This window comes from Cynocephalus volans, chromosome 17 (genome assembly GCF_027409185.1).
Source record: "Cynocephalus volans isolate mCynVol1 chromosome 17, mCynVol1.pri, whole genome shotgun sequence".
In the NCBI taxonomy this organism is placed as follows: Eukaryota; Metazoa; Chordata; class Mammalia; order Dermoptera; family Cynocephalidae; genus Cynocephalus; species Cynocephalus volans.
Window position 1 is genome coordinate 43,187,537 of NC_084476.1, and position 129,073 is coordinate 43,316,609.

Below are 129,073 nucleotides of genomic sequence, written 5' to 3' on the forward strand. Positions count from 1 at the left end.
ACCCAGGTAGGAGAGTCTCCCCTCAATACAGAAACCTCAAACCAGCCCCAAACTCAGGCTCCTGGAGAGGAGGTCCCTGGGCTTTTCCACTGCTCCTTGCTGACCGCCCCCACCCCCTTCATGCTTCTCGTGAAGCATCCCTCATCCTGTCTCCCTCCCTGCTCCGATTAACCTGGTACCTGAGATTCCACCATTATTAGACGTTTTCCCGTGGATTAAAAAATTGCTGTTTGGAGCTTCTTCTTTAAAATGCTTTACTGTGGAAATATTTTGAAATTGATTCAGGCAGAAATCAAGGAGTGAAACCAGAAGGCGAAAGACTGACAGAGAGAACTTGACAATGGAGGGGTCGAGCTGTCACCCTCTGAACCCCCGGTTGGCATCAGTCATTATGTGTCTCCAGATGAGACACAATAGAAAGCACACAGCACCATCTACAAAGAATTCTCTGCCCCACCCCACACATGAAAAATTGAATCTAAATAAAATCACACCATTGGAGCTAACTTCCTGTACGTTCTCTAAAATACAAAGGATGGAGGAAAAGCTAAATGACACCTCCTTGTAGGAAGCAAACAGACAGATCCAGAACATGGGACTTCCTATAGGACCGCATTTACTCACCAAGTCAGTGACATGGGCAAACAAAGGAAAGAGGAACTTCTCTTGTTTTAGAGAACACCTAACCCCGTGTAATGTGTGACCTTGTTTGGATTCTGACTCAAAAAAACTGACAAATCAATGCAAAAAGACATTTTGGAACAATTGCGGGTATTTTGGTCATTCCATGGAGGAGTTCGTTGTGCGAGGTATGGCATTGTGATTATGTAGGAAAATGTTCCTGTATTTTAGAGTTGAATACTGAAGGATGTGGGAACAAAATGACAGAGTGGCTGGCATTTGCTTTAAAATGCTGCAGAAAAAAATAAAAATTATAGATGAAACCAGAGTAGCAAAAGGTTGATTTCGGAATCTGAATGATAGTTATATGGAAGTTCGTATTCTACTTCTATGCACGTTTGAAATTTTCATTTAGAAATGCTTTAAAGGGTGGTGGGGCATGTCTCCAGGTGTTTGGGTAGGGCAATCTCCGAGCTGGCCTGACTCCAGGAACTCATCCCTGCCCACTCCTCCCCCACCACCCTAGCTCCTCTGCCCTCCATATAGCTGGTGGGAAGCCTTCTTGGGACTGAAGATAATTCATTGTCCCTAAGAGGAGGATAGGCCCTCTGGATCAGCCTAGCCTGGCATGGGCAGCATCTCTAACTTGCCTCCCACCTCTTCCAACTCCACTCACACTCTCTCTGTGGTCAGTCAGATCTTACCACCCTCCATCCTCATCTCTCCTGCTATGGCAAGCCTGCCCTAAGATGCCCAGTCTTTGGGCTAAGGAACATCAAGAGAGGGGCTCAGAGTTAGGAGGGACCCTGACGCCTCCCACAGTGGGGTAGGAAGGTGAGAGCAGAGCTAGTGCTCCTAGCCAGAAGCACCTGGACCCTCCCAAGCCAGCCAAGATGGGAAGGGGCACAGACAGTTGCCCTCCTGGATGTAGAACAAGGCAATAGAGGCACCTAGGCCATTGCCCTAGAGCTGAGCAAGCTGTAGTCTGTCTCGCAGGGGGGGGTCTCTCCCCAACCCTCACTGACTGTCCCTTAAATTCATTCACCAACATGTCCTCTTTTCCTTCCTGCTACTCTATTCGATCATATCAACCACAATTGTATCATTAAACCACAATCATATCATTGTGGTCTACAGTCACCTCCATGATCAGAATTTACTCCCATATTCTCTCAGCTAATGCCAGTTCAGTGCCCATGTTCTGGGGATCCCAGATGAAAGCACATGGTGCTCATTCTAATGGTTTGATGGGAAGACAGACAAGACTTGTCTAAAGGTCAGTAAGTGCTATAGCAAAGGTGTGGAGTGGTGCCCTGGAAGCTAGGAGGAACTGGCGTCCACTTAGCTGGGGGTGAGAGGGAAGGTTTCAGAGGTGATGGAGCACTTGAGTTGGCCCAGGAAGATTAATAGGAGTTTTTCAGGTAGATTAGGGAGGCAGGGAGGTAGCCACAGTATAAAGGCATGGAAACAGCACAGAGTGCTTGAAGAGTGCCAGGCTGTGATGCTTGGCCTTTCTTGTGTGTCGTGGGGAGGGAGGCTGGGAAGACTTCAAGCAGGGTACACACGGCAAGTTGGGGGTTAGAAATGTCACTGCGAAAGGAGAACTGTTGAGGGAGGATGCAGACTGGGAGATCCATGAAGAGGTTCCTGGAGATGGAACAGATTTGGAGTCTAGAAAGGGGCAAAATTCAGGTAGTTGCATCAGGGACAGGGAGTATGAAGAGGACTTTGGAGCAAACTGAGGATATCTCCAAAGAAGGAGCAGACGAGTGACCCCTGGAAGGAAAGCTTCAGAGATGTGGCAGTGAGGAGCATTCCTAGGGATGATTCTTAGGAAGTAGACAGGGCAGGGAAAGGTTACATGAGATTGGGTTGGGGCAGGTGGATGTAGACATGTCCATTAGACATGCAAAAGAGACAAGAGAGGGGTGCCGAATCATTTGGTCTTTTTTTTTTTTTTAAAGATGACCGGTAAGGGGATCTTAACCCTTGACTTGGTGTTGTCAGCACCATGCTTTCCCAAGTGAGCTAACCGGCCATCCCTATATGGGATCCGAACCGTGGGCCTTGGTGTTATCAGCACCACACTCTCCCAAGTCAGCCACGGGCTGGCCCCCGAATCATCTGGTCTTGAGCAGTGGGTGAGCTCTCAGCTGGATATAGAGGCTGGGGAGTTACCGGTGCCTGTGCGGTGGGTGAGGACGTCAGAGGTGTGCAGGGCCGACTTCTCCATTACACACAGTAGGCATAACACCCATGAAAATGGTTTATCTAAGGGCCCACAGAATGTTTTCATTTGCTTCAAAATAAGGGAAAAAATGAACTTGTAGGCTGAAGAAAATATTTTAATATACCATATTAATGTATCTGTCTTTGTACCAACACAGCTGTAAAATAGAATTAATTTTTTTTTTTCTGGAGGAAGGGGCCCAAAAAGGCAAAAATGCCAAGGGCATATATATATCCAAAAGAATTGAAAGCTGGATCTCAAAGAGATATTTTCACACCCATGTTTATAGCAGCACTATTCACAGCAGGCAAAAGGAGGAAGCAAACCAAGTGTCCATATATGGATGTATGGTGTATCTATACAGGGGAATATTATTCAGCCTTAAAAAGGAAGAAATTTATGATACATGCTACAACACTGATGAACCTTAAGGACACTATACTAAGTGACATAAGCCAGACCTAAAAAGACAAATACTACATGGTTCCACTTATATGAGGTATCTAGAGTAGTCAAGTTCATAGAAACAGAAACTAGAATGGTGGTTGCCAGGGGATGGGGGTAGGAGGAAATGGGGAATTGTTGTTTAATGGGTATAGAGTTTCAGCTTTGCAAAAATGAAAAAGTTCTAAAGACTGGTTGCACAGCAATGTGAATATACTTACCACTACTGAACTGTATGATTAAAAATAGTTGATGGCAAATTTAATGTTACACATTTTCTTTTTTTTGGTTCTTTAAAAAAAATTTTTTTTTAATTTTAAAATTTATTTTATTTTATTATTTTTTTACATTCTGTGATGTTGTTGCAGAGCAGTTGTGAGAGGGAGGAGAAGGGAAAGGGGTAGGAAATGGGATGGAAGGAGGATGGAGGAGGGGCAGGATGGAGGCCTGTGGCACCCCCTTCATTCCTGCAGGGGAGACTGGGGGGCTTCTGGTGGTGGCTTGGTCATTGCTGGGCTCGGTGCAGATGTCAAGAAGGTGTGGCAAGAGCCCTCACCTCCCACCACCCCAGCTTGGGAACCCGGGGCCCTTCTTGCTGTGGCTTGGTGGTCATCAATGGGGTGCTTGTGCTTGTCGGGGGTGTGTGGCTGAGGCCCTTTGCCCCCATCCTCAGGACTGGTTGTGGGTGTCAGGGAGCATGGCTGATGCCCCTGCCCTCCCCTCTTTCTGGCTTAGTAGCCCAGGGGACTTCCGGTCCTTCTAGTTGTTATAGATGTTCTTTGGTGAAAAGAGACCTTTACTAGTTAAAATCAAACTTTGTCTCTGGCTGTGGATACTTTGTTTTTTCTTTCTGTTCTGTGTTGGATTATTTGCTGTTCCCACCACTTAAACTCTGTGCTGGAACTAATTTTTTGTCCTTTGCTTCTAAAATGGGGGAACTTCCTGTGGGGACCAGTACTTGAACTCTGTGGTTGAGCTAAATTGCTTCTTTGCTGCTGGTTCTTTGGGAAGCCTTTTTGTGCAGCTCAGATTTTAATAGTTGACTTTATAGGAACTTCCGGTTCTAGTGAAATCCAGTGCATCTGGGTTGTACAGAAACACTCGTCTGGGCCTGAGTCTTTTCATCAAACTGCACCCCATGCAATTCTATATTCCTGACCAGTCTCCACTGAGTGGTCCTGTGCTGATTGCGGGGCAGATCAGCTGTCCTTGCTGTGCCCCAGTGTTCCCCTGGTGGGCCTGTCTCCCCCACTGCCTGTGCTCCAAACACTTCCCATGGGACAGGCATGCTCTGGTCCTTTGTGATGACTCACTGGCCTCTGCGTGGCTCCTTTTTTTTTCCAGTTGTTGTGGCTCTTCCATCTTATGAGGGTCCACAGGAACCCTATTAGTGGTATTACTGGCCTGGGAGCCACCAAAGCCCTCTTCTCCCCTGCCACCTCCAAGCAGCTTTATCCAAAAGGCACAGCTGCAGCTTTTTGCCAGTTCCTGCTCCATGCGCTCAGAAGCTCCAGCCTGGAAGCGGCCAGGATTCGAAAGGAGCTGAGCGTTTTTTTCTTTCTCTCATTGTGGCTTCTCCTGCCTTCATGCACTCCTTAGGTCTCTTGTCCTTTTCCCCTGAGCTCTAACCTAATGCTATGCATTTTTTACAGCAATAAAAATAATGCCAAGGGCCCCCAAAAGTCAGAATGCAGCCCTAGTGTTGGAAGAGACTGCCCAGAGATGGAATGTGAGGGAGGCAAGAAGGCACAAAGTCTACACTGTGGGCAATAACCCCAGTGGTGGTTGTCTTCCTCCCTCTGTGCTCCATCCTTGTCTCTCCTGTTTGGAGATGTATTGGGGCATCCTCAAGCTGGGCTAGGAGCCAGGACACCTGGGTTTGACTCACCCTGAACCTTGGGCCATGCCAAGAGCAGAAGAGACAGTGTCTGCCCGCCCAGCCCAGTTTGGCCCAGCCTGCATCCCAGGGACCAGTGCGGGTGTGGGAAGGCCCTCCAGCAGCACAGGGAGAGGCCCAAGAACTGGGCAGGCCCCACCATGCTTGGGGTCCCCATGTTCTACCAAGCCTTCCTGGCTGAGGCTCAATGCCGTTGGGTGCCAGTGCCCCAGACCCTGCCCACACAGGCTCTGCACAAGCCCTTGTGTAAACACTGTATTCCTGGAAAGCTGTCAATTGAATCCCACCTTCCCACTGGCTTGCGTGGTCATTTCAAAGCTGCTTTCCTACTGCTGAAGGTGGGCTTGCTGTGAGCATTTCCTGGGAGCATTTTCAGGGAGCATGTCTCTGCTCCCTGATTGTGTGAGAGTCCTCAGGATTTGGGCGGAGATGAGGGAGGGGGGAGGGAACCTCAGGGAACATCTGGCCCTGCCCAACTAGAGTGAGGCAGGGAGACTGCCCCATCGGGGAGCCCCCAGTGTGAGTGGGGAGATAGGGCAGTCACACCCCACGGGGACTATCCGGGCCTCTGGGCCTGCCTCCTTTCTCAGGCTGAGCAGGAGAGTGGAGAGAGTACTGTAGCTTTCCCTGGGGGAGATGAGATGGGCTCCCTGCCCACCCCAATCCCCCTGTTCCAGACCCACGGCTCCTGACCAGATCAGATAGGGCACATTCCTGCAGCGAGCTGCCTGCTAACTGGGACCGTGCTGACGCAGGCAGGAAAATATTAACCCAGCAGAATGGACACATGCTCACGTGTGCATGACTCTGTGTGTGAGTGTGTGTGTGTCCACAGAGAGGCTTTCTCACATGCAAAACCAGACATAGATATTCATATGTGTGTGCATGCTTGCGCGCGCGCACGTGCGCGCGCACACGCACACACACACACACACACACTCATATATAGATATATACAAAGACACAAATGCTTCTCATACATGCAAATTCCTTCAGTGTTATATCCCCAGCTGCTTCTATCAAGAAGACCCCCTTCATCCAGGAAGCCTCCTCCAGGGTGCCTGAAGCCTCCAGCTCATTCTAGAAAGTGACAGGTCTGAGCTCTATCCCTGATTTCTGATGCCAAATTAGGCAACTTGACATGGGTTTTATTTATTTATTTTTTATTTTTTGATGGCTGGCCGGTATAAGGATCTGAACCCTTGACCTTGGTGTTATAACACTGAGCTCTAACCAACTGAGCTAATTGGCTGGCCCCTTGACATGGGCTTTAGAGTGGAGAAAGCTGGGTTTGAATTCTGGTTCCTTGACTTACAGGATTTTTGTCCCTGGGCAAGTGGCTGTGCATGATCCTGTCTATTGTAGTTTCCACATGCCGTCCTGGAGGTCCGTGTGTGACTCTGGGAAGGATGAGAGCCTGGACTGGGGATGGGGGAGTTCTGGCAATTGGTGGATTAAAAACCATATCGGGTCCTGCTTGTGCTCCCACCCCTTCCCAGCCTAGCCCCCAGTCCTCCTCACTGGGGGAACCCTGGCCTCCTGGTCTGGATGTTCTAGGTCTGGGTGATCTTGGGCAGGTTGATAACCTTGCTCTGAATCTCAGTTTCCCTCTCTGAAAAATGAGTTTGAAAGAGAATACTTACCTGGATGGGTGAGGCTTAAGGGTTTTTGTTTGTTTGTTTGTGCACTCTGGGAATCTTCATGGCTTCAGGTGATTCCAGAGTTCCTCGAGGGACCTACACTGCCCTCCCACCCTCGTCACTACCCCTAGAGCCAGAGCAGCTCCCTCCTTATCTGTTTACACCAGGGGCTCCTGAATCACACAAAGAATTCTGTGGCTCAAAAGAGTCTGAGAAGCTACAAGTGTAAAACAATTTCATGGAAAGCAAGTTTTATGTAATAAGTAAGTTAATTAAATGGTATGTTGGTTGAAACAAATAATTAGTTCAAATGGTTAGTTCTTTATTTGTCAAACTTTTGGGGGCATTTGAGGAAGTTCAGAGAAATTTTTAGCATCTCTAGTAATTTTTGTCTCTTCATTCTGTTTGTGTTTGTGTGTGTGTGTGTTTTGGCAGCTGGCTGGTATGGGGATCCAAACCCTTAACCTTGGTGTTTTCAGCACTACATTCTACCAGCTGAGCCAACTGGCCAGCCCTGTTTCTTCATTCTGAATTTCAAAAATTTCTATTTGCATTTTCATTCCTACTTGGGTTTCAGCCAATTGTGTCTGCCCATGCTGTTCATAAAAGGAAGGAGTTGGATACATTTAAAATCAGAGACAATCTAAACACCCATCAGTAGGGGCATTCCACATTATGGAATGCTGTACGTGTTTGATGTGGATGTGGACTATTGCCATGGAAAGACTTTCTCAACAAATGTTTGGATGAAAAAAGCACTTTACAAAACTTTAAATAAAGTACCATTATACTTATTGTTGACAAAGTGGGGAGGGGATGTGTATATGTGTATACATAGGAAAAAGGAGTGGAAGGAAATCTACCAAAATGTAGTAGTTGTATTTTAGATAATAAAATACTAAAAGAAAAGGACCTGAGATTTTAAATTCGTTTTATATTTTTTAAAACTTTCCAGTCCCGGGCCGGCCCGTGGCTCACTCGGGAGAGTACGGTGCTGATAACACCAAGGCCCCGGGTTCGGATCCCGTATACGGATGGCCGGTTAGCTCACTGGCTGAGCATGGTGCTGACAACACCAAGCCAAGGGTTGAGATCCCCTTACCGGTCATCTTTTAAAAAAAAAAAGTAGAAAACTAAATGATTTCTTTTTTTTTTTTTTAAAAGATGACCGGTAAGGGGATCTCAACCCTTGGCTTGGTGTTGTCAGCACCACGCTCAGCCAGTGAGCAAACCGGCCATCCCTATATAGGATCCGAACCCGTGGCCTTGGTGTTATCAGCACCGCACTCTACCAAGTGAGCCACGGGCCGGCCTCTCAGCCTCTACTTCTTTAGCACTGTGGCCACCCTGCATCTCCACCAGCTCAAGGCAGCTCTCTGCAAACACCTGCCACACTGGCCCCTCCTCAGCACCCAACTGTGGGACCACAGCCACTTCCTGTCTCCCACTGGCCTCTGGGCAGTCCAGAGTCCAGGTTTCCATCTCCTCACCTGCTTCTTCTCAGTCACCCTCCTATTCCCCAGAGTCCTGCCTCTGGCCTTTGCCTCACTCCCTGTGCTTCCCACGAGCCCCTGGAGCATGCCCAGAGGCTGCTATCTCTCACTCTCTTTCTCCAGCTGGACTCTCTCAGGAGCCAGGGCTCAATTTTGCCCCTGCCTGCTGGATGCCCCAGGGCCTCAGGAGCCCAGATTGGCTATTTGGCTCTTCTCTTTGCTTAGATTCAAAGCCTACTCAGGCCTTCAGGAGAGTCTGAACCCCTTGGACTGGCAGTCAAAGCACTTCATGGTCTACCCCTGCCCACTACTTCAGCCCTCTGCAAGCACCTTACAGATCCCAGAATAAGTTTGGTTTTCCCACAATGGCACCAGGCTTCAAATGGCTTCAAATGTCATCATTCCCCTTCTCCCCCTGCTCACTTTGAGCACTCCCACATCACTTCTTCTGGAAGATTCTAACCCCCTCCCAGGCTGGGTTAGCGGCTGCCTGTATTCCCTCCACCCTACCTCTGTGTATTCTAAGTTACCTGCTGCCCACCTATTTCTCCCATGAGATGGACGGGACTGTGTCTTCTCTACCTTTCGGTCTCCAGCATGGAGCCCAGCCAGTGACCCCAGGGCCTGTTCCCTGACCCCAGCACGGATTCCAGTCTCCTCCCTCACCCATCTGATGCCAGCCCAATCCAATTCTATCTGAGCTCTGACCTCATCCAAGACCCCAGCTCCTCTTTTGACCTTACTTCATTCCTGATCCTGACAGTACACGCAGGAAAGGCATAAAGGCAGGCCTCCCCACTTCCAGGAGTACATCTCTGCCTTCCTGAAGAGAAAGATGCAGCAGCATCCTGAGCCCATCGGAATTTGCAGAGGGGAGTGAGGAGCAGAGTCTCAGGCTTCTGGGGCCACAGTGGAAGAGCTGGTTTCTTAAGGAGGGCTTCTGACTAGGAAGCCCCTGGACTGCAGCCTACCTCTGCTCTCCCTGCAGAGTGACCTGCTGGGAAAGTTAGGTTGGGGTGGGAGTGTGTGGGGGTGGGGGCGGGGGTGGGTGGGAAATGGGGCTTTGCCGATTCCAAACCTGGCCTGGTCTTTGGCACCCTCTAGAGGACAGGTTCATTCCCAGATCTGGGCTTTGGACGACAAAATCCTATAAAGTCTCCTCCCAACGAGGGACTGCCCGGCCTCAGAAGCTCCCTGGACTTACTGCCCACCATCCACCACTCTACCTGGCAGGTGACCTTACAGTCTGCAGAGCAGCAACGATCCCTCATGTCTCAGCACTTGGTCACTTGCTCACATCCCAAACTGCCCGTCCCATCCTTTGAGGCCCAGCCAGTCCCTGGCTCCAGAAGTCCTCTCAGACTACAGCTGGTCCCCAGGCTCACTCCTGACCCACCTTGGTCACAGGGCTCACACAGCCCTGAGCCCAAGCCCCACACTCTGGTCTCACCTTGGCTCCTTCCCAGAGGCCTTGCTTGCCTTTCCCAGCAGAGGCATCTTCCCGAAGGCAGGGCCTAGGTTTCCCCACCTCAGACTAGGGGCCCCAGAGGACCAGGCCTGGGTTTCTACCTCCTCTATCAGATTGGGATTTCCCTACAAATATGGTTTATGTGTCTTCCTTCCTCTCAGACTAGTGGCCCCTGAGGACAGGGCCTGAATGTCCCCTCCTCACTTCAGTTTGGAGGCTCCCTGAGGACTGACCCATGGTCTCCTTCCCTACCCAATCACCTGGATATTAATCTCCAGGAATTTCCAACTCCAGTCCCCATTCTGGGCAGCTCTTCTCATAGCTGGGGGCTCAGGAGCCTCTGTAGCCTTCCCCAGGTCTGGGGTCTTGGGAGGGCTTCATTGGGCTCTGGCTCTGGAGACAGGCTGAAAACTTGGCTTGGAGGACCAACCTTTTTTTTGGAACTGTCAGGCCCAGAGCACCCACCTGGAGCTCTGCTTCTGACCTCACAGACCTGCCTCAGAATTTGGTCTCTATGGCGCCACTGGCAGGGGGAGAGATGCTATTTTAGGCCGTGCATCTGGACTTGGCTTTAAGTGGCACTGGCCAAACCTCTGCCCTACTGACCTCTCCCCTGGAGGAGCAGGAGCAGTGCTTGGGCAGCCCTGGGGTGGGCTGAGAGACGGGCTCAAGAGTGGGGACACAGGGACAGCAGAGACCCAGCTGGGGGAACAGCCTGAGCTTCAGAAAGTCACGAAGAAACAAGATCAAAACCTGCTTTAACCAAGAAGTCCCCAAGGCAGAGGCTGAGAAATGTAAGACACTTCAGCAGAGTGAGTGGGACTCCAGGCAGGCCTGGGACAGGAAGGGCCACTCCCTGGGGACCACACAGGGAGGAGGTGACTGTGGGGTTATCTGGGGAAAGAGCCCCAGCTGGGAGTTGAAGGCCTGGCTTTCTGTTCTTGTTCAGTTCTGTGTTGTTGTGTGACCTGGGCACATCACATCCTTTCTCTGGGCTTCAGTTTCCTTACCTGTAAGTTGGCCGTTGGAAGGACCAGTGGTGGAGCTGAGATTGGGAGGTATTGGGCTGGGCTGTCAGCAGAGCCTGGGTGTGGGACAAGGAAAGAGCTGAAGACCAGAGCAGAAGGGATACAGCTCGGGCATGGGCCAACTGCTGGCTTGTCCAAGTGGTATCTCCCATGGGAGTTCCCTCCTGAGGGGCTGGGGCTGGGGCTAGAGAGTTTCTGCAATCAGGGTTGGGGATGTAAATTTGTGTCCCAGCTAGGGGGCATTGGGCTAGAGAAGAAGGAGGACATACAGGATGAGGAAACTTAAGGGTTACCTTCATGCATCAGTTCGAGAGAGAAATGCAAGTATAAGGGTGAATTTTTAGGAAGGAAGGAAGAATAGACTTTGTTCTGGGGTGGGCATGGACTAAATGAGTTTTCAGGGCTTCATCCTCTGTGTGTGTGCATGCATATGTGCTAGGAGGAGGACCTGGAAATTCATAGTTTAAGTCAGCAGCAAGAGAGCTTGAGGTTAGACTAAAGGTATAATATTCAAATATTAGAGGCTGGAGCCACTGAGGGGAAGCTATGGGCATCTCCACTGTCCAAAGCTGGGTTGCAGACTTGGGAAGGGCAGGAGGGCATCTGAAGGGCCTGGTCTGAGGATCAGGGATCCTGAGGCCAGCATGGGTAGAGGGGGTGGGACTCCAGGGCATCTCCCCATTGGCTGAGGTACACTCACCCCTCCCCCACTCTCTCTGCCACTTTGCTAGGTTGAAGGGATGGCACTAGCAGGAGCTTCCCCATGGCTTCTCCCCTGGGGGGCTGGGCTCTGGTGGGGCCAAGTTTTGTGTCCCCCAGCCTTAGTGACCTCTCTTTGGCTCCACAGCTTCTAATATGGCTCCAGAAGGCAGGAACAGGCGGTAAGTAGCCCACCACATTCCCTCACCCCAGCCTCCTGTCCTCGGTCCCGTGCACCTCAGGGCCCCCTGTCCCTCCCTCAGCTTTTCCCTGGTGGCAGCTGCTCCCCTCAAACTCCCTTTTTCCCACCACCCACTAGCCCAAGGGGCCCCACAAGAACGGCCTCTCCTACCTCTTTATGTCCTCATAGTGCAGCCATGCACAGGCTAGGCCCTGGGGTGAGGGAGGTTCAGAAAGACCCGGATGAGGGTCAAGAGGTTGGTCAGTGGGTTCCAACCGCCCCTATGTAGGTGGTACTCAACTGAACTGAACTTGCCACCTCTCACCCTCTCAGAATCAACTCTTTTTGGGGTGAAATAAGAGCCAAAAGTCCTTGCAATGGTCAAGGCCCTGCCTACCTAGTCCCCTTACCTCTCTGACCTCCCTGCCCTCTGCCTCCCTACTCCAACCACACTGACCTCTTTTGCTTTCTTCAAACATACTCAGAGTCCTCCAGTGACCATTCCTTCTTCCTGAAATGCTCTTCCCGCAGTTATCCACGCAGCTCCCTCTCTCACCTCCAGCATGTCTTTGCTCAAGGGCCACCTTCTCAATGAGGTTACCATGACTGCCCTATTTGAAATCATACCTCACTCCCACCCGCTCCACTCCCAAATCCCCTTTCCTTGCTCTATTTTTTCCCATAGGACTTACAACCTTTGAACATACAAGTGTACTTGCTTATTACATTTTACTGCTGTCAGCTCCACGTGAGTGGGGATATTTGCCTGTTGGTGCACTCTTGGATCAAGAGAATGAATGGTGTGCCCTCTGTACTGATGACATTGCTGTCTCTAGTCCATGTCTCTCTACTGGGCTTTAGACCCTGTTTCCAAAGACCCACTGATGTCCCACAGGCAACACAGATCTTAACTGAAAACAGCCTCGTCCATTCCTCCCAAACCCACTCCTGCTCCCATGGTCTCAGCTCATCAGGGGTCCCCTTTTCCTCAGAAGTCAAGGCCTAAAAAAAAAAAAAATTGAAAAAAAAAGGGCTGGCCTGTGGCTCACTTGGGAGAGTGCAGTGCTGATAACACCAAGGCCATGGTTCGGATCCCAATATACGGATGGCCAGTTAGCTCACTTGGGAGAGCGTGGTGCTAACACCACCAAGTCAAGGGTTAAGATCCCTTTACTGGTCATCTTTAAAAAAAAAAGAAAAAAAGAAGTCAAGGCCACATCCTTGGTACCTTCCTCTCCCCGTGCCACACATCTAGTCACCAATCTCCTAAAATATCTAGAACGTGGGCACCTCCCACCATTTCTTCTACCTCCACCCCACTCCCCCATGGCCACTTTAGGCCACTGCCTGCCCATTCTTCAAAACTCTCTTCAGGCCTCACCTCCCACCCCTCCCAAGCTCCTGTAGCCCCAGATGTCGCCCCTCGGGTCCCTTTCACTAAACAGAGCAAACTAAGGGTGGAGACTGGGGTTTGACTTTGTATCCCTGGTGCCTGACTCATAAGTAGATGCTCAACGAATGTTTGCTGAATGGATGAATGCTAGTTATCAGGTTAAGTGGTTGGTTTGAGGTTAATTGGACAGTTTATGGTTGACTGGTTAATTAGATAATTAAATGAGTTAATAGCTAGTTAATAGGAGAGTCAGTTAGTTGGTTAAGTTGCCAGATTGATTTGTTACTCAAAGGGTTGGTGAGTTGTTAACCATTTAGTTCCTTGGTTAGCAGCTTACTTAGGTAATCTGGCTGGCTGTTAGTTTCCTGGTCTGGAGGCTAGTTCTCTTGGATTCCCTCTTCTCATCCCATATCATCTCCTTGAGCTATTTCATCTATGTCCATGGCTCAGCTGACCGTCTATGATTTGGTGGCCTCCCAATGTGTATCTCTAAGCAAGATCACATGACCAGCTGCCTTTTTACTGGTCATCTCCACCCAGGGTCTTGCAGGCTCCTCAAACAACACATCCAGAGGGGCCTCCTCATGCTCCTGCCTAAATCTGCAGCTCTCTCCTGTGCCTCCTGTTGGTCTTTCCGCTGCTCTAGCCAGAACCTGGGGACATCACTGCCCTTTCCCTCTCCACTCTTCTCTCCAATCAGACACGAGGTTTGTCAGTTTGGCTGTGTTCTTCAGCCATCTGCATGGCTGCATTCTTGGCTCAGGCCGCCATCACCTCTCAGCTGTGTGTGAGAAGCCTCCTGAGGCTTGCCATGCCAGCACTCCCGCTTCCTCCATCCTGGCCTCCATGGGGCAGGAAGTACTCCTGCTGAAATCTGCCACCTGGCCCCATTGCCCTCTGGTCAAGTCCACACCCCCTAACATGGGCCATGAGGCCTTCTGCCACCTGGCCCTGGCTCCTTTCAATCCTTCCTCTGGTCAGCCTATCCTTGTGAAGTTCCTCTAGACATCATATACTGTCTTAGCACATGCCCTTCCTGTGCCCAGAACTTCCCCCCGCCTCCCTGGATGCTCCTTTACCTGGCCAGCCTTCTATTCTTGACCTAAATTTCCCTTCCTCTGGGAGAGTTCCCACCCCCTCCTCCAGGCTATTTACTTCTGCCACATGATCCCATAATGCCCACTCTTCACTTGTGGCAACACTCATCACACTTTATAATAATTGCTTAATTGTTTTTCTTGGGCCTGCCCGTGGCTCACTTGGGAGAGTGTGGTGCTGAAAACACCAAGGCCATGGGTTCGGATCCCATATAGGGATGGCTCGTTGGCTCATTGGGTGAGCGTGGTGCTGACAACACCAAGTCAAAGGTTAAGATCCCCTTACCGGTCATCTTTAAAAAAAAAAGAAAAATTAATTGTTTTTCTTCCTAAGAGCTGGGATCCTACTAGTGTCCTTTATTACAGTTCCTGAACATAGCATGCATAGTAGGCATTCAATAAATCTTTGGTTCATTGGCTGGCTGGTAGCTATTTGTTGCTTACTGTGTCTTGCCTGCTGTGTGGTAATGAGTAAGGACCCAGGCTTCCAGAGTTCTCTTGGCGTTCATTGCTTTCTGCTCTGTCCACCTCTCCCCTGCCTCTGTGCTACCTCCCCAGGACTGTTCTTGGGTACCTGCTTGCATCAGGCTGCTCACAGGCTCTTCAGGGCTGAGGAGATAGGTCACAGGGGCTAGGGGACACCTATAGGAGGATGCACGAGAGCTGGAGTTGGATTGGGGGCCAGTGAATTGTCCAGGCAACTTTACATCCCCCTGTATATATTCAGCTCTGAATTTGTTTCCTTGGGGTAAGGAACAGAGCAAGGACTCGGATGGGTGAGATATGAATAAAGGGTCTCAGCTAGAAGAATGGAAGGTGTTTTATTTCATGCGTGGGCATCTCTCCTCCCTCTGCCTACTTTTTGCTTCTGTGAGGCCATGGGGAATTTAGGAAGCTTGAAGAGTGATGCTGTTGTCCTTAGCAGGGTGAGGTAGTTGAAGGACTGGTGTCAGCTTCCAGGCATTCAGATGTGGGGGAGAGGGAGTATCACTAGTCTGAACAAGCACTAAGGCCACACTTAGAGGAATCTGTACTCCTCTTCTTTCTCTTTATCCTCCAGCCCCCATCACCTTCGCCAGACTCCAGTCCTGTACCTCCCCCAACACACAGACGTTGGGACCTGTACCTCACTTTTTCATCTATCTGTCCATCCAACCATGCATTTATTAAACAAATATTTGTCAAATTCCAGGCCCTGTAGGAAGATCTGGAGATCTAGTTGAGGGTAAGATAGACAAATCCTCTACTTCTCATTCATTAAACAAATATTTATTGTACGTCTCCTATGTTCCTGGCACTGTGCTAGGCACGAGGATACACCAGAAAGTAAGATCCAGATCCTCCTTTTCTCTTGTTCATTCATTTCCTCACTCACAAATATCTGTTTGTGTTGACCTGGTTGTAGAGCCTCATGCATTTTGCTGATACCTTCATCTTTGGCAGAACCAGGGGCACATATCAGGCCTCAGGGCTGTTTATAGAGCCCAGCAGCAGACTTTGCCACACCTGTGCTGTTTGCAGAGTGCCTCACTGTTGCAAGGCCCTGGCCTGTGACCCCAAAGCTTTGGCTCCTGCAGATAGGCAGACAGAGAGACAGACAGATAGACAACTGAGCTCTACTTTCCAGCCTGTTCTCTCCCACCCTGCTTCTTTCAGGGGCTCCTGGGTATTGCAGGTTGCACTTTCAGCTTCCCAACTGCCCCCTCTGCAAAGTGGCCTCATTGGTATGCCCTTTTCACTGGATCAGTCCTGACTAGAAGGAAGAAGGGGGTGGCCTGGCCATCTACCACAGTTCCTCCCCATGTTCCTATGGCTTTTAGGTGTCTTTCATCCCAGCTGTCCCAGCTGCCCTGGGCAAGAAGATGTGTGTGTAGAGAGGCTGGTAGGTTACCCATTAACTCAGCCAGGAATTAAAGACCTGATGGGAAGCAAGCCGACTTGAGTCTCCACTCTGTCCATGGGCTTGGGCTGCTGTTTCAGGTACACAGGCACCTCCAAGATGCTTTTCCAGCCGGCGATAATGAGGATACGTGAAACACTGCAGAAGCAGATTGTGCGAGAGTTCCTGGCTGAGTTCCTAAGCATGTATGTCATGATGGTGAGTGAGTAGGTGGCATGGAGTGGGTGGGGTTCAGCAAGGGCAGTCCAGGACCCCCTCCCTACCGCTGGCCCCATGGATCATATTATCCATGAGCTCTGAGCTGGGAGTCTGGGAAGAAGCAGAGGGTTGTAAGAAGAGGGTCCTTCCTCACCAAGTCTTTTTGGGATAGAAAGGGCTCACAATATGTGTGGGTAGAATGAAACCATGGGCTGGGTGGTCAGAGGGCTTGGTTAGAAGTGGGGAGAAGGGAAACTAGGGTAAAGAGGTTGAAGAGAACTTTGAATGTCAGGCTCTGACAATTAATCCTGAGGGCAATGGGCAGACATTGAAGGTTATCAAGCAGTGGAGTGGTAATTGTTAGATCTGGATTTTAGAAGGTAGTTCTGTGTGCAGTGTGGAGCCTAAGAAGGACAGGCAAGGCAGGAAGGTGGGGAGCCAGTAAAGAGGCTGTTGTAATGATCTAGTGACTGGTCTGGGATGGAGAAGAAAGTACATGTTTGAGAGAGTGGTAGACAATGGAATCAAGGAGACTTTGCAAGCAACAGATGTTGGGTAAGTGCTGATGAGCCATCCTGGAGCATGGGACAAGAGCTGAGGTCGGTTTGGACATGATCAGTGAGATAACAGTGGAGAAATCCAGGAGATAGATAAATATAGGGGTCTGGAGCTCAGGACAGGCTTGGACTGGAAGGAAAGAGTTGGCATTCATCAGGATGTGGGTCGTGGTTATAAAAGTTGTCTAGAGAGAGTGTATAGAAAGAGAAAAACAATCAATTGAGGATTGAGGACAGAGCTGAGGCCTGAGAAGGAGTGGTAAGAGAGGTGGGAGGAGAACTAGGTGGGACCATGTTAGAGAAGGGGGCAGTGGTTCCACAGGGAGGGAGCGGTCAGCAGTGTGGGAACTTGCAGATGGCCAAATAAAGTGAGCACTGACAAGGGTCCCAAGGGCTCGGCAACAGGCAGGCCAGTGGTTACCCTTGGCAAGGGCTCTTCATTAGCGTGTGACTGGGACAGAAACCAGACCATAGGTGGGAAGAGAGGTTTCTTGGAATCCCCTTCTCCTCCCACCTGCCTCAGCCTTGCCTCTTACCTCAGCAAGCCTCTGCCCTTAACAGGACCTGTAACCATGCTGTTGCATCTTGTGGAGGGTCCAGGGCCAGGAAAAGCAGGGGCAGGCTGTGGGAAGGTAAGCAAAGGCGGCCGGGAGCATGCCAGAGGAAGTAGGGGTGCGAGAGGCTCTTTGAGCTCCTTGTTGATACACATGAACACTAACATCAAGCTGGCAGGCTTGTGTGAAGAAGGCCAAGTGCCAGCACCCAGTGCACATGTAGTTCACACGTGTTGGCCCCTTGTTATTATGACAAGGGCTCTCAGTTGCTCTCTCCTCCATGCCTCCTGCCCTCTCCCCCTCCTCCATTACCTGGCCTCCTGCTTCAACTTCGACTCCTGAGCTGTGAGGACAGCAGCTGGATCCTGTCTCTCTTCACCCAGGGCAAAGTACTGTAATTCACTTATGACAAGACATTACAGCCCTGTGAGGGCTGTTAAACCTTGGAACCTCGGAGGCAGGAGGGTGCCTCCTCTGAGAGGGAGGAAAGCAGGCACCATTCACATGCACTGATACATGCCCACATGTTTCTCTTTCTTATATTGAGATTATTATTGAGCACCTACTGCATACCAGGCACTGTGATGCTAAGTCCCTTACATGCAGCATCTTCCTGAATCCTCATAATGGCCCTGTGGGGTAGGCACTATTATTGTCCCTGTTTCACAGATGGGGAAACTGAGCCTCCAGGAGAATAAGTCACTTGCCTCAATTCAAGATTAATCCAGTCCAGTCTAATATCACAGTCTTGACTTTTAACTCTATGACCTTTAACTCTATGTTCTGTCTCTTAGCTTAGATATGGCAGGCTTTCCACAATGCGGGCTTGTTAACTCTCCCCCAGCCGGGATAAGACCCTCACTTTCAGGCTTTGGGTTGTTCATGACCCAGTTTCTCCACCAGTAGAATGGGAGCAAAAACATTTGCTTCACAAATTTGCTGTGAGGATTAAAGGGAAGCAATGTGTGTAAAAGAACTTGTGAGATTTAAACTCATAAAGGACATTGTGTTGTTATTTTTAGTTATCGGGCCTGTGCCAAGAAGTGGGGGATTTTTCAGTTAATAGGAAGCTCAGTGAGTCATCAGGGTGAAGGTTTTGCCAAAAAAGTTGGTGTGACCCTGGGCCCCATTTATTGTGGCAGGACAAGAGAAGTGGAGTTCCATTCTGCAACCTCCAGGGGCATTGTCCTCGGAGCTGGCCTCCTGGCTGTTGGGGGAACTTTGATGGGCTGGCCCACATTCATTGACCAGGGAGGGGAGGGACAAAAGCCATCAGGGCCCTCAAAACAAGCTGTACACGTGAGCCATAGGACAAGGGTTGCAAACTCACATCTACGGGGGCCCAGAGAGGGTCAACTCAGGCTCGTAGGAACTTTGGCTAACTACAGAGTGCCAATCTGTGTAAGGGTATACGTAGCTGCCGCTACTCCAGCTGACTGTTGCCATGGAGGGTGGAATACAGGCCAGTGTTGCCTGAGCTTCTCGTTTTTCAAGAGAAGCTGAAACTTCTGGTCTTCAAAACGAAGTTATCCAAACAAAACATGAGTGCTGGATGGATTAGGTGCATGGGCTCCCAGTTGGCAACCCTGACAGAGGCGATCATGTGGGGTTCATTCACTCATCCATTATTTTTAGCAAATGGTTTTTAAATGGGGGGAATCAAAATGGGAGACCCTCAGTCTTCAGACCTTCCATGTCTGCTCCAGTCCCTCCACCTCCTGGCCACCCCAGCCTGCCTGCCTGCCCTGGCTTCACTCCCCACCCCACCCCCTCTGTTCCTGTCCTCTCCTGCTGCATCCTATCCTGGACCCTCTGCCAGCCCATCTCTGGGCTCCCCTGCACCTAAAGGATGCAGTGTGTACTGTTCAACTGCCTTCCCTATTTGGGCTATTTCACATTTCGCAGACTTCACCAAAGCTGCTCTGTACTCTGCCTGTCTTTTTGTTTGTTTATCAGCAAATGGCATGATCTCCTGCTTGGCAAAGAAAATCATATGGTTGGCTTCCTGTATCCAGCTCTTCACCCCGTCCCTCTCACCACCACACCCACTACCTAGCTGTGCATCCACACATCTCGCCTTAGCTGGGGTTGGGTCCCTTCCGTCTTGGAGGACCCCTCCACTTCTGTACCAATCCAGCTCTCCATCCTAATCAGGTTCTTTGCTCTGTCCTTTTCTCCTTTATCTTCGGCCTGTCACTCTCTCAACCTATAAACTTACTAAAGTCTCTCCACTTAAAACAACACAAGATGAACGATCCCTCCCTTCACCCTGTAAGCCCCTTCACTTATCATGCTTTCTCTCCCTCCCTCCTCAGGCAAGCTCTCAGAGAGGTGTCTCTACACTGGTATGGTTCAGCTCTTCCTCATCACCCACTCACCTCCCAATCTCTGGGACCTGGCTTCTGTCCCCATGGTCTGATGACACAGTGCACACCACATTACTAACAACCGCTGGGTGGTCACATCCAAAGGGATGCTTTCTAGGCCTTCACACACTTGACCCAGAGGCTGTGCGTGACAGTGTGGACCACACCCTCCTTGGGAAACTGTTTCTCCCTGGTGTCTGTGGTACATTCTCTCTTTGTTCTTCTTCCACTTAAACACTTTCTCCAGCTGAGTTTCCTTCTTCCTTTTTTTTTTTTTTGGCAGCTGGCTGGTACGGAGATCTGTACCCTTGACCTTCATGTTCTAAAGCTACACTCTAACCAACTGAGCTAACCGGCCAGCTCCATCAGCTGAAGTTTCTAACGCCTGCCCATGAGTGCTGATGTGTGGCTCTCGATTCAGCTCCTGGCTGCCTTCTCACCCTGCACCCTCTCCTGGGGGCTTCATCCACTGATGTATTCAACTGCAGCCCTCACTCCCACAATTCTCTACGTTTTCTCTTTTACGAAGTCTAGTACAGAGCTGTCCAAGGGGAGATAAAATATGAGCCATGTATGTAATTTAAAGTTTTCTAGTGGCCACATTAAAAAAGCAAAAAGCAACAGGTGAAATTAATTTTAATAATTTAATATTTTAATCATTAATTATTTAATAATTCAAATATTTTAACCCATATATCCAAAATACTATCATTTCAACATGTAGTCAATATAAAATTAATAAGATATTTGACATTCTCCTATTCCTTCTATGTCTTTGAAACCTGGTGTGTATTTTACACTTACAGCAGATCTCAATTTCAACTAGCCACATTTTAAGTGCATAATAGCCACATGTAGTTAGTGGCCACCATATTGGATGATACAGGTCTAGACCCTGATTTTCAGCAGCCTGGACATCTAGAGGTCTCTCAAAAACCACAGGTCCAAAACACATGGACTTTTCAAAAGCAGATGCCAGCTGAGCTTGGCCTACAGGGTATCAAATTTTCAGGATCTAGGATCAGGTATTCCAGGCAGAGGGAAGAGCATATGCAAAAACCACAGAAGAATGAGAGCAAGACATGCAGAGAGCAGTGTGGCTGTATGGTTTGAAGCCATCTGGCACAGGTGACTGCCTGGATTCAATCCTAGCTCACCATGTACAGGCTGTGTGACCTTAGACAAGACAGTCAATTTCTCTAGGCTCTGGCTCGCCCATCTGTCAAATGGGGAGAATAATAGTACCTAACTCATAAGACTGGTGTAAGGTTTAAAGGAGGTGATAAATATAACCTGCTTACCAGTACTTGGCACATAGTAAGTGCTCAGTAAATTGGTTATTATTATTTAGTAGTGATACTACTGCTGAATATAGAGAATACTGGGACAGATAGGAAACTGAGAGGCAGAAGGGATGAAATTATGTAGGTGGCCTACTGAATTATTAAATGGTAGCCTACTGAATTTGAACTTTATTCTGGAAATAGAAAGGAGCCAGTGAATGTTTAAACAAGGGGCAGACACGATTAGATTTTTGTGTTAGAAAGGTCACTCTGAAAAAACAAATTAAAAAAACCCAAGGGCCGGCCCGTGGCTCACTCGGGAGAGTGCGGTGCTGATAACACCAAGGCCCCGGGTTCAGATCCCATATACGGATGGCCGGTTTGCTCACTGGCTGAGTGTGGTGCTCACAACACCAAGTCAAGGGTTAAGATCCCCTTACCGGTCATTTTTTTTTTTTTTTTTTTTGTCGTTTTTTCGTGACTGGCACTCAGCCAGTGAGTGCACCGGTCATTCCTATATAGGATCCGAACCCGCGGCGGGAGCGTCGCTGCGCTCCCAGCACAGCACTCTACCGAGTGCGCCACGGGCTCGGCCCCCAGTCATCTTTTTAAAAAAAAAAAAAAAAAACCCAAGAAACAAAAGTCACTCTGGCTGCAAGGAGGAGGCAAGGAGGGTAAGATCTGGGGAGAATGTAAGCAGAACTGATTGGGTGATGGGGAGGAGAGAGGAACATTTGTGACACCCGAGGTTTTGGCTTGGCCAACTGGAACGGGAAATAGCGTAAGGAATTAAGTTTTCTTTCTTTTTTTCCCTGCCTTGCCTTTGTCAGCCTAGGGAGCAGTTTTTCTGAGAGATGAGCTTTCAGCGTAGAGCATGAGATGCCTGAGGAACACCAAAGAAAGTTCCAGTAGGTATTTAGAAATAGGAATCTTGTTCCCACATGGAGATTATGGGAATTTTAGTGCATTAGGCATATCTGACCTGATAAGAAGACCCAGGAAGAGTAACAGGGGTGAGACGTGAAAGGGGCCAGAGATCAATCATTTGTGTTCATAAGGCAGACGATGGAAAAAGAATGTGGGAAGGAACCTAGAGAGGAGAGGCAAGTGAGATAAGAGGAAAACCAGGAGAGAGAGATGTTATAAAGGCCAAAGAGGACTTTCCAGGAGCATGGAGTGGTCAAGAGTGCCACAGTGAGCAAAGTCAAGTAAGACAATGTCTGAAGGGATCTTTGGGAAATGAGGAGGTTGCTGGAGCCCTTAGAGAGAGCTTTGGTGTCTGTGACATGTGGAAGCAGAAGCCAGATTGCAGCAGGTGTGTGTGTGTGTGTGTGTGTGTGTGTGTGTGTGTGCATGTGTGTGTGAGCGCGTGTGCGCGCACGCACGAGCAAGAGAAGGAATAAAGTTTCTTTCCTGAAGCCTGACTAAACAGGGAGGGGGCATCGAGGAGTCCACAGCTAGAGAGGGAGGCTGGGCTGAGGTGAGAAGGTTTGTTAGGAAGGAAGAGATTCTAGTTCTGTGAGAGCCAGGCAAGGGGGACGTGGAAGGTACAGGCAAGAGAAAGACCTCTGTAGAGGGAGAGGATGGGCACAGGAACCAGAGCTGACGGGGAAGGTGGATATAGACTGAGGTTGAGTGAGGCCTACCTTCAGGCCTCTAGTCTCTCTGTGAAGGTGGAGTGTCACCTGAGGAGATGGGCAAGAGTAAGAAGTTTGGGAATGATGCCTGAGGGCAATGGAAATGAAGCTGAGCGCAAGAGAGTTAGAACCCCACTGGCTTCCTGGGCTGGTGGTGGGTGATTAGGAGGCAGAAGGGGCTCTTGGCAGAGTCCAGGCATGGAGTTTGGAGATTTCTTGAAGAGACTTCCTTCAGGATAGTCTGAAGTGTGAGATGCTCCGAGAGGTGCAATCCACACTGGCCATCCCCTCCTCACAGCCCTGCCGTCCTCCTGTACTTTAGGTGAGCTTTGGGTCGAGGTGCCCCAACGTGTGTTGTAAGAGCCTCAGACTCTGCCACACTACCCAGCTCTCACTGGCTCAGGTCTGAGAGGTCTTGACAGGGGCAAGGGAGTATAGGTCATGAGGACAGAAGGCTCTTGAGGAAGAGGGTATGGCAGGTCTTTAAGGGAAATGCAGGGAGGCCCAGAGCATGGGGTGAGAGAGAGAACTGAGCTCTGAGCCTTCCTCTGAAGGTGGGGCTTGTGGGCAGGCAACCTCCTCACAGGCCCTTCCCTCGCAGGTGTTTGGCCTCGGTTCTGTGGCCCATATGGTTCTAGGAGATAATAAATTCGGGAGCTTCCTCGGTGTCAACTTGGGTTTTGGCTTTGGAGTCACCATGGGAGTGTATGTGGCAGGCAACATCTCTGGTGAGTGAACCCAGGCCCTGCCTGACCGGGCAGTGCCAGGTGTCCCCAGCAGGCTCTTTCCTGCTCACCTCTAGCCAGCCTCTTCTTGACATGGCTGGTGCCTCACCCTTACTGGCCACCTGGAGGGAGGAGAACACCTCTGAACCCCTTGCCTCTGACTGTGTCTGCCCCAGACTCTTCAAGGGCCCGCTTGACACACCATTTTTACTAGCTGGGTGATCTTAGGAAAGTGACTTACCTTCTCTGTCCTTAATATTGAAATGGAGATAACGGTCTCTGCCTCCTGGGGTTGGTGCAAGGTTAAATGAGAAAGCTCTTGTCACAGAGAATGCACTCCATAAACACTAGCCATTATTGTTTATTACTGTTGTTACTCTCAATATTATTAATTACTGTTTGTTTCTGCTCTCACTCCCCTGACACACCTGCTGCCTCCCCATAGGGGCCCACATGAATGCGGCCATAACTTTCACCAGCTGTGCATTAGGCCGCATGCCCTGGAAGAAATTTCCTGTGTATGTGCTGGCTCAGTTCCTGGGCTCCTTCATGGCTGCTGCCACCATCTACTGTCTCTTCTACAGTAAGTATTCTACCCTGGGTTGTCTGCCTCTGGCCTCAGGTTCCTCCTCTGAAATATGAGCAGATCAGATCTCAGTGTCCTGGTCTGTAAGTGTCTGGAAGAAAAAGCCTTGGAGGTGGCTCCCAATGCTCCACCCTACAACCTCATTTCTGGGACACCAGTGGGGTTTAGCTGGGGGCAGCTTCATCACTCAATCTGTATCTCTACAGAGGCCATTTTCCACTTCTCGAATGGACAGCTGACAGTGACTGGTCCTACAGCCACCGCTGGCATTTTTGCCACCTATCTTCCTGACTATATGACGTTGTGGCAGGGCTTCCTGGATGAGGTCAGTGGTTCAGGGATGGTGCCCCTCTCCAAACCCTTCATCTCTTAGGAAGAAGCCAGCAGGGAGCCCCTCACAATAGAGAGGATAAGAACTCTGGATGGGGACTGTACAAGACATGTCTCTGCCAGTGGGTTTGGATTTGGGGCACTGCTGAAGCTCTGTGGCTTGGCTAGGGGCCCTGGATGGGCTGTCATGGTGTCTGTTCCCCAGATGTTATTGACGGGGATACTCCAGCTGTGTATCTTTGCCATCACGGACAAGGAGAACAACCCAGCACTGCAAGGGATGCAGGCCTTGGTGATTGGCATCCTTGTGGTCATCATTGGGGTGTCCCTAGGCATGAACTCAGGATATGCTGTTAACCCATCCCGGGACCTGCCTCCCCGCTTCTTCACCTACATTGCCGGATGGGGCAAACAGGTCTTCAGGTATTGCCCCTGCCCAGACCCCACTCCTGCAAGTTTTTGGTGGGTCTCCTTCACACGGAGGGGTGGGGGTGCAATGTGAGTAGCAGCACAGGAAAGTCCTGTAGAGCTCCAGGCCTGGGGAGCAGGAGTGGGTTCCGATGTTTCCCCAGACCAGCAGACCTGATCCTCAACGCTGTCCCTGAATCAGGCTCAGGCTGACCGGGGCCCCAGGCTGGGGGTATCTCCTGGGGCAGGATGGTAGTGACTCTTCTACTCACCCTGTCTTGGTCCAAGGTGGATGTGGGTGCTGCTCTGGGCTTTGGACTCTCAGCAGGCCTCCACCTCTTTCCTGCAGGGCCGGGGAGAACTGGTGGTGGGTGCCAGTGGTGGCGCCACTCCTGGGTGCCTACATAGGTGGCATCGTCTACCTGGTCTTCATTGGTTCCAATATCCCACGGAAGCCCCAGAGACTGACGAACCCTGTGGTGCATGAAACCCACAGGATAACTGTATTACCCAAGACCGGTCCTCAACCATCCATGACCCATCCCATCACCCCCGTCTCTGTGACCCTTGACAACAGAACTTCAATCCAGTCTGTCCCACCCTTAAATGACTCCATAGCCCTAGAGCACTTCTAAGAAGAGATTCTTTGTGACCCCATTCTACCCCAATAAAGAAAGGCTTGTCCCACAGCAGCACCCTTGCCTCTTGTGATGGGCTTCCCTCTTGGGTTCTTCCAGGAGCTCCAGGGTATACCTTAGCCCAAGGTTGGAGCACAGAGCTGAGAAGACTCAACTCATTCGAGCCCTGGGAGCTGGGGTACCCCTGGGGGAGAATGGGGAAGAACCAACCTGCAGCCTCAGAAGGAACGGGGTGAGATGAAAGGATGCTAGATACAGAATGGTGGACTTTCAGGCATGGGGAGGAATAGGGTAGTTTGGGGAAAAGGAGCAGAGCTAGCTGGTAGGGTCCAGCTTTGGGGATACCTTAAGGGTGCCCTGAGATAAGACTCTAGACTCTCCCCTGGTTCTTCCCTTCCCTCAGTTCTGGCCAGTTCTTGGACCAGACAAGGCAAGGCCCAAGAGTGTAGATCATAATTTCTCAACCTTCTTTTCATTAGTGCCCTCCTCAGCAGCCTTTTATACATTTTTTTCTTAATCACATATTTTAGCAGCACAGATATACTATCTATGTATTGTATGCACATCTGTGCTTTATACATTAAAAAAGTAAGATTTTTTTTTCACCACCCCTTCCAAGAATCAATTTTCATTCCCTTGAGGATGCTTGATATAGATTAAAAGCAGGTAAAGGGTTGGCCCCCTGTTCCTTCTTCCTGGTGCCAGAGCTCTCCCACATGAAGGAATTCCAGAGTTGAAAAGGAAGATACAAAGAGGGAAATCCTTACAAAAGGTGAAGAGATCAGAAAAGGCCTCACGGGGCTCAAGAGGAACAGGGCAGAGGTTGCGGGGATGGGGTGGGGGAGCAGGATCCGCTGACCAGGGGCCAGGTAGGAATCATCCTGCTTCTGGGACCCAGAAGGCAGCACCACTCATGATGCCTCATCGCTCATGCATTTAGCCTTTCAACAATTATTGAGCACCTACTGTGTGCAGGCCCTGCCTGGGCATTGGGGATGCACCGTGGATGAGGCTGGGTCTGCCTTTGAGGAATACAGTCTAATGGGGAATGGGTGATTATGAGGAAGGAGCTCAGTGGTGAAGGATGGGATGCTTGGAGTCTGTAGAGCTCAGAGCGGGGCTCACAGCCAGAGGAAGAGAAAAGAGCAGAGTGGGGGTTAGGGGGTGTCCTTTTTGGGGCTGGGAGTGAGCTGCACTTCACAGTTTGAGGGGATGGGGCAGAGGAGGCTAGGCTTCCTTCTGGAGGTGAGGGACATGGTGAGATGAGTTTTAGAAAGCCCGCATGAACTACAGTATACAGGATGCTGGAAACAGGGTAGATGGGCCTACAGAGTGTGGGGAGAGGCAGTGATCCAGGAGGAGCAGCAAGGCACCCAGTGGGTCAGCACTGTGGGTGTGGCAAGGAGAGGCAGGATGTGATGAATATCTTGGAGGGACAAGAGGCAGGACTTGGGCTTGGTTTGGATGAAGGAGTGGGTGAGTGAGAGGGAGGAGTCAGGGATGACGTCTAGTTCCTGGCTTGGGTCTGGGGGTTTGGGCATGTCACCACTGAGAGTGGAGCATGAATGAGGAACTGGGTGGGAGAGGAAGATGATAGGTTGTGTCACGGACATGTTCGGTTTGAACTGCTTATGGGATGTGAAGGGCGAGAGGTGGGTAAGTAAATCAACCTCTCCGGGCCTTGGTCTTCTAATTTGTGAAATAGGGATAAGAATATTATCTACCATTTTTGTTGCTGTGAATATTAAATGCACTAAAATGTTAAATGCTGAGAATAGTGCCTGGTACAGAGTAAGTGCTCACTAAACACTTGGGGGTATGCCTTTTATATGGTCTGGAGCTCAGAAGGGAGCTGAAGACAGAGTTTTGGGAAGTCGTAGGTTTGTGGGTAGCTGGGCTGTGGAACAGTGAAAGGAGGAGGAGGTTCAGGGAGCAGGATGCAAGGTACGGGTGCTCAGGAGACACCAGAAACAACCCAAATATCCACTAACAGGAGAGCAGATACATACATTACTGTACAATCACACATAATAACATGATACAACAGTGAAAATTAAGGTACAACAGGAACCTGCAACAATACCGAAGAATTGTGGAGGTAAAAAATGCAATACAGTAGACTATATACAGTATGACACCAGTTTTACAGCTGAAAAACAAGCAAAAAGTAATATATTCTTTGGGCATAAATATATGTATGTGATAAAACTTTTTTTTAAAAAAAGGATGATTCCTTTACGGAGATAGGGATGGGTAGGAGCACAGTGATAGTGTAAAACTATTAATAATTTTCTAGTTCTGGGGTTGGGGTAAACTTACGGGTTTGTTATATGATTGTGCTTGATAACATATATGATGTATATTTGTATCATATATTTAAAAAGATAAAGAAATAACTACAGTGTGGGTGGGGATGAGGGTGATAGGTAGAGAGCCTGGTAAGATCAGAGGGAATGTGAGGAGGAAGGGAAAAGGCTTGAGTATGTCTGATGGCCCATGTGGGCAGGAGCCAAGCCAGGGGAACCAGCACTGGGAGTGATCAGGGAAGGACAGCTGGAAGTCCCAAGCTGGCTGTGCAGTGGCTTCCCTCTGTGACCTTGGGCAAGCCCCTTCCCCTCTCTCAGCCTCAGTGGCCTTGTGAGACGGGCCCCAGGATTCTGGTTCCTACCCTCCTCTGCCCCTCACTGAACACTTCAGCTGCCTGGCATCCTCACGTCCCTGGGAGGTGGCCCTGGAGGCAGGGCAGCCAGTGGGTCTGTCCAGAACCCTTGCCTGCTGTCCACTGCTCTGCCACAGACCTGCACTAGTCCCATTGCCCATAACACCTTGCAGGTTCTGGACCTACTCCAGTCACAGAGCAAGCCTTTTCATTCTCTCCACAGACACTGGTTGAGAGTGAACAATGTGCCGGACACCATTCTAGTGTCAAGAATGTAGGCATGAGGAAGATAAACAAAAGTTTTTATTCTCACGTTGTGCAAAATTCATTCTGAGGTGTGTTAGTGACAGCTGCTGAGGAGGAAAAGCAGGAAAGGGGGCAGGAAGTGTGGGGAGGTGTGAAGAGCAGAAAGCTTCACTGAGAAGGTGACTTTGGATAAAGACCTGAAGGGCTAAGGGAGTGAGCCTTGTGGACATCTGGAGGAAGAGCATGCCAGGTTGAAGGAAGAGCTAGTGCAAAAGCCCTGAGGTGGAAAAAAAAAAAAGGCCTTGAGGTGGGAGCGTGGAGGGGCCACCATGCTGGAATGGAAAGAGGGAGGGGGGAGTAGAAGAAGATGAGGTCAGACAAGTAAATGGGGTTGGAGGTTGGGGGGATGGGCTGAGGCCAGGCCCAGGGAAGAGGTAAGGCCAAGGGTTGGGGCAAAGGTGAGGGAAATCTTTGGAGGAGAGAGGCAGGTCCCACTGCAGGAAGGAAGGAAGCAGCAAGATGGGGTGGGGTGAGCATCATAGCACATTGTGGGTCCCCGCTCTTGGCTTTGCTGTCACACGCACACTCTTGTAGACATATCTGTGCAGTTCCCATAAGCTGTGGGAGCTTTCGCTCCTCTCCCATTCTCCCTGTCCCAGGCCCAGTATGGACTGGCTATGTGACCTGGACAGAACCACTCCCCTCCCTTGGGTCTCAGTTTCCCCATCTTTACAATAAGGCTTGGATCTGTTGGTGTCTGGAGAGCCCCCCAACTGACTTTTTCCAGCACTTTGAAACCTTGTGTCATAACCCCACTCTCTACCCTGCCCCCTCCCCAGCTGAGGCTGCATTGAGATTGAGACAGAGGTGGGGCAGAAATGACCCCCAGCCCCAGGGCAGGCCCGTCCAGGGTTTTGCAGATAAAGATTTGGTCCTCAGTCTGGTGGTCAAGCGTTGGGCAGAGCCCTTACTCCCCATCTGGCCTGCTCTCCACTCACTCTCAGGGCTTTCCCGGTCTGTCTGGTCTGTCTCTTTCCTCAGAGGGCATCCTGCAGCATAGGAAGAGATGGGAGCGGTGGCTCTAATGATGACACCCTCAGCATGAGGAGATTCTGGCCACTCTGAGCAGTGCAGCCTGACCTTAGCTCTACACCCACCTCTACACTGATCTCAAAGTGGGAACAGTGGACCTTAGAGTGATCCCAGTCCTCCTGTATGCGGCTGGGGCTCATATTGTGGCACAAAGAACACAGACAACAAAGCCAGCCCGCCTGGATCCCAATACCCGCTGTGCCACTCACTAGCAGTATGACCTAGGGTAAGATAGATAATAACAGCTCCCATCTCATCAGGCTGCTGTGATGCTGACAAGGGTTATGCCTGGCACATGAGGAGTGTGTCTGCTGTTATCATTACGCACCCTCTCATGTGATCCTCACCTCATCATCCCTGTCTTACCACAAGGAAACTGAGGCCAGGGAGACTGGCTCAATAAGAGGTAGAGAGTAGGGATTCCAGCTCTCATCAAGGTGTCTCTTGGGGCCGGCCCGTAGCTCACTCGGGAGAGTGCGGTGCTGATAACACCAAGGCCCCGGGTTCGGATCCCATATACGGATGGCCGGTTCGCTCACTGGCTGAGCGTGGTGCTGACAACACCAAGTCAAGGGTTAAGATCCCCTTACCGGTCATCTTTAAAAAAAAAAAAAAAAAAAAAAAAAGGTGTCTCTGAAGGCTGTGCATTAACCCCCCACCCACGGATGTGACCATGGCTAATTTTAGTTCGGCTTTTAAACTGTGAAATATATTCTGTAAACAAGAGTGTACAGTCCTGCACCCCATAACAATATTTTGGCCAGTGGTGGACTACATCATATGGTGGGGATCCCCTAAGATTATGATGGAGCCGAAAAATTCCTATTGCCTACTGACATCACATCCATCGTAACGTCATAGCGCAATGCGTTACGCTCACAGGCCCAATAGGCTATACCATGTAACGCAGGCGTATAGCAGGCTATTCCATCTAGATTTGTGTACATACACTCTGTGATGCTCGCACAAAAAAATTGCCTGATAACACATTTCTCAGAATGCATCCCCATCATTAGGCAACGCATGACTGTATGTAACATATAGGTACAGTTAAAATAACAATAAAACATTCAAATAACAAAACAGAACAGAGCTGGCTAGTTAGTTCAGCTGGTTAGAGTGCAGTGTTATAGCACCAAGGTCAAGGGTTCAGATCCCCTAACCAGCCAGCCGTCAAAAACAAACAAAAACCAAAACACCAAAACAAAACCCCAAATAAAACAAACAAAAATGAACTTTAGGCAGGCTGTTTAACCTCTTTGGGCCTCAGTTCCCTCATCTGTAAAGTGGGGATAATGAGGCTCAGAGGAACTAAGGTCCTTCAGGTTTAATTTTTGCCATAAGCATTCCCCTGTGATGGAACAAGGTGATGCGGAGTTTGCAAGAGCGCATGGTGTCTCCTTGTCTTTGTGCTCAGGAGCCAAGATTGGGGTTCTGGAGAGGATGCTCTGGGCCCAGTAGGAGGGCCTGGTGAGTGGAGGATGGAGGAAGGCCCAGAGGCTAGGTCAGAGGGAAAAGACACATAGCTCAGAGCCAAATATACCCAGGCACACAGGTGAGGCCCTAAATCTTGGACTGAGCCTTTGAGTCCACCAGAGACCCAACCAAACTCTTGTTGGCCAATAAGGAGGATTTCCTGGTTGGGAGTTGCAAAAGGCCCTTGGAACAGCCCTGCCAGGGCAAGCAAAAACGTGTTCTTGCCCTCTGCCTCTGCCTCTGGCCCTGAGTCAGGAGACATTAGATGATGATGAAATCGGAAGGCTAAGGGAGGCCTATTTTGGGGTGGTGTGGGGGGGTGGATGTTGAAGGTGACCTCCTAGGCCCACCCAACCCCTCAGCCCTGCAGTAGTAGTCTCTGGCCTGGGTAGGGGATGCCTCATCTGGGAGACACTCCAGAACCTACTAGAAGAATTCCCCCTCACCCTGCCTTCACCCCCAGCCCAGTGCCTGCCCCAGCACTCAGGGTGCCTCTCACTTGCACCAGTGAGTCTGTTCACCAGGTACATGGGGTGAGGGGGCTCCAGCTGGAGGAGACAGTAGATTTTTGAGCCACAGGCTGCCCAGTATGGCTGCAGTGGTGGACGTGAGGTAGGCGGTAGCTACAGGAACTTAGGGGGCCAAGCTGGGCAGCTGGGACTTTCTTCTCTGAGAAATTCGATGAGTATTAAGCCAAATGATGGCAGAGCCAAATTTGTGCCAAAGAGCCCTTTGGCCTCTGTGTGGAGGCTGGACTGAAAGGGAAGGGAGAGCAGTGAGAGGAGCTGAACTGCCACAGCTGGTAGGGCAGGAGATAGAGAAGAGGGGATACCCAGGAAAGACTGAGAACCTGGAAGCTGTGAACCTTGAGTTGGCTGTGGGAAGGATTGAGGGGGTTGCCCAGGGCTCTACCTAGGGACCGTGTAGGTGGTGGAGACATCAGGAGACAGTTTGTGGTGGGGAAATGTGGGGGTCTGGTGTTTGACATGCTTAGTTGGAGGTGCTTGTGGGACGTCTAGGGAAAGACAGGGACCTGGGCTGGAGATAGACCATTTAAGCTCAGGGTTAGCAGCTGAAGATTTGCAGGTAGAGGAGGTGGCCCAGGGAGAGATTATGGAGCCCTGGAGAGCACCCATGCATAACGGATGGGAAAAGGGAAGGAGGTAGCTAAGGCCCATGATCTCCCCTGGCCCTGGGAGCCTGAACACTCTGGGGCCTTAACTGATTATGTGCTCTGGTGCCAGTCCCTTCTCTTATGGGGGTCAGATAGGTCAAGACAAGTAGAGAAGCACATACTCTTCTAGGCAACCTGGAAGAAAACCCCAGAGACCCTCACCTCACAGGACTTCCCTGCAGCACTGAGTCCTGCAGCTTCAGCCCCCATCTCTGGCTTTAAAATCTCCAACTCCTGCTCTGTCCTCAGCTCCCTGCCCTCTAGATGATGGAGTGCCCAGGGCATAGTCCTTGGACCTCTTCTCTTTTACCCTCCCTCCCAACATAATCTCACTGGCCTTTAAATACCATTATATGCCAACAGCTCCCCAAATTAGATCTCTAGCCCAGTCTTGTCTCCAGACTTCAGACTCCCATGTACAACTGCCTACTGGACAGATTTTCATCCCCCAAACCTGCTCCTCCCACACACTTTCCTATCTCAGTAAATGGCAAATTTAATCTTCCAATTGCTCAGGACAAAAACTTTGAAGTCATCCCTGACTCCTCTATCTCCTTCTCTCTCTCATAACCCACTCCCCAGCTGTCAGCAAATCCTATAACTGTTATCTGCAAAATGTTCCAGAATCCACCCACTTCTTACCACTCCACCACCATCACCCTGGTTCAAGCCACTGTTTCTTAGATTACAGCAGTGGTCTTTTCCGACTGGTCTCCCAGCCTCTTTCCTTGTCCCCACTCAGCCCTACAGTCTAGTCTCAATACAGCAGCCAGAATGCTCCTTTTAAAAAATGAGCTAGATCTTATCATTCACTCCTCTGACTTTCCAATGGCCTACTAGGACCAACACCACTAGTTTCCCTGTTACCTTTCTGATCCCTGCTATTCTCTCCTTCATTTGCTGCCCTACAGTCTGATGGCCTTGCTGTTTCTTCAAGGTGCATGGCATGTTTCCACTGCAGAGCTTTTGCAATAGCTGTTCCCTTTGACTGGAATATTCTTCCTTCAGATATCTGCATACCTTATGTTTTCCCCTTGTACTTATACTGTGTTTATCAACAAGCAGAGAAAAAAAGTGTTTTAAAAAAGTGACAAATTAAGAAATATTGGTTACAAACTCTCGTAAAATTTTTTAAATAAACAGCTTTCCTGAGGCAAAGTGTAAACATTCCCCCACTCCAACTCCAGGCTCCTGGTTTGGGGATACATATGCCCCCTAGTGACCATTGTAGAAAAAGTCCCATTTTCTGGTGTGGTTACTGGTGTTTTCTCCTTTGGGACACAGTATAAACTTCCCTCCCACTTGTCCTGACCCGCTGGGCCACAATGTCCTAGGGTTTCCAAGATGAGCTGTATGAGCTGCCCTTGTTCTATCCCTGTGAGAGGACAGACCCAGTAGGAATTTCAGATCCTGAGTTGTTCACTGAATGATCTTGGGCATGAGACCTAACTTCTATAACCTTCAGTTGCCACATTGGTAAAAAGGGGATAAGAATACATACAGATATTCCTCGACTTACAATGGGGTCACATCCTGATAAACCCATTATAAGCTGAAAATATCAAAAGTACATTTAATATACCTAACCTAATGAACATCATAGCTTAGCCTATCTACCTTAAACATGCTCAGAACACTTTCAGTACAGTGTTCAGTAGGTTACAAGATACAGTCAACACTTTAGTATAAAATAGGCTTCGTGTTAGATGATTTGGTCCAGCATTGTGCGAGAGTATCCCACAAGACCGGGAAATGATCAAAATTCAAAGTATGTTTTTCACTGAATGCATATCACTTTCACACCACTGTAAAGTTGAAAAATCGTAAGTTGAATCATTGTAAATCGAGGACCCTCTGTACTTCATTGGGCTTTGAGGAGTAAAAGATGAGCAGATGCTAGGCATACATTAAATACGGAACAGCTATTATCTATGGTAAAAAAGATTCTTGGTAAAGTGTGGGTAAAAGAGGACTTCTGACTCCCACTCTCACAGGTCAGGCTTGAAGTGGGTGAGGGGATTGTAAAGGGGGTGGTGACTGAAAGCCCTGGCCCTTGCCAGAGCAGCTTGACCACTGCTCTGTTCCTCCCCCACGCTCCCAAGAGCTACCCCCTGAGAGACCATCCTCGTATGGGCTTCAGAGGCTTGACTGTGCTGAGATGACATGTGGCACTGGGAGACTCTCCACACCTGTCTACATACTACCCTCACAATGGCTATGGGCAGCACACAGGCAGGAACCATTATTCCACCTGACAGGTGCAGAAACCGATGCCCAGACGGTGTAAGCAAACTGCCCAGGGACAGAGTGAGTTGAAGCAGCAAAACAGACATCCTTGCTGTTCAGTTGGGTTCTCTGCACCCAGGTTTCCCAGGAGGCTGTGCATTATGAAGATTGACCTCCTGAAGCCTAGGGTTGAGGGCAGCCTGGGCCACTGGGAAGGACCTCCAAGTGAGTTCAGTTTGGGGAAGCCAGGAGGGAAACAGCTCGCCTTTTCCTGAGAATTCAGCCCCCTCCTGGTACAGGGCACTTCTAGGCTGGGAAACCCAAGGCCTGGATTCCAGTCCCAGTGTGGCACACACTGTATGACCACAGGGAGTCAGTCACTTCTGGGCTTTGCCTTTGTAGGTCGAGCGGCTGAACTGGCGTAGAGAATCCTCTGGGGACCCTTGGGCTCTAATAGGCTATGGGAGATGGTATTGGACATCTGTGCTGAGGCCATGTGGTGAGTTGCAAGGCAGAACTATCTCAATGGGTGTGGGTGTGGTTGTGAGGGCGACTAATAAGGCAGGTCTGTAAAGGTGAAAGGGTTGGCCTGGCTTGGCAGTTCCTGTCTCATTTTAGAAGAAGAGGCATAACAGCAGGTTCTCTTTAGGGGACAAGCTCTCCAGGCTTTCAGGCACAAAGCCTGAAGGCGAGTAACACACAGGAAGGACTCCTCCAAACCTAAATCTACAGGAACTACTGATTGAGACTTTGTACCTCCCTCCTAAGACTGACATTCCTTCTTCCTCTCCCCTGGTCTGTCCTCTGGCCTGGCCAGGCCCTGGCCAACACAAGATCCAGAGCTGTTTTACACAGACCCTGCAATCAGGAGGCCTGCTTTCATCTCCACAGTCCTGCACACAATCCCCCATGCACACCAGGCTGACACCACTGCCGACAGGAGCCATCCCTGCCAGACAAGCCAAGGAATTCCAGATATAAGAATGTGGTCTCTGGAAAGCTCTGGACCATACAGAAACTCCTGCTGAAAGAGTGTGTGGGGTGGGAGAGAGGAGAGAAGATACCACCTGGTTCCCAGGCAGCAAGAGTGTGGGGTCCTGGTACCCACAGGCTTCCTCCATGTATGGAAGCAGAGGAGGTAGGTGTGTATTATGGATAGAATTGTGTCCTGCCAAAAGTTTAATGCGTTGGAGGCTTGGTCCCCGCTGTAACAGTGTTGAGAGAGTGGGAAGTCCTATTATGGTAATTGAAAGGTGGGGCCTTGAAGAGGTAGTTAGATTGTAGGACCATGCTGTAGTGAATGGATTAATAATAGTGGTTAGGGGAATGGTTTGGAGGGCTTTAAAAGGAGAGCCTGTGAAGAGTCCATCTCTCTCTCTGCTCTGCCATTTTCTACCATGTTTGACCCCTGTGTTGCTATAAAGCAACCACCAAAGAAGACCCTCACCAGATGTGTTTCCTGGACTTTGGACTTCCCAGCTTCTGAAACTGTTTTAAGCAATAAATTTCATTTTCCTACAAATCACCCAATTCCAGGTATTTTGTTATAAGCAACACAAATGGACTAGCACAGCATGTCTTTCCCTCTGGTCCACATTCATGTAAAATCTTGTCCAACGCCACTGCTCAGTGAAGAATCCACGGAACCCGTGAAAACCAAATTCCCCTTGTTGAGGGGACCTGGGGCTCCCTTGGTGATCTGACGGGGCTAGCTCCCCTGCTAACCCCTGGCATCCTATTCTATCTACCTCCTTGATCTGAATATCTCTTCCCTCTTTGTAGTGCTAACTCCCACCACCCTCATCTTCTCTCAACTGGATCACTTCTGCAGCCTCTTGGCTGGGCTTCTTGCCTCAGAGTAGCCCTCCAATTCTTTCTATGCACTTCTGCCTAAGAGACTGCCCTAGAAGAGGGTGGGTAAACTCAGGTCCACAGCCAAACCCAGCCTGCTGCCTGTTTTTGTACAACTCATAAGCTACGAATGGTTTTTACATTTTTAAATGGTTACAAAAAAAGTCAAAAGAATACTCTGACATAAAAATCACATGAAATTCTTATTTCAGTGTCCATAAATAAAATGTTATTACAAGGGCCAGCCCGTGGCTCACTCGGGAGAGTGCAGTGCTGATAACACCAAGGCCATGGGTTCAGATCCCTATATAGGGATGGCTGGTTCATTCACTGGCTGAGCATAGTGCTGACAACATAGTGCTGTCATCTTAAAAAAATGTTATTACAACAGAGCCATGCTCCTTCATTACACTTGGTCTATGGCTGCTTTCACATCACAATGGCAGAGGTGGGTAGTTGCAACAGAAACTATATGGTTCACAAAGTCTAAAATATTTACTATCTGGCCCTTTACAGGAAATATTTGCTGATTCCTGCTCTACATCATAAATCTGGCCATGCTACTCCACTTACGATTCTTCAGTGGCTCCCTGTGGCTCTCCATAAGTGGATCCCTGTCCACCTTCCCAGTCTCATCACCTGTCCTTCCAGTTGTCTAGACACTAACCCTTTCTCAAACACACCATAAACCATATCCCCAGTGCTTGTCTCATGCTGTTTACCTTCATTTGGCGTGTCTCTTTCCTTCCCCAAATGGCAGTCAACCATTTCAAGCCTCAGCTCAAACGCTTCTTCCCTTTTCCCTTCTCCAACCAAGAGAACTAACCCATTCCTACCACGGATTCACAAAATATTCCCCTTAGGCTCTTCAGCTTTTAATAACAGATTAATGACCTATTAGTGCCATACCAACCAATGAAAAACATTTGTTTAGGTATGTGTCCTCACTGGATTACTAAGAGAACAGGTCACATCTGCTTCCCTTAGCCCTTGCAAAAGGCTGGCACAAGGTAGGCTTGCAAACATTCACCAGAAGAGGCCTGTTTAGCACTCCATATCTTTTTCTTGGTTAGTTTAATTAAGAAAGGAGATCCTTACATATTTTCCAGGTATCAAGTATCATTTTTATGAACTTTGAGCACTTATGAGATTCAGGCACCTCCACATACGTTATTCATATAATCCTCACGATCCCTGGTGAGGTAAGTGAAACCTCCTTTCCATCAAGTGGCAAGTTATGTGGCAGAGCTAGAACCTGAAATCAGGTCTTCTAATTCTGAGATGCTCTCACATGTATAATTCACCCACTGAACCCACTGCTTGAAAGATGCAACCGATGCTCATAGGCTTCCTGTTGTGTGGGAGTCACTGACCCTGTACTAAATGGGCCCAGATAGAGGTGGTTTGTTGTTCTCCATCACTTCCCTCCAGTTGCCTGGTCCTGCTGCTATACCTGATGCCTTTCATAGTAGACTGGATGAGGACCAAAGGGCACCTCTGCTCTTCCTACAAAAATGAAGTGCCTGCTTTTGTGACTCCACTTCTCAAATCATCTGCTGCTCTGGGGCTTGTGGTGTGTTCTGGAGCAGAAGAAAGTTGCTAGAAGTCTGGCCTTCACGCTGCAGGGGTACATGCAAAGAGGGCCAAACTAATGTAAATGTCAACACACCTGCATTAAAAGAAACTGAAGAATGCCTCCAGTTGGCTGCTGAGCATAAGCCCTGGACTGTCCACATACTTCTTTGAATATTCAAATAGAAGTCCAGAGCTCAGAAACAGGGAAAGTCAATACAGCTGTTGAAGGCCTAGGAAAAAGCAACACAGGACAGTTGTCTACGTGAGACTCTTTCTCAACCAGAGAGGAATTAGGGCTACACCGGTCAGTTCACAGAGGCCACAGTGTGAAGCTGGCAGAAGGAAGAGCTTGCTCTATGTCCTCTACCCTCATGGGGGATAGCTAAACTGACTGTCACCAGAAGGCCCAGTCATGTGGGATGAGGCCCCAGGGACTTAAAAATGGAATTCTGTAAGGCAACCTGATCTCACTCCTAGGTCTAGAACTGACAGTATGGGGAACCACTAAAATAAGTTCAGCTAGATAGACCTATGGAGAGTTTTTGGCAAAAGTCTTAGAGAACATGGCTGGGTTTAAGACAACATGTGTGATTCCACATATGGTGTACCAATTCAATGTTCAGTATTTCAGACTGAGAAATTTCCTGTGTCTCTCCAAAGACTGTGATTGGTTTGGATAAAGAAAGTAAGGTCCATCTCATATTTCAGGCATTTTCAGGAGGATTTCTGGGACAACTGAGGCTATGACTAAGTGCCATAAAGCCAGTTTTAGGCTAAAATTCTGGTTTGCCCAAACAAAACCCAATATTCTCTCAACACTCATAGCAATCACAGTGATGGTGTGAGAAGTCTCTTCAAAAACATGACTGAATAGCTAGTGACCAAACAATCAGAGATCTGGCCATTCTCAAACACTTTATACAGACATGAATAGACAAGGGCATTTCTGACATACTCATGCTTTGGATGTATCGGTACAAGACAGTATGTGAGGCTATGATTGATTTTGCCAGCTGGGGGAATAAACATGATTTATCTGCTGGCAAAAGAGTCTCCTCTACACCTAATCATTCTTAGTTTAATCTAAGTACATCTTGATCTTCTCAGTCCTGGACATCAAAGTAGTCAATTATTGGCTCCTTGGCTATTTTCTGCAAATTACTGCTCCCAGGATTCCTGAAAAGCAAACAAAGAATGATCAATCTTTTCTCCTTTGGGGGAAACAGATACAGGTCTTCAGAAAGTCAATGATCAGCTGATTTACCATTTGTGAAGCTCTGATGAGACAGTGGGGCAAACATGAGCTGGTAATTGTTGAAATTTTGTGATAGGCATACAGGCCTAATATAATATTAATACTATCCTCTCTATTCTAAAACTTTTCCATAATAAAGTTTTATATAAAAATAAAGCAAGCAAAAGGGAAAAAAAAGAAAGCATGGCATGAACAGACCAGTGATTCCACATGGTCAGGTCTAAGTAGTACTAAACACAGCTGTGGCAGTGTCATGAAATATCCCTCACATTTCCAAAACACTGCCCATGTGGATATGAAGACTGTGCTGACCGGAATCCAGGCCACCTAGTTTCCAGGAGAGGAGAAAGGCTGGTCCTGGGGATCTCCACGGCCCCAGAACTTGGCTGAGTCTGTGCCCAATGGGTTACGCCTGGCTGTCCTGTCCAGTTCCATGGGAACAGCAATTTCTATGACCCTCATGGACGCTGTAAACTGCCCTAACCACCTTTCCAGAGGTTTTATGCAGGAAGCACAGAGGAAATCCTGCTAGGAATTCTGTGTGGAAGGCCAGAACAGGAATAAACACCCCTTTCCTCTGCCTTTCAGAGTAACTTAGATATGCTGCCTTGGTTCCAGTATGGCAGCTGGGCTCCCTTCCTGACAAGGGAGAGGAAAGGGGAGGAGGGAGTACTCCTTCCCTGCTTCTGTCTGAGAAAACATCTGGCAGACTAGCTGCTTGCCAACTTGTTTTTTTTTTTCTCTTTAAATACTATGTTTTTGTTGCAAAAATGATTCAAAGTACATAGAAGTAAAACATGAAAGTCCCCCGACCCCTTCACTGATAACTCTCACTCCCAATCCCACTTCCACCTTCGAGTAACAGTTGTTAACTACGAGACATTTCAGTCCTAATCATCTGGTGACAGACTGAACCCATTTCCCAGTGTCACCATCTTCGAAGTGCAAATTATGTCCAATGACTGCTCTGCCTGTAGCAGAATTCGGCATTACAAACATTGAACTTAGGACTCCTCTGCCATGAAGAAATGTGTCTGACACCCCAGTTGAATCTTACATATTGGAACACAGTACCCCAAGGACAGGTGCAAGGAAGCCACAAATGGCTGGTATGGCACAGGACAGTTCAGCCCCTGCTGACTTCTCTGAACAGACAGGTCCCTTTGGATAGCACCTGAAGAATTCTTACTTGTCTGTCTGATGTCTGTGATGAGGAATTGGTGGTGGAGGCCGTGTCTGCATTTCCCTTTCAAGCACAACTGTCAGTGTCGTAGGAGGACAAACAGACTTCCCTCTGATACAGACAAAACAAAGTAATGAAAAGTGAGAATCATTTGTGAAGATAGGCAGACAGCTAGAAACTTGGTCTGTTACTTTGGCACTATGATGTTGCTGAGCTCTTTCTGATATGACTTGTCTCCTCTCAGGCATGGTTACCTGCATTTAACCCCTTGTCTCTTCCACCCACTTCTGCTGGGCCTGTTGCCTGCTTCCTCTCACGTCACACCTGAGTTTTCTTTATTGAGAAGTTCTTCCTACTCCCTGAGGTTCTGACAGTGATTCTAGGTAACCCCTGTCCCCTCCTGGCTCATACTATGGCCTCAGTATCCTGTGATGGCAAAACACTATTCACAGGGGATGCCTTGAGTCAGAGTCTAGCATTCTTTCTGTTTCCATCATGCCGGGAAGATAGAGCCTGAAAGATGTCAGAGGGAGGAATAGGAGATAGAAAGGGCAAAGGGACAGATGTGAGGGTCGGGCACCCTGTTCAGGCTCCCAGGGTCTGTTCCCTCTGCCTGTGGACATGCTGCCTCTAGCGTGTGCCATGGATCTGTGCAGATGTGAGGCTTGTACACTTTGGATGTGTCTGCCCTATGGACTGAGGCACGGGCTTTGCACTCTGGCTCAGACCTTTAGATCATTTCGGAATGGCTGTCCCAGGGAAGCAGATTTTCCTTCTGTTCTTCTGAGAGAGAAAGGAAATAAAGAAAGCAAATACTGACAGACCTCTTGGGTCCAGTATGCCCTGCTGAGAGTTCCTCCTGTGACAGCAAGATCAACCCACCTGATGGCAGTGACCACAACGTTGCGCTTTGGTTCGCTATCATAGCTCACACTCTCTAGTCCGTAAACCTGGGCCAGGTCATGGATGATCCGGCGGTGGTCTCTGTTCATGGGAGGGAAGCAGTGGCTTTTCTTACTATTCTTTCCCTGTATTGAAGAAAAAGATGAGCGAATGATAATAACATCAGCCTGAAAACAGAAAATGCTTCCAACTGTCCTTACCACCACAAGGTCAGCCTGGGTCAGTAAAAGGTGACTAAATTTTAGAGGCCCAAAGTATACAAAATTTCACTAACTGCCAAGCAAGCCCAGAGGGGTTTGGGAGGATGGGAGCTGAGGTACTTCTTTCATCTACTCTGTGAGTCGTAACTTCTTTCTTCTACTCTGTGAGCAGCTGAACATGTTTAGGGACAAAGGATTAGAGAACTGAGACTTAGGTGGGCAGGGTAATGGTTTCTCCTGAAGGGTTCCATAATTTGGGAGTGAGTAATATTCCTAAGAAATAACTAAATAAATTGAAGACTTATAAAACAAGAAAATCTCACTTCCTATAAAAGTATGTTCTACACTCAAAGTCATGAGTGAGCAGATACAGACACAAGCAGAGAAATACATTTGCTCAGGTTTCCTAATCAGGAGAGGAACAATGCATTCCATTTTCTCCTTCATGTTAGTATTCTGCTGGGAAGTGGTAACAGTAGGGAGAAGGGAAGGGAATTCAAAGGAGGTAAGGAAGATAATGAAAAAGAAAACTATTGTCTTTAGATGTGGTGCTAAAGCAGCCACCTTGTCCTCACTCTCAGTTCCCACTGAATGAAGAGGAAGCCAATGCAGCTTTCATTTTGGACTAAATGAAAGACTTTTTCACTTAAAGCTACCTTCCTTGATGTCCCTGGTTGCTTCCGGGACAGTGGCCTCATTCTCTTGAAGGAGTCGATCTCACTCCTTTCAGCTCTAGTCAAACAACTTTATCTTTCCTGCCTTTGCAGTAATAACAAACCAGTAAGTGTTCTCTTTACCACACAACAGCCCTTGAGAGATGTGAGGGTCTCTCAGGTCTTCTTAACTATCCCACACAGTCATTCGCTATTACTACTGAGCTCCCCTTGTCCACAATTTCTTCATCCATTCTAAAGCTCTGAGCTAGGACTTTTATTTACATTTAATCTGATTGTAGATATCTTTTCTGCAATGACTAAATCAGGACAGGCTTCCATGGATGTTATAACGGCTAGGCTTTGGTGAAAGACAAAATCCTCGAGGAAGTTGTGACTTTTTCCTACAGCTACTCTAGGCTGTGTTTCTGGGACTTGATTTTTTTTTTTTTTTATCAAGCTGGCCTTAGAGAAATGTCCAGTTGGATGTTTTGATTTCAACCTTATTCACGGCCTCCACAAGGGTTTCCATTTCCTTCTCAATGTCACTGACAAACTTTAAGTCCTTCCTGAAATGAGAAATCACCACAATTAATTAGTTAATTTCATCTGTTCCTGACCTTCTGGGAACCCCTTTTACCTACCCTCTGCACATAAAGTGCAGACAATGAACAAAGTTAACATAAAAAATGCAGAGATCTGGAATTGTCAGATAATGGAAAGTCAACAGTGATGGAACAAAGGAAGGGCAAAAGAGAAAACAAATATGACATAAAAGAAGGAGAAATAGCCATCAGAGGGCCAGGAGACAGGAGAAAAGTAAGAGCTGTAACTGCTTTTCCAAGTGAGGATCCACACGACAGTGAGACCTAGGGGACAGACAGAGGTGGGATGAAGCCTGGAGATCCTCCAATTCAGTCTAGTCCAGCCCTCGGTACATCTAAACTCTTACCACAGAGCCACCCTCCTGACAAATTCAGTTCTTCAATTAGACGGTTTTTTTTTTAAAAAGAAGATGACCGGTAAGGGGATCTTAACCCTTGACTTGGTATTGTCAGCACCATGCTCTCCTGAGTGAGCTAATCGGCCATCCCTATATAGACATCTGAACCTGTGGCCTTGGTGTTATCAGCACCACACTCTCCCAGGTTAGCCACAGGCTGGCCCAAGAAGACAGTTTTGAGAAACCAAGAAAAGGATTTTTATTAACCATCACCTAATATCTTACAATAGATAAATGAACAAACTTTAACTGGCTTACTTATTAGTACATATTAGTTACTACATCTTAAAAGATTAAACATTCTCATAAGCCACAATTAAGAAAAAAGGATCTACCCTAAGTGAATTACTGTGCAGTATATGCATGTATTGAAACAACACACTGTATCCCACAAAAATAAATATCAAAAAAATTGAATTAAAAAGAAAAATAAAATAGGTAACAAATTACATACCTGGCATCTTCTCTCAAACTATCACTGAATTTTGACCCTGAAGAACGTATATTGAAAGGGTCAGAATCATCACTGATATGAAATGCCTCTGCCAACCTCCTGAAAGTGAGAGAGAAATACACAAATAAAAGGACAGGATTAGGAGGTAAACTATCTTATAGTAATATACAGTACCTAGCATATTGTAAGTTCTTTATACATTACCTCATTTCAGTAAACTAGATTATTAAGAAAAGAATAACAACAACTTAGGACAAGATGTGGTATTGTCTTCATAAAAGAAAATAAGCAAAACAGATCTATATGGGCTTGAGCAAGCCACAGGCTGAACACTGGGGACTTGGATTATATGGGGAAGAGAAGGCTGGGGTGTAACATCATTGGGAATGGTCAATGAGAGATGACTTTCTCTGAGGCTTAACTTAAACATAATGTAGATAAAATAGACATAAAGAGCTGTCTGTGCAGCCAGAAAACCTGGGATTACAGCAGTAAGGGGGCCACGGGTTGAGCAAATGCTCAACTATTAAAAATCAACGATAGCCAAGCTGGGGCTACTAGAGCTCAGGGGAAGAGGAGGAGAGACCTATGGAGTGCACGAAGGCAGGAAAAGCCACAATGAGAGAAAGAAAGGATGGCTCCCACCATTTCGAATCCCGGATGCTTCAAACCTGGAGCTGGTGACCACATGGAGCAACAGCTGGCAAAAGCCACAGCTGTGTCCTTCCTATGAAGTAGCTTGGAGGCAGAAGGGGAGAAGAGGATCTTGGTGGCCGCCAGGCCAGCAAGACCACTAACAGGGTTCCCGTGGGCCCACAACAACTGAAAAAAGGAGCCGCTCAGAGGCTGGGAAGTCATCACAAGGGACCAGCACATGGCCCGTCCCATGGGAAATGTTTGGAGTGTGGGCAGTGGGGGAGTTGGGTCACCTGGGGAACACTGGGGCACAGGATGGACAGCTGATCTGCCCCCCAATCAACAAAGGCCCACTCTGTGTAGACTGGTTAGGAATACAGAACTGCAGGGGGAACAGTTTGCTGAAAAGACTTAGGTCCACACCAGAGTTTCCACACAACCCGGGTGTACTGGATCTCACAAGACCTGGAAGCACCTACAAAGTCAACCATTAAAACTTGAACTGCACAAAAAGCCTTCCCCAGGAAATCAATAGCAAAGCAGCAATTTAGGTCAACTCCAGGGCTCAAGTGCTGGTCCCCACAGAAAGTTCCCCCATTTTAGAAGTAAGCAAAGGACAATAAATTAGTTCCAGTGCAGGGTTAAGTAATGGAAACAGCAAATAATCCAACACAGAACTAAAAGAAAAAACAAAATACCTACAGACCAGAGACAAAGTTTGATATTAACTAGTAAAGGTCTCACTTCACCAAAGAACACCTATAAAACCTAGAAGGACTGCAAGCACCCTGGGCCCACAAGCCAGGGAGTGGGGAAGGCTAGGGGATTCACCTATGCCCCCCCGACACCCACAACTAGCCCAGTGATGACCACCAACCTGCTGCAGGAAGTGCCCTGAGCCCCTGAACTGGGACAGTGGGGAGCCAAGGGCTTTGGCCACACCCCCCTGACATCAGCATTCAGTCCAGCAATGACCAAGCCACCACTGGAAGCCCCCTGGTCTCCCCTTCAGGAATGAGAGGGGTGCCACAGGTCTCAACCACACCCCCCCCCTCACCCTATTTCCTTCCCCTTCACCTCTCCCCCTCCCACCCAACTGCTTCACAACAACATCTTAGAACATAAAAACAGATGGAGCTGGGGACCAACCCCTCCTCCTGTAATCAGGCAAGGAGCATGCCAAAACACCACTTCCATGTGGGTGGCCCATCACAGCCACCACACTAGCCACAGCTGCAGCAAAAGCAGCTAGATGCCACAACCACCATGTAGATGGCCCACCAGCCACTTGAGTGTAATAACACAAGAAGAGTCACCAGCGGAGACCAAAGAAGAGGATGTCTCTCTCCACAAAGCCCATTCCAGAGGGACAGAAGAAGCATCTATGCTATGATAATAGTGGGGGACCTGAATACACCTCTCTCAGCACTGGACAGATCATCTAGGCAAAAAATCAACAGAGTAACTGTTACTCTTTCAGAAGGAGAGAAGAAATCTAGGGTTATCAGAGGTGGTTGGGGGGAGGGAGAGGGGGATGGGAAGAGATTGGATAAGAGGCATAAAGAATAAGTATGATTTGTAATAATATATATGCTAATAATATTGATTTGATCAACATACATCAATGTTGAACCCCAAAAATATGTATAAGCAATTATGACTCATTAAAAAAATGCAAAAATCCCCCAAAACAAAATTTTAAAAAATAGACATAATATTAAAATTAATATCACATTACAGAAGATCTGGAAAATAAAGGAAAAATTCCATTAATAAATAAGCAATGCATTTAAAAAAAATTAATTAATTAATTAAATTTAATTTTTTTTAAAAGATGACCAGTAAGGGGATCTTAACCCTTGACTTGGTGTTGTCAGCACCACGCTCTCCAAGTGAGCTAATGGGCCATCCCCATATACGGATCTGAACCTGTGGCCTTGGTGTTACCAGCACCATACTCTCCCAAGTGAGCCACAGGCCGGCCCTATTTTTAAATTTTTTTTTAAAGATGACCAGTAAGGGGATCTTAACCCTTGACTTGGCATTGTCAGCACCATGCTCTCCCAAGTGAGCTAACTGGCCATCCCTATATAGGGATCCGAACCCATGGCTTTGGTGTTATCATCACCACACTCTCCCAAGTGAGCCATGGGCCGGCCCAGCAATGCATTTTAGCACATTTATTTTGAGACATTTTTCCCTATAATTTTAAGTAGTTGCAATTACTGTACATAAAACTTTATCTCACTGCAAAAAATGCTAAGAATGTCAGGTAATGCACATGTTAATTAGCTTGATTTAGCCACTCTACAATGCATACCTAATTCAAAACATCATAAATATTAGTACCACACGCTAACCATCTGAGCTAACCGGCCAGCCCTACTGTAAACATATATACTTTTTATTTGTCAATTAAAAAAAAAAAAGTTAAATTAAATTTTTAAAATGCAACTTTGAATTTTTTTCTCCTTTATAATATGATTAGCATTTCTCATACTATTATTTTGTTTTCACACTTACTGTTTTAATAGCTTATAATCTAATTATGTATATTCTATAATTTACTTAACATTCCCTATTTCGTTTCCTTAACAGTTCCCCAATTTCTCAGTATTATTAGTGAAACAATTAATATCTCTGCACAAAAAACTTTTAAAATTATTTCCCTGGAATATGTTTCCGGTTGTTGGGTTAAATGGTATGGACATAAGACTCTTGATCAATGTGGCCTCAGTGGTTTCCAAAACTGTCAGTTTGTGACATAACCGGCAGTTATGATTTTGTTTAAAAACATAGACAGAATTCAACTTAGCACTTATTACAATTTTCATTTACACTATGACAGTGGGCCCTGGCAAGCTTAATGCCCATAAGAATCTGGTTCACTACTGCTAGATTTTCCAATTTTTCAAGAGATTCCCTAGGGCAAGACCTTTTGATGTTCTTCTTGGCCACCAATTCAAATTTAATACCAATAAAACCTGTCTGTGGGATTTGGCCTGCTAGTTTTTGATTTCTACAATGGACATATATATATGTTTACATATATAACACTTTATAATGTGTATGTGTATACATACTTTAGACGAAGTTTTCTTTTTTAAATTTGCATTCTCCTACCCTTAGGTCTGTGTGTGTGTGTGTGTGTGTGTGTGTGTGTGTGTGTGTGTGTTTATTTAAGAAAGAATCTTTATACAGTCGTGATCATTATGTCATCACTCTAAGATTGAGGAGAAATTCAAAAGGCTTTCAAAAATAGAAAGTCAGTTCTAATCAATAACTAATATTTACTGAGTAACTACTACGTACCAGGTTTGTGCCAGGAACTTTATGTGTCATCCTTAGTTTTAATATATTAAGCTTCCTAATAACTCTAGGAGGTAGATACTATTACTGTCACCATTTCCAGATTTTTTTAAAAACTAAAGCTTAGAGAGAGTATGTGACTTGTCCAAAGTCACATAGTTAAGTGATTTGTGAAGCTAGGAGTCAAATCCAGGCAATCTGACTCTAGAGCTCCGTCTCTAACTACTATACAATACTGTCTCTCAACTATACAAAGGTACATTTCCACATTTTAAAGGTCTTCTGTGTATTTCTGAATACCCAGGACTCCTAGTTAACATTTTGCAGCTGAGAGTCACTGATGGTTCTTAAAGGGTAGGGCTTTTGAACAGTGCTCACTAGAAAGATATCATAGGGTCAAACCAAGAGAAATTTGGGCAGCACTACTGGTCATCATATTACCTTCTACACATTTAGATACTTATAGAGGTAACTGTTATAATGGTTCAAAGTCAAAATTCAAGGTAAAATGGGGCCATACTTTGTCTGCATTTGTCTGTTTGTTTAACTTTTCATCTTGAAAATTTTTCAAAGGCAAGTTACAAGATTATTACAATGAATTCCTATATTTCCTTCGCCTAAATTCTCCAATTATTAATATTTTGTAGGGCTATTCCTTTTAATCAATCTTTGAATTGGAAAGTTTGCCAGTCACTGAATAAATGCCCCTTAATCTGATAAAGAGTAATTTCAAAAAACTTACAGCAAGGCTGGCCAGTTGGCTCAGTTGGTTAGAGCACAGACTTATAACACCAAGGTCATGGGTTCAGATCCCCATATTGGCCAGCCACAAAAAAACCCAAAACAAAACAAAAAACTTACGGCAAACATCATATTTAATGTTGAAATATTTAGAGCTTTCCCTGTGAGATCAGGGATTGGTCATGAATATCTATTATTACCACCTTCCATTCAACAGTGTTCTGAAGGTCCTAACCAGTGCAATAAGGTAAGAAAAAGAAATAAAAATTAAGAATTAGAAAGAAATAAAACTACTATTATTAGAAGAGGATATGATTGGATACATTCAAAATCCAAACAAATCTATAAACTACTAGAAATAAGTAAATTTAGCAAGGTTGCTAAACTGGTCAACAAACATCAATTTTATTCCTAAATACTAGCGACAAGCAAATAGAAAACAAAAATAAAAATTTTAAAGTAATATAAGAAAAACATACCATTTATAACAGCACCAAAAAACATCAAATAGCAAGAACAAATATACTGAAAGATGCACAAAATCTATAAACAGAAAACTATAATCACTGAGAGAAATCAAAGAATATACAAAATGGAAGGATACATCTTGCTCATGGATTAGAAGACTAAATATTATAAAGATGCCAATCTCCTCAAATTGATCTATAAGTTAAATGCCAACTCAATCAAAATCCCAGCAGGTTTTCTGGTTAGATATTAACAAGTTAATTCCAAAATTTAAATGGAAATGCAAAGGATCAAGAATAGTCAAGACAATCTTGAAGAACCATGTTTGAAGAGATATATTACCAGATATTAAGACTTGTTATAAAGGTACAATAATTAAGACAGCATAATACTATTGTAATGAAACAGAATAAACTCAGAAATAGAACCACTTATGTATGAATACTTGATTTAGGACAAAGGGGGCACTGCAGAGCCCTAGGAAAAGGACAATCTTGGTACCGGCCAAGTGGATGTTCATATGGGAAAAACATGGAATCATGAGCCCTCCTTATACCATACTCAAAAAAATCAGTCTAGGTCCATTGTAGATCTAAAGTTGAAAGGTAAAATAATACAGCTTCTAGAGAGTAACAGTAGAATATCATTACGACCTCAGGATTGATTTTTCTGAAAAAGGACATAAAAAGCAGTACTCATTACATTAAGGAAAGACAGATAAACTAGATAATATTAATATCAGAAACTCCCGTGTATCAAAAATACACCATTAAGAGAGTGAAAAATGAAGGTGCAGAGTGTGAGAAAATACAATATATACAACCAACAAAAAACTCATATTCAGAATACATAAAGAGGGCTGGCTGGTTAGCTCACTTAGGAGAGCATGGTGCAAGGGTTTGGATCCTCTTACTGGCCAGCTGCCAAAAACCAGAATATATAAAGAACTCCTACTAATCAATATAAAAAAATAGACAACACAATTAAAATATAAGCAAAAGATTTGAACAGGCACTTCACGAAAGAGATATCCAACGGTCAATAAACATATGAAAGGTGCTCAACTTCATCAGTCATCAGGAAAATATAAATTAAAAGCTCAGTGACATCCTGCTATAAATCCAAAAGAATAGCTAAAATTAAAAAGACTGACAATTCCAAGTGCTGATGAAAATGTGTAGCAGCAGAAATTACCACCTTGCTGGTGACAGTGTAATTCTGTACAACCACTTTGGACACATTGGCAGAATCTACTGAAGATGAACATAACACAAACCCTATTAATCAGCAATTCTATTCCTAAGTTTATATTCAACAGATATGTATAGAAATAAACAGCAAAAAAAGTATAAGAATGTTCTTAACAGCATTATTTACTTTTTTTTTTTAATAGCCCAATACTTATAACAACACAAGTATACATTCATAGTAGAATGGATAAATGAATTATAACATATCAATACAATAAAATATCATGCAGAAATGAAAATGAATAAAGTAATGTTACCTGCAACAATAGGAATGAATGTCACAAATGTAATGAAAGAAGTCAGACAAAAATGATACAAACTATATGATTTCATCACTTACATAAAGTTCAAAAACAGACAAAACTAATCTAAAGTGTCATAAGTCAGGATAGTGGTTATATCTTTGTGGAGTACAAGAGAGGATTCTGGTAATTTTCTATTTCTTGACCTGAGTGCTTGGTTATACCATTGTATTCACTTTGTGATAATTCACTGATGTGTACACTTCTAATCTTCTATATGTATGCTATACTTCAATACGAAAGTTCAATAAACCTTGTTTTAAGCCCCTTATCTCTGTTGGAGTGAGGAATTAGGCCAGTCACTGAATAGGTATGCTGTGGCATGTGATGTCCCATTATGTTCCAAATCACACAGCTCATGTTTCTGAAATATGCTGAAATCACCTAAGTAGTTTACCCTTAAACAATTCAATTTTTGATGATCAAATTTTTCTTCCTCTTTGATAGCAGTAAAAGACTTAGAGCAGGTACTGACTGAATGCTTGAAGGAAGGACTGCTCCGGCCCATCAATTTCACAAGGGCAAGGAGAAAAAAAGCAGTTGCAACTACTTACTTTTTCCTTTCCAAGGCTGAACACTCCTCATCACACTCTAGCCTTGATAAGCAAACAAAAAAAATAAAGTCAGGGTATAGGTTTTACAGCTCTTATCCAGCAAGAAAGTCAAGCTGGAAATATAGCAGACTCTTGCCAAAAGACATCCCCTCAGGCCAGGAAGCAACCTGTGAGGTCACCCACTCTTCAGGTTCCACTAGTACTCCCTGCCCTGGGAATCTCATATTCCCTGAACCCCAATCCAGAAATGCTGTGTGAAGTCCCTCCCAAGGACAGGTAGGCAGGCTTCTGGGTTATGGGAGTCTAGGAGTTCTTAGGCAAGCTTCAGAGTGCTCTGCCAGCTTAGCCCCCCAAATGCTTCCCAAGTGCCTCTCTGACAGCCCTACCTCCCTCTCTAGATGCAGCCACCACTTGGCTCTCTATTTTCCTGTGCATTAGACTAGACACCTCTAGTCTCGCTTTCTCTGGCTGATGTCTGGGGTGAAGCCTGGAAAAGTTTTCTCTGGTCTTAGCTATATCCTGATTAGGACACATTGGGGTTGTAGTGGGTGTTGTCCTTAACATCAAATGTCTATTGAACACCTACTGCGTGTTTAAGCTCTGCTGTGGGGGAGTGAGATAAATAAATAACCCATGCCCTCTAGAAATTGTTTAATTGGATAAAGAAGTATATACACACATTTTAAAAATTACCTGGCTTGGTGAACTTCTTTCTTGGTAATTAACTTGCTGATCTCCACTGAATCTCCAAGCTGCATGTCTGTTATTTTAGAGGCTATGGAAATAGCAGCTATTCTGAAATATAAAAAAGAAAGGGAAGAAGAGGTACAGAGTTTTGCAAGAACCTCCCCACGCTAGGGATACAGAAGACCGCTTTCAAGGCAAATCCACCATACAACAGCTTGTATGGCCTTGGAAACCCATCTATTATGAACTACCTACATGTTTACATCATATGTTCTCAATTGGATTCTAAGAAGCTACACAGGAAGCAATGAAATAGATCCTCAGTACTTCCTTGAGCATGCAGGCCTGGCACTTGGTAGGTTTTCAAACACAGCCAATCTGATGACTGCATACTCCTGAAGTCCCACATTCATGGCACATCTCCACATCTAAACGTAGGTACATACTACTATTCATTCCCTTACACCTCCACCTCTGTACTCAGATCCCTGTATGACCACACAGGCCTCAAGACTTCAGGAGGCTGCAAAGATACCTCTCAGAACAATTAGAAACCCCCACACCAGGGAAGGAGCATGGGACTTAGCTGTGGCTGTGCCACTGACAAGTGGTGGGATGTTAAAGCAATTCATCTAACTTCAGGACATCTTCTCTTCTTATCTCATAATGTCATAGACCAAAAGGGGGGAAAAACGAGAAAGAGGAAGAAGGAGGAGGAAAAACAAAAAAGTTATTTTAAAAATTAAAGTTAGGGAAAGAAGGGACAGAAAGCAGCACTTTTTCTTTGAATTGGAGAAACTACATTTAAAAAAATTTATTTAAAAAACTTTCCAACCTCTAGAAAAGTTGCAAGGATCCTACAATAAACACATGTGTCCCCCTCACCTAGATCCACCAATTGTTAACATTTAAGTAGAACTAACCTTTGATAAGTACTGGAGGCTTCAGAGCAAATCACCATCTCTTTTCTTCGTCCACATTCACACTGTAGCTCTACCTGAAATTAATGTAATTAATATGCAGTGATTTTTAGAACATGGGAACCATGTGAATAAGTAGGTTTCACTTTTAAAGGCTCTCAAATTGGGCCGGCCCGTGGCTCACTCGGGAGAGTACGGTGCTGATAACACCAAGGCCCCGGGTTCGGATCCCATATACGGATGGCCGGTTTGCTCACTGGCTGAGCGTGGTGCTCACAACACCAAGTCAAGGGTTAAGATCCCCTTACCGGTCATCTTTTAAAAAAAAAAAAAAAAAAAAAAAAAGGCTCTCAAATAAAAGTGGCAGAGAATACAGAGACAGTGAGTGGCCACCTTCCAAGATGGAAGCAGCTTAACCACATACGTGAATTGATAAGGTGGTAGCTAACATCCTACGAGGAAAATGCCTAGTCCATAGTGCCCCTTTCTGGAAACTACCTTTGTTCTTAATCCTGGCTGAAGGAACCAGTCTAGAATGGACATTTTACCAGTGAACTAGAGGTGGATACCTCACCGAGGCCAACTCCACCTCATCCCTCTGCTGTCACCTCCTCAGGGGGATCTTGCTTGATCCCTCAGACTGGGCTAAGTCACCCATTTACATGTTCTCATAGCACCCTCTACAAGGGTGTAACCACTCCTCTAGACATCACAGTTGAAATTAGTTATTTGAGTAATTATTCAGTGAGTATCTGTCCCATCAAATTGTAAGGGGCCGTGTGTCTCTTGTTCACTAGCTTAGCCCCAGCACCTTGCACAATGGTTTGCACAATACAGACATTCAAAAATTTCATGACTAAATGGAGTGGGCAATTAGCCTGTACTGAGAATTTGATCTAATGGAGACACAGTCTGTGGTCAGGAGGCAGTGGCTACTTGCTGAACTAAAAGGCCATGCCACACTGGAATTTGTATGATTTATGCCACCTTTCTCTTGCTAACTTAATTTGCAGTTCCTTGCAACCAATGATCCCTGATTTATTTATTTTTTATTTTTTTTAAAAGATGACCGGTAAGGGGATCTCAACCCTTGGCTTGGTGTTGTCAGCACCACGCTCAACCAGTGAGCAAACCGGCCATCCCTATATAAGATCCGAACCCGTGGCCTTGGTGTTATCAGCACCGCACTCTACCGAGTGAGCCATGGGCCGGCCTTAAATTAGTTTTTTTTTCCTCTTTTTGTGACCAGTAAGGAGATCGCAACCCTTGGCTTGGTGTCATCCGCACCACGCTCAGCCAGTGAGTGCACCGGCCATTCCTATACAGGATCCGAACCCGCAGTGGGACCGCCGCTGCGCGCCCAAGCGCCGTGCTCTCCCGAGTGCGCCACGGGGCTGGCCAATGATCCCTGATTTAGATGCATGCCAGGGGCTGCTGCAGACAGCTCTGGACTCACTGGCAGCCCCAGAAGCACAGTCGATGACCCATCTGAAGTCAGGATTACGTACCTTGGCTTTACATGCAGTCACAGGGCAGGGTGAGCTGGGGTGGCAGGGTGCCATACATGGGTGGCCACAGTCAGCTCTGGGGCAGGTGCAGGGCTGCTTGCAGGCCTCATCCACAAGACACTCTCCTTTGTGACAGAGTCTCTGACATTTGTGCATCCCACATGGTAGCGCTGCACCACAGGGTAATCCACAAGAGATATCAACAAGGTGACAGGGGATGTTGCTTCGTAACTAGGAGAGACAGAAGTAGCCAGAGTCTCATCTCCATGTGGGATTTGGGATAAGTTTTAACTTCCTTTTAAAGCATTTCTGAACCGACAAAAAATCTTTTAAGTAAGTATTTTTTAAAAGCTCTTTTTGAAAAAAATTTGTTTGATTTTCAAAGTCTGAAAGGTTAGTTTGAAAGAAAAATAAATCTGAACTTTAATAATATGCTTGTTATGATCCAAAAGGATTTGTGGTAGCAGCCTAGTGTGATCTGAGACATAAACTTTCCAAGGTGGGCAACCAGATAACTAGGGAATACCTGAAAAATGCTATGACCAATTGGGAGGATCAGATAATCTTTGTCCTCATTTCCAAACTGCTACAGTGCTGAATTAACAGATTAACCTTTACATATGCTCGGGGTTGGGAGGAACCCTTGGGTCCAGGGTTCTGAGACTGCTAGCAGGGCTGTATGATGCAATTAAATATTCAACTCTCTTCACATCTCCCAACTCATGGTCTCTATAGCTTCAGGCAGCCCTGTCATTTAAAAAATTAAGAGGCAGCAGGCCATGGAACCCTTAACTCATTTTTTCTTGAGAAACTGCCTACTTCCAGGCTTCCCCACTGCAGGAAAAAGATGCTGAAAATTTATTCCTGTGGGGCTAACAGTTACTCATGTAAATTAACTCAAATTCTTTCAAGAATCCTCAAAATGAGGAATACACTTCTTCTCCAGTGACACATAACATCTACCCTTGAAGAGGCCTCTAATGTCTAGGACATACATGCTTCCAATTATTTTGGAATCAGTATTTTGGTAGAATGTAGTTCCCAATCATTAAACACTTACTTATTCTACTACTAGGGTGCTTGGGATCACTTTTGCACATGCTGTGACCTCTGTCATCTCCTCCCAATATTACTTGCCTATCTTCTCACTATGCTTTAGGATGTCACTTCCTCCAGAATGCCTTCCCTGGGTAGAGACCCTTTCTATCTCTTTCAGTACTCTGTATTTCCCATGCTACTGCACTTATAACTGCCTGTTTACATGTCTGCCTTCCACCCCAGAGTGAAGGCTCCACAAACGGCAGGGATCACATCAGTCCTGTTCACTTTTGAATCACCCAAACCTAGCCTGTTACCTAGAACATAGTAGGTATTCAATTAATATCTATTGAGTGAAGTTTGAATAAGTCATCAACACAAAGATGATACATGGATAAACTTGCAGAGGAAGTGAGATTTATAGAGAAAGAATAAATAACAAGGACTTGAGAACCAGCCATAGGAAATAAGTGGAGAAAATTATGCCCATCAAGATAAGAAAAGAATACAAAAGCATGTTGTTACAGATATCAAGACAGTTTCAAAAAATGTTGGCCAACATTTAAAATTTTGAGTGTTTTAAAGAGTCTATGGTTGACAATGCCAAAAACGGCTTAGAGGTTAAGAATCAGGGCGAAAGTCCTTCAGGATACTGGCAATATGGTGAGACTGGAGGAGGGAACTTTGGCCAGGTTGTCAGGATAGGAAGCTGCATAGAGCCTAGAGAGAAGAAACAGTGGCAGCTGGTGGAGAGCCCACTTCTACTCTTGGGATGCTTTCACTAAAACACCTTTTCCTAGGCCAGCAATCTCTTCCCACACTGGTTAACCTAGAACTTGTCTATGAACACAGTACGTGCTCTAAAGGACAACTGGCTGCATTTCATTTGGTTGTAACCAGGATCTTTAAAAAAATAACAGCAGAACACATTCAAAATGCTATCTACTGTAGGATTCCATTTATGTGACATTGTGGAAAAAATTACTGGGACACAGAACAAACAGGTCATTGGTTGCCAGGTCCTGGAGGTGGGGGGAGAGTGACTATAGAAAGGTAGGAAGAAATGTTTGGGGGCAAATGAACTATTTTACACCATAATTGTGATGGTCGTTACATGCCTGTATGTATGCTTTTGTTAAATTTCACAGATCTGCACACTAAAAGGGGTAAATTTTACAGTATGCAAATTATACTTTGAAAAAAAATTTTTTAAAGTGTCAACAGAAAAGCTTCTGCTTCTTGGACTATATTTACTTTGAGAAATGATGAACTAGCAATTTTTAAGTAATTAAATCATAAATCTCTGGCTTGACAGAGAAAACTTACCTCATGTTTGCCCATGCACCACTTCTGAGTTAGAAAGGTACAAGGGGGACACTTCTCCTCACTATGACAAGAATGATACACTGCAGAAAGAGAAAACTAACATCAGGAATACTTTCTAAATAAAGCCACATAAACTATTATACATATTATAAATGTCATATAACATGGAATTTTTAAATTCAGGAGCTGGGAGTACTTTTTAAAAATGGTCACAGGAAACTAAAAAGTAAAGTGCTGAAGGATGAGCATGAGTGAGAAAAGGAATCCCAGCTGAGGGGGGAAGAGACATGCCAAAACACGAAGCAGAGAGGGAGGCTTTCCCACCTCATCTCTTGCAGCACAGCCTCATGGTGTGTCCGTTGTACTTGTCATTCTTTGGCACCATCTTACACAGCAACTGTTCATCTTTGCTCAGAAATCTTTGCTATTTATTCCATCTAAAATGCTTCTACTGACTCCTTTCAATTTTATTATGGCCAGTAAGGGGAAGTTCACCAAAACTTGTCTCCTACAACAAAGCCTTCCTTGGTGGACCACACTCTGCCCTGCTGTCCTTCACACTCCCTGATGTCTTAGTTCTTACACAGATGGCTTGCTCCATGTTATCTGGCCCATCTGCATGTAAAGGTTGGTTGTGTCATGTGTTTGTAATTACCATCTTCTTTCTCTCGGGAGAACATAAGACCCTCAAGGTTATGGGCTATTTTTTTCTTCCTATGAAGCTCCCCTCTGTCTGACACCATACTGGATATACAACACAAACTCAAGAAAACTGAAATGAATGCTGAACGAAAGCAGGCTAAAACAGCACAATTCACAAATGCTGAAGTACTTACTACAGACATTGCCCAGCAGGATTTGGACTTTTTCTGTAACATTTGCAAGTAAATGTAAAAAGAAGGAATGGGTGGGTGTTGGCCTGGACATTTACTTTGTGCTGGTATGAACGCCATAGCACAGATTTACAAACTATGCTAGGAGTGCCATCCTAAGGTCCCCAGAGAAGAAAGAGACTTTTCATTTTATGAACAATTTGCTTAATTCTGTTTTATTCTATTAACTTAAAAAACCGAGAGCTGATCATCTACTTGTAAGCCTGAATCATATAGCCAGACTTACTCTAGGTATGAAATCTGGTGCCGTGAGTTATTTCAGGGTTGCCTCTGGGACTTGGTAAAATAAAATGATGGGCCCAACATAGTTCTAGATGAAAGGCAGCAACTAGACTGTACAGACATGGAAAGTGGGTGATATCAAGTAGCTGTTGGCCTGATGTCAATAGCAGTTTATCAGAGAAAAAGTGGAAACAACTTAAATGTCCAGCAACACAGGACTGACTGAATGAATTGTGGTCCATCCATGTAAAATAACACTCTGCTGCCATTAAAAATCTATGTTGGAGAAAAATATTCATTGACAAGGAGAGGGATTAAAAAATAAAATAGTAAGAGGAAAAGAAGCTAGTTAAAATCACTAAATTCAGTAGGATCCCACTTTTATTTTAGAAAAAAAAAAAGCAAATATATATACTTGCACATAAAAAAAGACCCTGAAAAATACAAACTAAGGTGTAATTCTTAGAAGATGACATAAGAGACTTAATTTCAAGTTTTTTACTTTATTTCTATTTTCTTTCTTTTTTTTCAGTTAAAGATCTCAATTGGTTTTACTGCAATTCTAGAATTGGGCAACATATTATTCCATAAAATAGAATAATCGTTCCAGTGAGCCAAGCAAGGGAAGTGGATTTTATATACAAAAAAAAGTTGAAGAAAACAGAAATTTCTTTCTTTCTTTTTATGTAATAAACATACATTGCTTCTAAAACAACAAAATCAAATTACTTTTAATTTTGTAAAGATCCTCAACTTTGAAATATGCACCAAAAGTGGAGGCCACGAAGAAAGAAGAAAAGTCCCTAAAAGACATGACCAGCTGGGGCTTCTTCCAACCTTTTGGGTGTATGTGACATCCACAGAGTAAAGTAGTGGAGGGCACTGTGATTCCCAATTGTGGCCAAGATCTGAGCCACCTTCATAGAAGCAGCCCCTGAGCACAGGGAGCAAGGGGAAGCCAAAAAAGCGTAACCTCAAAGCAGGGAAGAGAGTCACACAGCAACATCCTAAATGACACATTGTGACCAGACTCTTGACGTGCGGAGGCAAGATGGGACTTACCTGGATGGTCACATTCATGAACTCTGGCACAGGTCTGGGTACACTCAGGGGGCCTAGTACCACAGGGAACTGGAGGGTAGATCACCGATGCGCCACAGTGGCAGGTTAATTCATCAAAACCTGGTGAACAGCAGGTGAAACACCATGAGTTTGGGATGTGCACACACATATGTATACATAAACACATTATTTTTTTGCTTTTATTTTTAGAGAAGTTTTTAGAATGCTACTTTAAAAAACGTTTTTTATTTCATTATACTTTTATTAAAGTTGAGCTGGTGAAAAAGGCATGGACAGATATAAAGTGTTCCATTTACCCCATGAGCCTGACAACTTCCCAATACTTTTCCCAACACATTTCTGACTAGGGCCGGGCCCGTGGCTCACTCGGGAGAGTGCGGCGCTGGGAGCGCCAAGGCCGCGGGTTCGGATCCTGCATGGGGATGGCTGGTGTGCTCACTGGCTGAGCGTGGTGCAGACCACACCGTGCCCAGGGTTGCGATCCCCTTACAGGTCAGGAAAAAAAAAAAAAAAAAAACTTATCAGCCAACACATTTCTGACTAGATTGGAGGTTATATTAATGACTGTGAGTTTTTAATACTGTAATACAAAATTTGTCAACATGTCAAAGTTCTATATAACCCAATGAACAACTATTTTCCAAATGACCAATGCATGCTGTTATAAAACGATGCATGGGTAGAAACTCTATTCAAAGTATAAGAGATACCAATGAATTTTAATGTGACAGAGAACAAAAACATTCAACTCCTTTCTGAAGTGATTGATTTTTGGTGTAATATTAAAGAAGAATATCTACAATTATTTCAAAAAGGTTTTAAAGCACTTTTCCCTTTTCCAACTCATTATCTGCATGAGTCTAGATTTTTCTCATATGCCTTGACAATATGGCAACAGACTGAATGCAGCAGCAGACATGAGAATCCAGCTATCTTCTATAAAACTAGGCATATACTATTCTTACTATTTATAAGAAAATACAGCTTTATTTTTTTTTAAAAATGTTATTTATGTTAACATGCAACGGATATATTACTATTATCTTAAAATGAACTAATAAATTATTTTTTAAATTTCTCAGTTTGAATTTCTAATATGGTAGATATAGATAGATATAATTCACATAAAAAGAGCTCCTTGGAGTCCTCAATAATTTTTAAGAATGTAGATAAGTCCTTAGAACAAAAAGCTTGCAAACTGCTGCTAATAATACAGAGAAAGAAGATTGCTGAGAACAAAACCTAGGTCAATAATATATAAGAGGCAGGTAGCAGAGGAGGAATCCATTAGTGAACCAAGCCCCATTTCAGGATCATTGCTCACATCCCAAGTTCCAAACATTCAGGGACTACAATACAACAGTAGGAATAAAATTTTTTAAAAAGTCTCAACATATCTGAAATACTAAGCCTTAGTTCAATAATCCACAACAATCTAAGCAAATCGATTTCTCAAAATACATTATGCCTGAATTTCTAGAAAACTCTTATAATAAAGTATACAGCGAAGACACTCACTGGCTTGCCAGCAAGTCTGACAGTTCCCACGATGACAAGGTTCTTCACACCTATGAAGACCACAACGGAGTTTCCTCCCACAAATCAAAGGACACTTGTGCTCCTTATCCTGGAAAGATAGATCAATATTTGTTCACAGAACGGTCTCCGTTTTATGATTTCCATAAACAACAACAAGATTCATAAAAATAAAGCTCTACACATTTATGGATAACACGAAGCCTGGGAATAGCTTCAAAATAACCATGGAAGGGGGAGTACAAGATTAGTCATGAGTTGATCACTGCTGAAGCTAGATGTTGTGTATAAAGGACTCACAATACTAGTTTCTACTTTTGTGTGTGTCTGAAATTTTCAATAATAAGAGTAACAGTTTAGGCCTTGAAACACCAGTTTGTAAGTCTTGGAATACAGCACAATTTCATCACTCTTCACCTTGTCACTATATAAAATTTTAAAATAACAATTATGTATTTTATATACATACATGTACATACACATATATGCATATGTATATATGACAAGATAACACAGTACCAATAGCCAGGTAGTACTTCCTTTAATTAGTCCCACAGAAGTGAATAGTTCAAATAAATGAAACTTGCTCCTTTAAAAAATGCCATACTGGGCCGGCCCGTGGCTCACTTGGGAGAGTGTGGTGCTGACAACACCAAGTCAAGGGTTAAGATCCCCTTACCGGTCATCTTTAAAAAAATAAAAAAATAAATAAATAATGCATACTCATTTTGCCTACTAATCTGATCCAAGGAATACAAGACACCTAAAGCCTGAGTTGCTAAGTCCAGGCCAGTTTGTGTTGGAACAACACACAATACCCTGCAGAGAAAGGACTGTGTAATCATCTATTGGTTTTGGATTCTGGGGCCTGAGGCCTAAAAATGCCCAGTCCATCTCTCTGCTGAGCAGAAGTTGGGACTATAAGAGATCTCTGAATGCTGCTTAGGGGACGCTCTCAATGATTTCTAAATCCAGGCTGCATTCCAGATGGCTGAGGCTTCCAGAAGCCCAGGTGCTGGATGACTGGAATCTGATTGTGCCCAATGATAAGTCTACTTACCACACAGCATATCTCATTACATTTATGTCGTCCGCACAATCGTTTCTTGTTGCACCTCTTGTCACAAATAAATGTAGCATCTGCTGTGGCCAATTAAAAAAAAAAAAACAGGCAAAGGATATGAACATTCATTCAACAAATATTTGAGTGAATACAGACTAAAGAAATACAAATTACTAATGTAAATAAATTAGTGATGGTGAAAATGCATACTAAAATAAGATATAATTTTTCTCCTGTCAAATTGTCAAAAAATAGAAAACAGTAAGACCGGGTAAATACGAGTATATGGTATGGGTGAAGGTGTGAAGAAAAAGGTGGACCCAAGAGATGGGCATATAAACTTTAAGAGTACATGTGTATGTATCAAAAATTTAAGTAGTAATTCCATTTTAAGGAACCCTTCCTACAGATATACTTTCAGAAGTGGCTAGGATACCAAAGTCACAAGCTACAAAAGAAAAAAATGTATAAGTTGGACTTCACCAAAAGCTTTTGTACATCAAAGGAAACCATCAAGAAAGTGAAAAGACGACTCACATAACAGGAGAAAATATTTGCAAGTCATATATTTCATACGGGTCTAGGATCCAAAATATATAATGAACTCTTTCAACTCAACAACAAAAAGAAACAATCCAATTAAAAAATAGGCAAAGGACCTGAAGAGACCCATTTCCAAAGAAGATATACAAACAGTCAGAAAGTACATGAAAAAATGTTCAACAACATCAGTCATTAGAGAAATGCAAACCAAAACCACAAGATATCATTTCACGTACTTTGGATGGCTATAATTTAAAAAACCCAGAAAATAACAAGTGTTGCCAAGGATGGGGAGAAATTGGGACCCTCATAACATTGCCAGTAGAAATGTAAAATGGTGCAGGCACTGTGGAAAACAGTATGGTAGTTCTTCAAAAATTAAACACAGAATTACCATAGGATCCAGCAATTCTACTCCTAGGTATATACCCGAAAGAACTGAAAACAGGTATTCGAACAAAAATTTGTGTACAAATGTTCATAGTAGCACTATTTACAACAGCCAAAAAGGTGGAAACAATACAACTATTTATCAACCGATGAATGGATAAATAAAATGTGGTATACTCATAAATGGAATATTATTCAGCCATAAAAAGGAATGAAGTACTGATATGCATTACAATACGATGAACCTCAAAAACATGCTAAGTGAAAGAAGCCAGGCACAAAAGGTTATGTATTACATGACTCCTCTTATATGGAATACTCAGAAAAGGTAAATCTGTAAAAACAGAAAGAAGATTAGTGGTTGCTGGGCAATGGCTGAGTGGGGAAGGAATGTTTAATAAATACAGGATTTCCATCCCAAGGGCTACTGGAAAAGAAAAACTCAACATCTCAAGTGGAAAATTTGGGGCCCCATCAAGAAGTGTCCCTTGGATTATAACTCTGTTGGATTATAACATTTTTATACCTTGGTCTTCAATGAAGAAATTGAGCTATAAACTCTGGTGGTTAAGGTAACCTTAGTAACCTTGGTACTCTGACTACATGAGGATTGCGCTACCTCTTAGAAGTTGGACTAATGTGTACGAATGCTATCTTTTGCCTTTTTAATAATGTCTTTTAAAAATGAATTAGCTCTGCTGTACATGTTTATGAACTCTTTGGGCGGGGAAATAGGAGCTTCTCTAGCCTTTTAAATTTGTAATAAAGGCAGTTTTTAAAAATAAAAAAAAATACAGGGTTTCCTTTCAGGGAGTGGAAAAGGTTTTGGAACTATATAGAGGTAATAGTTGCACAACACTGTGAATATACTGAATGCCAGTGAATTGTATACTTTAAAATGGTTAATTCTATGTTATATAAATTTTACCTAAAGAAAAATTGGACTAGATGCTGAAATGGGTAAAGTAATATTTGAGATTTGTTTTCAAAGTACTTCAGCTTTCTTCCTGACTAAAATAAGAGCTTTTATTTTGCACGTTCTTATCTCCCATCACTTTTCCAAAAATGTTTTAAGGTGACTTAAGCAAGACTATGTGACGGCTATCAAAACAGGGACAGAACCAAGAGTATGAAATCAGGATTAAGGACTACGGAAGAGACAAATAAGAAGGCTGCTAGCTGAAACCCTGCTCTAGGTATCCAGCAGTCCTATCAAGCCTTAAGAGGATCAAGCATCAGAGTCAGTACATAAAGTTTACTTCCTTAGGGTATTATTTACCTTCCCTCCCTGTTCCCCCAACATTTTATTATGAAAATTTCAAACATATAAAAAAGTTGAAGCAATTTTACAGTGAACACCTATATACACTCTACCTATATTCTATTATTAACATAATTTTTTTCCCATATTTATCCATTCTTTTATCCATTCATCAATTTATTTTTTTTAATTGCATTTCAAAACAAACTCTAGGCATGAGTACACTTAACCTAAATTTTTCAGTATTTTATTAATTAGAATTCAATTTATGATTCTCTTTTCTTTTGAAGTAAAACTTATACCATGAAATGCACAAATCTTAAGTGTACCTTCACTGAATACTGACAAATACATAGCCCAAACCCCTATCAAGAGATAGAACATTACTTTCACCTCAGAAAATTCCCTCATTACCCTTCCCAGTCTTACCTTCACTTTTGAGACTGGTACAAGGAAGCTCCTACAGAAAAAGGAAAAGAAACAGTAACAACTTCAGGAATAACTGAAACAACACAACTATAGTACAGTGCTAAATGTAACACGTCTATCCCAAATACCCTGTATTTCTCTGACAGTCACTTATTCACCAACTTCACTTGCCTGGAGCTAGTCCAGTCCCTATATTAACACACTTTATTTACAACAACGTGACCCCAGGTTAACTGACTTTTCATCAAATGCAGTTCTAACAATCTTTGTGGTCTGGTCTCCAAACTCAGAGCAGATTAGGAATTATAAAATCCGAATGGAAAGAGGGGCTGCTAAAGGCATGCAAAGCAAAGAGAAGTAATTGCCTGACAAGGGTGCAGACAGAAAAGCCATAAAAAGCAGATGTAAAAATTGAAAATAGGTAATAATCTGAGGCCATTTAATGCAGCAGCCAACAGCTCTATATTCAAGGGCGCCCCTGACAACATTGCTGAAGTGTAGCAAAGTGGAATACTGCTGATCTTTGGCCTTTAAAGTTTCATTACTGTGGTTTCAATTGTGTGTGAATGTCCCCAAAGGTCTATTGCATATAATTCTGCTGAGGCATGATCCTGAATAAAGTGTGGTTTAGCTGGTGTGTGGGGAGCGAGTCAGTCATGCAGGGTAGAATGAGCCCGAATGGCTGCCCAGCATCTACATCCAAATTTGGCTTTGATGTCATTTTCAGGTTGCCACATAATCAGAAGCTAGCAAAATGATAAAAAACATTCCTTCTTAGTAAAAATGACCCTGGGCGGGGGGGTGGGGGGGGAAGAAGCTACTAGAGTTGACAACAGATGTGAAGAGGTCTAAGAAACTGAAGGTTCTTGGCTAGAAAATATACATTTTAGATAAAATGAATCGGCTGAGATTGATATGAAAAAGTTCCCCATATGCTCTCTACAGATACAAAGCAAAAGTGACTCATGAAACTCCTTGAGTAAATACTCCCATCAAAGCACACTGGATTGAACAGAAAAAATTATATGCTGGAGTGGTATCTATGAATGTGGGAAAAGGTAGAACTCTCATTAATCCCTCCACATGAATTACCAATGAAAACTTAAGTACAGCATTCTTTATTAAGAGATAGTAAGATATAGCATACACTTCTCAAAGACTCCCACCAAAGTGATGAAACGAAAGCAACCTTTGAAGCTTTAAGAAATGTTTTATTTATCTAGAAAAAACACTTCTGTGGAAAAGCCCATTCCATTACAAAAACATTTCATTAAAAAATCCATATTCATGAAAAATCTAGTTAAACAATGATGTAATAATTATCAGCTTTTTGAGGAGATTTTTCACTTTGTGAAAAGGGTTTAACAGAATTCATATTGTTAGTGAGCTCCTCCAACAATTATAGAAAAGACTTTTATTTGCAAAAATTCAGTTTACACATAGCTTTTCAAGAATACACTCACTGCCATGGGGTCCACTATTAGAGAGAGAGAGGACAAAGAGTGAATGAGAAGCAAGAAAGCAAAGAGATAGAGAAAGGGATTGCTGCACTGAGAAAAAAGCAAAGTGACAGCAGCCATTTCTAGCTTACACATCCCAACCATGCTTGTAATTCCTGGTCATGAAGAGTGTTCTAGGCATTACTAAACTTATGATTACTAAATCACACTATCTCATAGTCTTTAATTTGGTATTTATGAAGTAAAAACTGGTTCTGTACTAGACATCTGAAATACCTCCACTACCTAATGTATACTGCGATTTCTTTCAGGAAAAAACTCCACACACTGTTATACAACTTTTGCCACATGTAAACTGTGTTCCTTTTACATTTTTTTCTTTTTCTCTGAAGCTTATCTATATTAAGCTAGCTTCCAATTTATGAACTATAACCTCAGAATCATTTACAAATCAGTTGTTGCCCAGACCTTGGGCTGTAAAAGATAACTATTTAGAATTCTGTCTCCATCCTGCCCTGTGTTCTGCTGGGACAGGTGCTCATATGCACTGAAATGGCCAGATGTAGGTCAAAAAGCAGGACAGTTCAACACACAGGGTGTTCCACAAGCTGGATCACTCAAAGACTTCCATAGGAAGGTTTCCTGCCTCTCCAGGTTACAGACATAAGAATGAGCACTACAGCATAACTTCAAAATGGTAAGATGCCTCTTTTATAACACAAAGTCTGATCAAAACTACCCAGGGCAGAAAGTGAAAACTGATAAAACAGTTGTACAGTAAAGATTTAACCTTACCCAAAGAGAAGTCTGGCCTTTGTATTTGATTTCTGAGAGGTAATATCTAAGCCTAGTGGAATGACATGCATGATGGGAGTGTCATTGTTTGCCTGGAGTCTTGGGTCATGGGTAGTCTGATAATATGATTTTAAGAGCAGGCTGGCCACACTGGATAGTCTTTGGGTCTGGCAGTATTAATAAACCTTTGGAGAGACTGGAGACTGAGATCAGTCACACGGGCAGTAAACCATGCCTACATGATAGAGCCCCAGTAAAAACTCTGAACACCCAGGCTTGGGTGAGCTTCCCTAGTTGGCAACACTCTGTGCACACTCACACATTGATGCAGTCACACAATAAAGCTCCACACTTGGTACTTTCTTGGACTCTGCCCTACCTATTTCTTCTCTTGGCTGATTTTAATATGTTTCCTTTCCTTGTAATAAAACTGTAACCATGAGTGCAACAGCTGTCAGTGAGCTCGGTGAGTCCTTCTACCAAATTATCAAGTCTTGAAGGTGGTCTTGTGGACCACTGAACTTGCAGTTGGTTATCAGAAGTGGGTGATCATGTAGACTGTTCTAATTTAGCAGCTGTCTAAACTCTTGCAGTAGGTGTCAGAAGTGAGTACAGTCTTGTGAACTGTGTTCCCTCTAACTTCTTAGTTGGCTAACTTCTTGCAAAAGTGCTATTGTTCATCTTTTCAGGCATCTAGAATTATCACACTTGTATATGATACAGCTATCTGTAAACTTGCCTTATCCCCACTACTGACCTCTGATCCTTGAGTGCTGCAATCTGTGCCTCCCCTCAATCCTACAACTAGCCCATAGTAGGTGTCACTATATACTGGCTGAATTCAATCATAGTATGATGGGAATAAAACTGAAGTTATTTTGATTCCTCTCCTCCCATAATCACCATTTTAAAAGACACTGATGGCAACAACTCTAGCATTGTTTAGGATTTACCTTTGTTCTGAAAGAGCATCTGCAGGAAATAACTGATGTGCGAGAGCATGGTCCACAGTCTCCTTCATGGCAGAGCTTTTCACAGGTATGAATGAAATCTTTAATAAAAATGAAAAGAGCTGGGAATGAAAGTTACTCATTTTCATACTCCCAAATTCACTAGCCATATTGGTCTTCCACCTCTACTCTCTGTGACTCCAGAATCAGAATTGAGGGAAGAAGGATGTAGTCAATGCTTCTCCCCCTATCTTCTCTTCATCTGCCAGGCTGGGCCTTTTCTGATAAGTACAGGGCCTAGCATTGGTCACTGGAATATGCTTTGGAGTGCATGATGCTTTGCCTAAGTCAAAGAATAGACCTTCTGACTCTTTCTTTAGGCCCAAAGTCTCTAGGTCAGACTTGGATCTCCTTAAAATTGTAGCCATGGATAACTTTACTAAAATGCTCTTGACATCTGGGGATCATAAATAATCAGAAGTCATGATCCATAATCTCTCTGACTCAAGTTCTGTGAATGTCTGGTGATGGGTGGCCTGCATTCACTCTACTAAACTAGGCATAGGACAAGTCCCATTTCAAGGACCCCTCGGGGACCATCTGTAGTCTCTTTCTTATAGCAACTGTTTACATGATGCATTTTTTTCCATCTTTAACTTTCAGCCTCATTGCATTCTTGACTCTAAAGTCTGTCTCATGAAGAGAGCATACAGTTGGATCTTTATTTTTTTTGTCCAGTCTGAAAAATCTCTGCTTTTGTTTGTTTAATCCACTCACATTTAATGTTATTATTGATATAGTTGGATTTATGTCTGCCATTTTACTTTTAGTTGTCTGAATGTCTAACGCCTTTTTTGTTCATCTAATCCTCCTTTACTGCTTTCTTTTGTATTAAGTCAATATTTTCTATAGTGAAACATTTTTATTCCTTTAACAGTATTTTTCACACTTTTTTGGAGCTACTTTCTTTTTTTCCTACTATTTTTAAAATTTTCTAAGTAGTACCAGAAAACCATTCAGTGTAGGTTTTGTTTATTTACTAAAATATAATTAGTATACAATAAACTGTACATATTTAAAGGGTTGAGTTATTTTCTTAATGGCTGCTCTACGGCTTAACATATGCACCTTTCCAGAATCTACTTCAGATTTATATTAATTCCAGTGAGATACAGAAGTTTTACTCCTATATAGTGCAATTCTCCTGTTTTGTGCTATTATTGTTATACATTTTATATCTATGAGTGTTACAAATCCAATACCACATTGTTAAAATTATAACTTTATATAATGTTATATCTGTTAAAGAAGTTGAGAAAAGAAAGAGAGCAAGTATATAATTATAGTTGGTAATGTTTATCTTATTTACTATTTCTGGTTTTCCTCATTTGTGCCTGTGGACCTAAGTTACCATCTGGTATCATTTCCTCATTCCCATACAATTTAGATCCCATCCATCTCCTTTGTGATATTACGGTCAAATATATTTCTATAGACAGGCCTAACAATACAATTATATAGATATTACTTTATATAATTGTTTTAAAATCAGTTGAGAGAAAAAGAATATGCATTTATACTGTCTATTCTAATTACGTAATTACCTTTTCTAGTGCTCTTTGTTTTTCATATGAATTTGAATTTCCTGGGTTTATTTGCTTTTAGCCTGAAAAACTTATTTTGGTATTTATTGTAATGCAGGTCTTGCCTGCTAGCAGTAACTTCTCTCAGCTTTTGTCATTCGTGGAAGGTAGTTTCACGGGATATAAGATTTTTGGTTGGCAGTTTTTCTCTTTCACTACTTTGAATATATCATCCCACTGCCTTCCAGTTGTGATGTGTTCTCCATTGTGTCTGAAGTGAGACACATTCACTTCTCCATTGTACTTTCCAACTCCAGAACTTCTATTTGGATCTTTTTTATAATTGCTATCTATTTACTGATATTCTCTATTTGATGAGACACTGTCTTTATGCATGGTTTTCTTCAGTTCTTTGAACATATTTATAATGGGTATCAATGTCTTTGTTTTTTTTTCCAAATTTCAGAGTTTTATTATTTATTTATTTATTTCTAGGCTATGTTTTATTTGAGATTTTCTTTTTCTTTTTTCTTTTTTTAAAATTTTATTATGTTGATATACATTGTGGCTGATTATTGTTGTCCATCACCAAAACCTCCCTCCCTCAATGTCTTTGTTAAATCTGCTATCTGGTCACTCTCACTGGCAGTTACCGTTGCCTGCTTTTTTCCCCTACTTCTTTGCATACCTCACAATTTTTTTCTTGGACATTCAATATTTTAGCTAATACAGGGGACCCTTGAACAACACAGGGGTTAGGGGCGCCAACCCCCCGTGCAGTCAAAAATCTATGTATAACATTTGACTCCCCAAAAGCTTAACTACTAATAGCCTACTGTTGACTGGAAGGGAGCCTCACCGATAACATAAATAGTTGATTAACACATATTTTGTATGTTATATGTATTACATACTGTACTTTTACAATAAAGTAAGCTAGAGAAAAGAATATGTTTGTGTACATTTCTTTTGACTGTGAATAGCATGTATGTATGGTCTGTTTGTGTGCATAAATTTTGATAAATTTTAACTTTTCATAATAGATGTGTATATTTTATGGTAGTAAATGATAAAATAGATTAGCATCCACATATATGTTATGCATTCATGACATACGTTTTCTTAATTTTTTCAATATTTCTAGGCCATGCTGTTTGTGAGTTTTTTCAAATTGTTGCAAATCTCCAAAAAATTTTCCAATATATTTATTGAAAAAAATCCACATGTAAGTGGATTCACGAAGTTCAAATCCATGTTGTTCAAGGGTCAATTGTATATTGTAGCAACTTTGGTTAATGCTTCCCCTCTCCACAGGTTGCTTTCCTTGTGGTTTGCTTGTTTGTTTACTTGTTTTGTAACTTGGCTAGACTACTTTAGTTAAGTCTGTTTCTCCTACAGTATGAAGCCACTGGTGTCACTCTGTTTTTTTTTTTTTTTCTTGTTTTTCATTTTGTTCATTTGTGGCATCACTCTTTGGACAGCACAACCCTGGGGGTGCACACTCATCCTGGGATAACAGGTTTTAGCAGGGCTCTCTTTGACTGTCTCTCTCCCTGATCTCTGTTAAACTGTGTGCTTCATTTGGATTGTCCTCAGCCCTAAGGCTCCACTAATTGCCAGCTCTATTGTTTTTGACAATGCCCTGGGGCACAGTCTCATCCAATTTAATTTGGGCAAGGGTGGTATTTGCAGCAAGTCTTTGAGGTTTGTTCTGACCCTAGGAGAGCTCCTTTTAGCCATCTCTTTCCCTGATTCTCTCTGATGAACTAGCTGGCCTATAGTTTAGCTTATTGCTCTTAATTAAGAGGAGTTATTATTTTCTATTTTCTAAAGTGTCCTTAGGCCAGACTTTGTGTCAAATAGTTCTTTTGGGAATACTTTGGAGCTCTTTTTTCTTATGCACTGCCTCTCCTCCTGAAAAAAGTCTCTGAGGCACTACTCTGGGTACTGGGTGGGACAATAGCTTCTGGTCTTCTTGGCTTGCTTCTCACTCAGCTAAAACCTCTGCCCTATGAGTGAGCTGGGGGTGGGGGGGAAGATCAGGGACCCAGTATTCTACTGCAAATGGGGAATAGCCTCCATCCTATTGTGGAGGCTAGGTGGAAGAAGGGAGTCCTCAAATTCTCAGCTGCACTTACCAGAAATTTAGCCTCAACTTGGAGTTGGAGGGGGTAAGAAATGTTGGCAGTCGGCCCCTCCCAGTGACCCCTGCCTGGGAGATGAGGGGAGAAGAAACCCTGTCTGCTTGGCCAACACTTAACCTGAATGAAGTTTCCGTCAAGCTGAGCTGAGGGGAGAAGTGAGGGAGCAGGTTGTGGCTCAAATGCCACAGACCTTTTCAGTTGCTTACTGATTTTCAGATTTTCTCTTCATTTGATGTATGCCCTTAGGACAATTTCCAAAGACTTTAAATGGTTGATTTTTTTATAGTTTTCGCCAGTTTTACTTGTTTAGCTGTGGAGTGGATCCACAGGGGCTCCTCATGCTACCATCTTTAAAGCAGAACTCTATCCATAGTCTCTGAAGCTATGTCTCTGGGATAGAAATTTCCTACTGGGTGAGATACTAAAAGATCTAAATAAGCTCTCTACTGACAAACTAGGTCTGAACAAACTTGAGACCCATTGTTACCAAGCCACAGGCTTGCCTTTGATCTTCTCAATACAACTTAGTCTAGTTTCTTAAAAGTAATTAAAAATCTGCTAAAGTATAGTGGTTATCCTCTAATTCCTTAACCTGGTCTTGTCCCAACCCAAAGTCTGTTATTGACAGTTACTACCCTTTTCTTGCTTAAGTCTGCTTGCATCACCCATTTCACATTTCCTTTTCCTCTCACTGCCAACAGGATCTTGAGCCTCAGGGTAGGATTTCTGGTAATTATATATGAAATTCTTACAAAACAGACCCATGTGCTTTCTGAAAAGGGAGGAATTTTACCATCCTTCTTGATTTAGAAGTCAGTTGATCTCCATTTCACAGATACATTTTAATGGTAGACAGAGAACCAATGGACAATTGGTTTTCCTAGTGCAGCTAGAACGTATTGAAATATGAGAAGAGAGCTTTTCTCCTCTATACATAATTTTAAAGTCAGAGTGAGAAAAAGGATTAAGTAGGGTACTCTTACTGATTCCTGTTGGTACTTAGAAGAAATGTGAAATATCTCTCTTTGATAAAATGTAAACCAAACATAAAGATTCTAAGCTTTATCTAAAGAGATGCATTGTTAATTATAGAAATACCTGACCTAGTCAGTCTCAGTTGCCTACTTTCATTTTTCTAAATACATGGCCTTTGAACACTCACTCAAGAGAGAAGGTGACAAATCATTGCAAAACTGCAAATGTACATTTCCTAAAGACTAAATCAAACAGGCTCAGTTAGAAACTCAGACTATTAGTTTATATCTAATTCCAATGAACTTTTTCTGGTTTCTATATCCAAGTAATCAGAAACCACAAATCAGAAGAAAGGAGGAGTCACTAAAGGTAGGCAGGTAGGCATACTAAAAGTACTGACAAGAAAAAAAACAACAAAAACCTTCAACAAGCAGATAAAACAATTCAAACTGCATATCGGTATGGAGCAAACAGCCTGAGAAACCTCAGCAGGCCCTGAGGGCACCACAGTATTCAGTGTAAGACAGTAACTGAGGCTCAAGAAAATGGTGACTCTGAGTCAATAAGGTGAAAGAAATTACCTTCAGTAACCTGTTTAAAGAAGAGAACATAAATTTTAGAAAAATGTTCATCCAAAATGATGTCCAGGAGGCTTTATCCTCAGCTAGATGGGAAATTTAGCTATACAGACACTCCTTGAATGGTCCAAATAGCTGAAGTTTTATTGTACTTAGAATTTTAGTTCTTAAACATCTCATCCACAGTTATTTCAGCATGTTCTTATTACATGAAAATGCTTTTACACACTCGCTGAACTCTGGATTAGTCAGAGTATATATGGTATTTGTACTAGCATAGGCTGCTAACAGAAATAATAACTCACCATGGAATGCTATCCATTCCACCATTGTCCAGTATGAACAACAAAATATTTGAATGGGAAAGAGAACTTGCACAAATGTGTGTTTTCACAAGTACAGTATATTTTAAGGAGGAAAGAAAAAGTACTCACACAAATATGATCATAATATTTAGAAGAATCTCTGATATTGTATCTGGCATTTAACACTACTTTGCTTAAGTAGTCATTGCTGCCAAACATTTACATTAATATTTTTAAAGCCAACTTTATGCCTACTTGTTACCTAAGGAACCACAAGGAAGAGGCTTGCCGCACACTTTTCCACATGAAGGGACAGGATCCATGCACGTTTTCCGACCACTACTTCCAAGTTCTAGCAATTGGCTGAGAGGAGTTTGGCCACAAGGGCAACAGCGCACCAGCTGGGGGAGCCGTGGGCACAGCTGGCAGGGCTGAGGGTGGCACACTTGAGAGCACATATGGTTCCCACATTTTAAATCCCTGTTAAGAAAAACAACAGACGGTTACGTAATTGTTGCATAAAATGCAGCTTTATTCTGATGGAGGAAAACATAAAACCTTACTTGCCACATATCTTTAAACAGCTGAAGTCCCCAAATCCATCAGACTTTCCTACATCTGTTCCACATAACACATCTCGAGAGGTGCTGCCGCAGTAGCATACTTGAAGACACAATTTCAAAAACAAAAGATTAGCAAACTGTACGGGTTCTTAAAATATTCCAAACAGTCTATAAGAAAACACAAAATGCTGTTCATTAGAGTGTTGATCAGACCTGATGGAGAAATGTATGTGGTTTATAGAGCAGTTCTCAGACCTACCTAGGAGCTTTATCACAGGAAGAAATAAAAAAAAGCCTCATTAAACTATGTAAATATCTTATAGTGCCTCTGCAGCACATCCCAAGAACAGCATTACAGTGAAGCAACAGCTAAATTAAGAAAACACTATCTGGTCCATAAGGACATAGTTAAACACCATGAATTGTGAGGCTCCCTGGGGTCCTCTGCAGATGTTACAGGGCATGAACAAGCTCAGCCGGGAATAGTGGTGAAAGGGTTGACACCTAGATCCACCATCCTCATTTTGACCCAACCAGCATAGACATTTGATGCTTTATATATTGGGATTCACACAAAATGCTTGGGAAAAGGTCCCTGCTGCTAAAAATAAATTTAAAAAATTGGCATGATGGTATAAAATCTTTAATAATTTGTATACCAACTACTGTTGAATTTGAAGAATTCATATTTGAGTGTTCACAGAGTAAAAAGTTTCAAATAACTTGAGACTCTCATTTGCTAGATAAAGAACATAGTCCATCGATTTTCCTACAGGTTCAAGAAATAATGGATTCCTTTATTTCCTGAGGTCAGTAATAAATGTGTTATGTTTAAAAGTTATGTTTCTGATGCACTTAGAGTCCTAATAAAGATTAATTTTCATCAACTTACCTAATTTTTCTTAGAAGCGTCACTTTACATTTTTAGTTTATTGAAAATTTACCTCATTAAAATCAATCTAGGCAAGTATACCTTGTCCTACATAATAAGTGGCAAGTGGAAGAGTAGAATTGTACTTTTGCAGATCTAACGATAGTTTCCTTCTTCCTCAGAACAATTCAGATATCTACTTGCCCAGAAAATTGACATTGGAATAAATGCAACATTATGAAAACATATCAAATCTTAGAAGTCACCTATGTAATAAGAAATTAAATAGAATTCTTCTAATAAAACATTAGATATAATACTTATAAAACAGTATATTGAACAGAACCAAAAACTGTCACTAAGACACAGGAGGAGGAAAGCCTCAAATCATTGAAGACATAATTAAAACTCTCTATTTTTAAAATATACATTCCATCTTCCAGTAATTATATATGCAATTTCATTCCCTGTTCTAAAACTCATTCAATTTCATTCAGTAAAGACATATTGGATGAATTAATTCAGATGTAGGAAATGCAATCAATATTTGCAGAATCAACGAATTGGTAAACAAACCCTGGCAACTGGGAGCTTCTGGGAGCATGCAGGCTTTTCTTTGCTAAATTTCTGTTCAGATAGAACAGAGGCTTTTTTTAGAGGTAAGGAATAGAAAGCTATGAACAAAAGAGTCAAGGGTCAGAAAACTGACAATAAAAACAAAATGGAATTTGCATCCAGGTACCGCACACTCAGAACTGGAAAGTCTAAGCCTTGGCCCTGGATGATGTTAAAATGGTCATTTAGCCTCCACAAGATAGCTGCATGAGCGAGGGTTTCAAGATGGCGGTGGCTGCGGCAGTTGGCGTGGAGTAGCTGAGGTGGATAAGGCGGCCACTGGGCCTCAGGCAGCCGGGAAACTTGTGGACCTTCCTCTTGCCATCTCTTAAGGGAGGACCGCTGCTGCTGGCCGGTCGTGGGGGCTGACCACCACTTTGCCCCCGGCAGGAGAGGCTGCCTCATTTACAGGCAACAGCTTTGAAGTATGGAGCAGGAAAAGAACTGTTTCTTAGCTGCAAAAGCAAGTCTCTAAACAGGGAACACGGCACCAGGGCTGCTGTGGATGCAGACGGGATCCCGGAGGCCGGGACCGCGCTGAAGGCGGCCAGCTGCCCTATTCAGGATTCGAGGTTTCAGGCCGGCATTAAAGAAGATTCCTGGGAACGCCCGAGCCGCGCCGCGGGACCAACTGAACAGCCTGAGGCGGCAGCGGCTGAGAACGGGGAAGGCGACAAACCAGAGGCAGAGAGTGAGCGCCGACCTGGCACAGCCCTGTGAGTGACCCCTGGCCCAGCCCTGCTCGGGGGGCTGACGCCCACCCGGCTTCCGCCTGCATCACCGGGTCACTCACCGCCCTGGGGCTGCCTCCATTTTCCCAGGTGCTGGCAGCTCCGGCCCGGCTCGGCTCGGCTCCTCACTGAGCCTTCCCGCTTGCTTGCCCTGGTGTGGGGCTTCCCAGGGCCTGCGGGCCGGCCTCCCCTCCCACTCCCTCCGCGGTTCTCTGGCAGGGCTGGTGGCGTGGGGCGTCCCTGGCCAGTGTCGGGAGGGCAAGGAAGTACGGGCGGGGCCGACTGTCACTCCACCACACCCTGGACTCCGGCCACCGGTAAACTTCCTGTTAATGGGAGGCAGAAACCATCTCTGCGGCCACCAGTTCGGAAAAACGCCTAACCAATTTCTGGTTGGGAATAGTGTGGTAGGAGAGTTCCCAAGTCCGCTTGAACCTGCCGGAGAGCTGGCTGCAGGAGGGCGCTAGACTCGGTCCATGCCGGGGGGGATACAAACGTGAACAAGTCCCGAGAAAGATCTACACAGTGCTACAAAGGCACCCAGAGCGACCAGTCGTCTGTGCCTACCAGAAACCTGGTAGACTTCCTGGGCGAGGCGGTGCCGAGCAGGGTCTTGAAGGCCCAGCTGATAGACGAGGGTTGGAGAAGACACGTCCCAGCCCAGCACAGTGCGCACAGAGTGGGGAGACGTGTGGCCAGGGAGGCGGAGACTCGACAGAAACCACACACCCTGGTCGCCACTGCACGATCCAACAGCCTGGGCCAGAGCACATGGAACAGGGAGAAGTCCTGCACAGGAAGTGTAAGCTCAACAGAGATCACACACCCTGTGGTACGTGATACACCAGCCCAGCAGAGTCCAAGCTGACCAGAAAGGCGGCTCCCCGGAGAGGCCCAAGACCCGAGGCAACCATACACACAAGGCACTAGAGGCCAACTGAGCAGTCACGGAGGGAGCCATACCAAATTGGCAACCACAGCAACATCTTAGTTAGTCATTAGTCTCAAACCGGTGGACTGTGAAACCCCCTGCCACAATGAATAAACATCAAAAAAAAAGACACCAGAAATACAAAAAATCAAGAAAGTACACCACCAAAAGTTAATAAATCTCAAACTCTAGATCCTATAGAACAAGAAGCCCTTGAAATGACTGACAAGGAATTTCAAGTGATAATTCTAAGGAAACTGAATGAGATACAAGAAAACTCAGCTAGACATCATGATGAAATGAGGAAAAGTATACAGGATCTGAAAGAGGAAATGTACAAGGAAATCAATGTCATGAAAAAAAAAGGAGCAGAACTTGCTGAACTGAAGAAGTTATTCAGCGAAATAAAAAACACAACGGAGAGTTTAACCAGCAGGCTTGACGAAGTTGAAGAGAGAACCTCTGAACTTGAAGATGGGCTGTTTGAAATAACACAAGCAGACAAAAAGAAAGAAAAAAGAATCAAAGACATTGAATAAAATCTGAGAGAGATATCAGACAACCTTAAGCGCTCAAATGTCCGAGTCATGGGTATTCCAGAAGGGGAGGAAAATGGAGATTCCATTGAAAACATATCCAACAAAATAGTGGCAGAAAACTTCCCAGGTATAGGAAAAATCACAGATCTTCAGACCCAGGAAGCTCAACGATCTCCAAATGTATTCAACCCAAAAAGGCCTTCTCCAAGACATGTTATAGTCAAATTGGCAAAACTCAGAGACAAAGAGAGAATCTTAAAAGCTGCAAGAGAGAAGCGTCAAATCACCTATAAGGGAGCCCCAATCAGGCTAACATCAGACTTTTCATCACAAACCCTAAAAGCTAGAAAGGAATGGGATGACATATTCAAAATACTAAAAGACAAAGATTGCCACCCAAGAATACTCTACCCTGCAAGGCTATCCTTCCAAAATGAAGGGCAAATAGTATATTTCTCAGACAAACAAAAACTGCGGGAGTTCACTACCACACGACCACCCTTACAAGAAATCCTCAAGGGAGTACTGGGTTTGGTTCCTGAAAAATAACTACCACTGCCATAAAAACCCAAGAAAAATCAAAACCCACTAGTATAATAAAAAGGCATTCATGAAGAGAAAACAAGCAAACAAAAATGCTATCTACAACCTAAGGAACCAACAAACACAGAAACCAAACAGTAAATCAGAAAGCAAGGAACAAAAGACACCTAGACAACCAAACAACCAATAAAATGCTACGAATAAATCAAAACTATTCAATAACAACTCTTAATGTAAAAGGCTCAAATTCCCCAATCAAAAGACACAGACTGGCTGACTGGATCAAAAAGGAGGACCCAACTATATGCTGCCTACAAGAGACCCACCTCACCCATAAAGATTCACATACACTAAGAGTGAAAGGATGGAAAAAGATTTACCATGCAAACAGAAAAGAAAAACGAGCTGGAGTAGCTATTCTTATATCTGACAAAATAGCCTTAAAACAAAAGCCATAAAAAGAGACAATGAGGGACATTACTTAATGATAAAAGGACTGATCCATCAAGAAGACATAACAATCATAAATATCTATGCACCCAATGTTGGAGCAGCCAGATTTATAAAACAAACTCTATTAGACTTAAAGAAGGAAATACACACTAATACCATAATAGCAGGGGACCTGAACACCCCACTGTCAATATTAGACAGATCATCTAGGCAAAGAATCAGTAGAGAAACACAAGATTTAAACAACACTCTAGACCAATTGGAATTGGCAGATATCTACAGAACATTCCATCCAAAAACCTCAGAATATTCATTCTTCTCATCAGCACATGGATTATTCTCCAGGATAGATCACATATTAGGTCACAAATCAAGTCTCAATAAATTCAAAAAAATTGGAATTATCCTATGTATTTTCTCAGACCACAATGGATTAAAACTAGAAATTAATAACAAACGAAACTCTGGAAACTATACAAACACATGGAAATTAAACAGCATTCTACTTAATGACATATGGGTCCAAGAAGAAATCAAGCAGGAAATCAAAAAATTTCTTGAAACTAATGAAAACAATGATACATCATACCAAAACCTGTGGGATACTGCAAAAGAAGTATTAAGGAGGAAATTTATTGCATTAAATGCTCACTTCAGAAGAATGGAAAGATGGCAAGTGAACAACCTAACACTTCACCTTAAAGATCTAGAAAAACAAGAACAATCCAAACCTAAAGTTAGCAGACGAAAAGAAATCATTAAGATCAGAGCAGAACTTAATGAAATTGAAAACCAAAAAACAATTCAAAAGATCAATGAACCAAAAAGTTGGTTTTTTGAAAAGATAAATAAAATTGACAAACCTAACAAAAAAAAGAAGAGAGAAGACTCAAATAACAAAAATTAGAAATGAAAAAGGCGATATTACAACTGATTCATCTGAAATACAAAGAATCATTCGAGACTACTATAAACAACTATACGCCAACAAGTTTGAAAATCTGGAGGAAATGGATAAATTTCTGGACACACACAAGCTCCCAAAACTGAACCATGAAGACGTAGAAAATCTGAACAGACCAATAACAATAAAGGAGATTGAAGCTGTTATCAGAAGGCTCCCAACAAAGAAAAGCCCAGGACCAGATGGATTCACAGCAGAATTTTACCAGACATTCAAAGAGGAATTGACACCAATTCTTTACAAACTATTCCAAAAGATTGAAACGGACGCAAATCTCCCAAACTCATTCTATGAAGCAAACATCATCCTGATACCAAAACCAGGTAAAGATATAACCAAAAAAGAAAACTACAGGCCGATATCCTTGATGAATATAGATGCAAAAATCCTCACTAAAATACTAGCAAACAGAATACAGCAACACATACGTAAAATTATTCACCACGATCAAGGGGGATTCATCCCAGGGATGCAAGGTTGGTTCAACATACGCAAATCAATAAATGTGATACACCATATTAATAAACTCAAACACAAGGACCATATGATCATCTCTATAGATGCTGAAAAAGCATTTGATAAAGTTCAGCACTCATTCATGACAAAGACCCTCTATAAGTTAGGTATAGAGGGAAAGTATCTCAACATAATTAAAGCCATATATGACAAACCCACTGCCAATATTATCCTGAATGGGGAAAAGCTGAAAGCCTTTCCTTTAAGACCAGGAACTAGACAAGGATGCCCACTCTCACCACTCCTATTCAACATAGTGTTGGAAGTACTAGCCAGAGCAATCAGAGAAGAGAAGGAAATAAAGGGCATACAGATTGGAAAAGATGAAGTCAAACTGTCCCTCTTTGCAGATGACATGATCCTATATATCAAACAGCCTAAAACCTCTACAAAAAAACTGTTGGAATTGATAAATGATTTCAGCACAGTAGCAGGATACAAAATCAACACACAAAAATCAGTAGCATTTCTTTTCTCCAATAGTGAACATGCAGAAAGAGAAATCAAGAAAGCCTGCCCATTTACAATAGCCACCAAAAAAATAAAATACTTAGGAATTGAGTTAACCAAGGATGTGAAAAATCTCTATAATGAGAACTACAAACCACTGTTGAGAGAAATTAGAGAGGATACAAGAAGATGGAAAGATATCCCATGCTCTTGGATTGGAAGAATCAACATAGTGAAAATGTCCATACTACCCAAAGTGATATACAAATTCAATGCAATCCCCATCAAAATTCCAATGACATTTTTCTCAGAAATGGAAAAAACTATCCAGACATTCATATGGAACAATAAAAGACCACGCATAGCCAAAGCAATGCTGAGCAAAAAAAATAAAGCTGGAGGCATAACACTACCGGACTTTAAGCTATACTACAAAGCTATAATAACCAAAACAGTATGGTACTGGCATAAAAACAAACACACTGATCAATGGAATAGAATAGAGAATCCAGAAATCAACCCACACACTTACTGCCATTTGATCTTTGACAAAGGCACCAAGCCTATTCACTGGGGAAGGGACTGCCTCTTCAGCAAATGTTGCTGGGATAACTGGATATCCATATGCAGGAGAATGAAACTAGATCCATACCTCTCACCGTATACTAAAATTAACTCAAAATGGATTAAGGATTTAAATATACCCCCTGAAACAATAAAACTTCTTAAAGAAAACATAGGAGAAACACTTCAGGAAATAGGACTGGGCACAGACTTCATGAATACGACCCCAAAAGCACGGGCAACCAAAGGAAAAATAAACAAATGGGATTATATCAAACTAAAAAGCTTCTGCACAGCAAAAGAAACAATTAAAAGAGTTAAAAGACAACCAACAGACTGGGAGAAAATATTTGCAAAATATACATCTGACAAAGGATTAATATCCAGAATATATAAGGAACTCAAACAACTTTACAAGAAGAAAACAAGCAACCCAATTAAAAAAAGGGCAAAAGAGCTAAGTAGGCATTTCTCTAAGGAAGATATACAAACGGCCAACAGACATATGAAAAAATGCTCAACATCACTCAGCATCCGGGAAATGCAAATCAAAACCACATCGAGATACCATCTAACCCCAGTTAGGATGGCTAAAATCCAAAAGACTATGAACGATAAATGCTGGCGAGGCTGCGGAGAAAAAGGAACTCTCATACATTGTTGGTGGGACTGCAAAATGGTGCAGCCTCTATGGAAAATGGTATGGAGGTTCCTGAAACAATTGCAGATAGATCTACCATACGACCCAGCTATCCCACTGTTGGGAATATACCCAGAGGAATGGAAATCATCAAGTCGAAGGTATACCTGTTCCCCAATGTTTATCGCAGCACTCTTTACAATAGCCAAGAGTTGGAACCAGCCCAAATGCCCATCATCAGATGAGTGGATACGGAAAATGTGGTACATCTACACAATGGAATACTACTCAGCTATAAAAACGAATGAAATACTGCCATTTGCAACAACATGGATGGACCTTGAGAGAATTATATTAAGTGAAACAAGTCAGGCACAGAAAGAGAAATACCACATGTTCTCACTTATTGGTGGGAGCTAAAAATTAATATATAAATTCACACACACACACACACACACACACACACACACACACACACAAAAACCGGGGGGGGGGGGAAAGAAGATATAACAACCACAACTACTTGAAGTTGATACGACAAGCAAACAGAAAGGACATTGTTGGGGGGGAGGGGGAGGGAGAAGGGAGGGAGGTTTTGGTGATGGGGAGCAATAATCAGCTACAATGTATATCAACAAAATAAAATTAAAATAAATAAATAAATAAATAAATAAATAAATAAATTTTATCATTATACAACGTAAACATTTTTTGTGCCCTTTACCAGTTTCTCTCTAATCCCCCCCCTTCCCTTCTTTGGTGGCCTCAGTTCTGTTCTCTCCCTTTGAAAGTTCAATGTATCATTGTGATTGTTGGATCTTTCTTTTTTTTTTTTTCCATCTCCCACTTATCGAGGTGGAATTTAATAAAATAAAACTCCATAGGGTACCAACACATTGTGGTCCAGGATCCCTGCAGATTGGGGGCAGCTGTAAAAACAAAAGGGTGGGGCTAGGTGGGTGAATGCACAGACTACACATACTTCAAGCTACCTTCTCTAAATGCTCTTTCTCTCAAATGAGATTCTGAGAACCATTGTGTGGCATGAGTTTGTGATTATATGCCCGATAAGTGTCCGGATAGAGCTTTTCTACACTTCCTTTTAAATATGGATCCATATGGGTCAAACTGGGCATAGAGTTGACATTCCCTTGAGGAGGAGACTATCAAAGACAGGAGCTTGAACAGATTATCCCACTTTAGCCTGGAATAAAATTTAGGGTAGTACCCAGAGGCAGGGCCAAGATTCAGAACAGGTGACTGAATCTTGAAGTTCTACTCCACAGAGAAAAGACTGAAGTTTTAACCTAGAAAATAATCAGGATACATTTAACCAGTCATCTGTCTCGGTCAAAAATCTCAAAAAAGCATTCAAAGACTGCCTCGCTTTGAGCAATACTGATTCTGATCATTTCCACAAGAAAACTGACATTACTGTGATCAATCTGGCCACTTTTAAAGGGATGTATGAGCTGGTGAGCATGTTTCACAGCGAAGAATGAAGTAATCCCAACTGTTAGGCATGGAAAGGGAACTGCAAAGGGAGAGAAGATATGACAGCTGATTTCGAACATACCAGGAAGAAGATGAGATGTGGAGAAAGGCAGACCAATGAGAGGATATTTCAGAGCAGCATATTTTGGCTCAATGATAGAAAAAACTGGAACAATTAGAGTTGTCCCTTCCCTAAACAGGCTACCCTAAAATACAGTGAGCTTTCCAGGCTGTTTAATCAGAGACTGGGTGACGGACAACATCCACTCTGGGCAGCAAAAAGGAGATAACTGCACTAACAAAAAACTGAATTATATTCTTCTGTTCAACTTCAAGATTCTAATAATAATAGAGAGCAAGAACAAAACTGAAAACATCAAAAACAAACTAACATTCACGATTTAAAAAATTCTCTTTTCTATTCATGTACTTTCCTTCTTTTTCCACTGAGGTGTAATTAACAGACAACAAACATATTTTAGGTGTTCAGCTTGGTATGTTTTGATAATTGTATACATCTGTAACCACCACCCAAGAGATCAAACATTTCCATTAACCCAGAAAATTTCATGTCCTTTTCCTGAATTTCCATCTCTAGGCAACCATTTTCTAATTTTTATTACAAAAGATTAGTTTTATCTGTTCTTAAATTTCATATGAACACAATCACAGAGTAAGTTCTCTTTTCTGTATCTAGCTTAATGTAACAATGTTTTTGAGATTCATCAATTTTGTTGCAAATATCACTATTTTATTCCTGTTTATTGCTGAGCAGTATTCCACTGTATGAAAATACCATAACTTATCTATCCCTTCTTCTGTCGATGAACATTTGGTTGGGTTGTTTTGAGTTCTGGGTTCTTATGAACACATATTCCTGTACAAGACTTTCTGTGACTTAGATATGCAAATATCTAAGTGGAATGGCTGGGTCATAGGATACATGTAGGTTTAATTTCATAGGAAACTACCAAATAGTTGTCCAAAGTGGTTGTACCATTTTGTATACCTGTTAGCAATGTATGAGAGTTCCCATTACTCTCCCCTTGTCAACATATGGTCATTGGTCTTTTTTATTTTAGCCATCTTAGTAGGTGTGAAAAGTACCCCCATTGTGGTTTTTTGTTTTTTTAAAATGGTTTTATTGTGATATAATTCACACACTATAAAACTCACCCACTTAAAGTGTACAAGTCAGTGGCTATTAGTAGTTCAGTATTATGTATCCATCATAACGATCAATCTTAGAACATTTCCATTACCTCAAAATGAAACCCTGCACCCCTTAGCCATTACCACCCATCCCAAATCCCCTTAGCCCTAGGTAACAATTAACCTAATTTTTATCTATATGGATTTGCCTATTCTGGATATGTCATATAAATGGAATCATACAATTTGTGGTCCTTTGGGACTGGCTTATTTCACTGAAACATAATATTTTGGAGGTTCATCCACTTCGTAGCATGGATCTGAATTTCATTCCTTTTTGATGGCTAAATAATATTCCATTTTAGGGACATACCACATTTAGTTTATTCATTTATCAGTTGATAAACTTTTGGATTCTTTCCATATTTTGACTATTTGTGAATAATGGTGCTATGAACATTCATTTACAAGTTTTATAGGGACATATATTTTCATTTCATTTGGGTATACGTCCAAGAGTGGAATTACTGGGTCACATGGTAACTCTATGTTTAACCTTCTAAGGAACTGCAAGACTGTTTTTCAAAGTGGCTATACTATTTTACCCTCATTGTGGCTTTAATTTATACTTGCCCTGTTGTTTAAAGGTGTTAAGCACCTTTCATGTGTTATCAGCCATTTATTTATACAGTTTCTTTTGTGAAGTAGCTTTCAAGTATCTTTCAAATCTTTCACTCATTTTTGAGTTGTTCACCTTTTTTTGTTGATTTGTAAGAATACTTTAAACATTCTGGACATAATCTGTGATTTATCTATTCATTTTCTTAAAGGTGTCTTTTTATGAGTAGACATTTAAAATTTTTGTAAAATCTGATTTATCAATTTTTTTCTTTTATGATTTTTTCATTGCTCTGTCCGAGAAATCTTTGCCTAACCCCAAAGTCATGAAAATATTCTCTTATAGTTTCTTCTAGAAGATTTATGTTTCTTGGTTTTACATTTACATCCATGATCCATGTAGAATAAATTTTTGTGTAAAGAGTAATACAGGAAAAAAAAAAAAAAGAATAATATAGGGGTTGAAGTTCATTTTCCCCCCATATACATGCCTAGTTGTTCTAGCAACATCTGTAAAAAGATTTTCCTTTCCCCACTGAATCAACACCTTTGTTGAAAATAAATCAACAATGTATATGTGGATTTATTTATGGACTCTGTTTTCTTCTATTGATCTGTCATTCTATCTTTACACCAATAATTACACTGTTATAATTACTATAGCTTTATAAGTCTTGAAGTCAGGTAGTTTAAGCCTTTCAATTTCATTCTTTTTCAAGATTATTTTAGCCTTTCTAGGTCTTTTTCAAGGAGTTACTTTTAAACAGTATTTTAAAATCTACTAGAACAATGACCTATACTGGTATTGTGTAACTAAAATGATGAAAACCATCTAAGCATTAACATATCTCCAGTTCTCCCTACCCAATGTACTAAAGCTAATAGTCTTTGTGACTACAGGTTTCAAACCAATTGATGTGCATCAAGACAACCATAAATAAGGTTCCGGAAAAGTACCCAAGCATCGTTAGCTGGTGTGCCCACTACTTACCCTGGTTCAATATGATTCGGCAAGGCTGGCATTGACCCCCATGGCACAGCTCAGCACAATGGTGCTGACCACAGTTCAAAACATTTGCACATGGGTTAGAACAGTGGACTGAGACAGCCTGACCACAGCGAACCGTGTGCCTGTAAAAACGGTGGATATAAATACAGCATCAGTCTAAAAGTTCCTATTGGACAGCTAAGTTAACACTGAAGCACAAAACCTCCCCTCAAAACCTCCTGAACCTTTCTCTTGACCTAATTTCCCCCACTTTTTCTATATGTCTCCCTCCTCCAATCCCTTTTCCCTCAATTACTCTCCCCTTCTCCACTCTTTCTCCTCCTTTGTTCTCCTTATTTCCCATCCTGCCTTTCTCTCTCCCCTATTTTCTGACCAGTGAGGAACTGAAGGCTATTCCTGAGTACTGTATTCATTCTACATGATTTCATCTCTGAATTCCATGAAGCAGCATGCAGTAGGGTAAGGAGCCCTGGGACAAGGAGTTAGAAGATCTAGGTTCTAATCCTAGCTCTGCCTAGAGTTCCCATAGTACCTTACAGATGGGGAGGAAGGGTACCTAGAATATATCCAGATCTGACATAATCAGACTGAAAGCACAACGGCATTTTCCTGGGACCCAGCCCTTTGGCATTTTATGCAGCTATACTGCTTAGAACATACTGTATGTAACTTTGAATCAGAGCAGGAAAATCATTCTAGCTTTGTTCTAATAAATATCCTGATTTTGTCAACTTATTGGCTAGAGAAGATATGAGATCAGTACTTTTAGATAATTGTCATTAGGTCTCTTTCCAGGGTAATGGTTTAGCCCTTGGAGTCTACTCTCCTGCAAGAAGCATTTTTTTAAATATTTACTTTTATTTTTTAAAATTTTTCCTTTTTTTTTTTTTTTTTTTTAAGTGGCTGGCCAGTACGGGGATCTAAACCCCTGACCTTGGTGTTACCAGTACCACGCTCTCCCAAGAGCTAATTGGCCAGCCCTCCTTTTCTTTAAAGAAGAGTTTTATTCTATCCCCTTCTCCCATCTCAACTACAAATTTTGTTGTAAAAAGTCACTGTTATATACACAGATGATCAGTTTACATTGCTCAGCATAATGGCTAACATTGGCCTATTATGCTACCATTATGCCTAGCACCATGGCTAACATCAACCCTCTGAGGAAAACACTATTATTTCTACTTTACAATAAGAAAAATGAGGCTCAGCAAGGCCAAGCAACTTGCCCAGGATCAACAACCAGTAAGTGGCAGAGCCCATATCTGACCTTTCTGACCCAGAACCCTTGCTTGTGACTCTCAGCCCACACTGCTACCCTCATAAGTTCGGTAAATGCTAAACAAAAACACACTACTGAAAAGCTATGTGGTCCCATCTTGTCTCGTGGTTCAGAAATCATTTTAAGATCTTACTGGGCCTCAGAGGCACTCCACAGCTATCAGTGATCCTTGCACTGATGATGCAGAAGAACTTGTACTATAATGGAGAGAGGGTGGGCTCCAGGGTCACTTATTCTTTCATTCAACAATATTCACTGAAAACCTCCTAGATGGCAAGATACTATGCTATAGGCACAGGAAAATAGTCCCTGCCTCCTGGACTTTAAAAGGCCTGGGTTCAACTCCTGGTTATATCATTTAGTAGAGAGGTTAAAAAAAATCTGTTACCTTGGCATTTCACCCAAAATGGGTAATCTCACAATCTCAATGTGCATACAACTTCTTATTCACTTATAAGATTGCAAAATAGGATTGAGGCAGCACAGGCAACTACTATTTATAGAAAAGTACTATTTATACCTACCATTTATTATGTCTATCTACTAATCTTTTATCTTAGAAATTCACAAGTAAATCATCCATATGGAAACTGAATCTTCTTCAGAGTACAATTCTAATTTTACCTGGTCTGTCCACATTCACACGTTTTAGTCATAAAGGCAGGGCAGGGTGGGCAGGGTCCAGGATGGCAGAGACTAAAAAAGAAAGGCCTCAGTGAATGAATAAGCCATATCCATGTATCCAAACCTGAACAAAGCTGCCCCAATTAGGTCCTATTGTTAATATGGCAACAAATAAACCTACTATGAAATGGCTTAGTACTTGTATTTGGCTAAAGTTGATTAAATTGCTTAAACAAAAATACCAACTATATTTTTATCTAGAAAAAATTGACAGCATTATATCTTAGAATATATAACCAGAAAAGTAAAGCCCAAGTTGAAATACAGGTTTTTTGGGTCTAAGAGACAAAGATGACAATTTCAAATATGATCTTGGCCCACTTACAGCAGTACGTGAGGATAAAAATAGCTTGCCACTCAGATAAATGGCAGGATGGCCAATGGAGTTCTGTAGAAGATCAAAATCTGAGCAAAGTAATAGGGTTCAAATCTACGAGGCCCATGAGAAGTACAGACATTTTCTCATCAGCTAGTGAATAACCAGGCAATGGGCTAACAATGTGAATAGTGAAAAGAAGGTTGACATGAGGGGAGGTATGCTGGTAACACAGGGAGAGAATGAAGGCCCAAGGGGTCATGGATAGAACTGAGTTTAGTGAAATGCTATAGGTCAGAATTAGACCTCTGAAGAGAATGCATTTTATAAGGGCTATATTACAGAGACCAATAGGAAATAACTACAGAATGGAATTTGTACATTCAAATAAATACTGCCCTCTTCAAAAGAGACACCCTGGTAAATAACACACTGGTTCAGAAATACCAACACTTAAAACATTTTGGGAATTTATACAATTTTTGTGGGGAGGGGTGGAGGGCATTCTAAGTGATGGCAAATCACAATACTTTGGGAATTAAAAGCCTATCAGAGCTAAATCTAATTAATCAGGTGGTAACAGAATTTGATGTAAAAAACAGGTGTACCTACAAAGTGGTCTAGCTTGGTTTTTCAGTTTTTTATGTGACTCCTAAACCAGCTCTGATAATCCTCAAATAAGGTTCAAACACTGAAAACAATCCAGGAACAAGTGCTCCATTTTGACAGATAGTACCCACAGGAGACATAAGTTTAAGCATGTTTCTTTAAAGGTGATTATCATTACTTAATAGTTAAATTTCACATAATATGACTGATGCAGTTTGGATGTGTTGTCCCCTCCAAAACTCATATGGAAATCTGATCCCCAACATGGCAGTGCTGGAAGCTGTGAGTCCATGGGGGGGAATCTCTCATGAATGGATTAATGCTCTCCCTGGGGGAGGAGGGTTAGTGAGTGAGTTCTTGCTCTATTAGTTCCCACAAGAGCTGGTTGTTTAAAAGACCCTGGCACCTCATCTCTCTCTTGCTTCTTCTCACCATGTAATCTGCTTGTACCTGCCAGCTGCCTGCCACTTTCCACCATGAGTAGAAGCAGCCTGAGGCCTGCGCCAAATACAGCTGACCCAGAATCATAAGCCAAATAAACCTCTGTTCTTTATTAATTACCCAGTCTTAGGTATTTCTGTTATAGCAACACAAACGGACTAAGACAGAAAATTGGTACCAAGGAGTGGGGTGTTGCTATACAGATACCCGAAAATGTGGAATCAGCTTTGGAACTTGGTAATGGACAAAGGCTGGAGGAGTTTGGAGGACTTAGAAGACAAAAAGATGAGAGATGGAACATTTTGAGGTTAAATGGTTAAACCATTGTGACCAGAACGTTGATAAAAACATGGACAGTAAAGGCCATGCTGATGATGAGGTCTCAGATAGAAATGAGGAACTTACTGGGAATTGGACAAAAGATCACTCTTGCTATACCATAGCAAGGAACTTGGCTGCCTTGTGTCCATGCCCTTGGACTTTGTGGAAGGTGGGACTTAAGAGTTGTGAACCAGAATGTCTGGAAGGAGAAATTTCCAAGCAGCAAAGCATTAAGGAAGCTGCATGGTTACTTTTAACAGCCTATGATGAGTTATGGCAGAAAAGATATGATGTAAAGCCAGAATTTAAAAGGGAAGCAGAGCATAAAGATTTGGAGATTTGCAGCCTGGCCATGTGGTAGAGGAGCAGAGAGCTGGAGAAAAATGCAAAGGTGAAGAAGATAAACCCGTTACTAAAGACATTTAGCTTGGTGGTGAGGGAGCCAGTTGCTAATAGCCAAGAGAATGGGGAAAAGGCCCTGAAGGCATTTCAGAAGTATGGAAGTGTGCCCCTCCCATCACAGACTCTGAGGCCTAGAAGGACTGAGTTGTCCCGGAGGACAGACCTGGGGTGCAGCTGCCCTTGGGAACCTGCTCCCTGCATCCCAGCCACTCCAGCTGGAGCAGCCCTGGCTTAAGTGGCCCCAAGTGTGGTTCATGCAGCAGTTCTGGAGAGCACAAGCTGGAAACCTCGGTGGCGTCCAAATCACATTAAGTCTGTAGACTGGCAGAACATGAGAGCAGTGGAGGTGTGGCAGCCTCCACCCAGATTTCAGAGGATGTATAGAAAAACCTGTGGGCCCAGGCAGAGATCTGACGCAGGGGCGGAGCCACTGCAGAGGCCATCTACCAGAGCAATGCAAAGCAGAAAAGCAGGGTCAGAGCCCTCACAGAGAGCCCCCATCAGGGAAATGTCTAGTAGAGCCAAGGCAGTGGGGCTGCCGCCAGGACCCCAGAACTGTAGAGCCACTGATAATGTACAATATCAGCCTGGAAAAGCCACAGGCACCAGCACAATCCACTGGGCTGCACCTGGCAGAGCTGTGGGAGTGAGGCTGCCTGTTGCTTTGGGAGCCCAGATGCCCCATTGTGCCCAGGATACAGGACCTGGGAGTCAAAGCAGATTATTTTGGAGCTTTAAGATTTAAGGTCTGCCCTGCTGAGTTTCAGACTTGTTTGGGGCCTGTTTCTCCTTTCTTCTGGTCTATTCCTCCCTTTTGGAATGGGAATATGTACCCAATGTCTGTTCCACTATTGTATCTTGGCAGTAGATAAATTTGGTTTTGACTTTTACAGGTTTACAGCTGGAAAGACTTTTGCTTTTGGTCTCAGATGAGACTTTGGTCTCCCAAAGACTTTTGGGACTGTTGGGATGGAATGATTATATTTTGTAGGTGACAAAGACATAAGTTTTGGGGGCCAGGGGCGGAATGATGGAGTTTGGATGTGCTGTCCCCTCCAAAACTCATGTGGAAATCTGATCCCCACTGTGGCAGTGCTGGAAACTGTTTTGAGTCATGGGGGCGGATCTCTCATGAATGGATTAATGTTCTCCCTGGGGGAGGAGGGGTAGTGAGTGAGTTCCTGCTCTATTAGTTCCCGTGAGAGCTGGTTGTTTAAAAGACCCTGGCACCTCATCTCTCTCTCTCTCTTGCTTCCTCTCGCCATGTGATCTGCTTGTACCCGCTGGCTGCCTGCCACTTTCCACCATAAGTAGAAGCAGCCTCAGGCCCATGCCAAATGCAGCTGTCCCACAATCATAAACTAAATAAACCTCTGTTCTTTATTAATTACCCAGTCTCAGGTATTTCTGTTAGAGCAACACAAACAGACTAATACAATGCCTCAACCTTTTCAAGTGAAACAATTTTCATGCTTGCACATTTATACAACTTTAAGCTGACAGATAAAATGCTGGTCAGGTGTGGGTGACTCCAGGTTATTTCAAATATCTCTGAGGCCTGGACTCAATCCTAGGTTTTCTTAATCTTTAGAGCAGTGTTTTGTAACACTGGCTACATGCTGGAATCACCTGGAGAGTTTTTAAAACTATAGATGTTTGGAACCCAGTCCCAGAAATTCTAATTCAATCTCAGGCTCTGAGATAGAGGCTAAATATTGGTGTTTTATTTTATGTATTTTTTTGGCAGCTGGCTGGTACAGGGATCCAACGCTGGACCTTGCTTAGAGTTATCAGCACCATGTTCTCAGCACCACACTCTAACCAACTGAGCTAACTGGCCAGCCCTAAATATTGGTATTTTAAAATGTTCCCTAAATGATTCTAATACGTAGCCAGGGTCAAGAACCACTGCTTTAGAAAATATTATAACCTATGAGAACAACCCAAAACAGAAAAAGGGACCAACTGCAGCATCTGAGTCCCAATAAGTATAAATGAGAGAAATTCAGTTTTCTTTGAGACCAGGAAAGTGCTGTTGGGGAGGGGTTTCAGCAACCTCTAGGATCCTGACAGGAATAAAAGGACAGTGCCCAAGTGTGTGATTCACAAAGAATCACACAGAGCCACAAAGGTTTTAGAGCATCCTTTCCCTTCACACATGTTGTCCACTTGATCTGCATCACTTTTGGTATTCTCTGGTAGTAACAAGAGCCCATTTCTGAAGGCTTTGGAAAAATGGTCCATGTGGAGGGTTAATTTCTTATTACTGAATTTACTTAAAATGGCAGTTAAAGGAGGGAAGAGTTTAAGAAATTGAGTCTCAGAGGAAAAGGATCAAGCTGACTGCCCAGCAGTTTACAGGCCATGCTGTTTAGCAGTGTGAAACAGCTCCACCTCACTGACAATTCCCCAGCACCAGCACCAGCACCACCACCACACCTTGATCACAAGACCCCTGGTCCAATATTTACCCCTGTTCCACACAGTAGAAGTACCAAGATAACAATGTGATGTCTGTTTTACTCTTAGATTTGGGTAATATAAAACAAGAAATACCATTTTTTAACCACTTGCCAGACTCTGTACCAAGCCGCTTAGGTGCATTAATTCATTTAATTTTCATAGTACCCTATAAGTATTATTATTCAAATCACTATTATTTTACAGATGCAGAAACTCAGGCTTAGAGAAATTAAATAACCTGTGCAAGGTCACATAACTATTTAAGTGACTTGAGCACAGACTTTAAAACTTTGTCTAATGTCAAAGCCTGTAGAAATTTATTTGTATTTTATCAATTGTTTCTCTATAACTATGCATTTCTCTTAGAAGCTGACTACATACATTCTATGTGCAAGACTGTTCTTTGCAAGGCCAAACCCCTAACCATCTATTTCTTCTTCTTTTTTTTTTTGTCATTTTTTCGTGACCGGCACTCAGCCAGTGAGTGCACCGGTCAGTCCTACATAGGAACCGAACCCGCGGCGGGAGCGTCGCCGCGCTCCCAGCGCAGCACTCTACCAAGTGCGCCACGGGCTCGGCCCAGAAGCTGACTACATACATTCTAAAGCTGGTTATTTATTGTAGGAAATGTATTCACATCCTAAAAATATCCAACAGGACCCTATACAATTGCCTTTCCCCAGAAAGAAGACTGTCCTATACTCTCTCCTGGACCCAGATATCACTGGAGCATAAAATATCTGAGTCTCATTTCTTCTTAGAAGCCAGCAATGTAATGCAGTGAAAGGAGCACTGACTTTAGAAATACCAGCTCCCCCACGTCCTAGCACTGTTATGGTGGGCAAGATGCTTGACCTTTCTGAGACTCCTTTGTAAAGTGGAGATGGTAAATGTTTATACATCACTGGCCTCTGGTAAGGATTCGACAAGGTAGAGTGCCTGACACAGAGCAAGTGGTCAGTAAATGGTACCAAATCACCCTTTACCCTGTCTTGTTACATGCTAACTAGATATATGTACCTAGAGCCACCAGCAAAGCAAGTCCACCAGGAACCCCCAGAGGTCTAGCATTCCAACTTACAGGTTACAGGAATGAGGGCAGTCCTGGCCAGGCTGTTTCTTTCTACAAACCTCGCCACAACTATGTGGAATTTCATTTCTGCTCCATTCAGGATTCTTTACTTTGCCTAAAACATATCAGATCAGAGAGTCAATGGTACAAACGTCAATCACATCCTCTACTTTAATGTAACAGTACAGTATAGCTACACAGCATGAAACTTAAGTGTGGTTTTCATTAGTTCAACAAATGCATTATCTCACATCCTAAAATAAAAAGATAAATGTAATGTTATTCATCAAAAGTTTCACTGAGTATGATAAATCTTAAACTCTGAATTACCTAGGAAAGATAAATAAAAAGTAATTTTTTTTCCCACTCTGACTAATGGGCACATTTAATCTAAGATAAATATCTACATGATAAGCCTTCTGTAAATGGGCCCTTGGACTAATAAAGGAATAGCTGCTGTAAGAATTAGAGAGAAGTCAAGGGCTCGGATTCCTGTACCAGACAGCTGCCAAACAAACAAAAAACAACCACGCAAAAAAAAAAAAAAAAAGAATTAGAGAGGGAATAAGGGAAGAGACATTAGAGGTAAGAGACGAAAAGGACATAAATCCCCTGTACAGTAAGGACTTGCCTATTTAAAAGCTACTAAAGTAGGAATAAAAGGGCTATAATCTTATATCAGTGTCACTATGCAAATCTTTATGAGCATATTCCATGGACTTAACATAGAGGCAGGTAAAAGTAAAACCGAGGGACTTCCTCCTTGGTCTTGAGGCATTCATCCTCACTTGGGCAATTTACACACTAAATGACAGCCATTCCCAGTCTTTGGCCTGTACTCTTTCAGAAATTTTATTCATGTTAGTAGGTTCAATACATCTAAAGGACAATGATTCCCAAATAGATATTTTCTGCCTTTCCCTGAATCCTCAGTTTCAGTCCCACATGTCCAAACATCTGCTGAACATATCTGCTTCAAATTTCACAATCCCCTCACACTAACTTTATTTATAGCCAAAGTTGGCACCTTCCCTCTAAAACCCCTCCCTCCTCAGTGTTCCCTATTTCTGTCAGCAATACCATCACTGTCAGTCACACACACTCAAAAACTGGAGTCATCATTGACTCCTCTTTTTCTTTCCACATTCTACTTAATCACCAAAACTTGTCAATTTTTCTTACAGTGTCTCTCACCTCATCTCTCCTCTTACTCCTGCTTGTCCCTCTCTATTGGTCAAAGCCTTATTTCCAGACTACTACAAAAACTTCACTGCTTTCTTGCTCCAATACAGTTCCTTGGTTTTCATCTAACATTTTTCAATGGCTCCATCTCTTTTCCCTGATTCTAAATTATGTTTTTAAAAAAATCTTTCCCTGCCAGAATTCTGTATTACACCCTTTTTTCATTCCTTACCCTTTTATCCACTAGGGTCTCATCTATTTCTCTCAACTGTAACTACCATCCCTAAATGTTGGTCTCTCTTATATTTCTACCTGTGCTGGACATCTCTTACTGAATGTCCTGCGCATTCCTCTAATGCAACATTTTTTTTTTTTTTTTGGTGACTGGCCAGTACAGGAATCTCAACCCTTGACCTTGGGGTTATCAGCACCACCTTCAAATCAAGTGAGCTAACCAGCTAGCTCTCCGACTCAACATTTCTAAACTGACCTCATTGTCCCCACCAAACCTGGTTCTCTTGACCTGTCCTTTCCCTTGGTATCACCATTTCAAAAAGCATGACACTATGGAGTCACATTTGGGTTTCTCTCTTTCCCACTGCTGTTAATTCCTGTTTACCTTTGAAATCTTTTCTCTCTTCCTCTCTATCCTACTCATTATAGACTTTTATTACTCTTCATTTGGATAATTTTGAGTCCCTAAACTGTTTAGACCCTAAATACTCTACTCACAGCCATGAGACTAATCTCCATAAAGAACCACATCGATGCCCTCAGTGGTTTCCCACAGCCTACCAAATGCAATCCCAACGTTTAAGCTTGGCATCAAAGGGTCAGCCTTACCTTTCCAGTCATCTCCCACTCCTCCACCATCACTGTCATAGATCCTGGGCTCCATAATTAAATGACCCACTCTTCTCCCAATAGATAATAAGCCTTATTGGTTTTGAACTTTTGCTTATGTTGTTCTCTTCAACAAATCTTTCTGCCTACCAAGATTTTACCTACTTTTCAAGCCTAGTTCAATTCTACCTCCTTCATGAAGGCTTCCCTTAATCATCCAGCTACAAGTCATAACTCACCCCAAAGATCTCCCATAGTACTTTGTACTTCTTGCACAACATCAGGTTAGTTGTGTCTTAACTCTTAGACTGTAAGCTCTGGGAAGTCAGTAGTTTTATCGCCCTCTATTCCCTCCCTGGTACATTAATAAGTCCTCAATAAAAGCATATTAATGACCTGCTGGAAGAAGAGTGTAGGGCAAGGTCATCAGGTAAATAATGCCATTATTTGCTTTATTTGCATTCTCACATCGTTTTACCTCTCTTAAATCATCTTAACCTTCACCCTACATTCTTAAACCATCTTAGGGTCTCTTACATAATTTGTCAGTGGAGGCTACAACAAGATTTTTAATTCCATTGTGGTACTTTATATTTAAAAATCCTTTAACACCAAGGTCAAGAGTTTGGATACCCTTACAAGCCAGCTGTCAAAAATAAAAAGTAAAAAATAAATTAAAATCCTTTAAAATGAGGTAAAGTTAAGCCTTGGTATTGTCCTATTTGCCCAATTTTCCATTGATGTCTTACTTGCAGTTTCATGCTGCCTCTCCAGTAATACATTCAAGAATATTCATTCCCTCAACTAATGCTAATTTAGTATCTACTAAGGTGCAGATTTTGGCAGTAAAACATGTAAGACCAGCAGATTCCAAATAAGAGAGTGGCCAAAGTGAGAGAGAGAATAACAAAGAGAAGCTTCCTTTGGAAGGAGTTTGGAGTCAGACCTTGAATGATACAGTGAGTGAAGATTTAAAGAAAAGAAGAGGAAGAACATTCTTGATAGTTGATGAGCTCACCAAAGGATTCAATCTATAAGATGAAGAGCTGATGGTCAATGATGAACTCTTGGTGAAAGTTGCTAGTTAAGTATTGGGAAAGAAGAAATATAAGCAAATAGGATAGAAAAATAAGGAAAGCATGCATAAAGAAACAGGAAGAGCTAGTCATTTAAAGGAGGGAACAGTCAAAGTTGTCAAGGATAATTGTGCTGCCAAAAAGGCTAAGAACTTATAAACCAGCCCTATATATGGTCAGAAAGGGGTTATTGATGACTTCTGAATACAGTCTCCGTGAGGCAATGAAAACAAAAGCAAAAATGCAATGGTTCAAGGAGGGAGACAAATGGATAAGAAATAAAATCTGAAAAACCAATAACTAGATGGAGAAGGTTAGTCATTAAGAGACAGTCAGGAAAGGAAAAAAAAGACATGCAGGTAATAGGCTAGCAGGAGGAATGGGCATCTGAATCAAAGAAAGTTTTTTCCTAATACATAGGGGAACTGAGCTATTCAAAAACAGGAAGAAGTATAAGAGGGAGGATGCAAGGATAGAGTTCACAATGCCGGTTTATAGAAAATCTCTCTTTATTACAAAGACCAATGACTTATTTCCTGGATCAAAATAAACACTACTCTTTACTCATGCTGCTAAAATCTGAATTATCAAAGCTGTTACAGCTGGGTTGTGAGAGGAAGCCCATGTCCATACTGCTTCTGCCGTGTGGTCAGCTCTGGTCTCAAGCTAAGACCAAGGGGAGAAGCACCACAGCTCAGAAGCAGCATGAGCCAGGTTGGCATTATAAGAAGGCCCAAGTCCAGAACACCTGCTGAGAGCACAAAGGCCATGACTCTCATCTGTGTGATGGACTGCATTATATGGTCTTGTAGACGCCTGTAGCTTAGAAGCCTGATTAATATACCTAGAAACCTCTAAAATATACCCAGCAGAAAACTGGATATCCACATGCAAAAAACTGAAACTAGACCCCTTTTTCCCACCATACACAAAAATCAACTCAAAATGGATTAAAGACTTAAATTTAAGACCTGAAACTATGAAACTACTAGAAGAAAACATAGGGGAAATGCTACCTGAAATGGGAGTAGGCAGTGCCTTTTTGATCGAGACTACAAAGGCACAGGCAACTAAAGCAAAAATACACAAATGGGACTACAACAAACTGAAAAGCTTCTGCACAGCAAGGGACTCTATCAACGAAGTGACAAGACAACACACAGAATGGGAGAAAGTGTTTACAAACTACACATCAGACAAGGAGTTAATGTCCAGAATATATAAGGTACTCAAACAACTCAACAGCAAGAAAACAAATAACCCAATTAAAAAATAGGCAAAGGACCTAAACAGACATTTCTCAAAAGAAGACATACAAACGGCCAATAAACATATGAAAAAATGCCCAACATCACTAATCACCAGGGGAATGCAAATTAAAACCACAATGAGATAACATCTCACTCCAGTTAGAATGGCTATTATCAAAAAGACTGAAAATAATAAATGCTGGTGAGGATGTGGAAAAAAGGGAACCCTCCTACACTGTTGGTTGGAATGTAAATTGGTGCAGCCATTATGGAAAACAGCATGGAGGTTCCTAAGATAAATACAATTAGGTTTACCTTATGACCCAGCTATCTCACTACTTGGTATATACCCAAAGGAAATGAAATCAATATATCAAAAAGACACCTGCACTCCCATGTTCATTCACTACAACACCATTCACAATAGACAAGAGATGGAATCAACCTAAATGCCCATCAACAGATGAATGGTTAAAAAAACTGTGGTATATATACACAATGGAATACTATTTAGCTATAAAAAGAAACAATATATCATTTACAGCAATATGGACGGAACTGGAAACCATCATGTTAAGTGAAGTTAGTCAGGCACAGAAAGACAAATACCACATGATCTCACTCATCTGTGAAATCTTAAAAAAAAAGGTTCTCATAGAAGTAGAGAGTAGAATAATGGTTACCAGAGGCTGGGAGAGGAGTGGAGAGGGAGAAGTGCTAGACTAATGGTTACAAAACTATGCTATCTACACTAAGTGAATCATTGTACTCTATATGTGTGTATGGAAACAACACACTGTACACCCCACAAAAATGTACAAATGTTAAAATTAAAATAAAAAAACAAAAAAACATTCCCAGCAGACCACCTCACCTAGATAAGCAACTGAAGTACAATACATGAAGTGAGACTCTGGTGTATGCAAACGAACTTACCACAGAAACAAATGTAGGTATTAGGAACATGTGCAGAAACATTCTGACAGGCAGGGCACCTCCAACCACTCTGGCCATCTGTCAAGAAAAATGGGAGTAGGCCAGATGAATTTGCTTTCAAAAGCATATATAATTTTTAAAAATTTAAATCTACAGGAAGCCACAATATTGAAGCAGTGGTAATAAATCCAATGTTAAGTATATCAGACATTTGAAAAACAAATAGGGTTCAGATCCCCAGGAAAATCCAGAGGTTTTGAATTGGAGAGCCATAGTTTAGAAAGCATATTACTAATAACATTTGCATTATCCATAAATAAAATATGTATATAAAAAATGCTTTCTATAGCCGCTACTTGTATAAAAGCTACAATTTTCAATAAAAGCAAATGATTTTATCATACCCTAAATGTATGTGTGTACGTGTGTGTGTGGGGGGTGTTTTTTTAATATTAGTGGCTGGCCGTATGGGGTTCCAAAACCTTGACCTTGGTGCTATAACCAACCTAAATATATTTTAATATTGTTATGTTTAGCTGGTTTACTTTAGCTTTATAACTTAATTCTGGCCATCTGAAACATGTGATCAAAGCAACATACTCTCCTGCAGAATATTTAAGAAACATTAAGCAGTATTTTTAAAGCTAGGTTTAAAACCTGATCATATCAAATGGGTAAGAATTACTACCGAGAAGAGAGAAATAATTGACCTGCTTGAGATGCTGGAGACCTTGCCCATTTCTTTATGCAGTTCAAATGAAACACATGATAACAGCTCTGACAACTCCACACTGCGGCCGTGACGCGAACCAACTCACAACACACCATGCACTCATATTTTTCTGTAGTCAGTTGTTCAATTAGAGAACCTGTTTAAAAATAAAAAAAAGAAAAGATAAACTCAAACACAGAATATCATTCCTCAGTTTAGTCAACCAAGAATCAGCAAGTCATTCAAAAGAAAACTCCAAACACAGAGATTTTATTTTATTTATTTATTTATTTATTTATTTTGACTGGTAAGGTGATTGCAACCCTCAGCTTGGTGTCGTCTGCACCACGCTCAGCCAGTGAGCACACCAGCCATCCGTATATAGGATCTGAACCCGTGGCCTCGGCCCTAACAGCACAGCACTCACCCAAGTGAGCCACGGGGCCAGTCCTAAAACACAGAGATTTTAAAGGATATCTGACTCTGAGTAAGGTGGCTAGTCTAACTCTGAGGCCAAGAAGGGGCAGGAATATGCTGAGGTAGAGGATTTAGGAAGGAGACATTCAGGTGGGAATTCCCACAGTTGAGGAAACATTCCCAAGAAACTGCTCAGGAAAATACTCTGGTCAAATGCACCTGGTGACATAGCTTGAGTATCTACCAGGCACTGCACTGTAGAGTCTTTCCTTACATTCCCTGAATCCAGGGGCTCTGAACCTACCAGACCCATGGATTTAGGGTAGGGAGGAGCTTGTGAAGCTGCAATGGTCAGCTCTAAGAAGCCTAAGCCTAGACAAATTCCAACAACCCATGGGTGGTGTGATGGTTCTAAGTGTTGCCCTGAAAGTCTGTATTCGTTTACTCAACTAAGATATGCTTGGCCCCTACCACAAGCCTCATGGTAGAGTTATCAGACTGAAGGAGACACAGTCCCTGGCTCCAGCAGCTCACCATCTAGTGAGAGAGACCAGTGTATAGCATCATAAGAACTCTCCCAGGTTTACTCCTGAATACCTTCATCCGCTTCCAGATTTTCTCCTCAAACATGACTGCAGCATAGTCTTTCCAGATCCCAGTATAGCTGGATACTCTCCAAAGTGAGTGTATATGTACTTTTTTGAGTACATACTTACAGCATTCATTTCACAATATTATTGTTATTTGTTTTCAGGTTCAAATAGGTTAAAAGAATAAAATAACTAACCTTAAATACAACATTCCAGCCACTGTGCTAAAGCACTTAACATGTACTACTCAGTCCTCTCGACAAGGCTGTAACGTAGGTACCATTTCATAGATGGAAAACAGGCTCAACGTGGTTAGATCATTTACCTAAGGTCATATAACTAGAAATTTAAAAGCCAAAATTCAAAGGCTGGCCCATGGCTCACTTGGGAGAGTGTGGTGCTGATAACACCAAGGCCACAGGTTCGGATCCCTATATAGGGATGGCCAGTTGGCTCACTTGGAGAGCGTGGTGCTGACAACACCAAGTCAAGGGTTAAGATCCCCTTACTGGTCATCTTAAAAAAAAAAAAAAAAAAAAAAAAGCCAAAATTCAAACTCATCACTATCTGACTCAAAAGTTCACATTTTAATCATTCCATACTATTGGCTCTCCTAAGACTACTTTCTGATTGTTCAATGGAACGTCAAAAGAAATACAGAACACCCTGAGACTGTAAGCTATGAACAGGAACAGGGCCTTCTCTACTTTGCTCAATGTAGTATTTCCAGTGTCTGGCACATACCAAGAGCTCAATATATATATTTATTGAATGAATGGATGAAGGAATAAATGACTGATACCTAGTTTGTTCCATAACTTCTTTCCTTGAAAGTTGCAGGCTTCACGAAAGTTTTTGTAATAGCTTTCTCCCTGTAGGGAAAGCCTGGGATAAAGATACTTTGTGTGGCTGAATAAAGGAAAACATACCTGTTTTAGATAACAGATAAACACATTGTAAAACTGAATTCTATCAGAAAACAGAAGAATAAGACTTAGATTCTTTCTTAAAAGTAGGGCTACCCTACTCTGAATACATTAACATCTCTGAAGAACAAAGTTAATTATATTTTCTACCAGTTAGCACATTAAGTATGAAAGATCCTGGTGGGATAAGAGAGAGTTCACCAGAGAGATTAAGTTTGAGGCATTCACATAAAAGAGACTGATAGGGACAAAGGAATAATCTGTGAATATAATCATCTATTTGGGGTGAATTTTACAGAAAATGCCTAATTAAAAACAGGCTGACCATTCCAGACTAGAACTGGGTTAGAAGTAAAAGACACAGAACGAAAAGTGAAGTATGAAATATACTTAAGAAAACTACAAACGTCTGTTGATTTGAAGATTGTTTTTTTATTTTACTATTTCTCTTATTCATCAAGCTTATGGCTTGTTAACAAATAAGTACTGCTTCATAAGTGTTTTTTAAAAATCCAGTTGCAATGAAATTTGACCACTAACACACATGTACTTACATGGATGTGATAGCTGCCAACTTTGAATAACCCACAAATTACTGCTAAGCCCTTTCCAAAGGCTTTCTCTCTCACATCCACCATTCAGTACTGTCAGCAAACCCTGTGGGCTCTACCATCAATATACGAGGGTAGTTCAAAAAATTTGTGGAAAAACAGAGTTAAAAGATAATATGAGAGGAGGTGGAGCAACATGGCTGTCTAGAGGTGCCTGGGCCACATCCCTCCCACAGAAAAGGACCAGAACAACTAACGGACAGCTAAATATTGATTTCTGTGTGAGAGCATAGAAGTGCAACAGAAGACTAGCAAGATTCCTGAGAACCATCAAAGTCCAGGATGGCAGTGAAGAAAGGAGAGGAGAGAGAGGCACACAGCTTCAGCCATGAAGTCTCCACTACCAGGATCAGCACAAGAAGGACTTTCTCTTGTGGGGAAAAGGTAGGAGGAGGGCCCACACCAACCTCCATTCCCACTACAGAGGTCTGCAGTTCCTACTGCAGAAGGATTCCACAGCCCTTTGCAAGCCAAGAGACAAGTACACATATTGGGCACTCCCCATCCCTGACCCTCATGACCCAAGCTGATGCAGAATGGCACCATCTTTAAACCAGAGCCACTATGGGAGCACACCCTGCCCTGGAGGCCAATAGCCATTTTGTTTCCTCAGCCTTAAGGCTCCACTGTCATCCCAATGCCCTGATCCCAGAGACTTGAGGCCTGGGCCCAGGAGCAGTAATGACTTTGGTCCTGCGCATCTGGGAAGCCAACCCCAGATCTGTTGAACTGATGCACCCCCATGTCCCAGCCAGAGATCAGACAGGCAGACTGCCTTTGATGGACAGCCTACTTCCTCTTCCTACCTGCTTCTCCCACCTGTCAGGTGGGTTCTATGCGCCCAAGCCCCAACCCAGAAAATCAGCTCATGGATCCTCTCCATAAAGAACACACCCACAGCCAGTGGAACCAAAGTGCATCTGCACTCTCCCAGAGAAGTGGCCAGTTGGTTTTGCCCTCAACAGTCCCACCTAGTGGCCTACCCACACCCAAGCAGCAGCTGGCTGGACCCCCTCTCTGCAGCCTGCCTCAAGGCCTTGCCCACCACCTGAGAAACAGCTCAGCAGCCCTGCCCTTGATAGGCCCACTCCCTGAAACCACCGAGATACGCATGACCTCGCACCTGGCCCTGAGAAGTGGCACAGCAGACAGGCCCTTAGCAATCCTGTACCCAGCCAAGCCAAAGTGTACCCATACCTCTGGCTCAGAGAAAAAGCCCAGCTGTCACGCTCCTGATGAACCTACCCCTAAGTCTTGCATACACATGCATCTGAGTGAGAAACAGCCTGGCTGGCTTGACCCCAGCCAAAGAATCAGCATGGTCAACTACCACTGGCAAACCAGTCCATGCCTACACCCTCAGCCTAAGAATCAAACCAGCAACCCCAACCCCAGTGAGCCAGCTCCCAAGACAACTGACCCATACAGTGCATATATATACCCCCAGCCTGTAAACCAACCCAGTGATCCCTCTCCAGGCAAAGCTGTGCCACCGCTGCCACAAACCTCCCAAGCATAGGTTGCTGAGTCACTCAAAGACATAGCAAAAGTGGATTACACCCAAAGAAACTACACAGGGTCTACACTACTGTAACCATCCAGAACAATGCCATTGTACTCTACCCAACTGACACCCCTAGGAAACATCTGCAGGTGAAAGTCTTTCCCTACACAAGCCACTCTTCAAAACTCAAAGAGGTGACTGTTCCACCAGTTGCACAGACCGCCAGATGCACAGATATCAATGCAGGCAAACAGGAAACATGAAAAAAACAAGGAAACATGATACCACCAAAGAAACCCAATAATGCTCCAGTAACTGATCCCAAAGAATCAGAAATTGCCAATGTAGGGACCCAAATGCCCCAAGGGATCACACCCCGATCACATAAGCCCTTCTCGGCCACACCCCATCATGGCGCTGGTTGCCCTTCTCTTCCATATTCTCCTTCCTGCCGGCGCGAATTACACACCAATCAGCTCCCCCCCAAACCCCATGCGGTATGCTAAGTAGGGATTGTATTTTAAGCCAATCAGCTTTCCCCTTAAAGCCCTATATATGTGTGTGTGTGCTGCCTAATAAACGGGCTCTCTCCGGTAGATCGTCAACTGGTGTCGACTCGTCCTTTCAGCCAACTTGCCAGAAAAGGAATTCAAGTTAATCTTAAGGAAACTCATTGAGATATAAGAGAATACAGGCAAATAATTCAATGAAATCAGAAAAAAAATTCATGATCTGAATGAGAAATTTAACAAAGAGATAGCTATCATTAAAAAAAACCAAACAGAAATCTTGGAATTGAAGAATTCATTGAATGAAATAAAAAATATACCCCAGAGTCTCAATTGACTAGATCAAGCAGAAAAAAGAATTTCTGATTTTGAATACAGCTGTTTTGAAATAACACAAGAAGACAAAAGGAAAAAAAAAAAAAAAGAATAAAAAATACAAAGCCTTTAAGATTTATGGGATACTATTAAGAGAATAAATATTTGAATGATGGGCATTCCAGAAGGAGATGAAAACAAAAAAGTTATTGAAAACCTATTTAATAAAATAATAGCTGAAAATTTCCCTACTCTTGGGAAATTTATGAACATTCAAATCCAGGAAGCTCAACAGTCCCCAGATAGATTCAACTGAGAAAGGTCCTCTCCAAGACACACTATATACTTAAAACTGTCAAAAATTAGGGCAGACTCCATGGCTCACTAGGGAGAGTGTGGCGCTGGGAGCGCAGCGGCGCTCCCGTCGAGGGTTCGGATCCTACATAGGGGTGGCCGGTGCGCTCACTGGCTGAGTGCGGTTTGGGTGACACCAAGCCAAGGGTTGCAATACCCTTACCAGTCACACAAAAAAAATACATAAATAAAAAATAAACTGTCAAAAATTAAACACAAAGGGAAAAGTCTAAAAACAGCAAGAGAAAAGAGTTAAGTCATTTATAAGGGAATCCCCATTAAATAGCAGACTTCTCAGCTGAAACCCTACAGGCCAGGAGAAAATGAGATAATATATTCAAAGTAGTGAAAGAAAAAGAAAAAGCCAGCCAAGAACAGTATACCCAGCAAAGCTATCCTTCAGAAAGGAAGGAGAAATAAAGTCTTTCTCAGACAACCAAAAATTAAGGGAATCCATCACCACAAACTGGCCTTACAAGAAATGCTTAGGGGAGTCCTATATCTAGAAGAGAAAGAACGGTAACAACCATCATGAAAACACCAGAAAATATATAACATATTAGTAGAGGAGATATACAAATTAGAAAAAGAAAGGAATCAAAACTTATCAATACAGAAAACCACCAAACCACATGGATAAAAGAGAGGAAGAAAGGAACAAAGGACATGAAACAATCAGAAAACAACCAACAAAATGACAGGAGCAAGATCTCACATATTAATAATAAACTTGAATGTAAACATATTAAATGCTCCAAATAAGAGACACAGACTGGCTGAATGGATATAAAAAAGAGATAGTATGATTCCTTCCACAAACTTTTTGAAGACCCCTCATATACCCAGAATCCAACTTTTGCTACTATCGCTGTGGTTCAAGCCACTTTCAACTTACCTGGAGTATTACGGTGGCCTCCTAACTAGTCTTCTTATTTCTGCCCTTGCCCTACTTCAGTCTGTTCTTACCAGAGCAGCCAGAGAAAGCCTGTTAAAATGCAAATAGATGATGCCCTCCTTCTGGTCAGAACTTGCCAATGGTTCCTACCACACATGCCTATAAAAGCCAAGTCTTTATGATGGCTCTCATCATCTCCCAATTCTCACCTGCTATTCCTTTCCCTAGGTCACTACTCCAAGACCACACTGGCAAGCAGATTCCTGCCTGAGGACCTTTACAATTGATGTTCCCTCTGCCTAGACTTTCCCCTAGACATCTGTACAGCTCAGTCCCTCACGCCCTTCAGGTGCTTATTCAAAATGTGACCTTATGAGGCATTCCCCTGCCACACCTTTAAAGATTGCATCCCACTCCTCTACACTCCCTATCCCTCTTCCATACTGTATTTTCCATCACAACACTTAAAATTATCTGATATATCATATATTTTACTTATTTTATCTTGCTTATTATCTAACTTTCTATATAGAATGTATACTCCTTGAGGACAGAGATTTTTAAAGTGGTGCCTGGGACACAGTGGGCACCCAGTAATTGTCATATAAGTGAGTGACAGTAATAAATATAACAAAAGGTTCCAGAAAGGTCCTAGAAACAGTATAATTCTTTCACTGACATATTAACCTTCCCTTCAGTTAGATCAAAACACGTCTAACGTGTAAAATATGGTATTGTCTTGGAATAGCTCTGTGCCGGTGAAACATGAAATCATGTTTCGGGTCCAAGACTCTTGCCCATGCTGGGTGGCAGCACTGTCCTGACAACTGGCTCTTCTTCAGTCCTAGTAGGCCTTCTCACTAGAGTTTCCCTATCATTTCTCAGTTACAACTGCATCTACTCTATACTTCTAGTTGGACAGCTTATCAGTAAAGAGGGTGATGACCCATTGAAATAATCAGAACAGAGACCTAACTGAGCACTGACTGCAAACTTTTCAGATACACCATAATAACTGTTATAAAGAAAAGCTTAAACAATCCTGATTTGAAAAATCTAGGAGTAAAATGACATTTTTGAGACAATCAGTGGAACTCAATTGTGGACCAGGTGTTATATGATTTCAAGAAAGTATTGCTGGGCCGGCCCGTGGCTCACTCGGTAGAGTGCGGTGCTGATAACACCAAGGCCATGGGTTCGGATCCTATATAGGGATGGCTGGTTTGCTCACTGGCTGAGCGTGGTGCTGACAACACCAAGCCAAGGTTTGAGATCCCCTTACTGGTCATCTTTTTTTTAAAAAAAAAAAAAAAGAAAGAAAGTATTGCTAATTTTGTTAAGTGTGATGATAGTACTGTGATTATGCAAGAAAATGGCTATTTTTAAAAACAGATGCACACTGGAGGTATATGACAATAAAAACCTAACATCTGGAATTATCAAAAAATAACCTGATATCTGGAATTTACTTTAAAATATATCTGCAAAGAAGGCTGGCTGGTTAGCTCAGTTGGTTAGTGTGTGGTGCTGATAACCCCCAGGTCCAGGGTTTGATCCCTGTATCTGCCAGCAAAAAAAAAAGAAAAAGAAGATTGTTGGGCCCCACTCCTGGAATCTCTCTTTTGTAAGTCTGAGGTGAGGCCCATGAACCTGTATTTCTAACAAGTTTCCAGGTTTTGCTGATGACTGCTGGTCCGAGAATAAACTTTGAGAACAACTGAGGTAGAGAAAAGATATAGGCAAGATGCATCAATAAATAAGGGCTGGGGCTGAGAGATTTAGTGAGTGGTAGATGACAAATAAGGAGACATGGTAGGTGATACAACACTAGCTACAAAGGAACAGGGATTTTGACACAAAGGTAGAAGAATAATAGCTTAGAAATGACACTGAGGAAGACAGAGCACACTCTTTTCATCTTTCAGAAACTAAGGAAAGTGAGATAAAGGAAAATAACAGGCTCTGAGAGGCTGTAAAGAAAGTGGTGAACTGAGAGAAGGCCATAGGTTAATAAGAGCAAAAGCATGACAAAAACATTAATAACAGGATTTTTTTTTTTACCACTGAATGAGGGATCCAGACAGTCTGAGAGAACAAGAGCAGTGCTAGGTTCTTTTGGCACAGAATGAGCAGCCACTCTCAAATAACCATGGAGACTTACATTTGGGGTGATCCTTTCGGTCCATTCCAACCAAGCTTTCATCACTACCACTCCACCCAAACTGCTTTTATCAAGACCAATAACCTTCGCATTGCCAAATTCAATAGTCAATCTGCAGCTGTCATGTTTCTGGACCTAGTAGCATTTGGCACAAGTGATCACTCCCTCATTCTTAAATCTTTTTTTAATTTGGTGTTTAGAACAAGGTTCACTTCCTAGCTCAATTGCTATTCATTCTCCATCTCCTTTGCTGGATCCCTATCTTCCAATCTTGAAACACTGGGGCTCAGTCCTCAAACTTTTCTTCTTCTTCTTCTTTTTTTTTTTGCAGCTGGCAAGTAAGGAAATTCGAACCCATGACGTTGGGTCTATAAGGCTACGCTCTAACCAGCTGAGCTAATCGCCCAGCCTAGACTTTTCTTCTTTAACTACATTCATACCTTAAGTGACCTCCTCTAGTTAACTAAATACCATATCTGTACTGACAATTCCCAAACTTAAATCTACAGTCCAGATCTCTTCCCTGAATGCCATTACTTTATATCCAACTCCCTACTTAACATGTCCATTTGGAAGTCTAACAGGCAACTCAAAAACATTTTTTGAGGGGAATATAGCTGGCCATTTTGGCATCCGTACCCATACCGAACCCCATAACCTCATTGTCATAAGGCTTTACTCTAACTGAGTAGTATTCAACTGAGCTAACCAGCCATCCCCAGGCAACTCAAATTTAACCAAATTCTTTATCTTCCCTGGATGAGGAGTAAATAAAACAAAACAAAAGCAAAAACACCTTTTCCAGCAAGAAAAGATTAAGAAACTGTCACAGATGAGAGGCGACTAGGGAGACATGACTAAATGCAATGTGGTATCCTGGAACAGAAAAAGGGTATAAGTCTGTAGTTTAGTTAATACTATTGTACCAGTATTAATTTCTTAGTTTTGACAAAGGTGCTATGGTTATGTAAAATGTAAACATTAGAGGAATCTGGGTGAAGGACATACAGGAATTCTCTGTACTATCTTTGCAACTTTTCTATAAATCTAAAATTATTCCAAACTAGATAGTTTTAAAAACACACACTTTTTCCTCTCCTAGGCTTTACTACTTCTGTAAATGACAATTCCATTCTTCTAAACTGCTGAGGCACGCAATTTTTGGTTTCATCCTTAACTCCTCTCATTCTCGTGTCCAACGTCCACTCATCTGCAAACTCTGTCAATTTTACCTCCCAAATACATCCAAACTCTAACCAATCTTACCTTTTCCACCACTACTACTTCAGTCCAAGTTTCCTTTATCTCCACCTGAATTACTGCAATAGCCTCCTAAATCATCCCCTTGCTTCCTTAGAGTCTATCTGCACACAGCAGCCTGAGTGGTCATTTTAGAATGTAAGATCGTACCATTCCTCTTCCCAAAACCTTCTAGCAGCTTCTCATCTTCTCACTCAGAACCAAACCTAAGGGCCTCAGATAATCCAGCCCCTGCTATTTCTCTGACATCCCTCTCCTGCCCCCCTCTTCGTTGCTCACAATGCTTCTACCCCATCTAAATTTACTCCTTTCTCTGACTGGAATGCTCTTCCCCAGAGAATCACATGGTACACTTCTGTACTTCATTCTCGTCTCTGTACAAATGTCTCATCAAAGAGATCAACCTATCTAAAATAGCACCCCTGTCACTCTGTCCTCTTAACCTGCTCTATATATTTATCCTTTATCACCACTTACATATTAAATATTTAAGTGCTTTCTACCTGTCTTCTCTACCAGAATATAAATTCCATCAGTATTCCCTGTACCTAGAACGATGCTTGGCACACAGTATTTATTCAATAAATATGAATGAAGTGTTCTCAAGAATAATGTGAGGATGTAAGACCCTGAGAAATTTGTTAGGCAGAATTCTAAGATGGCTTCCCAGATTCCCACCTGGTGTGCACAACCTGTAGAATCTCCTCTCCGAGTATGAGTGGGCCTTACATAATCAGGTGAGCCTTTTTAAAGAATCTAACCATATGATCCAGGAATCCCACTACTGCGTATATACCCAAAGGAAATGAAATCAGTATGTTGAAGAGATAGCTGCACTCCTATGTTTATTGCAGCATTATTTACAACAGTCAAGATATAGAACCAACCTAAGTGTCCAATAACAGAGGAATGGATTTTTAAAAATGTGGTACCTATATGCAATAGAATACTATTCATCCATAAAAAAAAAAAAAAAAGCATGAAATCCTGTCATTTGCAACAACATGGATGAACCTGGAAGATATTAGGTTAAGTGAAGTAAGCCAGGTACAGAAAGACAAATACCATATTGCATTTAGAAAGACAAATACACTGGTGGTCAGGGGCATGGTTCTGAGGGCTTTAAAAAGAGAGAGAATGAGAGGTTAGCCTCTCTCTCTCTCTGCTCCCATTTTCACAATGTGATACCCTGCCATTACTGTCACCACCACCAAGACCTTCACCAGCTGTGTTCTCTGGACTTCCCATCCTCAGAAACTGTAAGCGATAAATCTCATTTTCTTATGAATTACCCAGTTCCATGTATTTTGTTATAAGCAACAGAAACGGACTAAAACAGTACCTTTTTATACTTTCTGATTTCTAAATTGTGTGAGTATATCACTTATTAAAAAATTAAAATAAAAACACAAAAACAAAGTATTTCTGCCCACCTAGGTAAGTTTACCTGTGTGCGTTTCCACATTCTTTAGCACATGGTTCTGTTTGCCTCGGGGGAAAGGAGATATTACTTGAGGATCCAGCTTCCTTACAGTGCATTTCTCTTGGTCAACCCTTCTGGAAGACTTGTTGGCTACTGCCAAGTTCCCACTGTCACAGGCAGATTTTGTTGGTCTTTCATTGAGATTATCCTTTGGAATGGGGGCCATGTTGTTCCTGGATCCTGCATTTATATGTCGTTGGCCCTCCTGTTTTGGTGGATTCCTGTCTGGTCGTGGCCTGGCCCCCTCCACTTCCCAGGGAGGCATTTTTTGTGGGTATCTTCTCTGCTCGTTTCGTCTGGCCCCTAATCCATCCAATACTCCTTTTCTAAAGGATGCATCCAAAGAGTCAGGGTGGACAACCCCTGCCGGTTTGTTATTTTCAGGTCCAGCATCATCTGGTTTTGGAGTCATTCTGTTACCCCACTCACATTTGAGTTTTCCCTTGACTTTTGGTCCTCTACCATAGCTATATACAAATTGCATTGCTTTTTTAGGTTTTGCTCCCCTGGGATCTGCGCCAACAATTTCCTTCTCACTCTCAGAAGGGCTGTGTTCTCTGAGGTTTGTCCCACTCTCTGATCTGGTCACATTTTCTAAGCCAGCTATATCTGAGGTCTGGTCAGCTAGACCTTGTGCTTTTTTGACTCTGATATGGTGCTTTTCACTCTTCAATTTCTGCCAAGGTTGATTCTGAAGGCCATGGCTCTTGGGTGATTTATTAAAAGCAGAGGACTGGAAAGAAGTCTGTTGACTCTTAGGTTTGCTCCCTGAAGGACGATAATTATGCTGATGAAAAGCAGAAACGTCATCATAAGGAACTTGCCTAGAAAGTTGACAGGGAGGTGGTGAACTGTAATTTCTTCTACCAATCTTATTAGAGTCCAGCCTCCTTTGAGACCCACAATTTAGACCAGAATTTTTTCTCTCCTGAGGAATGAACTCAGCAGCATCCGTACTGAATTTAAAAGTACCTAGGACATAAGAAATAGACATGCCAGTAAAGAAATTAATCTGTCACCTATGAAGCCCATAAGACACTAAACCATATCTAAAAATTATTTTTCTAAGGACTTTGTATAAAACAGGCTCTTGGTGAGACCTATGTTTCCTGTAAAATGATGGGTTCACGGAGGTGCTTATGGAGGACTGATCATCCCATGTCCACTAGCCACACCAAAAGCCACTGACAGCTAAGAGTTGCTGAGTAAAAATGTTCATTTGAGTCATCAGGCACTTTGTATAAATGCATTTATTTTATCAAAAAAATAAGGTCAGTTAACAGTTCACGGATGGGACATCAATCATCAGGTTCCATGTGGTTTTTCAAACTCTAAAGTAGCATCATGTAATAACAAGTAAGCAGGCTTTGAAGTCAGCCAAAATGAGTTTAACTTCTGGCACTCCAACTCATGGTATGAGCTTAGAGATAGCACTTGACTACTTTTAGCCTAGTTTCCTCATCCATGATAAAGGATAATACTTATTTCAAAGGGTTATCAAGAAACTTAAATGAAATTTCACATAGATAGTACTTAGCATAATGAATATATTATTTTTCTTCTCTTCCCCCTAGGAATATAATTTGGATTTTCCATGCATAACTTCTATAATATGTTCTAGAATCCTACAGTCTCAAAAATTAAGTATACTCCCCTTCAACCCACCCATTTTTCTCCCCTAAGATGCCTCTTTGTTTATATAGTCAACTCAGTCCCTGAAGCCCGAAGATGTAATGATTTGCCTAAGGACACAAAACTAGTTAGTAGCAAAGTCAGAACTATGTGTAGTATACAGAATATACTATGAATAAATAGGGTCTGGAAGACATGGGTAAGTTCCTGCCCATCACTTACTGTGGCTTTATGCAAGTTACTCAGCCCCAGTTTTCCTATATGTAATGGAGACAGTAATAATCCCTACATCAAAGAGTTGCTGTGAAGGGTAAAGCAAGTTAATAACACATATAAAGTGGTTAAAATGGTACTTTATTATTGCTTTTAGGACTACATACTATCTGAAACACAGACTTGAGCATGGATGGGTGCTGTGCAGAGCCTGTGGATTTCAGGTTTAATAATATAGCTTAACATTTATCAGTTACATAATATGTGCCAGGCTCTATTCTAAGCACTTTAAATGTGTTAACTCACTTAATCCTTACATTCTTGATGAGAAAACTGAGGCACACAGATAGTAACTTGCCCAAGGCCACAAAGGTATTCCAAGGCAGACTCAAGAATCCAACTCAGGATGTGTGGCATTAGAGACCATGCTTTTTTACACAATGCTACACTGACATGTTGGGCAGCAAGTACCATAGAAACACTTAGTGAAGAACTGAACAAGCTTATAAAGGTCACAGGGTAACCTCTCACTCAATCCAGGATTTGTCCTGAAAGCTTTCACATAATCAAAATTTGGGGGCTGGGGGGTGGAAAGCCTCACAAAATGGCAAGAGGATCAGACAAATTCAGAAGGTGGCAAAAGCGTTCTGGAAACATAAGAGATAACTTAAAGGTGGAAATGGGTAGATTGGGTCAAGGGGTACTGTGTAGTTCTCTTGTGCTTGAAGAAGCAAGGCTGGAGAGAGGGGCAGAAATAAGGTCAGTAAAGTTGTCCAGGTAGCCTGGCAAAGGATGGGAAAAGGATGTTCCATGTTGAGCAGTAATGAGTTGATGCAACCAGAGAGTCCAGACAGGGCTGCACCTACTTATATACAATATATGTTCCACTAGACATGAGATAGTAAGCAAAGCCCTCAGAAAGACCCGTAAGAGACAGAAGGAAGGAAAAAAGGACACACAAATCAGGAAACCAGACCAAGGAGAGGACTGGAGACACTCTTTTCTTTCACTATTGTAAGTAGCTGGAAGTTACTGAGTAAACACGATGTCTCACACAAAAGCATGGCTATCATACAAGTAAGTGGTACCCTAGATCCAAGATAACACAGCAGCACAGTAGGTGTCCAACAGGCAGGTGGAACAGAATAAAGGAAAATCCAACTGGTAGATTATAAAGTCCAGAGACAAAATACTCCCTGGACTCGGCTGCTATTTAAGGACCTTGAATGGGGATGGGGGTGTCAGCTAGAGATAATGCCAACACAAGAACATGGAACAGGAACTAAAGCAAAACCAAACTAAAGCACAAGAGAGGGAATAGAGAGATCTTTGAACTAGGGGACTTTGCCACAGTAGATGCCTTAAGAAGTGGAAGTGGTAACCTAGGGCACAACATCAGAGGCCAACAAAACTTTTGGTTCACTTTTATATTTACGTAAATGTGCACTAAGGTGTGATGCAAAATGTTTTTTTGGTCGTTGTCCAAAAAGTTTGTAAAACACTGATTTACAGTACACAATGAAGGAAATGGAAATGGACGCTATATTAACAGCCAGATGATACTATCTCTACACACAGAGGGAACCCCGGGAGGATAAGTGAGCTAACAATTATGGAATAGGTGCGGTACGGGAGGGGAGCCTTCACAGGAATGAACTTATTTATTCCCAACTGACAAATGAGGAAACTGAGACTCGGTCACACAGAGTTCGTGTGAGGCTGAAATTCTAAACGACTGGTGTTCGGCTGCGCCAGCGCCGCCACCCGGGGAGGAATGAATACTCCCTAAAACGCGCGCGCAAAGCCGCTACGCGTCGAGAGCCCGCCACCGTCACAGGGAGTGACTCGGCCCGCGCCCGCCTGTCCGAGATCAGTGCGATGCCCCAGGAAGGCCGGAAAGAACCCTGTGGGAGGGCGACACACCCACATCGACTCGCTGGGTGCCGGGACAAGTACGTCCTCCTCGGAAATCCAGCTGCCATGCTTCATCACCCGGTACAGGATGATGGAGATCTCCGTACGCACGACGCGCGTGGCTTGGCCCTTCCGAGCCACTATCCCCAACTCTAGCACAGGCCACTCTCGCGATATGAATGGCTAGAGCCCTAGGACTTCGTCACTGACCCAATTTCCGCTCCCTGAGAAGGGCCCAGTCCCGCGAGTGCCAGGACAGTACCTGAGACAGGAGGTGCCTCCGCCATCCCGTGCTGCAGCACCTAAAGGGAGCCCCGCAGTCCAGCTAGCGCTGTCACCCGGTCACGTGTCCCGGACTTCCGGCGCCGCGAGAACATTCGCATCTGCGCGCGGGGTAGACAGCTACGAAGATTGCGCGGCGCGAATTTACTGTGCGGCGCGTTCGTGATGTCATACAGACGCGCCAGGTGTCGGGCGGAAGGAAGAGACAAGTAGCTAGAGGTGGTAGGGATCACGTGAGGGTGGATAGTGACTTGCGAAATCGTGTTTTTATTTTTAGATTTGCTGTGCTTTCTTGCTACCATGCCCTTCTCAAGTGCTGCCCAACCAACTTCAGGAGTCAGCTCAGATATCACCTTCTTCCTAGAGTAGTTTAGATTTAAGGTTAAAAGAAACCCAAACAAGGGCCGACCCGTGGCTCACTCGGGAGAGTGCAGCGCTGGGAGTGCAGGGGCGCTCCCGCCGCGGGTTCGGGTCCTATATAGGTGCGCTCACTGGCTGAGCGCGGTGCGAACGACACCAAGCCAAGGGTTGCGATCCCCTTACCGGTCACACACACACACACACACAAAAAAAGAAAAAAGAAACGCAAGCAACCACTAAGTCACAAGGCAATCTGGGAGAAAAAGTCTGCAAAGCAAACCTTAAAGGGCGAATATACAATGAACTCTTACTCATCAGCTAGAAAATTAACCGCATATTTAAAATGGTAAAGAACCAGAACGAGCAAGTGACGGTAAAACAAATATAAATGGACACTGAAAATGCGGGGAAAGTTTAGAGTCACTGATCATTTTTAAGGTACAATTTTTTTTTCTTTTCCTGCAGCTGGCTGGTAAGGGGATCGGAACCCTTGACCTTGGTGTTATCAGCACCATGCTCTAACCCAGTGAACTAACTGGCGAGTACTTAAAAGTACAAAATTTTAAATAAGTGCGTGGAGTTGTTTTGTTTCGTTTTACTAATCAGGTTGGATAAATGACTTATAAAGGCAATTAACTGGAAAATAAATTGTCAGTAATTATGAAAAAGCGTCATATTAAAGAAACGCAGAATTTTAAAATAAGGTTTTAGTTCAGTTTTTGCTTTGGTTTTGTTTTGCGTGTTATTTCCAGAAATTAAAAATATAGCGAAGATGTCTCTGACCCCTTTGGTCTTAGGAGTAGCACCTCCTTTTAATGCCTAATTCCACATACTATAGGAAGCCCATTCTACTGAGTATCTTAACCTGCCTCCAACCCAACAGCTCTGGGGATCCTTTAGGAATTATTATGTTTGAAAAATGAACCCAGAGCTTGCTTGTTCCCAAACCCAGCTTTCTTGCTTAAGACCACTGCTGTTGTGGGATTTTGTGAGACAATTCTGGCAGACTCTTTATGGGCTCCTATGAAATGCAGAATGCCTCATACTACTTGGTCTCAAGCACAGATACAGGAACCTCCTTTAGTTCCCCAAAGCACATGAAGACCAAGGTGTAACGTTCAACAAAATTTTAATGAAGGCTTCAGGATTACAAAGGCCAATGCAGAGAACAGTTTACAAATGACATCTAAAATTAACTGATCCTAGGAGCCCAAACTTGACTTCAAGTCTCGGCCTATATTCATAAATCCTACGTTGGTAGAGCATTGGCTAATCTTCACCAATAGAAACCTCCAGAATCTTCTCACCAACACTCTACTATTAACCCAGAAACTAAAAAAAAAAAAAAAAAAAAAAAAATTTCCCCTATCTCCCCATCCATCAAAGGCTTTCCTGAAGTGACTGACAGTGGGAATATCCATTCCCTTCAGGGAGAATCATACCTCCACCCAAAGTGTAGCCTCCGTGGGCTAAACAAAACAATCACAATTATTGTCGGGATATTTCCCAGAGTCTGACTTATTTAATCTTAACCAATACCATGAGTGGGAAACTAAAAGTTCGGGAAGTGTTGCACCAAGCTCTGTCCACTTTCCTCTACTGAGAAGCAAATATCTTCTCAGAACAAGCCTATGCTCCTTGCTGTCATTGTCTTCCAGTCTTCTTTAAGAAAGTGCTTGTAGTACAACATACAATTCTTGAGGAATACATAACTCTCAAATATAGGACAGTTTAAAAGGAAAATTTAAGAAAAAATTATCTAATTATGTAGAACATAGTTCTGCCTGAACTATACCATGGTATTTGCATGACTAAATAGAACACGTTTAAATGTGAAGCGTCTGAATTTGTAATTTGCTGGTTCAGGTTTCCCCAAGAACATGAATTCATTCTCATATGTTTTAGTGTATACTCTGTCGTGGGCATTGCTTCAAGTGCTGGAAGTAAATGGTGAAAAAGACAGACATGGTCCCTTCCCTCATGGAGTGCATTGTCTAGTAGGGGAGATGAAAACTAGGTATACAAACAAAATTACAAATTATGTTAGCACTATGAAGAAAATAAGCCAGGTAATAGTGATAGAGACTATTGGGATCTGCTCCAGAAAATGTGGCCAGGCTTCTCTGAGTAGAATGAAGGATGTGAAGGAGCAAGCCATATGCAGATTCAGAGAGAACAGAATGTGCAACGATTATGAGGAGGGAAAGAGCTTGAAGGGTTCAAGATACTGAAACTTCTTTAGTCGGTAGCTGGGGAGTAGTGAGCAAAGGAGAGTGGTACAGTATGAAATTGGAGAGGTGGGTAGGGAGATCATGCCTTGATACTGAATTTTATTTTATCCCAAGAGCAGTGAGACGTTTTAAAAAGATTCTAAGCAAAGTGTGGTATATGAATTACACTTAAAAATTTCTCTTGCTCCCATGGGAAAGAATGAATTATGGGAGAACAAGAATAGAAGTGGGCAAGCCAGTTACATTTTTGCGTTATGCTAATGCAGATGATGGTGGCCTTGGACTAGAGTGATAGCAAATGTGAAAGAAAGAAGGGGATGGACCAGAGGCATATTTGAGATATAATTATTATCCAGCTTTCAAACTTTTTCCAAACCAAGAGATGTGATATTTGTTGTTTTAATTTGCTTTTCTCTGATTATTAATGAGTTCACACATTTCTTGATGGTATTTTGGGTTTCCTCTTTTTAAATTGCTTATCCATATCTATTGCCCATTTTTCTGTTGGGGCTGCTGTATTTTTCTTGCTAATGGTCTCTTGTATATTGTGGATGCCAATTCCTTGTCAGTTTTAGACATTTAAATTGTCTTCTATTCCATTAAGTCTATTAATTTTGTCATTTGTTGAACATAAATCCTTAATTTTGACAGGTCAGCTCATGAAACAAACCTTATTTTTTCCTTTAGAAATTACCAGGTGTATCAGTCTAGGTCCAATCAGGAGAGAACCACACAATTGTGAAGTATGCATAAAGCAAATGTACTTCACAGGGCCTTGTTTTCCAGAGCCTTGCAGTTTCAAATATTGACCTTGCAAAGGACAGGAAATTTTCCCCAGGCCCTATAGTCTCTGTTGTAAGATAGAGAATTGTGACACAGCAAGGTTGCTGGCTCAAAGACAGACAGGTTACTGACTGATATGTAAATATACTGGGAAATTGCTGTAAGAAGAGAATGCTTGCTAAGATCAAGCTTTTGTTGGTGGATCAACTTAACTTCTTGAAAATTGCATTATGGGATGCCTATTGTTAAACTTGTTAAACTGTACTTAGCAAAAACCCCACTGATGTTCTCTTCCTGTAACTTCCTGGTCTGGAGAATAAATGTGGGAAGAGAACCCCAATTCGTGGTTAATTTCCCAAATGGAAGGAATGCCTCACTCTTGAGGGTTCTGGGAGATTAACCCCTTTTCGGGGCTTCTCACTGCTCAGAAGAGATAGACTTTGAGTAATCTTTGGCAGCTCCATCACCCAGGGGAAAAGGGGTGACAAATCCGTGGGATGCAAAGCAACACACAATAATTTGAACCAGGAAAGTTTTATTGAAAGGCTTCTTAACTATAACAGGGGACTGAAGTAATAAGGGTAAAAGTAATAAGAAGTAAAGGAGAACTGTAATGGAATACAGGATTAGCAGATATAAGGAGCCATTACCTGTAGGGCTGTGATAGAGAGTCCAAGGAAGAGCTGAGACCAGAGCTGAGGGGCAGATCTTGTTAGAGGATGTGCGTATGGTTCACTGGATGGCAAGGAAGTTGCCAGACATCCATCTTCTAGAGTGGTGGTGAAAGCCACTCTTGGGGAGGTGACTCACCAGAGGCATTCCACTACAAACCACCTGCAGGGAGTGCCAGAAGTTTCTTGCTACTCACCACTATACATTGCAATAGCCAGGCACCAAAGAAGCCATGTGCATTGTAAGAGCCAGGCACTGGAAAAGCTGCCCATATCAATGAGAGCCAGTCTGACCAAAACAACAGAAACAGGAAGTAAACCCGTTCCTTCTGCAATATCTCTCCAGTGCCCTCTACTGACAAAGCTTAATGTCTGCCAGGTGGCAAAGGACAAATACTTAATTTTTTTTTGTTTGTTTGTTTTGTCAGGTGGCGGGTAAGGGGATCCAACCTTGGCATTATCAATACCATGCTCTAACCAACTGAGCTAATGGGCCAGCCCAAGGAGAAATATTTAAAGGGCCAAATCCATTTCATAGAGCAAGCAAAAAGGATAAATTTAGAAATGAAAAGCAATAGATTCATAACTGGCACACAAAAGAATCTACTATTTTTTTAAGATGACCAGTAAGGGGATCCTAACCCTTGACTTGGTGTTGTCAGCACCACACTCTCCCAAGTGAGCTAACCAGTCATCCCTATATAAGGATCCGTACCTGTGGCCTTGGTGTTATCAGCACCACACTTTCCCTAGTGAGCCACGGGCTGGCCCTCTACTCACTATTTTTGAAACTTATAAATAAATGAAAGTAAGCAAACATTTATCCTGCCTTTTCTATACAAACAGTACTTCATACAGCATACCAAAATTTGTGGCAGGTGGTAAAAGCAGTGCTCAGATGGAAATTTATAGCTATAAATACTTATATTTAAAAAAAGAAGTCCAGATGATGGAATATTATTCAGTGCTAAAAACAAATGAGCTATCAAGCCTGAAAATATGTAGAGGAAACTTAAATGCATATTAAGTGGAAGAAGGCAATTAGAAAAAGGCTACATACTATATATATAATTCTAACTATGTGATCTGGAAAAGGCAAAACTATGGAGACAGTAAGATCAGTGGTTGAGGACTGGCCAGTTACTTGGTTGGTTGGAGTGCAGCCTTATAACACCAAGTTTAAGGGTTCAGTTCCCTATACCCACCAGCCGCCAAAAAGATTTTTTTAAAAAGATCAGTGGTAGACAGGAATTAGGGGGAAGAGAGGGATGAATAGGCAGAGCACAGAGGATTTTCAGGGCAGTAAAACTATCTTATATGATACTACAATGGTGGATGTATATCATTATACCATTTGTTAAAATCCACAGGACGTACAACACCAAGAGTGAACCTTAATATAAACTATGGACTTTGGGTGATAATGATCAGTGTAGATTTGTTGATAGTAAAAAACACACCACTGTGGTGCTAGAAGTTGATAGTGGAAGAGGTTGTGCATGATACAGGAACTCTTTGTACTTTCCAATCAATTTTGCTGTGAACCTAAAACCTCTCTAAAAAATAAAGTTTATTAATAAAAAAGAAGAAAAATCTCAAATCAATAGCCTAACCTTCCACTTTAAGAAACTAGAAAAAGTTCATTCACAGGGCCAGCCTGTGGGTCACTCGGGAGAGTGCGGTACTGCTAACACCAAGGCCATGAGTTCGGATCCTGTATAGGGATGGCCAATTAGCTCAATGGCTGAGTATGATGCTGACAACACCAAGGCAAGGGTTAAGATCCCCTTACCGGTCATCTTTAAAAAAAAAAAAAAAGTTCATTCACAACTTCCCAGAGGTATAAAAAAAAGAAAAGGAAAAGAATCTAGAAAAAGCAGCATAAACTAAACCAAAGCAAGTAGAAGGAAAGAAAGCATAAAGGTAGTCCAGAAATTAATGAAACAAAAAACAGAAAAACAGTAGGAAAAAGTCAACAGAGTTTCTTGAACAAAAATAACAAAACTGACAAACTTTTAACTAGACTGACCAAGAAAAAAAAGAAGACTCAAATGACTAAAATGAAGGATAAAAGAGGGGGCATTACTACCAACCTTACAGAAATAAAAAGGATCAAAAGGGAATACTATAAACAACTATATGTCAACAAATTAAATTACTTAGATGAAAAAATTCCTAGAAAGACACAAACTACCAAAACTGACTCAGGAATAAATAGAAATCTGAGTAGACCTATAAGTAGAAATTGGATCAGTAATCAAAACATTTCCCATAAAAAAAAGCCCAGGCCCAGATGGCTTCACTGGTGAATTCTGCTAAATGTTCTAAATAATGACCACCAATCCTTCATAAAACCTTCCAAAAAATAGAGAATACTTCTGAACTCATTCCATGGATAACAACTTCTACCTTAGGACAATCATTGCCTAACTCCTTCACTGCAGAAATTGATGGTAACAGCCAAGACTGCTTGTCCATGAAAACAGGTTCAGACGGATGAGGGCATCAGCTCTCAACTTTGGCTACACATAAAAACTACCTGAGGAGCTTTAAAAAAACCCCAAGTACCCACACAGTATACAGATCCATTATATCAGAATCTATGGCGTTAGGACCCAGGCATCAATAACTTGTAATAGTATAAAATATAAAAGGAAAGCTAAGGGATACAGATGATAGAGGTAGAAGTGCCATATTTTTACTGTGTATTGTATCATTCCAATCTCCTTCCCCACCCCTGGCAAACTCTCTAGGCTGACAGATTACAATCTAAGACCACCTGCAATCAATTCTGCTTCTCCTTAATGGTGAACAGGTGAGATACTGACCAGAAAGATTGTCTAGTGGTAGCTATAAGAATGATGATTAGAGGCTTTTGTGGTGCCTGGGGCTCTCTACCACAGAATTTATCTTCTCTGCTTTCCTTAAATTCACTGGGATTGACACAGACCAGGTCCTGTCCCTTGGCCTTTTCCCAATACAGGAAGAATCAGCAGAATGACAAAGGCATTAAGGAAGTGCCAGGTAGGGGAAACTGTATGACCAGAGGCAAGGAATCATGACTGTACGGTGGATATGATGGGACTAGAAGCAGAGCAATTATTAGAGCATAAAATTGAAAAGTGGGTATGGCATGGAGAGAGGCTACAGAGGAATTACTCAGGACTCTTACTGGCAAGTGAAAGGAACTCAACTCCAAGTATTTTAAGCAGAAAAGAGTTTATTGGCAGAATCCTCAGCTCACAGAATCAAAGGAAGAGTTATAGAGACCTGGAACACTCTGGGAATCTCAAGGACCAGTGTAAAGCTAGGGCTAGGGCTCACAGACCCCTCATGTCTGTTGCACAGACTGGGTCACAAACTCTCCACATGCAGGTCTGTGAGCTAGGTAATAGGAAAAAAAGGTCCTGGGATTCGTGAGCATAGGAAAATGAATGCGTTTTATTCAGTTCTAGGAGCAATTGTCCTAGTGGCTTCTCTGAGAGTTTCGAGAAGCACTGTGAATCAGAGCTGTTAGTCTTTTATACTTAAGACCATAACCCTGGGCACCTGGGTGCCCATACGCAATTACATTAAGTAGTAACAAGGAACACCTGAGGATATTTACAGCAAATGCTCAGCAAGATTCTGAACATCTGAGGGCCCCTGACCCAGGGGCACCTGGGTGCCCATAGCAATTACAGTTGCATTTTCCTATATTTTCCCAACAATCCACCCCTTCAGGGTCCCTCGCCATACAATCTATGCGTTCAGACTCTTCCGTGATGTTCCCTTAGCGAGGATAAATGACCCTTACATTCATATAACTTATTGTTTGTCCAATATGCCTTAAGGCTTGTCCTGTGGTTTTGTTCTTTCAACTACTAGCTGCACATGTCTGGTTAGTAGTCATCATTGGTGTGAAGTTCAGTGCATATTCAATAAGCTGACACAGTGGTCACATGAACGTATGTATGTACCCAGTCAACTCTGGTGCCCACAGCCAGACACTATGGGCAAAAAGACAGAAGAGTTATTGGTACCAGTAGGGGAAGATCTCGCCCCTCTGGTAAGATACATGCCAGTTTGCCATCCTGGGAAAGGATGGTTGCAGGAATAGGTATCTTACCTGGTTTATGATACCATACATTATCTGCTAGTACTGTTGGATTTGTAGGTTCTATATGTAACAGTATAGGTAACTCATAATTGGCCATAATGATGATACAAATATGCCCTTTGGAATAGAGAACATATCTGTTCCAGGCCATGTTACCTTTACTTGAGGCCAGGTACTTATCACCCAAGGTGAAATTTGCAAGTCTTCTTCTAATCCTTTCCCTCAAGGCCCTATTAGGCCGAACCAGCATATATGGGGGGCTTCTATTCTGCAAGTCCATTCCCATTGTACTGTCTGTCCCTGTTGTAAACAGGCTGGGGCTGGTAAGAGAATATTTCCATTCTTGCCATATCCTGGCTTCAAAAGCTCATCTCTAGTAGTGACTTGCAGTTGTATAGGTGCTGCAGCCCTATGCAACAGAGCTCCCACTGGAGAGGGCCTGCCATTACGGGGTCTCTCATTTATTTTTTATTTTATTTATTTATTTTTATTTATTTATTTATTTAATTTTATTATTATTTTTTTTAAAAGATGACCGGTAAGGGGATCTTAACCCTTGACTTGGTGTTGGCAGCACCACGCTCAGCCAGTGAGCGAACCGGCCATCCGTATATGGGATCCGAACCCGGGGCCTTGGTGTTATCAGCACCGCACTCTCCCGAGTGAGCCACGGGCCGGCCCAGAGGGTCTCTCATTTAGAATCCTGACTGTCGGCCATAACCACTGTGTCCACCCCTTCAGGGATGGGGTTGGGCAGATGGCCTTAGCCCTTTTTTTTTTTTTTTTTTTTGTCGTTTTTTCGTGACCGGCACTCAGCCAGTGAGTGCACCGGTCAGTCCTATATAGGATCCGAACCCGCGGCGGGAGCGTCGCCGTGCTCCCAGGGCAGCACTCTACCAAGTGCGCCACGGGCTCGGCCCCTTAGCCCCTTTTTTAAAAGACTGTTTTATCACTCAATCATCCCTGCTGCCTGGGGATATGGCATATGTAACTTCCACTGAACAGACAACTGGGAAGCCCACTTCTGAACCTCATGTCCAGTAAAGTGGGTTCCATTGTCACTATCTATGTCTATAGGCTGGCCATACATGGCCGTGAGGCTATTCAGTGCCTTCAGTGTTAACCTGGCCTGGGGCCTTACAAGGCCATACAAACAGAAGACCAGTAGCTGTATCAACAGCAGTGAAGATGTATGTGAAATTCTCTGACCTCGGCAGTGGTCCAACAAAGTCCACTTCCCATTGAGTCAGGGGCACCTTTCCTCGAGTTATTTGCCCATCTGTATGGGGCACCCACTGGGAGTGTGGGCTCTCTTGAGCACATCCTGGACAAACACGACAGGCACTCACCACATCTTCTCATTTTATAGGCAAGGCCCATCTTTGAGCTGCCATCCACATGGTTTTGCTGCCAGCATGCTGCATTTGTCGATGTAACCACTGGGCTACGTCAGCAGCTGGGGCTCTCTCCAGCCATCTTACCTTAGCTAAGGCATCAGCTTCATCATTTCCTGGACTGGCTAAAGGGAAGTGTCCTGTGACATGGAAAAGGGTTACTTCTTTCTCATGCCCCAGTTCCCATAACTCTTGCCACATGGCTTGTCCCCACCAGGGTCGGTGGCCTACCATCCACCATTGATACTTCCAAGTAGAAATCCAAAGGGTTAAACCTTTGTACACAGCCCAGCTGTCAGTACAGATGGTTAATGGCCCAGGGCTCATTTTTTATTACCATCCAAACAGCTCTCAATTCTGCCCATTGATGGCTTTGCCCTGTGCCATTTTCATACCACATGGTATCTGTTAAGGGCTGGACAGCAACAGCTGTCCATGATGCTGAAGGTCCCATGCTAGAGCCATCTGTGTAGCAAGCTTGCTCTGTGATAGGTCCCTGTCCCTCATGGAAAAGTGTAGCCTCTACCTCATGAGTACAGGTTGTGTCAAAACTTCCTCCACAACCTCTACTGGGCCTAGCACAGCTTGCAACTCTTGGACAGAGGACTCGTTGACACAGTGCTTCTTTGTTCTATATATGCTCCCCATTTAGACAAAGTGGGAGTCTGAGCTACACTCATTTTAGAGTTGGTTGCCCACCTGCACAGCCAACCTAGTATGGGGTATGTTGTCCTTATTAGGACTTTGGCAGTTCCTGTGATAGCTTCAGTGGCCATCAAGGCAGAATATACAGCTGCTAGCTGTTTTTCTATTAGAGAATAGCGCACTTCAGCATCCTTCCAGAGCTGAGACCAGAATCCTACAGGTGTTCAGAATCGGTCTTGTCTCTGCCACAAACCCCATCCTAACCCTTCTTGGGTTATATTTACATCTAATTCAAAAGGCTTAGTGGGATCAGCCACTTGTAAAGCGTGTACTTGCTGTATTGCCTTTTTTGTTGACTGGTAATCCTGTTCTACTTCCTCAGTCCAATCCCAGGGGGCTCCCTTCTTTGTTAATGCATATAGTGGGTGTGCCATTTGAGCCATATGGGGTACAAAAGCTCTCCAATACCCCAGAAGTCCCAAATATGTCTGTAACTGAGCTACCGTTGTGGGTCGAGGGTATGCCTGTATCTTGTCTACAATAGCTTCTGGGATGACCCTCGTCTTACCCAACCAAACCACTCCTAAGAATTTGACTGACAGCCCAGGTCCTTGCTCTTTGGCTATGTTCACGGCCCACCCGCATTGTTCCAAATGTCTTAGCAGCGTTGGAGCTGCCTGGGTTAAACCTGTAAGAGAATCAGAGGTTAATAACATGTCATCAATGTAGTGATACATTGTAACTGTGCTGGGCCTAGTCCACTTGGCTAGGTCCCCAGCCACTAAACCATAACAGGTGGGCTATGCAGATAACCTTGGGTCAATAGTTGAAAGGTCCACTGCCTCCCTTCCCAGGTGAAGGCAAACTGGTCTTGGCTGTCAGCCAAGATTGGAAAAGACAAGAAAGCATTTGCAAGATCCAGTACGTAATGATAAGTTCCCAGCTGAGTTGTCAGCTGATACATCAAGTCGTGAACCGAAAGCATGGCTGCATGCAAAGGAGGCACTACTTTGTTTAGTTCTCGATAGTCTACCTTTTCCAGGTACCATCAGGTTTTTTTCACTGGCCATACCAGAGCATTAAATGGGCTATTAGCTGGATGAATAATGCCAACTTTCTCTAACTCCAATGTAGTGGCACCTTTCTGCATGTCCTCCCAGTAGGCGATACTGCTTTACATTAACTATACGTCTTGGCTGGGGTAACACCTGTGGGTCATGTTTAGCATATCCCCGTAACACAAGCTTTACTGTCCGTATTCATAGCCGAAACTCTCCAACTGTTGTTTGCAGGTGCAAACCATAAAGTACATCCATACCCAAGATGTACTGAGCTACTGGGGATATATATACAGTATACACACGAGGGGGCAATCATCCTATGCTTAATGGCAGTGACACAGCCTTGACTTCAATAGTATGTCCTCCATATCCATCTATACGAACTGTGGCCCCTGGAAACTTATCTGATTGCCATATATCAGGCTACATTCTGCACCTATATCCATCAATGCCAAAACACGCTGTACATTTGTCCTTGACCAATGTATTGCCAATTCAACGTGAGGCCTCCAATCCTCGCCTATCCCCAAAGGACAAGTACCTTGGCCTGCTCCCTAATTGAAATGGAACATTTCATCTGTCTTCTTGGGAGCAATCAAAAAAAATCCTTTAAATCCATCGAGCATACTTTGCTACCTGTTTCTGGACATTTAGTGAAATGCTCTTCAGGGCGTAATTGCTGCCACAAGGCAAACAGGACCGCATTTGGCTGCTGGTCAGTTTTCTTGCTATCAGCCTCTGCTGCAAGCAAGTCAAGCCACATCTGCTTACAGCTAGTCTTGATTGGTCCCCTCAGGATAAAATCCTGATCATTTCTTGGGAGTTGGTCTTAACCACCTTCTGGACTTCTTTTGCTTGTCTCCTCTCCTCTACTTCACCCTGGCTGGCTATCATGGTCGTTACCTCATGTACAGGATGACCAATGTATGGGGCCAGTATGGCCATCAGTGACCCAAAGGACATTGACAGGGCATTTTGCAGCACTATATCTCTCATGCTGCCTGTAAAACTTTCATTTTAAACACGGACTGCTGCATCCCCGGCTCCTGAATTATTTGAACCAATTCAGTATATGTCTGCCTTTTACTCACTTTCTTGGGCAGTTCTCCAGCATTTGCCCACATGATTTGTGCAGCTGCATTTACCCATTCCATTAAGGAGTGATTACCTGGCCCTTGTGCATATCTGCGGCTATTCTATAGCTGCTGCCTCAGGGACGGGTGTATGGTAATGGAGGCCAACTTTTCCATCTCCTCACCAGAACATATCACACTATCCACCCCTAGGTCCCATAACCTCAGCAGCCAAGCAGCTAGGGGCTCCCCCTGTTTCTGCCAGAACTGTCTCCCCAAGTCAACTAATTCAATCTGGGTTTACGGGACATAGGTAGGGAATTGGGTAACCTGTGGATTGCCTGCTGGTATTCCACCTGGTCCCATAGGCTGCTTGCACTTCACTTTCTGTTGCATGACAGGTCGCACAGTCTCATCCAACTCACCACTGGGTTTGTCATTCTCCCTGGTGTGAGAGGCAGGAGTGCCCTGTCGCAGCATGTGATCCTCCAGACAAATTATCCATGCTTCCAACAACTCTGCTTTCTTCTTTAACTCTCCATCAGTTTGCAGCATTGTAAGCAGTAGCCAGGCTCCAGTCAGCAGAAAAGTGGCCACTGGGCACCACGTGCTCAAGGACAGCCACATTTCCTCCCCCTCCCAAGGGGTTCTCCGAGTCCACACTGCTTCATGGAGTGCTTGGTCTATGCTGACTTGCAGTATAACCAGATCCCAGTCAACAGGAAAGTGGCCATAGGGCATAACATATTCAGGAGTAACCACATTTCCTTCCTCTCCCAAGGGGCTTTTGGCTCCTGTACCTGCTCAGAATCCTGTGTACTATGCCAATTGTAAATTTAGGGCTAGGGCTCACAGACCCCTCAAGTCTGTTGCACAGATTGGGTCACAAACCCTCCACATGCAGGTCTACGAGCTAGGTAATAGGAAAAAGGTCCTGGGAGCTGTGGGTAAAAATTAATAGGCCTTATTCAGAGCTAGGAACAGGTCATAGTGGCTTCTCTGAGAGTTCTGAGAAGCACCATAGATCAGAGCTGTTAGTTCTTTATACTCAAGTCCATAACACAGGACACCTGGGTGCCTATACGCAATTACATTAAGTAGTAACAAGAAACACCTGAGCATATTTACAGCAAATGCTGGACAAGATTCTGAACATCTGAGGGTCCCTGACCATTTTCCTATATTTTCCCAACAATCAGAATTTAGAGTGCAGTGCCATGAGGATTCTTTCATTCTGCCTCTAATCTTGGCTCCTCTCTGGCCTCAATATCTCAAGCTTCTCATACTGACAAAAAGTTTAAAAAAAAAAAAAATCATTTCCCCTACTTACCATTTAGAAAATTCAAGGGCTGTATTCCAATAGGCCCAACCTGGACACATGCACATTCCCACAGCTTGGAAGAGTAAGGATAAGATTACTCTAATTGGCATTTTCCCAGTAATCACAGGGTTGTAATGGAGAAGTCAGTTCCCTAAAAGAGAATGCTGATCTAAAAACACTAAGTAATAAACCATTACAGATAGGGAGGTGCCAGGCACAGGCAGTTTTTTAATGCCCTGCTGGAGGTGTTAGGGAACCATTAAAGATTTTAAGTCAGATTTGTATTTTCAAAAAGTAAATATAGCTGTATGTGATGGACTCAAGGAAGTGAAATTATGTAAGAGAAAGCAAGTCGTTTACTCCAAAAGACTATATGAGAGATGCCTAAGCCAAGAAGAGTTTAGAGAGGAAGGGAATTGGATTTGAGAAATACTTAGGGGTTAAAAGCAGGGTTTAATGATTAATTGAATGTGTAGGATGAGGCAAAATGTAGGCATCAAGGACAACTCAAGAGCTTTCTGTTTTGGATGGGAGAGTAATGGTTCCATTACCTGACACAGGGAAACCAGGAGCAGGAGATTCAGGCCTGGGAAAAGGTGATAGCTTGTCTTGGCCATGTGAATGTGACGTGCTTATGAACTTCTAGAACATCCAAATAATTGTTAGGCAAACAGATATAAATAAGGTTCTGAAACTCAGAACCATGTTCAGGGATAGAGTATAGATTTAGAAGTCAGCAGTTAAAGCCAGGAGAATAGCTGAGATCGCCATAAGTGACCAGAGAAAGAAGTACAGAAGATAAAAGCTAGAATTCTAAGGAACACTTAACATTACAGTATTGAAGGGATGAAGATTTCAGAAAGTTTTGGAGGAAATAGTCAGAAAAACAGGAGAACCAGTGAATATTGTCACAAAAGCCAAGGGAGCAGAGATATAAGTAGAACGATTGGTCACTGGTATCCAATGCACTAACAAGGTCTAGCCAGAAGGCTAAACAGCACCCATTAAAATTGGCAAAATATGCGCCACTGATAACAGCAAGACAGGAAATAAAGGAGAAATGTTTGCTAAGAGTGAACCCCAAGATAATGAGCTTAATTTGGATGTTAGATTTTAGTTAATGGTGGGACATTTAAATGGAAGTGCCCTGAATTGAAAATAAGAATAAGGAAAGAGGTCTAGGCTTGTGACAGGTATTTTGAGTCCTTAGTACACAGGTAATAGTTGAAATAATTGGTGTGAGATTTCTCAAGGAGAGTATAGATCAGAACTACAATGGAAGAAATATTTTAGGGGCTGAGTGAGAAAGAGGTGTTTCTGGAAGAGAATAAGTGGCCAGAGACAATAGAAGAAAAACCAGGAGAACTTAGACTCCAAGAAAGTTTTCAAGAAAGTAATAACGAATATTGTAATGTTTGTTCCTACTGAAAGGCTTCTTGAGAGGGTGAAATTAGTAAGGGTTAGAGAGGGTTACATACATGTCTCATTCCCATCTATAACTAAGCAGTGAACTTTTAAATTTATTTTATTTTTTTACCCAGCCTGACCCCCCATCCCCCACATGGCAGGTGTGGTCAGGCTGGGAGACAGTGAACTTTTGAATAGAGGAAGTGGGCTGGTATAGAAACTTCTACAGAGCTAGTGTTCAATAAATGTTTATTGGTTTGATCTGCAGACACATCAGAGGCTTGTGAGGCACCCAGCCAGACTGGAGGGGGAATGCTAATTGGCAGGAGAGGTTGAGTGAGAAAGGGAGGATAGGTTTATTAAGGACCCTGAAGTCAGTCAGGAGTCTGGACTTGCTGTAGCACTCTAAGCACCTCTCAAGAAAAGAATGAAGACCCTGCTTTTTCATTGT

General features: G+C 43.1%; 2 protein-coding genes across 4 annotated transcripts; one reads left to right on the forward strand and one right to left on the reverse strand.

The window, feature by feature from the left end:
* Window positions 1–10,419: 10,419 nt before the first annotated feature.
* On the forward strand, window positions 10,420–25,383 carry AQP7 (aquaporin 7). Its single transcript, XM_063082446.1, has 8 exons — window positions 10,420–10,587; window positions 11,669–11,702; window positions 16,172–16,289; window positions 23,288–23,414; window positions 23,857–23,994; window positions 24,204–24,322; window positions 24,533–24,750; window positions 25,085–25,383. Exons 2-8 carry the CDS (start codon window positions 11,677–11,679, stop codon window positions 25,368–25,370), a joined length of 1,032 nt encoding a protein of 343 aa, XP_062938516.1. The 5' UTR covers window positions 10,420–10,587; window positions 11,669–11,676; the 3' UTR covers window positions 25,371–25,383.
* An 11,757-nt stretch (window positions 25,384–37,140) lies between these two features.
* NFX1 (nuclear transcription factor, X-box binding 1) lies at window positions 37,141–113,665 on the reverse strand. Of its 3 annotated transcripts, none has more exons than XM_063082117.1 (24): window positions 113,558–113,665; window positions 109,501–110,508; window positions 98,510–98,668; window positions 97,800–97,877; window positions 92,522–92,627; window positions 86,829–86,900; window positions 84,908–85,047; window positions 72,836–72,935; window positions 72,535–72,752; window positions 66,691–66,788; window positions 63,483–63,513; window positions 60,857–60,936; window positions 59,779–59,887; window positions 58,240–58,359; window positions 56,063–56,142; window positions 53,699–53,929; window positions 52,194–52,267; window positions 51,277–51,378; window positions 50,584–50,625; window positions 43,324–43,422; window positions 42,369–42,435; window positions 40,993–41,138; window positions 40,117–40,221; window positions 37,141–38,848 (listed from the first exon to the last, which is right to left on the reverse strand). In XM_063082117.1, the coding sequence occupies exons 1-24, from the start codon at window positions 113,580–113,582 to the stop codon at window positions 38,776–38,778; spliced, it is 3,363 nt and encodes a 1,120-aa protein (XP_062938187.1). In that variant the 5' UTR covers window positions 113,583–113,665; the 3' UTR covers window positions 37,141–38,775. The 3 variants fall into 3 exon arrangements, with proteins under 3 accessions (XP_062938187.1, XP_062938186.1, XP_062938188.1); XM_063082116.1 differs by having other exon boundaries at window positions 60,857–60,939; XM_063082118.1 differs by lacking the exons at window positions 109,501–110,508; window positions 113,558–113,665 and adding an exon at window positions 108,060–108,121 and having other exon boundaries at window positions 60,857–60,939.
* Window positions 113,666–129,073: the final 15,408 nt, after the last annotated feature.

What these genes read in the sequence shown, in the direction of transcription:
- NFX1 (XM_063082116.1), bottom strand. Translation starts at nt 113,582, where the DNA reads ATGGCGGAGGCACCTCCTGTCTCAG. An exon ending in GAATGTGGAAACGCACACAG is followed by an intron (nt 98,669 to 109,500) that starts GTAAACTTACCT and finishes ATTTTTAAACAG; the next exon opens with GTTCTCTAATTGAACAACTG. An exon ending in TGACTGCATGTAAAGCCAAG is followed by an intron (nt 52,268 to 53,698) that starts GTACGTAATCCT and finishes CATTAATTTCAG; the next exon opens with GTAGAGCTACAGTGTGAATG.
- AQP7 (XM_063082446.1), top strand. Translation starts at nt 11,677, where the DNA reads ATGGCTCCAGAAGGCAGGAACAGGCG. An exon ending in CCAGAAGGCAGGAACAGGCG is followed by an intron (nt 11,703 to 16,171) that starts GTAAGTAGCCCA and finishes CTGCTGTTTCAG; the next exon opens with GTACACAGGCACCTCCAAGA. An exon ending in TGGGGCAAACAGGTCTTCAG is followed by an intron (nt 24,751 to 25,084) that starts GTATTGCCCCTG and finishes TCTTTCCTGCAG; the next exon opens with GGCCGGGGAGAACTGGTGGT.